This window comes from Lepus europaeus, chromosome 5, assembly GCF_033115175.1.
Source record: "Lepus europaeus isolate LE1 chromosome 5, mLepTim1.pri, whole genome shotgun sequence".
NCBI classification, from domain to species: domain Eukaryota; kingdom Metazoa; phylum Chordata; class Mammalia; order Lagomorpha; family Leporidae; genus Lepus; species Lepus europaeus.
The window spans coordinates 17,050,654-17,183,026 of NC_084831.1; the positions used below are offsets into that span (position 1 = coordinate 17,050,654).

Consider the following 132,373-nt stretch of genomic DNA (forward strand, 5'->3'; position numbering starts at 1 on the left):
CTCCCCCGTGTGTGTTCTCTGGTGTTTAATGAGATCTGACCTCTCGCCGAAGCTTCGCCAACACTCGTTGCATTCGTAGGGCTTTTCTCCAGTGTGAATTTTCTGGTGCGTGATGAGATGTGAGCTCCGGCTGAAGCTCTTCCCGCAAGCGTTGCACTCGTAGGGCTTCTCCCCGGTGTGGGTTCTCTGGTGCTGCACCAGGTGTGAGATGCGGCTGAAGTTCTCCCCGCATTCGTTGCAGTGGTACGGTTTCTCCCCGGTGTGGGCTCTGCGATGGCGGACCAGGTCGGAGTTCTGGCTGAAATTCTTCCCACACTCGTCACACTTGTAGGGCCTCTCCCCCGTGTGGACCCGGTAGTGTTTGATGAGATCAGATCTCTCGCTGAAGCCTCGTCCGCATTCGTTGCACTCATACGGCTTCTCACCTGTGTGGGTCCTCTGGTGCTGAGCCAGGTGGGAGCTGCGGCTGAAGCTCTTCCCACACTCCTCGCACTCGTAGGGCTTCTCCCCACTGTGGGTCCTTTGGTGCTGGATGAGGTGAGAGAGCCGGCAGAAACTTTTCCCGCACTCGTTACACTTGTGAGGCTTCTCTCCTGTGTGGATTGTCTGATGCTGAATGAGGTGAGAGCTCCTGCCAAAACTTTTCCCACACTCGTTACAGTCATAGGGCCTCTCCCCAGTGTGTGTTCTCTGATGCTGAATGAGGTGTGAGCTCCGACTGAAGCCCTTCCCACATTCGTAGCACTTGTAGGGTCTGTCTCCGGTGTGAGTTTTCTGGTGCCGGTTAAGGTCTGAGATCTGGCTGAAGGCCTTCCCACAGTGGGAACATATGTGGTACCGGATCCCCGTGTGGACTTCTTTGTGGACCAGCAGGTCGGTGACTTGCTGGAGAGGATAGCTTACCCACTCTTCTGCCGTTAAGTCTCCCCACTGTCTTTCTGCCCTGTCCCCGCTTTCAAAGGCCTCCTCGCTTTCAGGGTTTTCCTCGGCACTGCCAACAGGTCTTTCAGATGTCGTCCCAAATTCGACATCTTCGCTAATCTCTTGCTTTGGGTTCACCTCATTCTCACTCCTGATCTCAAAATCTGTAATAGAGAGTAAACAGTAGGACTGGTAAGTGCACAAAATAATCTTCACTGCGTGCCAGGAACACAGTTACTGCATTCATTTCCACAGCCATCCTGAGAGTCAGCCATTATCACGAAAAAACCCGGAACTCAATCAAGTGCGATGACTTGCCCAAGGTAAATGGTACAGCCAGAATCCAAACCCAAGTCCATCTGCTAAGTTCATCCCCTGCATCAAAACTGATAGCTCTTTAAGAAAACTGTGTGTATTCCAGGTGTTGTAACAAAACAACCAGGAACAGAAAATACAAGAGACTCTAAATTAGAATCTCTGAAACCCAAGAGCCTCGATATTTGTGTGTGTTTTATTTTTAGCTTATTAAGCCTTCATCATTAGCATCATATATTGTTTACTAAGAACTTAATAGGCTAGTATGGAAAAAAAAAAAAAAAACACAGATTTTGCTTAACAGGCTAATCCTCCGCCTTGTGGCGCCGGCACACCGGGTTCTAGTCCCGATTGGGGCGCCGGATTCTATCCCGCTTGCCCCTCTTCCAGGCCAGCTCTCTGCTATGGCCCGGGAAGGCAGTGGAGGATGGCCCAAGTCCTTGGGCCCTGCCACCCGCATGGGAGACCAGGAGAAGCACCTGGCTCCTGGCTTCGGATCAGCGCGATGTGCCGGCCGCAGCGGCCATTGGAGGGTGAACCAACGGCAAAAAGGAAGACCTTTCTCTCTGTCTCTCTCTCTCTCACTATCCACTCTGCCTATAAAAACAAAAACAAAAACACAGATTTTTAGCTATCCATGTCGTGTTGTCTTAGTTGACAGAAAAAATGACCACTGAATGTTACTTCTTAGTGGGCTTTTAATGAATGTAGGGATGGGAAGGTTGGAGAAGGCAAAAAAAGATGTCTCGGAATTTTCTGGGTATTGTCTAAGTATATTTCAAATATAATCTTCAAATGAAAGTCAAAATGTACAACCACTATTCACAAGGAACTCTGTACCAGACACTGCATTTTCTGAACTGGCTTTCTTAGTTCATTGTACAGAATGAGGGTAGGAGGTATATGTCGGGGGAAGAGGATCCGTGGGCGAATCAGTGTGGTGACTGGTGCATACCAATCCGCAGTGCCTGGTAACACACACTTTCAAAGTTCCCAGACGTCCTGAGGTGTTTAACCTCTCCCGGACTCATTTAGGCAACAAAACAGTTGTCAGTGCTTCCATCCTTCGGACATCCTCCTTGGGCTGGACAGTAGAAATGTAAATTGGTACTTTTAAAGTTCTTATTTCTGTTGGATTGAGTGTGATATATGGGTTCAAACAAAGATCCAGGGCACTTGGGACATCAGAAAAAGTCCAAGTCAAAAAGGAAGTCCTGGGCTGGGCACTGTGGCCCCTGCCACTTGGGATGCCTGCATGCCACATCTGACTGCCAGTTCAACTCCCTGCCGGCGTGCCTGGGAAGCGGCAGATGCCGGCGCAAATACCTGAGTGCCTGCCGCCTACGCGGGAGACCTGGTGGTTCCTGGCACTTGGCTTCTGCTTCACCAGCCTTGACTGTTGCAGTCACTTGGTGAGTTAAACCAGAGGATGGAAGATCTCTCTCTCTCGCTCTCACTCTGTCACTCTGCTTTTCAAATACTTTTTTTTTTTTAAATAAAGGAATACCTCAGAGTCATCTTTTGTCCTGGGAAAAGCTATTGAAACAGAGATTTCAAAAAATGGGATTAGTCCTAATAAGCCATACACACTGGTGAACTGTCAAGTCTTAACAGGAGAGACGTGAGTTAAAAGACTGTGCAGTTCAAGAATACACTATTCATTCCAGGTCCAACCAGACCAAAGGATAAAGAAGACTATCAAAAAAAAAAAAAAAATGAGCTGTTCTCTCTAACAGGATTTATGCAGGATTCTCTGGAACATCATTTGACACCCCCAGAATCTATGATCAACTCTGAAACTCCTGTAGACAAGAACCAACGCAGATAAAGAACTTGAGGCAAAGTTATGGTTCTGAAGCCAATGCAAACACAAGGTGGCTGTTGCCCTCCCGTGACCTTGGATCAGAACCCATCATCTTCTAGTGCCCCAGAGTAAAAGCGCATTTAACAGGGGCATTTACGTCCTGGCAAGCACCACTGTGTCAGACCTGTTCGGTCAGCGATCTGTACAAACAGGCTGGAGCTGGCAAATGACTCAGGGCACCAGAAATCAGAGCATTTCTGAACCGTGCCAAAAGCCGGTTCCCCCCTCCTTTTAGACAATATGACCTGGATGTTCCTACACTCTAACATTTGCTCAGGGCTCAACTCAAGCCAATATCAATTCATTGCTTTAAAAATCAGACAGCTAGGCATCATTGAAAGAGCCAAGCCATTTTGACAGTCTCAAAAATGTGGGGGTGAAGAAAGGTAGAGTCTACACTCACCTAAGGAGACGACATTTCCGTAATTCTCCTGCATGACATCCCGGTAGAGGTCCCTTTGGGTAGGGTCCAGAGGTCGCCATTCTTCCCTGGTGAGGTACATGGCCATATCTTCAAATGTCACAGGTGCCTGAAATCACACAATGCTCCCTCACTACCCGGTAGCTAGGAGTCGAGTCCCAGTTCTTCTTGGAATTAGAGACATGGTTAGAAATGTTGAGGAGGCAAAGGGTATTAAGTCTGATCTGTGGAGTCAGAGAAGAAATAAGTAAAAAAGAGAGAAAGAGAGAGAGATGGTAAAGAGGGGGCAATTTATATGCCGACTGCTCTGGTCCCATGGACAGATATTCCCGCCCCACTCGGGGCAACTTGCCCCCTAGCGCTTCCCACACCTTCCCTGTAGCATCCTCCCCGAACAGCCAAATCCGACCACCAGCTGTTTTCCCGGGACCCCCGCCCCACCCCACCCTGCTCCGTTCTGCTCCACCCTCGGATGCCCCAGATAGAATCAGTCACTCCCACATCTTGTTCCCACCTCACAGCACTTAGTTGCTAGGGCAAATAGAGCACTTAGCACGTTGTGTCCCCGCTAGCCAGATCCGTCTTTCTCCCTGCAGACTGCAGGCGGGTAGAGCCGGCCCCTTTCATCTCCCTAATATCCAACGGCATACAGCAGGCGTCCAGTGTGTGTGTGTGTGTGTGTGGGGGGGGGGCTACATCGGCCAGGTTCTAGGCGCTGGGAGGCAGCATCCACCGAAGCGAGCGGATCACCAAACCCAGGGAATTGCGCACACGGGGCTTGCAGGGCAGAGCAGGGAAAGACCAGACGAGGTGGGTGCGCAGAGCCCAGGTACGCGAAGCCACCCCCAGCTTACCTGGGACCCAGCCATGAGCAGGGTGGCTGCCATCTCGGGCACAAGGACTCGCCTCCCGGGAGAGCCAGCAGGAAAAGCAGCTAGCAGACAGCGCTGAAGGAGGCGAAAAGCAGGGCGTGAGACACGCAAAACAGGCCCTGCCCACTCCCCAGGGCTGGAGTTCTGGCCGCAAGGCGGGCGGGGAGGGCCCTGGACCAGGGCGGGTCACTCTCCTCCTTGACCCCCAAGCGCGACCCGCCCTCTGGCGCTCGGCCACCAGGGGGTGGCGGCAACGCCTGAATCGACTTAGGACAGCCTCCTGGCTGGGTCCCTCCCGGGCCGGGGGTCAGCCCGACGCTGTCTCAGGGAGGAGGCGCTCAGCCCAGCCCACAGAGAGCCTCGGCTCTTCCATCTCGAGACCGGGTCCTTTCCGGCAGCTAGCTCAGCCAATCAGCGAGCGAGGCTTGCAAAACCCTTGCCAATTAGATGCCGAGTAGTATGCCCACCTCCCGCAGCGTGGCCATGCTCCCCCACCACGCCTGCGCCCGTCCCGTGGCCTGCCGGGAGTTGTAGTTCCCGTCGGAAGTACAAAGGCCAGTCCGAGGCCAAAAGCGGAGGAGGGAACAGAACAAAAGGGTTCAGAAGGAAGAGCGTCCTTCCTCGCCAGGGTGGAGTGTTTCTCGTTTTCCCCTCTTGGAGACGACGGCCCAGTTAAGACAGGGAAGCTGTCCTGCTTCTTACAGCCCTAGAAGCCTCTCTAGAGGCCGACCTTATCCGCGCCGTCGGACCTAATTGGGGTGCTGGCCGGGCTGGGCTCCGCGGGGATTAAGCCTCATCTGACAGCCCGGGCCAGAGGAGAGCAGCAGCCGCCCACTCCCCAGGGGAGACTCGGAGGCCGCGCTGCAACTTTGGGCCCCGCCCACGCACTACATCTCCCAGCAGCGCCTGCGGCGTCGCACCCGGCTCCGCAGACTACAACTCCCAGTAGGCCCTGCGCCGCCCCGCCCCACAGCGCGGTCTGCGGTCCGGCCTTGCGGGGTCGCGGTTCTGCGGCTGTTAGCCCTGTAGGGGCGTCCGACCCTCGAGCCGAGCGCTGAGTTGCGCCCATCGGAGGGGAAGCGAAAACCCCCGGGGGAGACCCGGAGCGGGGGCGGGGGGTAGGGCGGGCGGGCCGTGCTTGTCCTCCCCGGGGGCTTCTCTGGAGGGCTTGGAAGGGCTCCGTGAGGCCGCCCGCGCGAAGGCGCTCTGGGCCCCGGAGGGCCTGAGCCGAGCGGCCCCTTGGGACCTTAGCAGACCCCGTCCCGCCGAAGGTAGGAGGCCGAGAACCCGAGTTGAGGACAGACAGACTTACCTCCTCGGCCCGCAAAAGAGCCGCTGGGTAACAGCTGCAAGATCCGAGCGGTCTCCCCGGAGCCGCAGACGAGTTATTGCAGACCTCTGTTTTTGAGATCGCTGGCAGGTCCCGGAGAGCCCGGCCCCGCAGGTAGATCAGGAACCCGTGGGCTTGCGGGCTAAGTCCGGAGACCCTGCGCGGACCCCGGGTTCTCAGAGAAGCCCCGGGCACCTCCAGCAGCGGCGGCGGCTAAGCGGCGCTCAGCGGGGCCTCCTCGGAGCGGAAGCACTTGCAGCCTTCCCTTTCCCCAGCCAGGATGCGGGAGGTAGACAATGGGCGCCGAGCGCTAGGGAGACGCATTCTGCACGGGGAAGAGCTCGCTCGCTGCAGCCTTGGAGAGGGAAGTGATGGAAAAAGAATATAGCAGCTTACTAGGGACTCCCACCCTCTTCAAGTTATAAATATCCCCGGAACCCTGGCTCCGTGCCCGGAAGCCTGTTGTCTCTGTGCAGGAGACTTCACTCAGCCTGGGAAAGGGGCTCCGGGTTTGTTTTGTGGATGCATCCACCCACTGAGAGGCTCCATTGTTTTTCCCCCAAACATAACTCCAGGCCATGCTTTTATTAGTGAGTGTCCTGTTCCCTGTGCCCAGTTATTTATGGTGAAATCACTCAGATGTCTAAAAAGAACTAATAGGACCCTAGGCAGCCATAATGCAGACTCTCCCACTCCTACTCCTCTTCCCACCCCCCCTCTGTTGGGCTAGTTCTTGAGAACTGAACCCTCCGCGCCCATCTAAAATGCATGTGGGTGCCATGTGACCTGGAGCCCTGGAGGGCTCCCAATAGGCCACGATCCTGGGTCGGGATCCAGGCTGTATATTTCTTTGGAAAGTCAGTCTCCCGAGGCCCACTCCCTTCTCTGTTAAGTGGGAATATAATCCCATCTAAGGACTCTGCACAAAGTAGGCACTCAAATGACAGCTGCTGCTGTGGGAATCCCGCCCTTGGTGGCAGGGGAGACATCCCGGAAGACCTCGCGTGTATTTAATGGCTCAGAGCATCTGGAGGATCAGAGTGGCTTGGCCATCGTGAGGATCTGGGGGCTGGAAATTCAGATGGGACCTTTCTTTCTTTCTTTCCTTCTTTCTTTTTTTTTTTTTTTTCGACAGGCAGAGTTAGACAGTGAGAGAGACAGAGAGAAAGGTCTTCCTTCCATTGGTTCATCCCCCAATGGCTGCTTTGGCTGGCGCGCTGCACCGATCCATCTGAAGCCAGGAGCCAGGTGCTTTCTCCTGGTCTCCCATGTGGGTGCATGCTGGGTCTTAGTCCACCCGTACAAGGATGGACTGGGTCTGAGGAAAGGTAAGTGCGCCGCTCGCCCGTTCCCCAGCCTCCCGATCCCGGAGACAATCAGACGCAGCGGGGAGCCAAGTCTAGCAAGGACTCATTTACTTCGTGCGAAACAGAACCTTTTATAGCACAAAACTGCAGAGTCCTTGGGGCAGGACTAAGGACCAACCAATCACTTAAACGGTCATTTTACGGGGGGATTTCTATAGGACTAGCCCTATGTCTATACACTTGTTACTAGTTTTGTTACCTCCCCTGATGTTGCACAGCCAATTAGTTTTAGTGGTAAACAACTTTGGATTCCGCCCACCTTACTTCCTTTGGGCACCATCATGTAACTAATTTCCCCACAGGTGCAGGGCCCAAGCACTTGGGCCATCCTCCACTGCCCTCCTGGGCCACAGCAGAGAGCTGGCCTGGAGGAGGAGCAACCGGGACAAAATCCGGCCCCCGACCAGGACTAGAACCTGGGGTGCCAGTGCCGCAGGTGGAGGATTAGCCAAGTGAGCTGCGGCGCCATCCTTTTATTTTATTTTTTTAAAAAGATTTATGAAAGTCAGAGTTACAGAGAGAGGTAGAGACAGAGAGGGAGGTCTTCCATCCGCTGGTTCACTCCCCAGATGGCTGCAACAGCTGGAGCTGCACCAATCCGAAGCCAGGAGCCAGGAGCCAGGAGCCTCTTCCAGGTGCAGAGTCCCAAGGATTTGGGTCATCTTCCACTGCTATCCCAGGTGCAGAGAGCTGGATCGGAAGAGGAGCAGCCGGGACTAGAACCGGCGCCAATGTGAGATGCCAGCGCTTTAGGTCAGGGCTTTAACCCGCTGTGTCCTGAAACTGCAGGTTTCTAACTGGCCTTAAAGTGAGGTGAGAGCCTGAGTGCCCGGCCCAGCGGGGCTCCCTTCTCGTCCTTTCCCTGAGAGATTGCTTTGTAAACCTCCCTAGGCCTCGCCACCCCTCAACCCCACCCCCAGCGCTTCAAGCCTCTCTTTGTCCCCTCGCTGTTTTATTCCTCAGGCCTGGGGGGAGAGGCGGGTACAGGGCAACTCTGCAGGCCCAGCTTGGCTGCTTGCCTTCCTCTGTGCGTGCTTCTTGTCTTATTTTCACCTGGGACCCTCCAGAGGGTGGTGAAGAAAAGCTGAGAGCAGAGGGAAAAGGCCTGGCTGCACTGGGAGCCCCCGGGGGTGGAGGAGGGAGGAGGGGGAGGAAAGACAGTGGCTGAAGGGTTTCCTGTTGGATGTCGAGGGCTGGGGTCAACTGGAAGAGGAGGTGGCTTCCTGCCCCATTGTTCAGGAGTCAGGAATACTTAAGGTATGTCGGTTTTCAACAAGCACTGTGGAAGGCCCTGTTTGCTCCCCTGACGCAGCAAAGAGTGAGTGGTACAGCCCATCACTGGCGCCAGGGGCCAGGCCAGTCCCCGGGCAGGGTCTCCGTTCAGGCTTCCTATCTCTGAATTGAGGGCTCGATCAAAGACCCTTTGTATTTTCTTCAACCTGTGGACTACAGTGCCCGTAGAGCAATGCAAATGATTGGATTTTCATAAATCCTATCATGTGAGCAGCACAGTGTGTTGTCCTTTTTTGTATCAGAAGCATGAATTAGTTAGAAATGTAAAAGCATGCTTTAGTGTCTGTAATCCTGTTGTATCATCTCTTCATTTTGCAGTGGATGGGGAACCTCAAAAACTTAAAGTGGGGCTGGAGCTGTGGAGCCGCGAGTTAAGCTACTGCCTGGGACACCGGCACCCCACGTCAGAGTGCCTGGCCCAAGGCCCAGCTGCTCTGCTTCCGATCCAGCTCTCTGCTAATACTGCTTGGGAAGCAACAGACAATGGTTTAAGTACTTGAGTCTCTGCCACCCATGTGGGAGAATGGAATGGAGTTCCTGGCTCCTGGCCTCTGCCTGGCCCCGTCTCCAATGTTGCAGGCCTGTGGGCAGTGTGCCAGCAGATAGAGGATCTCTTCCCTCTCTGTCATTCTGCCTTTCAAATAAATCAATCAAGCTTAAAAAAATCAAAGTGCCGGGACTGGCGCTAAGCCTCTGTCTACTGTGCTGGCATCCGATATGGGTCCCCGGTTGATGTCCCAGCTGCTCCTCTTCCAATCCAGCTCTCTGCTATGGCCTGGAAAAGCAGCTGAAGATGGCCTAAGTGCTAGGGCCCCTGAACCTGCTTGGGGGACATGGAGGAAACACCTGGCTCCTGGCTTTGGCTCAGCCCCCAGCCCCAGCCATTGCAGCCATTTGAGGAGTGAACCAGTGGATCAAAGACCTTTGTCTCTCTCTCTCCCACTCTCTGTCTGTAACTCTACCTTCCAAATAGATAGAATCTTTTTTTAAAAAAAATCAAAGTGCCCTGGGTGGGGCTGGCATTGTGGCATAGTGGGTTAAGCCACTGCTCGTGACATGGACATCCCATACTGGAACATGGATTCAAGTCCCGGCTGCTCCACTTCTGATCCAGCTCCCTGCTAATGCATCTGGGAAAGCAGTGGAAGATGGCCCAAGTGCTTGGGCCCCTGCACCCACATGGGAGACCAAGGTGGAGTTCCTGGCTCCTGGCTTAAGTCTGGCCCAGACTTAGTTACTCTGGTCATTTGGAGACTGAACCAGCGGATGGAGGATCTCTCTTTGTCTCGCCCTGTTTGTCACTCTGCTTTTTAAATAATTTAAAAATAAATAAGTAAATAAATAAACAAAATGTCCCGGGGTTTCTCATTACCCCTGCTGGGCGTAGTGATAAGGTTCATCATTGCACAGGGAGTTGGGTGGGGGGACACACTGACCTGCAGTAGTGCTGTCCAAGTAAGGACTGAGTCTGCACTCGGGGGGGGGGGGGGGCATCACAGAGGTGATGCTGAGCAGGCTGGCAGACTGGGAGGTGGAGAAGCTGGTAGGGAAAGCATTCCCGTCTTCGAGAACAGCATGTGCGAAATCACAGAGGCGCGAAAGGGCAGCGTGCGTTCCAGAACAGCCAGGGTTGGTGATGGCTAAAGGGAAGAGCGTGGGGTGGAGAGCCGGGCAGGGTGCTGAGCGGGGACGGCCTGCCGCGGCCCCTGGCCTCCTGCCCGCCTCCGCCTCCGGCTGCTGGTCAGCGAGCTCCTGATGACAGGCAGAGCAGGGCTGGCTGGGTGGGAGGAGCAGACTGGCTCTGCAGAGGGGCGGGAGGCTCTAAGCGCCTACATTTCCGTTGGTTTTCTCCCAAGAGAACCCGTCATCTCAGTGTACACAAATTGTACTTCAAACACACAACAGCCTTCGTGTTGCTTAACCTACTCGAAGACATCAGATAGCCCTATCCAGGGGCATGGCGCTGGGGACAGGACGTCACCCCTCACGACTGCGCGAGGATTATATGTGAGCGGCAGGAGAGAAGGCCTGGCTCACGGTGGCTGGTGGCCGGCGTTACCATGGGCAGCGGTGCTCAGCCCCGCCCCAGGTGCTCTGTGAGAAGGAAGTCTGACTTCAAAGGGGCTCAGAGCACGCCTGGGGGCTTGGCTGCAAATCCGGGTTCCAGCACCTACAACCCAATGGCTCTGGGAACCCTGGTGTGCTCATTTGGTGCCACTTGGACACCTGCATCCCAGCGTGGAGTACCTGGGTTCGAGTCCTGGCTCTGCTCCCCTTTCCAGCTTCCTGTTAATGCAGACCCTGGGGGAGGAGGGCCGCAGGTGGGCGCTCAAGTTAATTGGGTCCCTGGCACCCCCGTGGGAGACATGGTTGAGTTCCCAGCTCTGGCCCTGGCCCTGGGCCAGGTATTAACGCATCTGGGAGTGAACCAGCAGACAGAATTACCCCCTTCCCACACCACTGCGCCCCCAACTCTCTCTCCCTGCCTCTCAAATAAATAATAACATTTAAAAGAACTTTAAATAGTGAAGATGGTTTATGTTATTCACAAGCTTTCAAAAGAGCAGAATGGAGTCCCTGGGGTCAGAGGGTTGAGTGAGGCGCCCAGGAATGACACTGATCTGTCCGCAGACTCCGAGGGAGGGCTGCTCTTGTATTAACTTAAAGATCTTGGCGGCAACCCTCTGAGTGAGAAACCATCACTACCACCATTTACGGACGAAAACCAGGAGCACAGAGAAGGTCCATGGACTGCCCGATACCCAGCTGGCAAGCGCTCCACGACCAGCGGTGTGATTGATGTATTCAGCCTCCTATGGCCAGGGGATGAGAGGCTGCTCAGGTAGGGCCCATCTGGGCCTGAGCAGGGAGCAGGAAGCAGAGCGGCCGCAGGTCGGCAGGTCACTGGGTAGCCTGCAGCAGGGCAGGGTTCTCCTTCAGGGCGGAGCACACAAGGGGCAGCAGGTGTGGAAGACCGGCCACCAGAGAGGAGTGGAGGGAGGGGCCCACTGACCTGCGGAAGCGGGTCTCCCCACCCCCACCCTCCAAGAAAACTCAGCCAGAGGGCGAATGGAGGGAGCTCTGAGCCACAGCAGAGGACCAGAGGAAGGCTGCTGAGGGCGGAGGAGCAATGCTCAGAGCCCAGAGCCCAGCCCGGCGCGTGCCGGGGAGACCGGGCGGGAGCAGCTCGAGGCGGGAGGCCAGGCGACAGCCTGAGCACCAGTCCTGGAAAAAGCAAGCCAGGGGGGCCACGGTGCTGGTGGCGGCTCTGGAGAGGCGGGGGCGGGGGGGGAATTGAGCCGGGAAAGTGACGTGGGCGAGACCAAGGGCCCACGGGTTCCAGGGAGAGACCCAGCGAGCAGACAGACACGGAAGACAGAGAGGAGACCCAGGAAAGAGAACATGAAGTTCGGCCTCAGACCGACTGCTCTGAGGGCCAGGAGATTTCCGAATAGGCACCGGGTCCGTTGTCGTGAGCTAACGACAAATGAGGGCAAGGCCAGGGCTTTGAGGACGTGGCTGCGTCCACTAAGACTTCTCTACCCTGTATTTTAGGTTCCTGTCACCTTTGGAAAACATCTCTTGAGTTGGTCCTAGGATCTTGAATGGTCTTGTTTTTAGGGTTTTTTGGCCATGGCATGCCTGTGAGACGGCCTCTCCTCCATGCAGGCATCTCGGATTCACCTCGTGTGACCTCCCTCCTTTTCCCTGGGAAGCCTGCCTGGTTGGCCGAAGTTAACGACAGCGTGCTCATGGCTCATGCTTCCTACATTTTTGACGTGAAGGATGGAGCAAAGCTGTGTTCCACCCGACCATGTATGGAGAGCCTCTGGGACAAGGAGGAGCAGAGCCGCCCACGAAGAGCCGTGAGAGCCCGCGCACCTGGAGCCAAGTGCACGGTCAAGGCTGAAGTCAGCTCCGCACAGCCAACAGCACAGGAGAAAGGATTTTACATGAGGACGATAGAGTGGGGACTCTAACATGATCAGATCTGCGATTTTAAAATATATATTATTTTGGCCGGCACCGCGGCTCACTAGGCTAATCCTCCGCCTTGCGGCGCCGGCACACTGGGTTCTAGTCCCGGTCGGGGCACCGATCCTGTCCCGGTTGCCCCTCTTCCAGGCCAGCTCTCTGCTGTGGCCAGGGAGTGCAGTGGAGGATGGCCCAAGTGCTTGGGCCTTGCACCCCATGGGAGACCAGAATAAGCACCTGGCTCCTGCCATCGGATCAGCGCGATGCGCCGGCCGCAGCGCACCTACCGCGGAGGCCATTGGAGGGTGAACCAACGGCAAAAAAGGAAGACCTTTCTCTCTGTCTCTCACTGTCCACTCTGCCTGTCAAAATATATATATATATATAATTTCTTTTTTTAATATATTTTATTTATTTATCTGACAGGTAGAGTTACAGACAGTGAGAGAGACAGAGAGAAAGGTCTTCCCTCTGTCGGTTCACTCCCCAAATGGCCACCACAGCTGGAGCTGTGCTGATCCGAAGCCAGGAGCCAGGTGCCTCTTCCTGGTCTCCCATGCGGGTGCGGGGCCCAAGCACCTAGGCCATCCTCCACTGCCCTCCTGGGCCACAGCAGAGAGCTGGGCCGGAAGAGGAGCAACTGGGACTAGAACTGGCGCCCATATGGGATGCCGGCGCTGCAGGCAGAGGATTAACCCAGTGCGCCACAGCGCCGGCCCTAAAATATATATATATATTTTTAATTAAAGAGGCAGGGAGAGGGCAAGCAAGAGTGAGAGCGAAAGAGGGAGACGGTATGCACTCTGATGTGCTGGCTCACTTCCCAAATGCCCAGAACAGCCAGGACTGGGCTGGGCCAAAGCCAGGAGCTGGGAACTCAATCCAGGTCTCCCACAGGGGTGGCAGGGGTACAAGGACTTGAGCTACCACCTGCTGCCACCAGGGCCTGTACTGGCAGGAAGCTGGAACTGGACGCCAAGGCGGGGGCGCAAACCCAGGCCCTGGAATACAGGACACGGGTGTCTGAAGTGGCATCCTAACTGCGAGGCCGAACACCAACAGCAGATGAGCAGTTTCTTGAAGCTGATTGCAGCCATCCGCAGCGGGGAGTGAGCCCCGGGGGCTCCGCGGTGGCACAGGAAGTCGTCGGGAGGCTGGTGATGCCCGAGGAAGGCCGTGGCCCACCTGTGCTTCTCCTCTCGGGCATGGTGACGTGCCCGGTACAGGTGTTCGGACCTGTTCTCTCGCTGCTCGGTGACTCACCTCCTTTGTAAGCGTCAGCTTATTGAGGGTGGAGATTCAGTTTTGCTTTGTTTCCAGCGCTCTAAATCCCTACCGCTGGAGAGACAATGGGTATTTAGTCTGTGCCTACTGGAAATCGCCCCAGGGTGACACCTGTGAAAAGCTCACCCCAAAGTCACCTTAACTGACACTGCGAAATTGAAAATGGTTGCCATTTTGTTCTGTTTTGGGTTTCTAGACATTTGCACAGAGTACATAAAACAGAGAGGACTCTGGGGAGGGAAGCTCTCATGGTCCCATGGTGCCTGTGGACCAGCAGCGCCAGCATCACCAGCAAGAAGCTCAGAGCCCGCCCCCGGCCCACTGAGTCAGGACCAGGCACGATGCCCACCCACCTGAACGTGGGAGAAGGGCCTGGGTCTCTAAGCAGCAACACTGCACTTCCAGGTCCCTCGGAGCGTGGGGCACAACATCAGGAAGCAGAAGCCCGGGCTTCAGTCCCCGGGCTGCCACTGATGAGCTGCGTGTGTCGTGTTTTCCGTGAGAGAGCTGCCAGTCTTCCCATAGGACCCGCGCCACATCTGTTTGAAAGCCGAAGAGGCAGGCCAATTTCCGCGCACGGTTTATTTCCGGGCCTCGGCGGCTGGAGAAGGCAGAAGCTGAGCACTGATTCCAGAGCACAGGATGCCCTCGGGGTATCAGGCTCTCACGGCTGCCCCAGCAGCTTCTCTCCGGGAGAACCCTGGCCGCCTCCCTGCAGTCACCCCAGGAAGGAGCGGTCATGCCACAGGTAAGGACATGGCTCAGGGAGGTTTATGTCACTTGCCCAAGCTCCCAGGAGTTCACAGCCGATTCAGGAAACACGAAGTCCAGAAGGCTCAGCCTGGGGCCACAGCAAGGCCAGGAACAATTTGGCATGAAGACCCTCGAGGGACCCACCAGCTAGCCTTTTCTAGAAATTTCCAGCTTTGCCTAAAGTCTTCATCAGCGTTAAAAGCAGGCTGAGATGATCCAGGGAGAAGCAGGCCAGGACAACGTGCTCCGCAGACCTCCCTCTGAAGCTTGGGCCACGGGCAGAGCTGTGCGAAGACCCTGCCGGCTCCCGGCTCCCAAGGGGCCGTGGAAGTCAGGGCATTTCTGTAACCTTTATGCAAAGCCCGAGCTCAAGGGGACTCGTGCCTGTCTCGAGGGGCATGGTCTAGAGGCCTCCGGGGCCCTCCACAGCCAGTTATACATATGCAATCACAGAGTGCGGGAGGGGCTATGGTACAGGGGAGAAACAGCACTGCATGGTGTGGAGGTCATAGGCGGGATTTCAGAAAATTCATGGAAAATGGACTTGAAAGAAGTTTATTCATTTTGTCAGTTGAAAGGCAAATGGACAGAGAGACGGAGAGAAGAGAGGCCTTCCACCCACTGGTTCACTCCTCCAATGCCTGCGACAGCTGGGGCTGGGTCAGTCCGAAGCCAGGAGCCCTGAACTCCATCTGGTTCTCTGACATGGGTGGCAGGGAGCCAAGCACGTGGGCCATCACCTGCTGCCTCCCGGGGCGTGCATCAGCAGGAAGCCGGATTGGAAGAGGAGGAGCTCAAACCAGACACTCTGATGTGGCACATGGGTGTCCTGAGTGGCATCCTAACCATGAGCACAAATGCCAACCCCAGTGGGGCCGGTGCTGAGGCGAAGGGGGTAAAGCAGCCGCCTGCAGTGCTGGCATCCCATGGGTGCTGGTTTGAGTCCGGCTGCTCCACTTCTGATCCAGCTCTCTGCTATGGCCTGGGAAAGCAGTAGAAGATGGCCCAAGTCCTTAGGCCCCTGCATCCACATGGGAGACCTGGAAGAAGCTCCTGGCTCCTGGCTCTGGCCTGGCCCAGCCAATTATTGTGACCATTTGGAGAGTGAAGCAGCAGATGGAAGCTAGCTAGTTCTCTCTCTCTCTCTCTCTCTCTCTTCCTCTCTCTCTCTTCTTCTCTGTAGCTCTTTCAAATAAAAATAAACAAAATCTTTAGAAAAAAAATGCTGGCCCCCCCAAAGGGAAGTTTATTTGGTACAAAACATAACATCTTTAAAATCCATGCATAGTTTTTCATAACATTCATTTTCCACGAACTTTTTGAAGAAGTCGCCCTCCCCCATTTCTCCGAATCCTCGCATCAACTGTGCTGGTGCAACTCTGGGGCTGGGAGGCTGTGTCAGCCTCAGTGCCTTCCAATTCAGAAAGGGCTGGGAGGCTCTGGAGATGAGGGACGCAAAGCCTGGGCAGCCCACTGTCAAAGACATCTGACCTCTGAGCGGTTTATCCACACAGATCCTGGGCACTCACCCCGACGAGGCTCCCCATCAGCCAACCGTGGTTAACAACTGACTACCAATTTGCAAAATATTCTACCCCTGATGCCCAAGCCCCTCATTCAGAGCTCAGCCTTCCTCTTCATCTGAAATTTTATTTTGTCTTCCGTTCCGATGGGCGGGTGCTGCCTCACTTTGCTCATGGCGGTCCGGATGGCGGTGGTCCCATCAGCAGAACTACAACACCAAAAAGGCAACAGAGTGTGAGGGCGCTCCCAGGGACCATGAAAAAGAACGCAGAGGCTGGAGTCACAGGGACCTGAGTCCACACCCCAGCTCGGCTATGATGAGCTGTGCAACCCTGGACGAAGCATTTATCTGTAAAGTGGGGCCGTAGTGCCGGCCTGAGCAGGAATCCAATGCCCGGCACCTGGTGGGCACTCAGCTCCAGGCCTCGCAATATATTCAGTGGACGCCAACTGAATACATTGTTGGAAGCCACGGCCACGCCCCTTGTGGTCCTGCCTCTCCAGCTCATGGGAACCTGGCGTGAGGAGCTGGGGGCGGGGCAGTCAGGAGATCCTTGCGCTGAGAGCGATGACCTCAAGAGCTACCACTTATCAAGCACTGACCCGCGCTGGGCAGGACCAACATGGCTGAACCCATTTCATCCTCACCTTCCCCCCGGGAGGCAGGCACCAGCACCACTCCCATCCTCACTGGTAAAGCGGCAAGCAGCTCAGAGCGGTTCTGTGACTTGCCCAAGCTCCGCTAAGACGAGGTGCCACCACACTCAGAGCAGTGACAACCGTGGCTTCTATGTCCTGGGTACACACTGGCTTTTTTGGGGTATGGTCATACAAGTTGCTGACTGCACAAAAGAGCCTGGCAGGTTGCTGAAAACACAGGCCTTGTGCGGCCAGCTCTCCCCTCTGTGCCAGGGCTGGGCCCGTTTTCTAATTTGACCCAGGTGCCCCTTGGGGTATCAGAGGCCATGTTCCTGCTTCTCTGGGTGCTCACTTCACTGGTTCTCCAAACCGCTCTGGGAGAGAATAGCATTAATGCCCCCATTTTAAAGATGAGGAAATCCAGGCTTAGAGAGTCCGCTGAGGTCCTTTGTAAGAAAAATCGATGCTCAAGTCATCAGAAATCTGGAGCACTCCCTTCCAGTTTCCAGCCTGGGTGACTCTACACTCATCATCGAACTGCTGCCGTCACTGTCTCCCCCTCTGAGAGTGCAAACAGTATTACAGAGGGACACTTGTTGTCTGCAAGGTACGTGTGTGTGCATGAACCCTGGGAGAAGGGCTCAGGGAGCTGAGGGATGTGCTGAAGCTCACACGGTGAGGAGCGCAGGAGGAGACCCGAAACCAAGGCTCCTGACCCCCAGGCCCAGGCCCAGTGTCGTGCTCTGAGTGCCGCGGATCCTCGGGGGGCACCTGCAGCCCGCCTGGGGGCCCAGACATCGCGCAGCGCATGTGCAAGTCAGATGGCACTGGAAACCGACATTAGTCACGTGATCACACTCTGTTCTTTCAGGAGGGAGCACTTCGGGGGGAGTCTCTGTTGGGCTCCCACGCCTGAAAACCAAACCCCGTCTTCGCAGGAGCTGGGGCAGCCTGCGGTACCTCCTTGGGGAACGCCAGCCTTTTGCAGAGCTGCCGTAGGGAGGGGAGGATGGCCTGGGAGCTTCTGGGGGCTGCTGCGTTCCCCCAGAGCCCAGCCTGCCTGGCTGAGACCAGGCTCAAAGGAAACACCATCTGGGAAAGCACTTCGCCAAGAGGTGTGGTCCAGATGCCCTCTGCGGATGTCAGGAAACTGATTCCATCTGGGCTCAAATGACAGACTTGCCCATCCTGTGATAAATCGTGGGCTGCCACCACCCCCGCCCAGCTAGGTGCCCTTCCCAAAGGAAAACACGCCGGTCTCCCCAGCTGCTATTTCCGGCTCTGCAGACCCGCCCTGTGCAGGCTGGCAGCCCTCCCCTCGCACAAGCCCCTTCCAGGCTGGGGGTATACTACGCCTTCGGTGGTGCAGGGTCTGTGGATGGTAGGGGCGGAAGACACAGACATACAGACCTTCCAGCGATTGCCACACTCATTGCATAAGACAAAGGTCGTCATGGGCTCATCGGCACTGCGGGTCTGCACCTGCGACAGAGAAGAACCACTGATGAAGTCGCTCCCCTGCGCCAGGCACTGACACCCCCCCCACACACACACACTGGGAATTCCACAATGCAAGCTTTGCTCTTCTCGGGCAGCGCACAGCTCACTCCGAGCGGCTCCCTGGCTTAGCCTGACCTTGGACGTTCCCTCTGATGGATCTCTCGGAACTGATTTCCCTCTCTGGCCCGGAACTCACCTCCTGCAGGAAGTATCCCCGGACTCACCCCTGGACGTGCCTCACTGGTTAGAACCACAGTGAGCTGGAAGCACCACGGGAGGTCATCTCCCTCACCTTCCATGTTTCACAGGGGCAAGGCCTGAGGCCCAGGGAGCCAAGGGGACCTGGAGCTCACTGGAACCATTTAATGTCTTCCAGTTTCTCATCCCTTTTCCTTCCTTCCTTCCTTCCTTCCTTCCTTCCTTCCTTCCTCCCTCCCTCCCTCCCTTCTTTTTTTTAAGATTTATTAATTTGAAAAAGTTACAGAGAAAGAGGAAGAGACAGAGAGATCTTTCCTCCACTGGTTCACTCCCCCAAGTGGCCTCAACAGCCAGATCTGGGCCAGGCTGAAGCCAGGAGCCAGGAGCTTCATCTGGGTCTCTCAGATGGGTGCAGGGGCCCGAGCACTTGGCCCATCTTCCGCTGCTCTTCCCAGGCCATTAGCAGAGAGCTGGATCGGAAGTGGAGCAGCCGGGACACAAACTCGCCCATATGGGATGCCGGCGTTGCAGGCGGCGGCGTTACCCACTATGCCAGCGCGCTGGCCCCATTTCCTCATCTTCTTAACCGCATTGCTCAGATGCAGGAACCAGCTTCCCACAGCACAGTCCGGCACTTACAGATTTAACAGCTGCTCTTCTGATTTTCTCTTCTTAAAATGTTTTATTTGTTTGAAAGGCAGAAATGACAGGGAACGAGTGAGGAGGCAGAGATTTCCTATCTGCTGGTTCGCTCCCCAAATGCCTGCAATAGGCAGGCGGGGCCAGGCTGAAGCCAGGAAGCCAAGAGCCTGGAAGCCCATCCGGGTGCCCCACATGGGGGGCAGAGGCCAAAGTACTGAGCCATCACCTGCTGCCTCCCAGAGTGCACATAACAGGAAGTGGACCAAGTGGAGACTTGAGCCCCAAGTGTCCCAAGCAGTGTCTTAACCTGCTGGTCCTGATTTCCTAAGGCCAACCCTGCTCAGAGTCACTACTTCTCTGGCATTCAGTGACATCAGCGGGGAGTCTGTTGTGGGAGGCATCTCTGGGGCCGGTGAGTGAGCTCAGTATTCAGCCTGGCCCAGCCTTGTCACTGGAAACGAGTGACGCCTAAGAAAGGACAGCAGGTGGGTTTCTCTGGGGGAGAGAAAACTTGGCTACAGCAGATTCCTGCAGGGAGGCGAAACACAGGAAGCACAGCGCCGCCCTGTGGGTGGAGGTGGAGCAGGTGCAGGGGTGGGGTGGGGGGTGGAGCAGGTGCTGGCTCAACCGTGTGCCAATTCCTGAACCGGAATTCTCTGAGGGACCCCAGCTGGCAGGGCTGACTGTGCAGCCAAGACTAGACAGCAATTAGAATCCAGGAGCACGGCAGCTCCTGGGGCATGTGTGACCCGGAAACAAGATGGCCCCCTCCAGCCTGCCACAATGCCCTAGGCCAGAGGACAAGGGCCTTCGCCCTCAGCACTGGAGGCTAAATCCCTCGGGCCTCACCGACCACATGGGCTGCATCGCAGGCAGAAAGGTCTGGGTCTGGGTCTGGCCACAGTGCCACCTCTGCCACCCTGTGCAAACCCATCTAGCCCATCGGGGCCTCAGTTTTGAAAGGCAGAGAAATAGGCAGGGAGAGAGGGCGAGGGAGGGAGAAGGAGAGAGATCTGCCAACCACTGGTTCACTCCCCAAATGCCCAGAACAGCCAGTGCTGGACCAGGCCAAAAGCAGGAGTTAGGAACTCCATCTGAGTCTCCTGTGTGGGCTGGCAGGGACCCAAGTAGCAGGGCCATCATCCACCACCTTCTCAGGCACATTAGCAGGAAGCTGGACTGGAAGCAGAGCAGCCAGGACTTGAACCGGCACTGCAATATGAGATGTGGGTGCCCCAAGTGGCGGCTTATCCCATTGCACCCCAACAACCACCCCTAGGCCTCCATCTCTTCCTGTGTATAATGAGGAAGCCAGGTTTTACATTGTTAAGGTTCCCTCCAGCTATCTGTGACCAGAGGTTCTGTTCCCAATGAGTCTGGTTTTTAATCTCACTGCTGAGCAGTCCAGGACACACTGGCCACGCCTCACAGGCACCAGCTGGGTGACTCGAGGCACAGGTGCACCGCGTGGTATTCATGGCTTGCCCTTCTCCCGGCAGCCCAGGGAGCTGAAGCCCCATCTCCCCTCTGGCCCTGCTTTCCCACCTCCATGGCCCTGCGGCCCCCTGCACCCAGGCCCTCTCCCCGCTGCTGATACCTGGTTATAGGTGCAGTTCTTCTTCTTGCATTTGCTGCACTGGAAGAGGTCGGTGGTGGTGCCGCCGGTCTTGGCCATCTGGTGCTCGCGGATGGCCTCCTGGGTCATGGCGTTCCTCAGCTCCCTCAGCTCGTCGCTGGCCATTTCCTGGAGAGAAAGGAGTCTGCCCCTCAGGGCTGGGGTCCTGCAGCAGCCCGGCCCAGCCCTGGCTTCCTGAGAGCTGAACAGAGCCGGAGGAGGGTGCTGGCTTCAGGACAAAGGGCCGGATGAAGGCCTGGACTCCTGGCCCCGTCTTAACGAGAAAAGGTCACACTTGGAGGCTGTGGCTAGCCAGAACCTGGGTCTCAACTACCCATGACTCACTGTTGCCATCTGACCCCAGCAAGACCCCGAATCTCCCAGGCAACTACCTGCTCCCCTGGAAATGCGCATCACGGAACACTGTTCTCTCTCTTTTTGAGAGGCACGCGCGCGCACACACACACACACACACCGACAACTCATGCACTTCAACCAGCATCCTAATGGCTAGGCCAAATGCCTGCTCCCAGAACATCTTTTAGTAGGAGTTCCTATAAAACCATCTCCTGTCTCCCACCAGCTCACCGTGGACACGCAGCGTCTGCACCTGGGGCCTCCCTTCTCTGCCCATCTCCCTGGCCACCTGCCTCCCCTTAAGCCTCCGGCAGAGGACAGCAGAGATGGCGACACTCAAACCAGCGAGAGCTCTGGTTAAGGTTGGTTTGGGGGGAAGGAGAACGGCTGAAGCCATGGTGACTTGCCACTAGGTGAACATTCCCCCTGACATTATCCACCCTGGCTCCTTAAGCCACAGAGAACAGGGCTGGTGGGGAAGCCGGGTGATTTCAGGGTGCTGACTCTGCACTGTAACCACTCGGGCTTCTAAGTATTTATCTGAGTGGCAGAGAGACACAGACAGACAGATGAAGAGTGAGAGAGGGCCCACCTGCTGCTTCACCCCCAAATGCCTGTGACAGTCCTGTGACAGTTGGGGGCGAGCTGAGCAGAAGCTGGGAGCTGGGAACTCCATCCGGCCTCTGCCGTGGGTGGTAAGAACCCGGTTACCGCTCCCTCCCAGGGCTGACGTGAGTGGGAGCCGGGAGTTGGAGCTGAAACTGGGTATCAAACCAGGCGCTCCGATGGGGGCTGCAGGCACTTTAACAACTGCCAGGGCTGGGGCCTTTCATTTTCTCCCAGAAGTCACCTGGAGATTTAGAGCATCATTCGTGGGCCACACACAGTCATCAGCTAAAACATTAGCCTGCTACAGATTCACTGAATTTCGAGTCTCGCCTTGGAAGACCAGACCCAATGATTTTATGGATTTTTTTTTTTTTTTGACAGGTAGAGTTATTGACAGTGTGAGAGAGAAACAGAGAGAAAGGTCTTCCTTTTTCCATTGGTTCACCCCCCAATGGCCGCTGTGGCCGGCGCACCGCACTGATCCGAAGCCAGACGCTTCCTCCTGGTCTCCCATGCAAGTGCAGGGCCCAAGGACTTGGGCCATCCTCCACTGCCCTCCCGGGCCACAGCAGAGAGCTGGACTGGAAGAGGAGTAACTGGGACAGAATCTGGCGCCCCGACTGGGACTAGAACCTGGGGTGCCAGAGCCACAGGCAGAGGATTAGCCTAGTGAGCCGTGGCACTGGCCCTGCTCTAGGCTTCTTGATAGATTCCTATGAATTTAGAACGCTGAGGACAGGCCCAGGAATATGAATTTTTATTAGTGCATCAAGTTATTCCTTTTTTAAAAAAACAAAAAACTATGTGGTGGCTGGCGCTGTGGCACAGCAGGTTAATCCACGGCCTGTGGTGCTGCCATCCCATATGGATGCCAGTTTGAGTCCTGGCTGCTCCACTTCTGATCCAGCTCCCTGCTGATGGCCTGGGAAAGCAGCAGAGAATGGCCCAAGTACTTGGGCCCCTGCACCCATGTGGGAGACCTGGAAGAAGCTTTGGTCTGGTCCAGCCCTGGTCGTTGTGGCCATGTGGGGAGTGAACCAGCAGATGGAAGATCTTTCTGTCTCTCCTCCTCTCTCTGTAACTCTTAAATAAGTAAATAAATCTTAGAAAAAAAAATATGTGAAAGGCAGCATGACAGAAGGAGGGGGGGAGAGAAAGAGGAAGAGAGACAAGGAGGGAGAGAGATCTTTGGTCTCCCCGGTGGGTGGTGGGGACTCAGGCATCTGGGCCATCTTCTGCTGCCTTCCCAGGCACACCAGCAGGGAGCCGGATCAGAAGCCGAGCAGCCAGGACTTGCACTGGTGCTTCGATATGGGATGCCGGCCTTGCAAGCAGCAGCTTAACCTGCAGCGCTGCAACACTGCCCCTCAGGTTATTCTTGAGCACCTTGATGCTGAAGTTCCAGTGTGTAAAGTTTAAGAGCTTGATTCCAACCAATGACAGGAATATATAGGAAAATAAGCCAAACCAAGAGCTGTGTAAGTAAAAAGCAACTGACTGTAATTTGGGGGAGGGTTCCAGAGTATAATGCATTATGTCACTCAAAATGTATTAGATGCTGAGTTCCTGAATGCCTTTAACGACTTCCGCGTGCTGTAAGCTGACTTTGGCTGTGGGGGTCGCTAATCTAGCACACGTCAATGTCCATGGAATAATAAATACCCCCACGATGGCCAATTTCAAGCTACGAATGTGATGTGTCCGAATGCAGAGTAGGGATCTGCTCTCTTGAGGCGGTGGAGCTGGCTGGGGTGCACCCCTGCCTCTGAGCCCCAAGGACTCAGGTATGAAGATCCAGTTCCTGCCCCCAGGCAGTGCTGATCTGGCAGTGTAGCCAAGACAAACACAGCGCTGCAAGAAAGGAAAAGCAGGAGGAGAGCAAAGCCAGACAGAGCGCAGGGAGCGGCGCAGCCCGCGGCGGCCAACTGCCTGGCGGTAGGCTGTCATCAAGAGCTGTATCTTAACCCAAGCTCGCAAGGCAGTGCTCCTAAAGGGGACGGCCCCCTCCCAAACAGAGTAGCAGACGCAGAAGATCCAAGAATAAGGGCAGCGTGTTCGGAGAAGGGCATTTTAGGGTGGGTTCAAGTTGAGTGGTGTGGGAGACACTGCAGAAGGAGGGTCTTGTGTGTCAGCTACGAATCCAGAAGACAAAAGTCCAGCCACCCACCCACCCTCCCACCTACCCAGCCACCCACTTACCTACCCCACCCAGCCTCATTTAGCATGAAGCAGCACTGAAGACACACAAAGGGCACTACTATAGGAAATAAGGCCAAAGGGAACCGGGAGAATCCTGTAGGCTACTTGACTGTCGTGGACCGCTGATCTTTGAGAAATTCCAGTCTCGATCAAGTCTGCAGAGGGCTGGGGAAGGCTCCAGAAAAGGCGCTCCTGTGGCCACGTTGGGCCACGGGCGGTCTGATTCCAAGGAGGCAGGTGCTGAGTTGCCATGGCAGCTCTGCTTGTGGGGCCCACGGTGTGTTGTACGTATTTATTTTACAACAAAAGAATCGCGTCTCTCATCGGTGCTAAAGCGCTGGCTGCCCTTGCACAAGGGAATATTTGTAATTATGCTCTGTGTAGGGCAGTCTGCTGCGGAACAGTGAGAGAGGAGGCCAAAGGAAAATGCGGCCCGGCATGAAGGAAGTAGAGCAGGAGGATGCCCGGGGTCCTCACCCTTTCGTACTCGGTTAGAACGGGGCTCGATGTGAGCTCAGTGGATTCTTGCTGAGCGCTCATGCCCTAGCAGGTGCTGTCCTCAGCGCTGGGTGAGCTGCGGACGGACAAGAGCCCCTTCTCAGGGTGCTGACGGGACAGAGGGAGGAGGGGGAGGAAAGGGGGCATCGGGCAAACAGGGAAAGAGACACAGAGAGGGAGCCTGGGAGACAGAGCTGCCATGGAAACCCCATCCACTAAGTCCTCACTCAGCTGTTATTTTTCTCATTGAAGCAAACGTTTGTCTATATTTATTTTTTTAAAAAGATTTTTTATTTGAAAGGCAGAGTTACACAGAGAGGAGAGACAGAAAGAGAGAGATCTTCCAACAGGTGGTTTACTCCCTAGTTGGCTGCAAAGGCCAGGGCGGAGCCGGGCCGAACCCAGGAGCTTAGAGCTTCTTCCAGGTCTCCCACGTGGTTGCAGGGGCCCAAGCACTTGGGCCATTCACTGCTGCTTTCCCAGGTGCATTAGCAGGGAGCTGGCTCGGAAGTGGAGCAGCCGGGATTCTAACAGTCGCCCATATGGGATGTCGGCACTGAAGGCCAGGGCTTCAGATGGGAACATTTTTCTGCCAAGGATCATTTGGATATTTATAACATCATGTGCTGGCCATACAAAATGATCAACTTAAAAATTAGCCTGCTAAGGGGCCAGTGCTGTGGTGCAGCAGGTTAAGCCTCTGCCTGCAGTGCCAGCGTCCCATCTGGGTGCTGGTTCGAGGCCGACCACTCCATTTCTGATCCAGCTCCCTGCTAACTCCCATCCCTGGGAAAGCAGGATGGCCCAAGTGCTTGGGCCCCTGCACCCGCATGGGAGACCTGGAAGAAGCTCCTGGCTCCTGGCTTCAGCCTGGCCCAGCCCCAGCCATTTGGGGAAAGAACCAGCAGATAAAAGATCTCTCTCTTTAATTCTGAATTTCAAATAGACAAATAAATCTTTAAAAAAATTTAGCCTCGGCCGGTGCTGTGGCATAGCAGGTAAAGCCAGCGCCTACAGTGCTGGCATCCCACATGGACGCTGATTTGTGTCCTGGTTGCTCTACTCCAATAAAACTCCCTGCTGTGGCCTGGGAAAGCAGTAGAAGATGGCCCAAGTGCTTGGGCCCTTGCACTCCCGTGGGAGACCCAGAGGAAACTCCTGGCTCCTGGCTTCAGATTGGCACAACTCCGCCTGTAGCAGCCATTTGGGGAGTGAACCAGTGGATGGAAGACCTCTCTCTTTCTTTGCCTCTCTGTAAATCTGCCTTTCTTTTTCTTTTTAAAGATTTTATTTATTTATTTGAGAGGTAGAGTTACAGACAGTGAAAGGAAGAGACAGAGAGAGGTCTTCCTTCCATTGGTTCACTCCCCAAATGGCCACAACGGCCAGAGCTGCGCCGATCCTAAGCAGGAGCCAGGTGCTTCTTCCTAGTCTCCCATGTGGGTGCAGGGGCCCAAGGGCTTGAGCCATCTTCTACTGCTCTCCCAGGCCACAGCAGAGAGCTGGATTGGAAGAGGAGCAGCCGGGACTAGAACCAGCGCCCATATGGGCTGCCAGTGCAGCAGGCAGAGGATTAACCTACTGCGCCATGGCACCGACCCTTGCCTTTCAAATAAATAAATAAATAAATAAATAAATTTCTTAAAAAATTAGCATGCTACAGATTTATTGGATTTTAAGTTCTGCCTTGGCAGGGCCAGACCAAATGATTTTGTGGGCCAGATACTCCCACCTGTTTTAAACAACTCACATAGGAGGTACCTTTAAACAGTTCACAGAAAATCTGTGTTTTTGAAACCACTATGCATGAATTTAAGACAAATTTTTATAATAAAAAAGAAACTTGCTTTTCAATCCATTTCGCACAAACGTCTTAAAGTGCCCTCCTGTGTTAACTCACTTCATTCCTCACGAGATGGCTGGAATCAGCATCTATGTCCCACAGGTGGAAAGCACAGGTGCAGTTCGAAGCCAGGCGGTCTGGCCCGGCTCCTAAGCGTCTAACCAGAGCCCTGCACTTCCTCAAACAGGTCCGTTCCCTTCTCGGCCCTTTCCTGACCCCTCTGAGCTGAGTCACCCCTTCCTTCCCGAGGGCTGCCAGGCCGGCTCCATCACAGCACTTAGCACTCCGTGTGGGTGCCGCACACATGTGGGGATGTCTCTGTCTCCCCAGTGGGGACTGCTATGCTGTCGTGGGCCCAGAGCTGGGTACAGGCCTCATCAAGAGAAGAGGGAGGCAGACGACAAAGCAGGGAGGAGCCGGGGCTCTGGGGCCAGTCTGCTCTTGGCTTCAACACTTCCTAGCTATGTGCAAGGATAAATCAGTTTTCTCTTTTGAGCCTCGGCTCCTTATCTGTGAAGGGGGACAGTGAACACTTCCACCGTAGAGCTTGATGCTGTGTGTGCACCATCCCAATGTCCCAGAAACCCCAGGACAGGCTGGAAAAGCCCCCCCCCGAGGCTCATCTCTGCTGGGGTACAAGCCACAGCCATCAGACCTGGGCAAAGCTGGTGGGGCCTCGCCTCCCGCCCACCGCGCCCAGGCCGCCGCCCTCACCTCTGCCGTCATCTTGGCGATCAGCCCGGCGGAAATGGCCCCGCTGAGCACATTGCGCCTCAGGCCGGGGTTCCTGGGGTCCTTGAGGTTGCTGATTCGGCTGCGCACGCGGTTCCGGTACTTCATGTCCGTGCCCTTGAGCTCCTGGTAGATATGTGATGGGGCCAAGGGTCAAGGGTCAAGAAGCCAGTGGGAGGGGCACAGAGGGTGGGAGCCTTGCCTTGGAGACCCTGGGCCAGCTCTTCTCATTGGACTTCTCCAGGGGTCAGACTCCCAGTGTGGGGGGGTGGTCTCACTGGGGCATCTGGGGTCAACCAAGTATAGGGACAGGAAACAGCTCCTGGGGGAAGATCAGATCATAGCAAGCACCCTGGGAACAGGCATCCTGGGTTTGTCTGATCTCCGGGGAGGCACACGAACTCTCTGTGCCTCAGTTTCTTATTTATAAAACACAGGGCTCTAAGGAGGAGTCCGTGAGCTCAGCTGCAGGAGGCTCTAGCGTGGTTTCTGGAGGGAATCAGATGCTCACAGCTGGGGGCTGCGAGATGACCACAGCTCCCGTCAGTCAGGGCCCCTGGAGACAGAGTCCAGATGTCAGCGGCTCTGAGCAGGACTGCAACAAAGGACTCACTGCACTTGGCCCAACGGGGTGTTTCTAGAACCTAGATCCGCACCCCCCCCCCCCCCCCCCCCGCCCTGCACGATGTCCACCAGCACTCGTAGGGCCCCCACTTTGGGAACTGCTGGTCACAGTCACTTCTCCCAGCAACAGATGAGGAAGCTGAGGCTTAGAAAGGCTCTTGCTCAAGGTCACAGCCAATTCCGGGCAGAGACAGGCTGGAAGCCAGACCTCTTCTAAGGGTACTGCTCTCCCCACCCCCAGCAGGAAGCCGCGGCTGGGCTCCAACCACTGTCCACACACTGACTCCTGGGAAGGCTCCCTCACCCCAGGAGCCTTCCCGGCCTCCCCCAACCCCACATCCCCTGGAGGAGTTCAGCAAACAATGAGCCCCTGAGCCAAGCAGAATCAGGAAGACAAAGCCGTGGCTGGGAAGAAGCACGCCCAGGGAGAGGCTGCAGGAAGGTGGGGATGTGGGGCACGCCGGCTTGCCAGGACAGCGGGGCGGGAGGCGGTGCCAGGTCTTGCTTCTGCGACTGACGAGTTAGTGCTGTCAGTACAGTGAGTGTGGAGAGAATATACCACAATGCACTGGAAACCAAACCAGGCGCCTCCAAGTGGGCCATTTGGGTTTCTGCAGTGTCTGTCGACAAGTGGGGGCATCAGTGTTTCCTGACTCCTCCACTTCCCAAGATCACAGGGAGGACCAGAGGGAGAGCAGTCTCGGGCACCACCAACCCCTCAGGGGGCGTGTGTGCCCCGTGCATGCCCTGCGAGGGCACTTCAAAGAGTTTATGGAAAATGGAATTAAAAGATAAGTCTATTTTGATGCAAATTTTTTTTTGAAATCTAGGCATACACAGGCTCTTCATAAAGTCACCAGAAAATGAGAATTATAAAGAAACTGGACAGTTTCAAATTTTTTTGCACCAAAATGAACATCTTTTTTGAAAAAAAATTGTATGTATTTATTTGACAGGCAGTGAGAGAGAGGAGTGTTAGTAAAATGGTGCAGTCTTATCTATGGTGCGATCTATACCCTGACACCACCCTAGGCTCTAGCACCCCCCACCCCCCGCCACTGCTGGAAGCCAGGTGGCCACATGGCCCAAACACCGGTGTCAGCCCACCCCCATCCTAATGGGATTCGCTGCTCCTACTTCCCTGCCCACCCTCTGGCAAAGTTTTAAAAGGACCTGCTCCTGAACACGTGGCTCTCTCTCTGTCTCTTGATCTCTCTCTCACTCTCTCTCTTACGCTCGCCTTCTCTTTTTCCTTCTTTGCCCCTTCCCTTCACTCTGTCAGGTTTCCCCCAGTACACCCTTTCCCCTGTTCCGCTGTCTGGTGTGTTTTGTGGCCTTACAAGGAGAGACAGTGAGGAGGAAGCACCTGGCTCCTGGTTTCGGATCGGCACAGCGCTGGCCAGAGCGGCTATTTGGGGAGTGAACCATCAGAAGGAAGACCTCCCTCTCACTGTCTATAACTCTACCTGTCAAATAAATAAAAAACAAACAAACAAACAAAAAACAAGGAGAGACAGTGAAAAAGATCTTCCATCCATTGGTTCACTCCCCAAATGGCTACCATGGCCAGGGCTAGGCCTGTTTGAAGCCAGGAGCCAAGAGCTTCTTCTGGGTCTCCCACGTGGGTGCAGGGGCCCACGGACTTGGGCCATCTTCTACTGCTTTCCCAGGCCATAGCAGAGAGCTGGATCAGAAGAGGAGCAGCCAGGACTAGAACTGCACCACAGCGCCGGCCCCCAAACTTATTTTTAAAGTATTTTTTATTTGAGAGACAGAGAGAGGGAGATGGACAGTCATACAGAGAGAGCTCACATCTGCTGGTTAATACCTGCAATAGCAGGGGCTGGGTTGTAGTTGAAGCCAGGAGCTAGAAACACAATCCAGGTCTCCCCACGTGGGAGGCAGGAGCAAGGACTCTGATGTGGAACTCAGGTGTCAATCATTTTTTTAAAATTTTTTTCTTATTTCTTTCTTTTTTTTTTTTTTTTGTGGTGGTGGTGGTGGTTGTGCTTTGTGGGGGGCGGGGGGGCTGTCACCACCCTCCCAGGAGAGGTGGGGGAGGGCGCCCGGGTGCAGCTGGCCGGCTGGCACAGGGCAGTCACAGAGGCGAAGTGTGTGTGTGTGTGTGTGCTGGGGAGAAGGGCGCGCGCGAAAGTGTCTCAATCATTAGGGTAACTGTCTGCTACAAACTTCTTATTTTCTTAAAGTTTTTATTTACTGGGGGCAATGCCGGCATCCCAAAGGAGCTGGACCAGGTCGAAGCCAGGAGCCAGGAGCTTCTTCCAGGTCTCCCATGTGGGTGCAGGGGCCCAAGGACTTGAGCCATCTTGCACTGCGTTCCCAGATTCACTAGCAAGGAGTTGGATTGGAAGCAGAGCAGTCGGGATTCGAACCAACACCCCTATGGGATGCTGGCATTGCAGGCAGTGGTTTAACCCACTGTGCTTCAGCTCCGGCCCCTACAAACTTATCTTTTATTTACATTTTCCCACAAGATTTTTGAAGAACCCTTGTGTTGGTCCAGGGTGGCTGCAAGGAGGACAGGTGTTTTCTGCGACACAGAGCGTTCAAGTCCCCAGAGTTATCCTCCCCGGCTCAGAACAGAGCGGAGGGGCTTGCTGGGGCTCTGACCTCCTCTCCTTTAGAGAGCGGATTTGGTGCAGGATGGAGGGAGGAGAGAGGTGGGGGAGCGAGGGAGGTGGAACTACGTAGGGAAACTTGCAGGAACTGTACAGGTGGATATCAGAGTGGGTCCTAGAGGGGAGAGGGAAGCAGGCTCTGTCTGCAGACTGGCCCCTGGCCCTTCTCAGGTAACACCAGGGGGCCTCAAAAGTGTCCTTTCCCCCTCTCCCCTGGGGATTGTCCCCCTCCCTCCACACCTCCTTATCTCTGACAGGCAAACCTTCCTCTGCAGTAAAAGACATTCCATGCACCCATTCCCAGGGGGCACTGTGGCGAGGGACTGTTTTCTCCCAAGCCCAACATCTTTTGGTGCAATGGGCCAATATCGCAGGGGCAAACTTCTGCAGTCTGCACATGGCCCCTTTGAGATGGGACGTAGGAGAGGGACGTAGAGAATGAGTTCAGCACATGGAGTCCAAGGACCAAGGCTCTCAGTCCAGCTCAGACATCCAGTAGTTCCCAAGCCTCAGTTTCCCCATCTGTCTCATGGAGGGAGGAAGTGCCAACTGCCTGGTGCACATCAAGGAGTCAAAACTGGAGCTGGAGCTGGCGTTGTGGCGCAGCAGGTTAACCTCCACTGGGATGCTGGCATCTCGGATGAGCACTGGTTCAAGTCCTGGCTGCTCTGCTTCCGATCAGTTCCCTGAGCAGGCAGCAGAGGATGACCCAGCGTAGGCCCCTGCTACCCACCTGGGAGCTCCAGGCTCCTGGCTTCAGCCCAGCCCAGCTCCTGCTGTTGTGGGCATTTGGGGAGTGAACAAGCAAATGGAAGCTCTCTCTCCCTTTGTCACTCTTTCAAATAAATGAATAAATCTTTTTTTTTTTTTAAGGAGCTGTTATCATGGGAGGATGGAAGAGAGGGAAAGGGTAGGTACGTCCTCTCTGTGGACCCAGGAGGTAACAGGATGACCGACTGAGATAAGGCAGGGCACGCCTGTCTGGCCCAGCAGGGGAGCCTCGTGGGTCGAGAGTCACTCGTGCTGGGTTCTAATCCCAACTCTGCCATTGCTAGGTGAGCTCTGGTGAATGTCTTAATCTCTCTGAGCCTCAGCCACCTCACCTATAAAACTGGATAAAGCAGGGAGCCCAACTCAGAGTCGTTCTCAACAAGGAAGGAGGTCCTGTTCTACAGCGGCTGAACAACAGGCTGGCAGGTGCAACACTAACAACAGATGTTCGCTAGGATGAGGGGCTCTGGGTCAGAGCAGGGAGCTGTCCCCGGGTCCCCGGCCCTTGGGAGGCTGCTCCGGGACAGCTCAGACACCCACAGCCCCAGCACAACTCAAGGATATGATCTTCGATCTCTGAGGCCATCTTGTCACAGTTGACTCCATAGTCCTTGTAATCATCTAGAAGATACGGGGAAACGGAGGCGTGAGCCAGACATGACCTTGGCAGTGCTGCCTGCTTGTCCTGGGGACAAGGCTGTTGCTGTACTGCCCCGCGCCTGCCCGCTGTGGGCTCCCCCTTCCCGCCCATCCCCAGCTGGGCCCACTTACCTTCTGCCTTCAGGGCCGCAGACAGCATCTCCACACACTTGTCCCGGACGGAGTCCCCCGTGAGATAGCAGGGGGCCAGGAGGCAGACGGAGGGGGCGAACGTGGGAGTGGAAGGGCTGCTGGGTGTTTTGGGGGTCTCGGCTTTCGGCTTGCTGCTGTTTGATCTGAGGGTGACAGTCAGTAACAGACATTGTGACGTTAAGTGAATAAAGGAGTCATCGAGTCCTGTTCTAGACGCTTCCTGCATGGCTTCCTCCAACCCCTGAGAGAGCCGTAAGAGCCAGGGACTACTTTAGGCACTCGATGTGGATCGTCTCATTTCATCCTCCTAACAACCCCACCAGGACGAAGCTATTCCTGTCCTTACCTTAGAGATATGTTTCAAAGTGCGTTTTACCTATTATTTCTTTTTAAAGATTTATTTATTTCTTTGAAAGTCAGAGTTACACAGAGAGAGGAGAGGCAGAGAGAGAAAGAGAGGTCTTCCATCCGCTGGTTCACTCCCCAATTGGCTGCAATGGCCGGAGCTGTGCCTATCCAAAGCCAGGAGCCAGGAGCTTCCAGGTCTCCCATGCGGGTGCAGGGGCCCAAGAACTTGGGCCAAATTATACTGCTTTCCCAGGCCATCAGCAGGGAGCTGGATTGGAAGTGGAGCAGCCGGGACTCAAACCAGAGCCCATATGGGATGCTGGCGCTTCAGGCCAGGGCGTTAACCCACTGTGCCACAGCGCCAGTCCCTACCTATTATTTTTAAAAAGAATTTATTTATTCATTTGAAAGGTAGAATAACAGAGAGAGAGAGAGAGAGAGAGAGAGAGAGAAATATCCCATCTGCTCATTTGTTCCCCAAATGCCCCAACAGCTAGGAATAGGCCAGGCCAAAGCCATAGCTAGCAACTCCAGTTGGGTCTCCCATGTGGGCAGCAGGAACACAAGCACTCGGGACATCACCTACTGCTGACCAAGTGCGTTAGCAGGACGCTGGATCAGAAGCACAGAGATCTGGGACCCGAACCAGGCCCTCTGATGCAAGATGCAGGGGTAACAAGCAGCGGCTTAACTCACTGCAAAACACCTGCTTCTCACAGGGATTTGAGAGACAGAAGCATTTACAGAGATGCTGGGCTCAGGTCACACACCTGAAGCAGAATTCAAACACGGGCAGCCGGACCCCCGGGGCACCCACGCTCTTAACTAATCAGTTTCTACTCATCCTAGAAGAGTGGAGTCTGCCCATGACCTCCTTTCCCCAGCCTGACTTTGCATCCACTGTGTCACCAGACACCCCCGGAACCCTGGGGTTTTCGTGTTCTCTATGGCCCTGAAGCCCCTCGAAGGGGTGTGTGTTGCCACAGGGTTGGTGAGCAGGGGAGAGGAGGCTCTGCCCTCCGTAAGGTTCACGTTTTCAGTTCCTAAGCATTTACCCCAGAGGAATTCGCTAGCTTTTCTTCACTTTTTATTTTAAAGACTTATTTATTTATTTGAAAGTCAGAGTTTTACACACACACACACACACACAGAATCAGAGGTCTTCCATCTGCTGGTTCACTTCCCAAATGGCTGCAACTGCTGGGGCTGGGCCAGGCCAGAGCCAGGAGCCAGGAGCTTCTTCTGGGTCTCCCACGTGGGTGCAGGGGCCCAGGCACTTTGCCAGGTGCATTAGCAGGGAGCTGGATTGGAAGAGGAACAGCCAGGATACCAACTGCCGCCCATGTGGGATGTCAGCAATGCAGGCAGAAACTTAGCCTATTATGGGATGTCAGCAATGCAGGCAGAAGCTTAGCCTATGACACCACAGCGCTGGCCCCAGATGCAGGCTTCCTGACCGGCAGATGCATCGCTAGGCCAAATGCTCACCTTCTACTTATTTGCTTAATGCAGTTTGAAACTTACAGCTCTGAGTTAACGTATCTTGGATTCTACCCACCCCTGCCTGACCACCGGGCAGCCTGGAAGTAGGGCTGGGTCGGGAGCTGACATGCAGTCTCATCTCTCTGGAGTGAGAGAATCTCTGGAGAGAGTCAGTGGGAGGGAGAGGTCTGGGTGAGGAAAGGCTAGGAAGGGTTTGAAGTAGGCGCTGCCGTAGCCAAAGTGACTCTCTCTGCACCCGGCCTGGCCCCAGCCCCTGGGCACAGACACAACAGCCCCAAAAGACTGTTTCCTGTGTGTTCTTGCTTCCCCTACAACCCCCTCGCCACATGGCAGCCAGGGGAACCTTTCAAAAATCAGCAGCTGGGGCCAGCGTTGTGGAGCCGTGGGCCACGTACAACGCCAGCATCCCACATCAGAGCGCTGGTTCGAGTCCCGGTGCTCCACTTCCAACAAAATTCCCTACTGATACATCTGGAAAGGCAGTGGAAGATCCTCAGTGCTTGGGCCCCGGCCTCCCACACAGGAGCCCGTGACTGAGTTCTAGGCTCCTGGCTTACGTTGGCCCAGCCCTGGCCATTGTGGCCATGTGGGGAGTGCACAAGCTGTTGGAAGATCTTTCCCTCTCCCTCCCTCCCTCCCTCCCTCCCTCTCTCTCTCTCTACCTTTCAAATAAATCTTATTTATTTATTTGACATATAGAGTTATAGACAGTGAGAGAGAGACAATGAGAAAGGTCTTCCTTCCGTTGGTTCACTCCCTAAATGGCCACTACGGCCAGCGCTGCGCCGAGCCAAAGCCAGGAGCCAGGTGCTTCTTCCTGGTCTCCCATGCAGGTGCAGGGGCCCAAGCACTTGGGCCATCCTCCACTGCCTTCCCGGGCCACAGCAGAGAGCTGGACTGGAAGAGGAACAACCAGGACAGAATCCGGCACCCATATGGGATGCTGGTGCTGCAGGCGGAAGATAAACCAAGTGAGCCATGGCGCCGGCCCCCTAAATAAATAAAATCTTAAACACACACACGCGCGCGCGCACGCCAGCAAGTCACTCTCAGCTTCTAACCCTCCGATGGCTCCCAGATGTTTTCAGCACAAAGTCAACCTCACCAAGGCCCTGAAGCAGCCCCTTCTGGCCTGCTCCTCTGCTGTGCGCCCTCCATGCGTCAGGGAACGGGCACTGCTTCTTTCTCTTCCTTACACTCACCCACTTCCTTAAACTCCTGCCACTGTGCCTTTGCACTGGCTGGTCCCTCCTCCCAAGTCTGGTGCCTTCCTGCCGGTCAGGTCTCAGCTCAAGGTCACGTCCTCAGGAGGCCCTCTCTGCACACCTTGGCCAAGGCAAACCGTGTCTGTCCCATGAAGTCCTCTGCTCATCACCTGACTCCTTTCCTCCTGGCACTCCTCCAAGTTCTATAATTAACTTGCTCTGTGTTTACAAACTCCAGCTGTGCCACCGCCACACTGCAGGCTGCACCTGCCACAGGCACCTGACTCCTCTGTTGAATGAATGCATGTGTGGTGAACTGAGGGAGCGGCCAGAGAGGTGAAAGGCACACCTCGGGGGTCCAGGCAGGGCTGAATTAGGGCGGGGAGACAGGGCCTCTTAGAAAGCACGGAGGCCCCGTACTCTGGGCTTAGGGGGATCCGGCTCCCGGCTCCGGCAGCAGGGATGAGGCCTCCCTGACCTGTGTACCCCACACACCTCCATGCCTGGGGCGTGTGGGAGGAAAACCGCTAGGGCAGCCGGCAGCGTGCGGCGGCAAAGGGGCCACAGTAACGGACCACAGCAGGGATCGCGGTCACTTCTGGAACGCTCACAGAGGCGCTCTTTATTCACTTGTAAAAAGATGTGTTTAGGGGGCAGGCGCTGTGGCGTAGCGGGTAAAGCTGCCGCCTGCAGTGTCGGCATCCCATATGGGTACTGGTTCAAGTTCCAGCTGCTCCACTTCCGATCCAGCTCACTGCTATGGCCTGGGAAAGCAGTGGAAGATGGTCGAGGTCCTTGGGCCTCTGTACTCATGTGGGAGACCCAGAACTAGCTTCTGGCTCCTGGCTTCAGATTGGCGCAGCTCCGGCTGTTGTGACCATCTGGGGAGTGAACCAGTCTGCCTCTGACTCTGAAACTTTGCCTTTCAAATAAATTAATTAATTAATCTTAAGAAAAAGAGATGGGTTTATTTATTTGAAAGGCAGAGTGACAGAGGGAGGGAGGAAGGGAGAGAGGGAGAGAGAGAGAGAGAGAGAGAGAGAGAGAGTCTTCCATCTGCTGGTTCATTCCCCAAATGGTTGTAACACCTGGGTATGGGCCAGGCCAAAGCCAGGAGCCAAGAACTCCATCCAAGTCTCCCAAGTGGGTGGCAGGGGCCCAAGCACCAGGGCCATCTTCCACCGCCTTCCCAGGCACATTAGCAGGGAGCCGGATAGGAAGCAGAGCAGCCAGGACTCTCTGGGATGCTGCTACGGAATGCCAGCAGGCAGGCAATGGCTTAACTGGCTGTGCCACAAAGCCAGCCCCAAGGTGCTCTATTTATTAAGGACCTGGGCTCTGGAGTCCAGGTTTTTTTTTTTTATATTTATTTATTTATTTGAAAGAGTTACACAGAGAAGGAGAGGCAGAGAGAGAGGTCTTCCATCTGCTGGTTTACTCCCCAACTGGCCACAACGGCCGGAGCTGCACCAATCTGAAGCCAGGAGCCAGGAGCTTCCTCCGGGTCTCCCACGCAGGTGCATGGGTCCAAGCACTTGGGCCATCTTCTACTGCTTTCCCAGGCCATAGCTGAGAGCTGGATCGGAAGTGGAGCAGCTGGGACTCAAACTGGCGCCTATATGCGATGCTGGCACTGAAGACGGCAGCTTCACCCGCTATGCCACAGCGCCGGCCCCCAAACTCAGGTTTAAAATCCTTTCCTGCCGTCCACTAAACACATTCTTGGTCTCTGGCTTCGTTCAAGTCTCAGCTGACAAGCTCACTCTTCCATGTGATGTCTCCCTTGAGCCCACACACTGGGACCCCTCCTCTTACCCCATTACAAGTTTTCTTCCCACTTTTCTTTTTCTTTTTTTGACAGGCAGAGTGGACAGTGAGAGAGAGAGAGACAGAGAGAAAGGTCTTCCTTTGCCGTTGGTTCACCCTCCAATGGCCGCCGCGGCCGGCGCATCACGCTGATCCGAAGGCAGGAGCCAGGTGCTTCTCCCGGTCTCCTATGCGGGTGCAGGGTCCAAGGACTTGGGCCATCCTCCACTGCCTTCCCGGGCCACAGCAGAGAGCTGGCCTGGAAGAGGGGCAACCGGGACAGAATCCGGTGCCCCGACCGGGACTAGAACCCGGTGTGCCGGCGCAGCAAGGTGGAGGATTAGCCTGTTGAGCCACGGTGCTGGCCTCAAATTCTTTCCAACACATCTCACTGCATCTCTGGGTTTTCCAGAATCCTCTTACCAGAGCAGGACTAGGTTCCTTGCAGTGGTTCCTCCCCACCTTTCCTGGACAGTCCCTTCTGCTTGGCCAGGAGCTGGCTGGTTGGCTAGAACTTGTGTCTGGTGGCATTTCAGGCAGCCACACTCACTTAGCTTTTCGTGCATGTGATCAGGAACTAAGCCAAACTGCAGAGCGGGCAGCACTGGCGCAGTAGGTCTGCCAGCGCCAGCACCTGCCCTTGGAAAAGCTGGCACCAGGTCTGAGCAGAGGCACCTGGCAGACGGGCTTGTTGTTCCTGAGCGCCACCTCGAGGTCATTTTAGTTACTGCACTGCCAAGGATGCGTAACTGCTAGGCAGAAGCCCAACAACCCTGACAGCCAGGCTAAGGGCAGCTGACCCAAGTACAAGTTCTTTCCTGCCATCAGGGTGCCCTCCACAGTCAGCCTCCTGGTGTCCCAGGTGACAGTTCCCAGAGCGCCACGCTCACTCCTGCCGTCACACCTCCACACCTGCCATTCCCGCTGCCTGGCTGTCTACTAAGCTCCCATTCACCTTTCGCACACTGCTCAATCCTCAGCTTACACACTCGCGCTTCTACCAAGTCTCCCCTGACTCCTCAACACACTGGGGCGTCCCTATTTCACGTTCACTTCTCCCTTCTAATAACAAATACTTGGTGTGCGCCTGCACTCCACACTAGCAGCTGGCTCCGTGAAGGCAGAGATCCTGAGTTTCAGTCTCTGCTTGGCTGCAGATATGTTTGGCCTGCCCTGCTGTGTCTTAGAAAAATATGAATATTGGCCGGCGCCGCGGCTCACTAGGCTAATCCTCTGCCTGTGGCGCCGGCACACCGGGTTCTAGTCCCAGTCGGGGCGCCGGATTCTGTCCCGGTTGCTCCTCTTCCAGGCCACCTCTCTGCTGCGGCCCGGGAGTGCAGTGGAGGATGGCCCAAGTCCTTGGACCCTGCACCCCATGGGAGACCAGGAGAAGCACCTGGCTCCTGGCTTCGGATCAGCGCGATGCGCCGGCCGCGGCGGCCATTGGAGGGCGAACCAACGGCAAAAGGAAGACCTGTCTCTCTGTCTCTCTCTCTCTCTCTCACTGTCCACTCTGCCTGTCAAAAAAATAAAAAAAGAAAAAAAAAGAAAAATATGAATATGTTGCCAGTGCTTAAAATTGGGAGCTTCATCTGAGAATCTACATGTCCATTTTTCCTTAAAAAAAGGGAAGATAGGGCAGGCATTAAGACTCTGCTTGGAATGCCTGCAAACCCAGAGTGTCTGGGCTCGAGTCCCGGCTCCACTGCTGATCCAGCTTCCTGCTAATGTGCACCCCGGGAGACAGCCGATGACGCTCAAATACTTGGGTCCCTGCTGCCTACGTGGGGGATGTGGATTGAGTCCAGGCTCCTGGCTTTGACCTGGTCCAACACTGGCTGTTGCAAGCATTTAGGGAGTGAAACCATAGATGGAAGATCTCTCTCTATCTCTCTGCCTTCCAGATAAAAGTAAAACTAGAAGACACGGCACAGCGGGCCTGAATTTCCATGAAGTGACAATCAGCTGGGGCTGGGGGTGACTGCCCCCTTCAGACAGGCCCATGCTCTTGAGTTGCCATGGTCTCAATGTGTGTGCACACAGCTCCAGCCTCAGGGGAGGCGGAGTTCCCACGGGGGCGTGCCAAATGGATGAATGAGTAAATGAGTGGATGGATGGATGGACGCAAACGATGAAATAGAGGGGCCAGCGCTGTGGCGTAGGAGGTTAAGAGCCCACCTGCAGTGTTGGCATCCCATACGGGTGCCAGTTTGAGTCTCAGATTCTCCACTTCTGATCCAACTCCCTGCTGATGGGAAAACAGTAGTAGATGGGCCAAGTGCTTGGGCCCCTACACCCAAGTGGGAGACCCAGAAGAAGCTTCTGGCTTCGGTCTGCCCCAGCTCCGGCCATTTGTGGCCATTTGGGGAGTGAAGCAGCAGATGGAATACTTCTCTCTCTCCCTGTAATTCTGCCTTTCAATGAAATAAAATACACCTTTGTAAAAAGAAAAAGATGAAACAGGCAGAGAGTCCAGGAGGCAGCAGAGAAGCAAAAGCGCGTGTACAAGGTCCACTCTTTTCCCTTTGGTAGCTCACCCTCCACTCTGAACCAGCAAGAAGCAGTGCACTTGGCTGACCTTTGGAAAAAGCATGCATCACGGGAGACAGCCTCTAGGCTTCAAGGTCGCAAAGCCACGTCGGGAGGAGAGGAATCTGGGGTACAATGCCTGCCACACTTATCAGATGTTTCCACTATAGCATTAGACCAAGACCTGGCTTGGTGGCCTTTGTTTCATGGGGACAGGACAACCCTTCCTCAGCAGGCCTGACCACATTCCAAGACTGCCGACTCAATGCCAGTGGTGTCCCCCTCGGCGCCACCCCGACCCTGGCCCCGTCATAGTGATGGAGACGCCTCCACCCACTCAGTGGCCCCCGTGAGAACACTAGTCTAGAACGTGCATGAGCCTCTGTTCCCGGGCAGACATTGCTAGCTGATGGCAGAGCCCTTTGCTTCAGAGGCAGGATACAGCCTCAGATCCACTGGCACTCTGGACAGCCTCCATGCAGCTGGGGCTGGCACTCGGCTGCCACGCTGGAGTTGTGCAACATGGCAGCTCTGTCAACACCCAGGCCTGGGGCTGGCATTGTGGCGCAGCAGGTTAAGCCACTGCTTGTAAAGCTGGCATCCCAGTTCAAGTCCCAGCTGCTCCACTTCTGATCCAGCTCCCTGCCAATGCATCTGCAAAGGCAGCAGAAGATGGCCCAAGTACTTGGTCCCCCCCACCCACGTGGGAGACCTGGATGGAGTTCCTGGCTCCTGGCTCCTGGCTTTGGCTTGGCCCAGCCCTGACTGTTGCAGCCATTTGGAGAGGGAAGGTCTCTATCTCTCTGTAACTGCTTTTCGAATAAATAAATAATCTTTTTTTTTTTTAATTTCTAGCTTGTTTGATCTTCAAAAAGCCATAAAGGATCTAAGTTTCGTGTCCCTACTTTTCTTTCCAATGGCATTCTCACTGGAATATTAGAGTTAAAATTACTGTGTAGCAGCAGGTGTGTGGTGTAACTGTTAAGATGCTGCTTTAGGGTCTGGCGCTGTGGCGTGGTGGGCTAGGCTTCTGCCTGCAGCGCTGGCATCCCATATGGGTGTTGGTTCATGTCCCAGCTGTTCCACTTCCGATCCAGCTCTCTGCTATGGCCTGGGAAAGCAGTAGAAGATGGTCCAAGTCCTTGGGCCCCTGTACCTGTGCGGGAGATCTGGAAGAAGTGCCTGGCTGCTGGCTTTGGATTGGCACAGCTCCAGCCATTGCGGCCATTTGGGGAGTGAAACTGCAGATGGAAGACTTCTCTCTGTCTCTCTTTAACTCTGCCTTTCAAATAAATAAATAAATCTTTTTTTTTTTTTTTTAAAAAAAAAGAGAGAGAGAGTGAGAGACAGACAGTCAGACTGGTTGGGACACTGGCATCCCAGATAGGAGTGCCTGGGTTTGAGTCCCTGCTCTGTTTTGCAATCCTGCTTCCTGTTACTGCACACCCCGGGAGGCAGCAGGTGATGGCTCAAGTACTTGGGTCCCTGTGGGAGAGCCAGATTTTGTCCCTGCCTCCTGGCTTCCACTCAGTGCAGCCCCGGCTGTTGTGGGCACCCTGGGGAGTGAACCAGCAGACAGGAGCTCCCTGTCCTTCAAACAGGAGTGAACAGATATGCAGCCGCCGCTGTGGCGCAGCAAGTTAAGAATGAACAGACAGCTGGCGCCGCGGCTCACTAGGCTAATCCTCCGCCTGCGGCGCCGGCACTCCAGGTTCTAGTCCTGGTTGGGGCGCCGGATTCTGTCCCGGTTGCTCCTCTTCCAGTCCAGCTCTCTGCTGCGGCCCGGGAGTGCAGTGGAGGATGGCCCAAGTCCTTGGACCCTGCACCCGCATGGGAGACCAGGAGGAAGTGCCTGCCTCCTGGCTTCAGATCGGTGCAGCGCGCTGGCCATGGCGGTCATTTGGGGGGTGAACCAACGGAAGGAAGACCTTTCTCTCTGTCTCTCTCTCTAACTCTGCCTGTCCAAAAAAAAAAAAAAAAAAAAAAAAAGAATGAACAGATAAACAGGTAAAATAACTGTAGCTCCCGCTCACGCTGTCCTACAAGCCAGTACCCTCACTGCCCTCCAGGTCACCCAGAATCTAACATGGTCCCTGGACCCTCGTCACTCTCCACTTCCTGTCTGTCCTACTCTCCCACTGCTCTGACCTCTGACCTTCTCCGGAACCACATCCAGGTTTGCAGCTTTGAATGCCAGCCACACACTGATGACTCTGATAGGAACATTTCCAGCCCGGACGCTTCCTCCTGAACTCCAGCCTCCGATCTCCCAGCTGCTCACTCCCCTTCCTCCCTTGAGCCACAAACACACCTCCCACGGCACACCTGCCCACCTGGAGGCCACACGTCAAGCCCTGCCAATGCTCAGCCCTCCCCACACCACGGAGGGTCGCTCCATCCTCACGGACGCGCAGCCTTACACCCAGCACCCCCCACCCACTGCCCCGGGGCTGCAACAGCCTCCGCAGGGGCCCTGTGCCTGGGCCTGTCCCTTCTTCGGGGTTCAGAGATGAAATCACCAGGCTCAAAGCCCTCCAGCAGGACGCCTGGACTCCTCCAACCCCTCCCCCACCACTCCACCTGCCCCAGCTGCCTCGCTGTCCACGCCCTCCCTCTCTGGGCCTCTCCCTGACCAGCGCCCTCTCCAAGCCTCCTCCCTCCCCCTCTTTCCCACAGCGCCGTCCCTTTCTAAACCACCGTGTAAGGTGCTTACTGGATGCCTTGTCTGTCCCCCCTCACTACAACACCAGCCCGCACTTCTGCAATCCTGCACCCGGCACAGAGAGCCCCTCCATCAGTATCTGACGACTTATGCTACTCTTGGGCAGACCCCTCGATCCAGTTCAGACCAGATCCCGAGATGCCATTCCAGGCACGTGCTTTCATGACCTCTCTTCAGTGGGTTCCACTTGACCTTGGGAACATTCCCCAGGGATGGGCCAACAGCCACCCCAGTGAAGGAGCCACACTTGTGGGTCCTTGAACTTGGAGGCAACATCACGGGCGAGGCTCCTCCGTTTAAGCAGGTACAGCTGCAGCTTCCTTTACCTGTCCACCGAAGGCCTTTTTGGAGATGGGGAGGTAGAAGTCTTGGAGTCCACAGAGTCTCTCCTGGAAGAAGAGAAATTGACCAAGCTCAGTACTGGTCCCCTCAGGGAGGCTGGGCTAAGGCATCCCAGAGCAAGGCCTGCTGGGACCCCTGTTGGACCCCAGCAGCCTGCAGGCACGGTGCCAGGGGGTGCCTGCGGGTCACCCCCACTTGCCCTCCATCCAAGGAGGCAACACCAGGGCAGGAGGCCAGTGTCTGCACTCACTAACTGCTCAGCAGGCCACTGTCCTCCCTGCCACCAGGCAGGCTGTGAGTAACTGGAGGCTGGGGTTCCCTAAGCCCATCTGAAGCCAGAGAAACAAAGGTCATCCGAGCTTCTCTGCAGGGCACCTCTGGGGGGAGGAGGAGCACACTCTCTGGGGGAGAGGAGGAGCCACAGGTCTTGGAGAGAGGAGCTGGGCGGGGTTATAATCCACGTGGAAAAGCAGGTGTCTGCCAGGTGACTGCTGTGCTGACAGTCATAAAGAAAACCAACATTCAAGAGGGAAAAAAAAAAAAAAGAGGGAAAGGCGGCGGCTGGCTGTGGCGTAGCGGGTAAAGCCTCCTGCAGGGCCGGCATCCTATATGGGCTCCGGTTCGAGACCTGGTTGCTCCACTTCCAATCCAGCTCTCTGCTATGGCCTGGGAAAGCAGTGGAGGATGGCCCAAGTCCTTGGGCCCCTGCACCCGTGTGGGAGACCCAGTGAAGCTCCTGGTTCCTGGCTTCGGATCAGTGCAGCTCCGGCCGTTGTGGCTTTTCTGGGAGTGAACCAGCAGATGGAAGACCTCTCTCTCTCTCTCTCTCTCTGCCTCTCCTTCTCTCTCTGTGTAACTCTGACTTTCAAATAAATAAATAACTCTTTAAAAAAAATCACGAACTGTCACAAGAAAACTCCAAATCAAGGATGCTCAGTGCACTAAGAGCCGGCCAGTCCAGCGCTCCCAGCGGGGTGGGGGCACGGGCCAAGTCTCGCCCTCAGCTAGGCCCAGTGACAGCCGTGAGAAGGAAGCTGGCACAGCAGCTCAGGGAGAGGTTGTCCCACGCAGAATACTGGTGACAAAACAGTACCTCCAGCATACTTCCCATTGTGCTAATATACAAGCTCCTATATGTGTTCTTAAAAGCCTGGAAAAATATACATGAAAATGTTAACAGTGGTTGTTATTTGATTCTTGTGTGTCTCCATTAGCCACAACATGCTGGTGAACAACCACGTGTACATGAAAAGGCTATGGAATAGTATACAGGTATAAGGAATATAACCCCAGGCCGTTAAAACAAATGAGCATTTTACAGGTAGTGATGCAGCAGACAAAGTCCAGAAGGATATATATGACTTTTCTACCTAATTACACATATAATTTTATTAACATTTTTATTTAAAAAGCAAAGAGAGAGAGAGAGATCTTCCACTTGGTGGTTCACTCCCCAGATACCTGCAACAGCTAGGCCAAAGCCAGGAACCAGGGGCCCCATATGGATCTCCCACATCCAGGGCCAGCACCCAAGCATTTGAGTCACCACCTGCTGCTCCCAGGGTGTGCGCTATCAGGAAGCTGGCATCAGGAGCAGATCGGGGTCTCGAACCCAGGAACTCTAATAGGGGATGAGTGTCTCAATGCCCACCCTCACATACAATTTTATATAGCGCACACACACACACATATGTGTATGTGCTTGTTTCTGGATAATGGATGAGTTTTTGCTTTCCTATTTTCATTTTAAAATATTCCACAACAAGTAAATAACTAACTATATAATGATATAAATAATACAAAATAGTTCAATTAAAACAATAAATATAATTAACATACATTATGAATAAAACTTTCACTTTCAAGAAGAAAGAACGAAGGTAACAGTGTCCATTTTTCCGGCCACAATACTGAGTCTCAGAGACTAAGTGATCGAGTTCCGTCCAGAACCTGGCTTTCTGTCGTTCAGTTCTGCTCTCCCACACCAGTGGTCCCTGTAGGCCTTTAAAAGAAATCCCTTCCTGACCATGGGGCTTGGGGATGCTGCACAAGGACACCCCGTGTCCCAACTGCCGTCTCCACCCAGACGCCTACACGTCCTGTCTCCCAGCCCACAAGGCCTCTCCCCGTCTGGTCCTTCACTTGGCCAAGGCGCTAAGAACCAAACAGGTACTTGGGCCATGACCAGAGCAGGCAGGTCATCCACAGGAGGGAGTCCCCAGGTCGCTGCCCTGGTACATCGGGGTACAGCAGCGCCCCGGACATGCTCACTCTGTGCTGGGCACCCGGCACAAAGCCAGCTTTCTAAGCCCTTTAGGAAAACAAAGCACACCTAAGTGAAAAGTTAAATGTTAACTAGGAGTTATCCAAACAGGATACAATTGCAAAATGAACAAATGAAAAGAGCCAGAACTAGAAAATGTTCTAGGCCCACTTGACGAGTATTAAATTTTATTTTATTTCACTATACGTGTTTTTTCAGCTGCGACTGGAGCTTTGTACAAACTTTTAAAGAATTTATTTGAAAGGCAGACAGCAAGAAAGGACAGACAGCGATCACCCACCTGCTGGTTCATTCCCCAAACGCTTGCAGCAGCTGGGGCGGGGAATTTAAGCCATGTCTTTCGTGTGGGTGGCAGGGACCTAATTTCTTGAGCTATCACCTGCTGCCTCCAGGGCACTCATTTGGAGGAAGTGGAGCTGGGACTCAAACCCACACACTGAAATGGGATGTGGGTGTCCCAACCACAGCCTTAACTGCGGCAGCCAACATTTACCCCTAAAGTTAAAGTAGCAGATGTTGAAACTGGTGATGGTTTAGAAAACAGAGAGAACAGAAAGACAAGTCATTTGTCAAAATATTAAAAGGGACAGGCTGGCGCCGTGGCTCACTAGGCTAATCCTCCGCCTGCGTCGCCGGCACACTGGGTTCTAGTCCCGGTTGGGGCGCTGGATTCTGTCCTGGTTGCTCCTCTTCCAGGCCACCTCTCTGCTATGGCCCGGGAGGGCACTGGAGGATGGCCCAAGTGCTTGGGCCCTGCACTCCATGGGAGACCAGAAGAAGCACCTGGCTCCTGGCTTTGGATCAGCACGGTGCGCCGGCCGCAATGGCCATTGGAGGGTGAACCAATGGCAAAGGAAGACCTTTCTGTCTCTCTCTCTCTCTCATTGTCCATTCTGCCTGTCAAAAAAAAAAAAAAAAAAAAAAAAAGACTGACTTTGGATTGTGAGGGTCTGGAAATTCTTTTATCTTGCTTTTTTTTTTTTTTTTTAATTATCTGGAGCAGACATAATAACTCTTTTTTTTTTTTAAATTATTTATTTGAAAGGCAAAGGATCAGAGAAGAGTAAGGTAAAAGAGAGAGAGAGAAAGAGAGATCTTCCATTGACTGGTTCACTCTCCAAAATCTGCAACAGTCAGAGCTGGGCCAGGCTAAAGCCAGGAGCCAGGAGCTCCATCCTGGTCTCCCATGTGAGTGCAGGGACCAAAGCACTTGGGCCACCACCTGCTGCCTTCCCAGGCGCATTAGCAGGGAGCTGGATCAGAAGCAGAGGAGCCAGGACTTGAACTGCCATGTGACATGGGATGCCAGTGTTGCAAATGACAGCTTAACCCCCCTGTACCATAAAGCTGGTCCCTTTTATAAAAAAAAAAAAAAAACCAAAACACTGTTCTGATTTCAAAAGCAACAAAGGATCATTGTGGGGAAAATAACCACAACACTACAGATCTAAAATTTTCATTGTACAGTGCAGAAAGTGAAGATCTTCTTAATTACAATTGCACAAATATACCTTTGTTTTTTATTTATTTTTTTATTTTTGACAGGCAGAGTGGACAGTGAGAGAGAGACAGAGAGAAAGGTCTTCCTTTTGCCGTTGGTTCACCCTCCAATGGCCGCTGCGGCCGGCGCACCGCGCTGATCCGAAGCCAGGAGCCAGGTACTTCTCCTGGTCTCCCATGGGGTGCAGGGCCCAAGCACTTGGGCCATCCTCCACTGCACTCCCAGGCCATAGCAGAGAGCTGGCCTGGAAGAGGGGCAACCGGGACAGAATCCGGTGCCGCAACCGGGACTAGAACCTGGTGTGCCGGCGCTGCAAGGAGGAGGATTAGCCTGTTGAGCCACGGCGCCGGCCGTACCTCTGTTTTTTAAAAAATTGTTCGGGGGCCAGCACCGTGGCTCAATAGGTTAATCCTCTGCCTGCAGCACTGGCACACTGGGTTCTAGTCCCAGTCAGGGTGCCAGATTCTGTCCCGGTTGCTCCTCTTCCAGGCCAGCTCTCTGCTGTGGACCGGGAGTGCAGTGGAGGATTGCCCAGGTCCTTGGGCCCTGCACCCGCATGGGAGACCAGGAGAAGCACCTGGCTCCTAGCTTCGGATAAGCACGGTGCTCCGGCCGCCGCGCCCCGGCCGCGGCGGCCATTGGAGGGTGAACCAACGGCAAAAGGAAGACCTTTCTCCACTATGCCTGTCAAAAAAAGAAATTTGTTTGGGGTCAGCACTGTGGTATAGCAGGTAAAGCCTCTGCCTGCAGTGCCAGCATCCCATATGGGCTCTGGTTTGAATCCCAGTTGCTCCACTTCTGATCCAGCAGCTCCCTGCTAATAGCCTGGGAAAGTAGTAGAGGATGGCCCAGGTCCTTGGTCCCCTGCACCCACGTGGGAGACCCAGAAGAAGCTCCTGGCTCCTGGCTTTGGTTCGTCACAGCTCTGGCCATTGTGGACAATTGGGGAGTGAACACAGCGGATGGAAGACCTCTCTCTCTGTCTCTCCTTCTCTCTGTCTATAACTCTGCCTCTCAAATAAACAAAATCTTTAAAAAATTACTTACTTGAAAGGCATAGTGACAGAGAGAGAGGGAGAGACAGACAGAGATCTTCCATCTGCTGGCTCGCTCCCCAAATGGAAGCAACAGTCAGGTCTGGGTCAGGCTGAAGCCAGGAGCCAGGAACTCCATCCTGGTCTCCCATGTGGGTGGCAGGGTCCCCAGTACTTGAGTCATCGTCCACTGCCTTCCCAGGAGCATTAGCAGGAAGGTGAATTGGAAGCAGAACATTTGGGACTCAAACTGGTACTTTGCTACAGGATATCAGAACCACAAGTGGTAGCTGAACCCCCTGTGCCACAACGCTGGCCCCCAGAAGAGTTGTTTTTTAAATTTAAAAATTAGTATAAGGGCCGGCTAATCCTCCACCTGTGGCGCCAGCACCCCAGTTCTAGTCCTGGTTGGGGCGCCGGATTCTGTCCCGGTTGCCCCTCTTCCAGGCCAGCTCTCTGCTGTGGCCCGGGAGTGCAGTGGAGGATGGCCCAAGTGCTTGGGCCCTGCACCCGCATGGGAGACCAGGAGGAAGCACCTGGCTCCTGGCTTCGGATCAGCGCAGCGCGCCGGCCATGGCAGCCATTTGGGGAGTGAACCAACGGAAGGAAGACCTTTCTCTCTGTCTCTCTCTCTCTCACTACCTAACTCTGCCTGTCAAAAAAAAAAAAAAAATAGTATAAGGACCGGAATTATGGTGTGGTGGGTTAAGCCAGTGCGAGTCCTGGCTGCTCAGTTTCCATCCCAGCTCCCTGCTAACGCAGACCCTGGGAGGCAGCAGGGTCCCTGCCACCTACGTGGGAGACCCAGATGGAGTTCCCAGCACGCTCTCTCTCTCTGCCCCTCTGCCTTTCAAATAAATAAACTTTTTTTTTTTTTAAAAGAAATAGTATAGACAGAGCAGCTGGCAGAGGATGTGGCAAGCGTGGGCCCTGCTGTGGTATGGGCGTAGTTTAAATGCATCCCTCAAAGGTTCATGCACTGGGACCGTGACCCTCGGGGTGGACATGCTGAAAGACATGGCGGGGTGGGGTGGGGGCGCTGCGACACAACGGGTAAAGCTGCCACCTGCAGTGCCACCATCCCATATGGGAGCCAGCTGCAGTCTGACCCAGCTAGTGCGTGGGTCCATGCACCCATGTGGGAGACCAGGAAGAAGCTCCTGGCTCCTGGCTTCAGATCAGCTCAGCTCTGGCCATTGCGGCCATTTGGGGAGTGAACCAATGGATGGAAAACTTTTCTCTCTCCCTTTCTTTCCCTCTCCCCCCCCCCCCTCAAATAAATAAATATTTTTAAAAAGAAAAAGAAAGAAAGGCGGTGGGACCTGCACGGGGTGGGCCCAGGAGGCAGTAATGAGGTCATGGAGGGCGGCTTTCCCAGAAGGAACTGATGTCCCCGCAGGAAGGGCTGTGTCAGTTCTCTGGAGAATGAGTTAGAAAACAGCTAGTCTCACCCCAGCTCCTCTCTGGCCTCTTGCAACACAGTGTGATCGCCCCCATGTGGCAGGTGCTCCCGCCACAAAGCCGTCACCACGATGCCACACGGCCAAGGGGGCGTTGCCAGCGTCAGCGCCACGCTGCCTGCACTTCAGCCTCCAGGGCCGTGAGCTAAACAGCTCTCTTTTCTTTCTAAGCTGTGGGGCCTGTGGTGCTGTGGGAAATGGACGAACACAGCCCCTTCTCTCCAGCCCAGGGGAAAATACCTGCTTTTGGGCTCCTCCTCTCGAGTTTTCTTTGATGGAGAAAGGCCCGCTTCTGGCTTCCAGTCTGGACCTTTGAGTCCTTTTTCTTTCTTCCTTGTTTTCTCTCGTTCTTCTCCCTTTTCTCCTTTAGGGGGTCCCGGAGAGTCTGAAAACAAAAGGGTGGCGCTGACCCCAAGGCAGCTCCATCTCAGCAGGACCCAGCCTGACTCTGGGGAGCAGGGAGCAAGGGCAGGAACTAAGGCAGCTGCACACACCCCCAACACGCACACATTTACACACAACCGCACACACAACAGGCGCACCATGTACACATACATCTTCTCACATGGAGGGCGTTAATCCCTTCGCACACCTGGGAACACATGCGTGCAGGTGTCTATATACAGAATGTACTGCACAGGGGACTTCAGAAAGTTTGTGGGAAGCGGAATTAAAAGGTAAGTTTATTTGGGTGCAAGAAAAGCCTATGCAAATGAGGTGTCTTCAAAAGCCTCATGAACATGCACATTATGGAAAAGCTATGCATGGATTTCAAAAAATGTTTGCATAAAAAAAACACTTTTTTTTTTACAGGCAGAGTGGATAGTGAGAGAGAGACAGAGAGAAAGGTCTTCCTTTTTGCCGTTGGTTCACCCTCCAATGGCCACTGTGGCCGGCGCATCGCGCTGATCTGAAGCCAGGAGCCAGGTGCTTCTCCTGGTCTCCCATGCGGGTGCAGGGCCCAAGGACTTACTTGGGCCATCCTCCACTGCCTTCCCGGGCCATAGCAGAGAGCTGGCCTGGAAGAGGGGCAACCGGGACAGAATCCGGCACCCCGACTGGGACTAGAACCCGGTGTGCCGGCGCCGCAAGGTGGAGGATTAGCCTATTGAGCCACGGCGCCGGCTAAAAAAGTTTTAAAAATGTTTATTTGGGGCTGGAGCTGTGGCGCTGTGGGTAAAGCTGCTGCCTGCAGTGCTGGCATCCCATGTGGGTGCTCTTTCGAGATCTGGCTGCTCCACTTGAGATCCAGCTCTCTGCTGTGGCCCGGGAGGGCAGTGGAGGATGGCCCAAGTGCTTGGGGCCCTGCACCTACATGGGAGACCCCGAGGAAGCTGCTGGCTCCTGGCTTCGGATTGGCGCAGCTCTGGCTGTTGCAGCCAATTGGGGGAGCAAACCGGAGGATGGAAGACCTCTCTCTGTCTCTTCTTCTCTCTCTGTGTAACTCTGACTTTCAAATAAATAAATCTTTTAAAAAAAAGTTTATTTATTTGAAATGCACAGCAACAGAGAGAAGACACACATAAGAGAGAGAGAGAGAGAGAGAGAGAGAGAGAGAGAGAGAGAGAGATCTTCTATCCTGTGCCTCACTCCCCAAATGCTTGCAACACTAGGGCTAGGTCAAAGCCAAGAGCCAGGAACTCAATCCGGGTCTCCCATGTGGGCAGCAGGGACCCACTTACTTGAGCCACCATCTGCTGCCTAGGGGAGTGTGCATTGGCAGGAGGCTGGAATCAGGAGCAGAGCCAGGACTCCGACCAGGCACTCTGATATTGTAACCGTAATGAAGGCATCTTCCCTTCCCTTTCGTATTTTAACTGACTTTGTGGGTCACCTGTGGCTCGTCTAGTGAGTGGCGGGCTTGGCATGGGAGTGCCAGGAGCCTGGTGAGAGGAGATGACTTGCCATGGCAGCCCTCACACCAGCTAAGGAGAAAGTACGCAACCATTGCCAGCAAACAGCAGTTCCACCGGGGGAAGCCACCATGGGGCCGACACCCTGTACCTCCCGGAGGCACCATCCTCAAGACACAGCCCCAGGATCTGCCTGTCAGTTAACAGGACGCACTGTGTTTTTTTTTTTTTTCTAACCTCCCCCTGCAGCTACCCCGCCATCTATTTATTATTTTTTTTAAGATTTATTTTTTATTTATTTGAAAGGCAGAGTTACTGAGAGAGAGAAAGAGAGAGAGAGAGAGGGAGAGACAGAGGGATCTTCCATCCGCTGGTTCACTCCCCAAATGACTGCAACTGCCAGGGCTGTGCCAGGCAGAATCTGGAGCTTCTTCCGGGTCTCCCATGTGGGAGCAGGGGCCCAAGGACTTGGACCATCCTCTGCTGCTTTCCCATGCACATCAGCTGGATGGGAAGTGGAATAGCCGGACTCGAACTTGCATCTCCATGGGATGCCAGGGTGGTGGTTTAACGCACTGCACCACAACACCAGTCCGTACCCCTTTCCCTTTAAAAACACTTCTTGCTGGCTTGTTGTGCAGAAAGGGCACATTTTGGATCCAGAGATCACTCTGTGCCCGAGACTGCCAGCCTCTTGGAAAAGCTTTCCTCTCACCAGGTCTCATTTCCGGTGAACTGGCTGGCTGTCCAGCGGCCAGAAGCAAGGGCCTCATCACGTTGTCGGTAACAAGATGAGCAACTTAACCCGCGGAGGCAGTGCCTGCCTTTTTTTTTTTTTTTTTAAAGATTTATTTATTTATTTGAAAGTCAGAGTTACACAGAGAGGAGAGGCAGAAAGAGAGAGAGAGAGAGGTGTTCCATCTGATGGTTCACTCCCCAGATGGCTGTAACGGCTGGAGCTGTGCTGATCCGAAGCCAGGAGCCAGGAGCTTCTTCCTGGTCTCCCACATGGGTGCAGGGGCCCAAGGACTTGGGCCATCCTCCACTGCTTTCCCAGGCCACAGCAGAGAGCTGGACAGGAAGTGGAGCAGTCGGGTCTCGAACCGGTGCCCCTATGGGATGCCGGCGCTTCAGGCCAGGGCGTTAACCCACTGCGCCACAGCACCAGCCCCAAGCCTCTTAATTCCACTCTTGCACTAACTTTTTCAAGAACTCTTGGATATGCAAACATACGAGCATACAAACAGAAACATACATGTAGGCACATGAACACAAAAACTCACACGTGTACAAAACACGCACTTGTACACAATCCCTGGTGCTCCCCCAGTAACCTGCCATCGCCATCTACCAAGTCACCCCACAGACACTGCCCCGTCGCAGGGTCTAGAAGAACACAAGTTAACCCTGACCCCGCTCACCGAGCAGCCGCTTCCAGTTTTTGATGAGAACCTTGGCCAGGGACACCACCTCTTTGTCCGAGCAGTGCTTTCGGACCCCGTTAACGGCAACTCCAATCCTGGTGGCCTGCAAAGCGAGGGGATTAAGGGCTGGTCTGAGATGGACAGGCAGGACCCGTGCCCCAGCGCGACCACCACCGCCTGTTCTGCCCTCATCACAGACATAACCCTGCGGGAGGTCTGGCGCCCACACCGAGGGGTAACCGGCATTGGTGCAAAGTGGAGGGGCACAGGATGGGGGTGGCTGCCATCAGGACGCCTCCCCATTCCCAGCCCCGTAGCCTCTCTGAGCTCAACTTGCCACTTGGACACAGCTCTGGCCACTGCAACTTGGGTCTGCACACATCTCTCAGGCTGGAAGCTTCCAGGCCAGTCTGGGCAGCACAGGAAGATTTTACATTTTAAAACGGGAGACTTTTCTGGTCCACCGGCCTCTTGGGCATTCAAGAACGGGGATATCCAAGAAAAGCAAGCCAGTCCTCCCAGTCCTAAAGGACCGCTCCCCCACCCCCACCCCCACCCCAGGCCCCCCAACTAGACTCCCCAGTGTCTCCCCCAGTCCCTGCCCCGGGGTCCGCTCCTCAGGATTCCCCAGCCCTCAGGCCTCCCTTGGGAGCTTCCTCCCAGCTCCTGGCCTGGGGACTCTCACGCCCCCCAGAGGCACTGCCCAGGGCTCTCAGCCGCACCCCCCCCCCCCCCCCGCGTCACCTGCAGTAGCTGGACGGACATCCGACAGCTGCTCAGCTTCTTGAGGAGGTCCAGGGCCCCTTCCTGCGGGGGCCACAAGGGGAGAGCTGTGGGCGTGGTGGTGGTGGTGGTGGGTGTGGTGGTGGGCGTGGTGGTGTTAGGAAGTTAGAAATCAGCCTGTGTGTGTGAGAGGGGCCTGAGGAAAACCAGCTTCGGCTTTGGAGGCCCCAGCAGCCCAGCATTTTGGCTTAAAATCCTGCTCAGACCCTGATAACCTTCCAGGTGGTCCCAGCCCTTCCCCCAAGGAAAGCTCCCAGGAGAATTCTCTCTCCTCAGGACCAAATGGGTTACATCACCTGATAACATGTGCAATAAAACCTTCACATGGGGGCGGCACTTTCGCATAGCAGGTAAAAAGCCACCGCCTGCAGTGCCAGCATCCCATATGGGTGCTGGTTCGAGTCCCGGCTGCTCCATTTCCGATCCAGTTCTCTGCTATGGCCTGGGAAAGCAGTGGAGGATGGCCCAAGTGCTTGGGCCCCTGCACCCACGTGGGAGACCTGGAAAAAGCTCCTGGCTCCTGGCTTCAGATCAGCACAGCTCTGACTGTTGCGGCCATCTGCGGAGTGCACCAGCAGATGGAAGATATCTCTCTCTCTCTCTCTCTCTCTCTCTCTCTCTCTCTGCCTCTCCTTCTCTCTATGTGTAACTGTGACTTTCAAGTAAAATAAATAAATCTTAAAATAAATGCTGAGCTGCCCACCTGGCCTGCCCATATAACCTCGCTCTCCCCCAGTCTGAGCAACTGGATGTTCTCTGTCCCTTCCGTTCTGACGGATCCCCTGTCCCCCAGTAAAGCCTATCACTTCGCTCTCTGTCTCACACTTTAATTCTTTCTTGTGTGAAGACAAGAACTCCACAGCTTCCACTGCTCTCTTCTCCGGTACCAGTGGGAGAGGGGGCAGGAGGCCACAGACACATGTGCGGCTGGCGGGCAGGTAAGGGGCAGAAAAGAAGAGAGATGGAGTCGGGCACTGTGGCCTCACGCCAGCTCGGAGTCCTGGCTCCTCTGCTTCTGATCGAGCTTCCTGCAAATGCTCCTGGGAGGCAGCAGGTGATGGCCCAAGTACTTGGGCCTCTGTCACCCATGTCGGAGACCTGGATGGAGTCCACAGCTCCTGACTTTGGTCTGGCCCAATCCTGGCTGTTGTGGCCAATGGGGAGTGAACCAGCAGATGGAAGACCTCTCTTTCTATGTCCATTTGTCACTCTGCCTTTCCAATACATAAATCAATCTTTGAAAAAAGAAGAGAGAAGGAGAGGCCAGTGCTGTGGTACAGTGTGCTAAGCCCCTCTGCCTGAGGTGCCAGTATCCCATATGGGCACCAGTTCTAGTCACGGCTGCTCCTCTTCCAATCCAGCTCTCTGCTATGGCCTGGGAAAGCAGTGGAAGATGGTCCAAGTGCTTGGGCCTCTGCACCCGCATGGGAGACCCAGAAGAAGCTCCTGGCTCCTGGCTTTGGATCAGCACAGCTCCGGCTGTTGTAGCCATTTGGGGAGTGAACCAGCAGATGGAAGGCCTCTCTGTCTCTCCCTCTCTCTGTCTGTAACTCTACCTCTCAACTAACTAAATAAAATCCTTTAAAAAAATGAAGAAGAAGAAGAAGAGAGAAGGAGACAATTTGCCCCAGGCAAGCTCTCTATCTTATTTTCCCACCACCTAGCTGGGTCAGGGTGGAACCCTCACTCCTGGCCCAATGGCCCCCTTCCCCATGGAATGTGAGTGACATCACAGCTTGTTGCCTCTGTGTCTCCAGCCTCCTTCCCTCACTTCCTGGGGTGAGGACCGTGAGCGTTGTTAAAAACAGCTTTAGGCCGGCGCCGTGGCTTAACAGGCTAATCCTCCGCCTTGCGGCGTCGGCACACCAGGTTCTAGTCCCGGTCGGGGCACCGATCCTGTCCCGGTTGCCCCTCTTCCAGGCCAGCTCTCTGCTGTGGCCAGGGAGTGCAGTGGAGGATGGCCCAAGTGCTTGGGCCCTGCACCCCATGGGAGACCAGGATAAGCACCTGGCTCCTGCCATCGGAACAGCGCGCGGTGCGCAGCCGCAGCGCGCCTACCGCGGCGGCCATTGGAGGATGAACCAATGGCAAAAAGGAAGACCTTTCTCTCTGTCTCCCTCTACTGTCCACTCTGCCTGTCAAAAAAAAAAAAAAAAAAAAAAAAAAGCTTTAATGGCCGGCGTCCCAGCTCACTAGGCTAATCCTCCGCCTGTGGCGCTGGCACTCTGGGTTCTAGTCCTGGTTGCTCCTCTTCCAGTCCAGCTCTCTGCTGTGGCCCGGGAAGGCAGTGGAGGATGGCTCAAGTGCTTGGGCCCTGCACCCGCATGGGAGACCAGGAGAAGCACCTGGCTCCTGGCTTCAGATCGGCGCAGCGCCAGCTGTAGCAGCCATTTTGGGGGTGAACCTACGGAAGGAAGACCTTTCTCTCTGTCTCTCTCTCTCTCACTGTCTAACTCTGCCTGTCAAAAAAAAAAAAAAAAAAAAAAAAGCAATTTATTGGGATGGAATTGAATATACCACACACTACACATACTGAGATACAGCTTGATGAGTTCTGACACTTGATGAGTTGGGCCATCTTCTACTGCTTTCCCAGGCCATAGCAGAGGGCTAGACGGGAAGTGGAGCAGCTGGGACTCGAACCGGCACTCATATGGGATGCCAGCTCTGCAGGTGGCAGCTTTACCCACTACACAGCACCGGCCCTGCCAGGGATTTAAAAAAAAAAACAACACTTAATTGACATAGGGAAATCTTTTTCCTTTCTTTTAAATTTTCATTTTATTTGACAGGCAGAGAGGCAGACAGACAGATCTTCCGCCTTCTGGTTCATATCCTGAAAGCCTGCAACACCCAGGGCTGGGCCAGGCTGAAGCCGGAAGCCTGGAACTCAATCCAGGCTGGACCTCAATCCAGGCTGGACCTCAATCCAGGGTGACAGGAGCCCAAATACTTGATCCGTGATCTGCTGCTCCCAGGCTGTGCATTAACAGGAAGCAGGACCACGAGTGGAGACCGGACTTGAACCCAGGTACTCCGATATGGAATACAGGCATCCAAGTGGCGTTGACCTGCTGGGCCCAATGCCCACCCCAAGGATCTGATACAAAGAATATGGGACGCACTTCTTCTCTGGCTCTTTCTCACTAACTTAACTACTTTGAGATTGATTTGTGCTGCTTCACAGATCAATAGTTCCTATTTATTGCTGAGTGCTTTGCCTATATCTCTATTTCTATATATCAATTTGTTTATCCACTCACCTGTTGATGGGATTTTTGGGTGGTTCCCAGCTTGGGTTTCCTACAAATAAAGCTCCCTCCTAGGAACATTCCTTCACGCTTGGGTCTTTGTGTGGACAAATACTTCCACCTCTCTCGGGCATAGACACGTGTTTTAGTCACTGGGAGCTCGGGGCTCAGCATGGAGCCCAGTGCTACTGGAGCGGAAAACAGAAGGCAGCAGGGAGACAAAGGGGCTTCCGGGTGAAAATCCGGCTGCAAAGCCCTGGATACCTCCCCGGCTCACTTCAGCCTTCTCCTTCCTCCCACCCCCTTCCTACAAGCCAGTCCTTTCCCTTCTGGGCCTTAATGGCTAAGATCAAGTGCAGCGTCTGGAGCCCAGCCCCGGCCTCCTGTCCTGAGACCAGTTCCCCAGGGAGCACCGGCTGTGTCCTGAGCGTCTCCTTCCTCAGCCCCCACTGCATGGTTCCAGCTGCCACCTCTGTCCTCCCAGGGTCTGGACACCATCCCCAGGGCTGCCCTCAGCTTCTGTTAGAAGTGCGTTCACTGTCCACTTTCAGAGGTGTGGCCTGCAGGTGTGTATGCATGTGAGCTTGTGGCCATACACCTTCAAGTACAACATTGATTAAAGGCATACCATGGGCCGGGCATGGTTCTTAGTGTTTCACCTGCATCATCTCTATGTATTTTCAATTTTTACTTTTTTTTTTTTTTAAGATTTATTTATTTATTTGAAAGTCAGAGTTACAGAGAAAGAGAGAGAGAGAGACAGAGAGAGGTCCTCCATCCAATGGTTCACTCCCCAGTCAGGCACAACAGCTGGAGCTGGGCCGATCCGGAGTCAGGAGCCAGGAGCTTCTTCCAGGTCTCCCTCGTGGTTGCAGGGACCCAAGGACTTGGGCCATCTTCTACTGCTTTCCCAGGCCATAGCAGAGAGCTGGATCAAAAGTAGAGCAACCAGGTCTCGAACCGGCGCCCAGAGGAGATGCTGGTGCTTGAGGCCAGAGCGTTAATCCGCTGCACCACAGCACCAGTCCCAATTTTTACTTCTTTATTTTCATTTACTTGAAAAGCAGAAAGACCACACATACACACGCACACACACACACTCAGAGAGAGAGAGAGAAGAGAGAGAGAGGGAGGGAGAGAGAGATGGACAGAGAGATCTTCTATTAACTGGTTCACTTCCCAAATATCCACCACAGCCAGGACTGGGCTAGGCTGAAGCCAGGAGCCTGAAACTCAATCTCAGTCTCTCCTGTGGGTGGCAAGGAGCCCCTGCTGCCTCCGAGGTGTGCATTAGCAGGAGGCTGGAATTCGGAGTGAAGCTTGAACCGGAACCCTGGCACTGTGATACGGGATGGGGGTGTCCCAAGTGGTGTCTTCACTCTGCCCAAATGCCTGCTCCTCCATGAACTTCTTGAGTTGCATTTGTAGTATTTCCCATTGACAAAACAAGTAAATTCCCTCTAGATCATGCACGATAGTAAAATGTGTAAAATCATTAGGAAGTAGTGATTCTGCAGCATTTACTACCTTTGCTTTTAATATAACTCATTTGACTATAAGCAGATAATTTTCTATAATGAGCAGCTTGCAAAATTCCTGGAAAAGTCCACAGAGTGCTAACCAGTTCCAGCTCACCACAGGGTATGCAGCTCTGTCACTGCTTGTATCCTGGAGAAGGACTGCCCTGAGCCTCGGTTGCAGCTGGATTCACAAAACCGGGTGCAAAGGTTGCTGGGTGTGTGTCTCCGGGTGCCCGTATGGGATGGTAGCAGCAGTACCTCTGGTCCAGCTGCCAAGCTGGGTTTCTGCAGCAGGAGGTACCATTGTGTCAGTTTGTCTTCCTGGGACGATGCCAGTATTGGAACAACGGGTGTGTGTACGTGGCTGTTTGCTGTGTCTGTAGCTTTGCATGTATGGGTGTAGCTGTGCTGTGCTGTGTGTGGCTGCTTAGTGTGTTTTTCTGTCACACGTGTCACCGGCCACCTCGCCTACGCAGGTAGGGGCTGGGCTCCTTGTGGCTGTGTCTGTTGACGCCGGGCTGTCTCTTTGAAGCTGTTTCAGCCGGCGCTCGCTCAGAGCATCTGACAAAGCGCTGAGTCGCTGGGACTCCAGCAACGGGTGGTAAATGCAGGCCTGGGCTGCAACGTGGAGGCTCCCTCTTATTACAGGAAGTGTGTCCTGCTGGGCTAACCACTGCTGGGCGGGGGGCTGGGCGGGGGCGGGGCGGGGTCCACCCTGGGGCGGGGCCCACCCTCACTCCCGAAGCAGGCCCCGCCTCTCCAGCCAGATGCCCAGAGCTCTGTGCCCACCCAGAAGCTGCAGGAATCCAAGCTCAGACGTGGCTCCAGGCTGGCTCCCAGCTGCCGGGACCCTGTGGCCAGACCTATGTCTGGAGATGGCTCTGGGCGCTTCCACAGGAGCCGTCCCCAAGGGACAATTTTTTTCTCTTCCCCTCTCGCAGAAGAAGAAACCCAAGCCAGACTGGGAAAGCACAGTGGTTGGCGTAGGGCCATGAAAGCGGGGGGGGGGGGGGGGGGGGGCAGAGCTCAACCCTTACCTGGCTGCCTCTCCCTGGTTTCCTAAGCTTCCCTACCAGTGCCCACCCCTCCCACCACAGGCCCAGAATGTCTTTCCCAGCCCAAAGCCTTAGAGTCAGTTAGGTGGCGGCTGGGCTAGCGTAACCTGCAATTCAGCTCAGAACACCTGGCTGGCCTCTGCCACCCCCAGCGCGGGGAAGTGCCCCCTAGGACTCGAGGCTCCGATTCACTGAGGAGTTTGAAGCCTGCAGAGCAGGTGCGTGGAGGCTGGGAGCTTCGGAGGTGAGAGGCTCCCCGTGCTCTGCAGGTGATACCCTAACTTTCTGGGCTCCCCGGGGCTGCACCGCAGCAGCTGTCATTCATCAGCTCTCGCCAAGCACCAATCCAGTCCTCTCACCCCCTCAACGCCCCTACAGCAGAGACAAAAGTCCAGGGGCACCTGAACGGAGACAGGTGATCTCAGCTCTTAGAGATCAGAGCCCCGCCACGCCCTCGCTACTGAGCAGACTGACTCTTGGGACCTGAGACCCCAAGTTCCAGCGACCCCTCCCTCTGGCCTGCGCCACTCTTTCCTGCTTTCAAACCGCCCTTAGGGTCCCTCCCTCTCCCAAGCTCCCAGGATCACGGGATGCACTGGAGTTGCAGGTCCTGCTGAAACACATGCTAGGGCTGGTGGGAGCAAGAAGAGCCTGGTACAGGGCAGCCCCCGCCCACCCCCCCTCCCTTCCTTCCTAGGGCGAGCCCAGGACCTCAGGCACCCAAGGCCAAGTTTGCTCTGGCACGGCCAGGAGCCAGCCAGAAGCAAAGATCACCAGCAGGATCAAACATTAACTTTCCGTCGGGCCACCGCTGAGAGCTCTGGGGCCGAGAGCGCCGGAGAGCCCGGGACCCTCAAGGAGGAGGGTGTGGGCCCGGCCCCCAGCCCCACCCCGCGACGACGACTACAACGCTGTCCCGCCCCGCCCCCCAGCCCGCGCCGACCAGGCCTCCAGCCCAGCCCCGCACCTGTTCGGCTGTCGCCGCCCGGCCCCACCCCGTGGCCAAGGATCAGGAAAGTTGCAGAAACCTCCGGGCGGGCGCAGGCTTGGGGGTCGCGGGGTCTGCCGCCCCGCGCTCCTGTCTCTCACAGATCCAATCCGCGCTCAGCACCTTTCTCCTCCCGAAGTTTCTCTCGGGCCACCCACAACCCGTCCCCGGCCGCCGGCCGTCGCTGCACCGGACTCCGAACGTCCTTGCCCGGGTTCAGGTCTCCTCGCCCACTTTCCCGCCCGCCCGGCCCACCGCAGGCTGCGCGGGCTGAGCCCTACCGGTCCAGAGGTGCGTGCACCAGCCGCGCCTCCAGGCCCCGCGCGACCACCCCCGTCCCCGCGCCGTACCCGGGGGGTCCTGCACACGCCCACGACGAAGGGCCGGGCGAGTGTCCCCCAGAGGCCCAGGGCCCTGCGTCCCGCACGCGCCCACGGGCGCCCAGCCAGCCCGCGCCCCCGGGGACTCCGGGGCCGGCTCGCGCCGCGCCTCCCGGGGGCGGGGGCCGCGGCCCGAACCCTGCAGCCTCACCGTGCTTTTCCTGGCCACCATCTTCTCCAGCTTTTTGGCGATCTTCAGCAGCTCCTCTTCCTGGCCCATGGTGGCCCGCGACGCCCGGCGGGGCGAGGGGCGCTGGGGCAGCGGCCGAGCCTCGAACGCAGCAGGCACCGAGGCAGAGGGCGCGCAACCCGCGCGGGCCCCAAACACACACGACACGCACACGCCTGGCGGGGGGCGGGGCCGCCCCCACCTCCCCGCCGTGGGGGAGGGGTGGCGCGCGCTAAATATAGCCTTCAAGGACTCGCCCGGGCAAAGATTGCCCGCGCTGGCCTGCGGGGCCTTGGGGAGGGCCGGGGCTGCAAGAGGGCACCCTTCAGCTTTGGGGGGCTGCAGGGATATTTGGAGAGGGGGCTCCCTGGCTAGCAGGGAGGGCGTTGGCCCGGGCCACGAGGGGCGGTGACGGCGCCAAGAGCACCCTCGCGCGGCTCCGGGAAGCCTTCTGAGCGGCCCGGCTCGCGCACCGTTGCAGCTCCGGGCCTGTGGCCGAGCGGAGGCCACTTGGCACCCTCGAGTCGCCGCCCCGCGCCGGGCTCAGCGCCCCGTGCAGGCGCGTGTAAGGACTCTGCTGCCCGCTGCAGGGCCTCCGCGCTCCCAGTTGGCCCGCCGTCTGTTTTATTTGCTACAATGAAGGTTTGCATTTCTAACGCGCTCCCAAGTGTGAGGGTTCTGCGGGTCCCAGGCCTTAGGGCTGGGGTGAGGGGCACCAAATTTTGTGAGCCACTGGTCCGGGAGCGTGGGGGCCCTTTGGGTTTCCAGGGTCAGGCCGGTGCCTGCCCAAAGGGGTTGCACTTAGAAGGCATCTGTTGGGGGAAGGGAAGAAATGCAGGCATGTTCCCCCCACCCCCACACCTGTGGAAGGCCCTCCCTTGGGAGCTGTCCCCTGCGGTCCCAGTTCTCTCTTTTAAAGATTTATTTATTTTAAAGGCAGGATTACAGAGGCAGAGGTAGAGAGAGAAGTCTCCATCCGCTGGTTCACTCCCCAAATGGCCACAATGGCCAGAGCTGGGCCAATCCAAAGCCAGGAGCCTCTCCCATGTGGGTGCAGGGGCCCAAGCACCTGGGCCATTTTCTGCTGCTTTCCTAGGCCATAGTAGAGATCTGGATCAGAAGTAGAGCAGCTGGGACTCAAACCAGTGTCCATATGGGATGCCAGCAAAGCAGGTGGAGGCTTTACCCGGCCTTCAGTTCTCCTCTTACAAGAGTATAATTGACAGAACATGTTCTCTCGCAAAGCTGCGGGGGCCTGAGGAACCCGGGGTGGGGGAAGTTCTAGGTGGCTCCCAGTGTGTGAGGGTTTGGGGGTCCTGCCTTTGGGGTGTCCAGTGAGATCTGCAGTCCTTCCCAAGAGGGCTCCTGTCTCCAGGTGCTGCCGTGTGACAGCTGTCAAGGGAGGACAAGGTGGCATTTTCATTCCTTTTATATATATATATAAGATTTTAAAATTTATTTTGAAAGGCAGAGTTACACAGAAGTGAGAGGAGAGAGAGGTGTCTTCCATTTGCTGGTTCACTCGCCAGGAGCTTCTTCCGGGTCTCCTACACACCAGTGCAGGGGTCCAAGCCCTTGGGCCATCTTCCACCTCTTTTCCAGGTGCATTAGCAGGGAGCTGGATTGGAAGCGGAGCAGCCTGTTGGGATGCGGGCACTGAGGCAGAGGCCTAACCTTCTACACCACAGCGCCAGCCCTCATTCTTTGCAGATACTGAATGTTCCATTTGTGCTGGGCACTTGGAGCCCTGGGCATCGGAGAGGAACAAGAGTCCTGCTGGGTTTCTGACTGTTTGTGCAGGTGCTGGTGCGTGGCCATCTGCGTCCAAGGGGCTGAACCATCTTGTGGGCACAGCAGAGATGAGCACTGTGGGGATCTCAGAGGTGAAGGCCACGCTGAGGTCAGACTTCAATTTGGGGTTCTGCCAGGCCCCTTAGCTAACCCCTGACCAAGCCTTCTGGACTGAAGGGACATTTGTGGTCATTCAGGATCGCCTTTTAAAAAGATTTATTTATTTATTTATTTGAAAGTCATAGTTACACAGAGAGAGACGGAGAGAGAGGTCTTCCATCCACTGGTTTACCCTCCAGATGGCTGCAACGGCCGGAGCTGTGCCAGTCTGAAGCCAGGAGCCAGGAACTTCCTCCTGGTCTCCCACATGGGTGTGGGGGCCCAAGGACTTGGGCCATCCTCCACTGCTTTCCCAGGCCATAGCAGAGAGCTGGATCAGAAGTGGAGCAGCCAGGACTTGAACTGGCACCCTTATGGGAGCCGGCACCGCAGAGGGAGGCTTAGCCCACTCACTGTGCCACAGCGCTGGCCCTTGAAGGCACATTTTAATCAATGCCCTTTCCAAGGCCTCCACAGGCTGAAGTCCCTGTCATTACTGTGGTCGCCCCTCATTATCACATCCTTTGTGGCTTTCTGACCTCAGTTTCACTTTGCCACTCCCACCTTAGGCTCCTGGGATCGCCTGCTAGATCCTCGGCTTGGGGACAAGGGACCACGGCTGAGGGCTCCTCCCTCCACATCGTGGGCTCTTAGTCTCACGCTTTGGACCAGGTGCCTAGTGGCCATGGAGGGTCGCAAGGGTCACGTGCAGGAAGCTGGGCTGAGACTGAGAGGTGGGGCCTGGCCGAAGGTCATTAGGTCATGAGGGTGCCACTTGGAGAGGATTAATGCTGGTCACCTGGAGAGGATTAATGCTGGTCACCTGGAGGGAGTTCTGTCGGGAGCAGGCTGGGGGAAAGCGAGGCCGCTCCACGCACGTGGCCCTTTCTCTGTGTGGCTTGTTCCACGTTTCCAGTGCCGTGGCACAGCCCTGGCTGGGACACGAGAGCCACGCTGTCTGGAGGCTCCCCCCACCAGAATCATGAACCAAACTGACTTCTTTACTTGATCACCCAGCCTTGGGTATTTTGCTGGATCAACCTGAGACGGACCAAGATAGCACCCCTGGCCTTTGTCCCCCAGATGCCAGTGGCACCCTCCTGCAGGGGACAAAAAATGTCTTTCACCAAGTGACCCTGGGTCAAAAATACCCCTGGTTACAAACCACTGCTCCACACTGGCCCTCTTCCTTGCCAAGTCCACAGTGACAATTACAGCCCAGGGCCCTGCATTGTAGTGTGGTAGGAGAAGACTCGGTCTGCCGCACCGGCTTCCCATTTGGGCACAGGTTCGAGTCCCAGCTGCTCCACTTCCAATCCAGTTCCCTGCTAACAGCCTGGGACAGCAGTAGAAGATGGCCCAAGTCCTTGGGCCCCTGCACCCACGTGGGAGACCCGGAAGAAGCTCCTGGCTCTTGGCTTCAGACAGGTTCAGCTCTGGCTGTTTCAGCCATTTGGGGCGTGAACCAGAGGATGGAAGACTCTCTCTGTCTCTCCCTTTCTCTGTAACTCTGTCAAATAAATAAATTAATTAAAAAAAATTATTAGCTTCCGGAGGTCAGCATTGTATGCGGCGGCCTGCAATGACTGGATCCCATATTGGAGCTCCAGAGTCCAGCTGCACTGCTTCCAATCCAGCTCCCCACTAGTGTGCCTGGGAAAGCAGCATAAGATGGCCCAAGTGCTTGGGTCCCTGCCACCCACGTGGGGGACCAGGATGGAGTTGGCCCAGCCTTGGCTGTTACAGCCATTTGGGGAGTGAACCAGTGGATGGAAGTTTCTCTCTCTCTCCCTGTCACCCTGCCTTAAAAAAAAAAAAAAAGAATTCCAACCCCAAAGTCCCAATGAAACCACTGGAGTTTACTCCCCACAGTCCTTTATTAGAGATGGGTGAAGTCAGTCTGAGATGAGCAAAACCAGACAGGGAAGGCTAGGCCGGCACCCCTGTGCCTGTGGGACTACACCCCAGCAGGTGGCCACATGGCTGCGCTGGCCTCCCCTGCTGGCCCCGCGCCGGCGAGGGTTAGTTGGGAGTTAGTGGTTAACGACGGTTCAGGTGCACCTGCTTCCCCATCAGGCGGAGCAGCCCTGGAACGCCTGGCACTGGCAGGCAGAAGCTCGAAGCTTTGCCCTCTCATTTCTGTCACTCTTCTTTCTCCTGTCTCAGCCCCACCTCCCCCAGTCTGGAAGGCTCCTGAGTTGACCAAGAGCAAGAGGAGAGGGGAGCAGTCATTCCAGACCATAGCTTTCCTTCCTGGTAAGCCAAGGGGGGGTGGGTCCTTGCAGGTGAGTCCTCGCCACCTGGGGAACACGGTACGATCCTGTCCCAGGGAAGGCCGCACTGATTCTCAAAAGGAGCAAGTCAGAATGTTTACCTAATAGCCGGGATGGCGTGGGCACTGGCCAGCCAGAGCGGATGGGAGCTACAGATGACTGCAGGGGTCATACAGGTCTCAAAGGCTGACGGTCCGTCTCGCCCCTGACCTCTGAACCATCCCCTGGAACCTGGCTCTCCCAGTGCAGTCCTTGAGAGCAGCTTCCTGTAGGACCCTGTAGGTCTCATGCATGTCCACAGGTGTGGACAGAGTGCTGGGGTTCAGGAATACTACACTAACTGACGGCGGGGAAGACAACACCAGTGTGGGAAGGTCCCCAACCTGGACACCAGGGTGGTGGAGGAGGGCTGGTCCTCCTCTGGTCTGTGCAGCCCCTGGACTGCTGGGAGAAACAGGCCTGGTCGGATGAGGGACGGAGGGTTCTGTAGCTGAAGCTGGCTCAGGGGAACTCAGATGCAGCCACAGGCTCCCTGGCCCCGGGAGGTATTGAGACTGAGCAAAAGAACCACATAAACCCAAACATGCAAGGTCCAGTGACCTCAGCAGGGGCATGGCCTACGGCAAGAAGAAGGCCACCGAGAGAAACAGGGGCAGAGAGAGGGAGACCTGGGGGAAGGAACACCCCAACTCCCCCGTCTTGTGGGCTCAAGCCCCAGGGCTGAATGTTGGGGTCCAGCACGTGGCATGCAGGGGTCAGCAAGGGACTAGTCTTGCAGAAGTTGTATGGAACTTGCCGGGAGAACTCCTGGCCTTGAGCCATCTCCTTCAGTGCAGCCGGCCTGGGGAGAGAAGGCGAAACCTGACGTTTGTCTGCACCCGTTACCTGCAAGGTGTTGCTCTCGCTTGGTTTCACCTCTGTCCCACTTCACACATGATGAACCTGAGGCTTGAAGAAATGAAGCCACTGGCCCAAGGTCGCCACCCTCTAAAGCCTGGCCTCTTTCTATGCCACCTGCCACGGTGCCAGGCACCCATTAAATGCTGGGTGACAGATACTGGATTCTAAGGGCAACAGTGGAACCGGGATGTGGACACGGCTTTGTGTCTGGGGCCTGCCATGGATGGGCTGAAGGCGAGGATTCCCCAGAGAGACCCAGCTCCTGCCCGGCCATCCCTGAGGAATCCCCAGGGGAGCACGGAACTGAGAGGGGGCTTCCTGCTGGCGAAGCTGGCGCTGCTCCACGGCCACCCCAGCTCCACTCCGCAGATGTAATTGTGGGAGACTGTGCTGCAGCGGGGGGAAGCCGGGTTCAGGATGACAGCTCTTGCCCTGTCCCCATCATGTCCCTCCCTGCCTGGGATCTGGAAGTCCCCAAGGTTCTGGGAGACCCCTGTACAAGGGGAGGGTGGGGTGAAGCCAGGACTGGCATAGCCTCGCTGTGACTGCTTCTCGGAGCAGGCAGGCTGGCTGATACGGCTAGGCTCCTCTTCTGGGGAGCAGCCAGAGCGTGGGCCTTGTCACCTCACCTGTCCCTCAGGGCTTGGGCTCTCAACTTCCCCGAGCTCTGGGTGCAGTGGGGGATGGAGGAAGAACAACAGGACAGCGGCCGGCTGAAGTGGCCACCTGGCCCCCACACAGCCGCATCGTGGGAGAGGTCTCCCAGCCCCGGATGACTCCCCTTGACGGACTCGGCCCTCCAGGCGCCCTCTCGCCACCCCCAGAGGCAGTCCTGGAGCTCCTACCGGTGCATTCCTTCTGGGCACGGGCTGCCTGGCGGAGGGACTGTCTTCCAGGCTCCGGCCCCCCCGTCGATAGGAGCGAGTGCTTTCAGAGCTGGACGGCAGAGAAAGGCCAAGGTCACCCTGGTGCCTGGAAAACCCCGCAGGGTGGAGACAAAGGGCTCAGCTACAGAGTAAGGCTGGGGGTGTTCAGGGTGCATGAGTGGGTAGGGCCTATATGGCCTCCAGACCAGCTCCATCACAGGCCCAAGGTCTAGATCTGACCTTTGGAGGGCCCTGGGGATATCCCCAAGTCTACTGCTCCCAAACTCCAGACTGAAAGGGTTTGCAAGGGAGAGGCCTGGATTCTGGGGTGCAGGTGGGGCAGAGTGAAGACCCCATGGAGAGCCTCTCCAATGAGCCCCGTCTGTAGGGCCCACCCTTCTCTTCTCCAACTCCAGCAGCCGGATTTGGGAGCAGGTGTGTACAGGAGGACGGGTCCAGTCATCTGCCGCCCAAGGCCCAGCCTCTCTGGCTAAGCGTGAGCTCCAGAGTTGCACGGGCCCAGGGTTTATGCAGGCAGTATTTAGGGGCAGGGAGACAAAAAGACACTCAGAGAGGTCGAGAGACTGGCCCAGGCTCGCGGCGGGACCCTCACCAACCTGAACCTGATGGGCAGGTGCATCTCCGTAGGGGTGGTCCCAGATAGCAGGCTGAATCGGGATGTTCCCAGGGCCTCCCGGAGGTTCTCTGAGCTGAGTGGGGCCTGGCTGGGACCCCCCGGGTCCACTGGGCTCGTAAGGCTGGAGGGACAGGAGGACGCTGGACTGCCTGGGCTCTCAGGGCCTTCGGGGTGCTCCAAACTCAGGCTGGGGACTTCGGAATGATCTAGAATCAGAAGTGGTCAACTCTTCCTCATTCACTCTGTGCTCAGTTTCACAGCAGGCTTTGGCCTCTAGATCCCTCGTGGTTTCTTCCAGCTGTGTGCTCCGGGTCTCCCTTTCCTGCATCCCCTTCCCCAGGGGTAGCAGTCGCAGCAGCCAGGGCCACACTGACTCCTGCCCTTGCTTCTGCTCACAGCCTCTTCTCACTCTGGACTTTTCTGCCACCCCTCAGGTTCAGCTCAGGTGCCACCTCCACCAGGAAGGCTTCCTTCTCCCAGAACAAGCTTGTTCATTTATTCAGCAAACACTTCTCACGAACAGCAGGCTTGGGGCCAGGCGCTGGGCCACAGAACAGCCCAAGTCCCCGTCTCCTGGGGATTTACATCCTGATCGCCTTGAATCAGAACCGACTGCATCCGGGTTTCCACCCCCTCCACTAGCCTGTGCCTTGGTAGCCCCTGCGGGCCCCAGGACACGGCCCGTGCTCCCAGGCCTCCTCTGTATTCAAGTGAAGCACTGGGGACTTGGAGTCAGTCAGACGTGGCTTGGAGGTCCACATCAAAGGCTTATTAGCCGTGAGAGCGTAACGTGTCACCTCACATCTCTGCTCCCTGACCTTCAAGACCTTCGGGGAAGTCACCTGAGAGGTGACTGTGAGGATGCTGCGGGGCGACACAGGTCCTCCGAGCTCCGTGCCCCAGCACAGAACGGTCTGACAGCCATTTTGCTGGGCAGCCGCCCGTACCTGCAACACCGGGTCCTGCTCGGCCCTGGAGTGTGCTCCGCGCAGAGTGCTTGACCGGCAAGGGCGGGGGGCAGGCCTCACTCTGGCTCTGAGGCGGCGCTGGTCCCAGGCTGCTGAGGGTCTCATACATCTTGTTGGTGATGTCCAACCTCCCACCGGCACAGGGGGCCTGGGCCGAGGGCTTCAGAGAGCAGTGCTGCAGGACCACAGTGTGGGCGCAAGGCTGGCCCTGCCCCTGTCCACCCCACACCCAATCTGGCTCATCCCCTCTGCCACCCAGAGGCCCGCGGGGCAGGGTCGGCACCCACCTTCTCCTCCTCCTCCTCCTCACTGTCAGAGCCGGGCTCTGTAGAAATCCCCCAGGAGTAGTCCACGTGCAGAGGGAAGGCGAGGGTCCCCGCCTGGGCCTGCTCCAGCTGCCGAAAGCAAAGGCGTGGCAGTCCCGAGGGCCAGGGGCCCAGCAGGGAGGAGGGCGCCGGGGGCACCCCTGGCCCTTAGACCTCACCAGCTCTTCACACTCCTTGTGCTGCTTCCTTCTGGCTATGTCCAGCGCTGTCTCTCCTGCCTCGTTCACTGTTGAGGGTGAAGACGGGAGCCGTGGTCAGAGCAGAGACACGGGAGCTCGGAGAGTGCGCTGGCGCTCTGCCATCAGAATGTCTGGTTCGAACCCTGGCTCTGCCACTTCCTGGCTGTGTGACCACAGGCGAGTTCCTTAACCACCCTGGTTTTCAGTTAATTTAACCTAGAGAATGAGGATGGCAGTGTAACCACCTGATGAGGGTACTGTGGGGATTCGATGCATTAACGTGTGTCATGTTAAACAGTAAGCGGTAGCTAGCATTTAGAAATGTTAGCTTCAGAAATGTTATCTCGTCTTATCCTCTCAGCAGGCCTGCCAGGCCCATGGTATTATTCCCATTTCACAGATGAGGAAGCTGAGGCTCGAGAGATGAATGACACACGCCCACGGTCACAGAGCTGGTCAGAAACTTGGAACCCAAGTCGCTCAGCACAGTCCGTGCTGGCCGTCAGTGCTGTCCACCTGGGCAGAGGGCAGCAGGTCCCGCCGGCGGCGTGGCCAGGAGTGCGTGTCTGACGGAGGAGGTGTGCGAGCCCACCTGTGCCAGCCACAGCTCTCCCTTTCAGCAGCAGCTTGAGGCAGTCTGGCTGGTTGGCAAGGGCCGCGTAGTGCAGGGCGGTGTTCCCGTCGGCAGCCTTGGCGTCCAGGTGACCGCTGTGGGGAGAGGGTTCAGCAAGAAGGAAAGGGAGACAGACGGGGCAGGGGGGTCCAAGTCGAGGGGAAAAGAGGGGAGAGAAACGGAGGGGGAGAGTGGGGGAGGGGAGGCGAGGCGGGGACGGCGAGGGGGGCGCACGGCCGCGCCAGGGCTCTCACCCGTTCAGGATGATGAACTCCACCAGGGGCAGCGAGGCTGGGCTGGCCACTTGGATGGCCAAGTGCAGGGCGAGCTCTCCGGGAGCCTGGATCCACATCCACACCTCTGAGTTCCCCCGTCCACCTGCCCTCCCCCAGTACCGCCCTCCCCCTTTTGTACTGAAGTCAGTAATTTATTTTGAATCCGTGCCTATCTTTGTAATCACTTTTTTTTTTTTTTTTAAAGCTTATTGTTTAAATTTATTTGAGGCTGGAGCCACGGCTCACTAGGCTAATCCTCTGCCTGTGGTGCCAGCACACCAGGTTCTAGTCTCGGTTGGGGCACTGGTTCTGTCCCGGTTGCCCCTCTTCCAGGCCAGCTCTCTGCTGTGGCCCGGGAGTGCAGTGGAGGATGGCCCAAGTACTTGGGCCCTGCACCCGCATGGGAGACCAGGAGGAGGCACCTGGCTCCTGGCTTTGGATCAGCGCAGTGTGCCTGCAACACGCTGGCCATAGTGGCCACTTGGGGGGTGAACCGACGGAAAAAAGAAGACCTTTCTCTCTGTCTCTCTCACTGTCTAACTCTGCCTGTCCAAAAAAAAAAAAAAAAAAATTATTTGAAAAGCAGCAAGAAAGAGAGGGAGAAACAGAGAAAGAAGCCATTCACGGGTTCACCCCTCAAATGCCTGAAGCAGCCAGGACAGGGCCAGGCCGAAGCCGGAGGCCAGGAACTCAGTCCAGGTCTCCCACGTGGGTGGCAGGGCCCAAGTACTTGAGCCACCACCTGCTGCCTCCCAGGGTGTGGAGCTGGAGCAGGAGCAGAGGCGGGACTTGATCCCGGGCCCCCCCACAGGCGATACAGGTGTCTTAAATGAGAGCTCAGCCTGCCGTGACATGATACTACCCTCCTGAACGTCCCGTCACCGTGCTGTGAAGCTGCCAGACCCTGGGAGATGAGGCTGCTCGGACGGAACTCAGGTATGGGAGGAAAACAAAGGGCCAATCTCCCAGGGCTTCCTTCAAGACTTCCTCCTCCGCCCCCAAACCTCCCAAACCTGGCTCGTGGTCCTGGGCTCCTCCCTCTGCTTCTACTACCCTGCCTGCAAACCTGTTGCTCACGTGGAGGCTACTCCAAATTCTTAACCTCGCCTGAGTGCTGGACCCCCGCCGTCCACTGCACGGCCCCCAAGATGTCAGACAGAGGTTCGGAGACAGGCAGTCTTGGATGTCCAACCAGCCAGCGACGCCTGTCCATTTACTCTTTCAAATGCTACCAGTGTCCACTCTCCCCGCTCACGGGTCTGCCCGCTGGGTTAGCCAACGCGGGGCCTTCCCTGCTTACCCACTGCCAGGACTGTCCAGGTAACAAGACACGAGTATTTCTTGCACACTGACTGTGCACATCTATGTGTATATGACTCCATTCTCACTCCATTGGGGGTGCTGTTGTTAATCCATTTGGCACAGGGGGAACTGGGGCTCAGAGAAGTTATGTAACCTGCCTGGGATCACACAGCCGGGAAGACAGGGCCAGGACTCCTGCTCTGCTTTGCCAGACCTGAGCAGCACGCTCTCAGCCCTCTAATGGGCGAGGCCTGTGGTGTGGGAGGTGGGACGGAGGGGAGTAGCAGCTGTTCCTGCAGGAGGACCGGGCAGTGCATCCACCCAGGGGCTCTCACCTGCCCATCCGGCCCTGGCAGCGGCTGTCCGAAGTCCTGCCGGTTGGCAAAGGCCTCCAGGACCGACAGGAGGTCCCTGTTGCAAATGGCCGTCCGGAGTCTCTGAGGCTCTGGGGTGCAGCGGCGGGCAAACTTGTGTTCCACATACTTGGCCACGATGTAGTCCCTGCGGGTGCTCCTGCCACGGATACCACGGGGTCTCAGACTTAGTCCATGCTAAGTCCTGGACAGCCCACGCAGGAGCGCTTCTCCGCCCCTCCCAATCATGTCCAGGAGACTCCCCAGACTTTAACCCAAGGGTCTCCGGGGACTCCCTTACATGTCACTCTCGGCTGTGGGCTTAGGGCTGCGGTGTGAGGGCAGCTGGGCCTCCATGACCTCATTGAAGCGCGTGTTTCCGATGTTCAAGGCCAGCTGGGGTCGCAGGGGCGTGAAGGGGCGGTGTCAGACTGAGCCGTTAGGACAGCGCCCTCCGGGGGGTGGGGCTGAGCCTCCAGAAGCCCCTCCCCTCGGCCCAGGCCTCCCTCTTGCCCACCCTGGTTCTGGCTCCTGCGGGATTCAGACCACCATGGCCCCGCCTACCTTTGACTCCATGGGCGGAGCCCACTGGCCCCGCCCCACACCGAGCCGCACCCCCAACCGGCCCCGCCCCGCCCTCACCAGCAACTCGGATGGGCCCAGCAGGTCCAAGGTGAGGGACTGCATGCGCGAGAAGCGCACGCCCAGCTCGCGGTGGACGCCGGAGCACTGGATGCAGGTGAGCACGCCCAGGTTGGTGCTGAGCCACGTGGGGTCTGCGGAGGAGCGCAGCTGAGCGCGCGGCGCGGGCCCTGCCCTCCCGCCCCGCGCCCTCCCCACGCGGCCCCGTCCTGACCTGCGGCTCCGCAGTCGCAGCACTGGCCGTTGCCCGGCCGGCTCTTCACCTCGGCGATGAGCAGCTTCGTGAGCTCCTGGGGCTCCGCGTCCAGCCCGGCGCCCGCCCAGGGCCCAGGGCCGCCGCTGGGCTCCCCGAGGAAGGCGCTGCTCAGGGCTTCGTCCTTGCTGTTCTGCAACACTGACACCCACCTGCGAGACGGGAGGGCGGCAGGCGATGGGAGGCTGCGCGGGGGAGGCTGCCCTGCCCACCCGGGGTCGGCCGGGGGCACTCACGCCTCACACTCCTGCTCGTCCTCGGCGTGGAAGTGGTACGTCCGGCTGTCTGTCGGGGAGAGGGGTGCCTGGCTCAGCCCGCAGGCCTTCCCAGGGCCGGGGCGCCCACCCAAGCCGCTGACTCCAAGTGGGGCTTTTGATCCTTAGGGGTGGAGCTCTCCCAAGCCAGGAGTGCCAGGAGGGTAACTCGGTTCCCGAGGCACAGCACCGCCCCCACATCAGAAGCAGGGTCTCCCAAACCCACTGCCGCAGCCACGCTGGCCCCCAGCCTCCTGTCTGGTCTCCCTACTCCCGCCTGAGCCAGCTCCCAGGATGTTCTGCCTGAGGCTCTGCTCTGATCGCACCACTCCCTTGCTCCAAGACCCACCGTGGCTCCCTGTTGCCAGGAAATAACGCCCAAACCTTACAGAGGCACTAGCATCTCCCGCTGCTCCTATGCAAACCTCGACTCTGGGCAAACCGGCTGGATCCACTCTCTCGCTTCCATGCCTGGCGTCGTGCCAGTTCTGTCTCCTGAGAACTGGCCACTCGCTCGTGTCCTTCAAGGCCCAGCTCCGACGCTGCCTCCCACAAGCAGCCTTCCCTGACCCCACAGCACGGCAGGCCTCCCATCTCTCCAGTCTCCTGCGGGGCCGTACCTGCACCTTTCTCTCTTTTAAATATCTAGTTTATTTATTTGAAAGGCAGAGTTGCAGAGAAAGGGAGGGAGGGAGAGAGACAGACAGACAGACAGAGAGAGACCTTCTGCTGGTTCACTCCCCAAATGGCCCCAAATGGCTGGACCAGACCAAAGCCAGGAGCCAGGAGCTTCTTCCGGGTCTCCCATGTAGGTGCAGGAGCCCGAGCACTTGGGCCATCTTCTGCTGTTTTCCCAGGTGCATTAGCAGGAAGCTGGATCAGAAGTGGAGCAGCTGGGACCTGAGCCAGCGCCCATATGGGATGCTGGCATCATAGGTGGTGACTTAACCCGCTACATCACATCGCCAGCCCCTGCACCTCTCTTCTGGACACATACCCACCCCCCTACAGTCCTGGGTCCTCACCTTACACCTCTGCCAGAGAGCCCTCGGGATCTAGCTTTCTCAGCCGAGCCCCCCCTTACACGAGGCCTGGCACCAAAGACTCCAAGGATGAAAAGTGAACAATGGAAGGAAATATTTCTAAAGCCAGGTGACCCAAATCCACGCAAACATGCTTTACAGGAATAACCAAATCTCATGTGGGAAGTGGGTGCACTTTCCTGTTTAATGGGATGGGGGTGGAGGGAAGCCCTGGGCAGCGAGCTGTGTGGCAGGGGATGGGGACCACTCACGGGTCACCAGGTCGAAACACTTTTTGTCCTCAGGGTTTGGCCTCACTTGACACGTCAGCAGGGTCAGCTTCACTGGGGGCCGGTTTATCTGTGGGAATTTGGGGGACACAGGACGAACACGTTACCCCCTAGGCCTCCCAAACTCTTTAGGCCTCCGTCTCCCAAGCTGTAGAGAGGGTGTAACACGCCTGCTCCTGCTGTGTCTCCCCTTTCCCAGCACTCCCAGTTTGAGGAGTGTAGGTTAAGACTTAGGGTGGGGGCTGTGGGTCCCATCCTTCCCTCCACAAGGGGTCTGCACCTCCCGGGGGCCAGGTCTGGGGGCCACTGTGGAGGGAGGCCTGGACACTGGTTGCTTAGACCACCAGGGGGAGGAGCCCCAACCCCCCCAGGCCTCACCGTGCTGTGCGAGATGGTCAGGCAGCCGTACTTGACCCCACACTTCCTCTTCTGCCAGACTCTCCGGATTCTAGGCCCCAGGGGGACAGAAAGACGGGATCTGAGGCTCACTCCTGACCGCCCTGCCCCCCACGACGACCTCCGGCCCCACCTCTTCACCTCCCCCCCCTGCCCCCAATCCCTTGCTCCCTGGGGACCCCTTCTGATGGAGGAGACGGCGTCCTGTGCTCTGGGAGCTCCCAGTCTGATGGCCAACAGCCCCACCCTGTGCGAATCCTTATGCTATAGGGGACACTGGTTTTGACCTCCGCAAGCTTCCAGTCTAACAGAGGAGACAGGACTCCTATTCTGAAAGGAGGGCGGCCTTTCCCACAACAGGTGAACTGTGGTTAAAGACAAGGCAGGATCACTGCTGAGACCCCGAAAATAAAATCGGCAAATCCACGACCCAAAGCTACTTAGCGCTTCTCCTGTTAGAGGTAAATATTCTTCTTCCAAGTTATTCTTTTCTGATAGAAACATGAACACATCACAAAAGAGACTTTGTGTTTCAGACTTTTTGTGTTTTTTTAAATTTATTTGAGAGGCAGAGTTACAGACAGAGAGAGCGAGAGACGTCTTCCATCTACTGGTTCACTCCCCAGGTGGCCGCAATGCCCAGAGCTGGGCCGATCTGAAGCCAGGAGCCAGGAGCTTCTTCTGGGTCTCCCTCATGGGCGTAGGGGCCCAAACACTTGGGCCATCTTCTACTGCTTTCCTAGGCACATTGGCAGGGAGCTGGATCAGAAGTGGAGCAGCCTGGGCTTGAACTGGCGCCCATATAGGATGACAGCACTGCAGATGGCGACTCAACCCATTACATCACAGTGCCAGCCCCAACACTTATTTCTAGACATATTTAGTATATGGTAAAGGTTAAGAGTGAGGGCACAGGGGCCGGCACTGTGTCACAGCAGGTTAAGCTGCCATCTGCAATGCCAGCATTCCATATGGACGCCAGTTCGAGTCCTAGTTGCTCTACTTCCGACCCAGCTCTCTGCTGTGGCCTGGGATAGCAGAAGATGGCCCAAGTCCTTGGGCCCCTGCACCCGTGTGGGAGACCCAGAAGAAGCTCCTGGCTCCTGGCTATGGCCTGGCCCAGCCTCAGCTGTTACGGCCAGTTGGGGAGAGAACCAGCAGATGGAAGACCTTTCTCTCTGTGTCTTCTTCTCTCTCTGTAACCCTTACTTTAAAATAAATAAATAGGTCTTTTAAAAAAAGAGTAATAAAATTGTTTTAAAGAGTGAGGGTACAGTCAGGTTCCGTAAACGTTGCTGCTGCTATTTTTCAGGGCAAGAACAACTGATGACCCTAGCAGATGGTCCCATGCCCAGGCGTCCTGGACAGAACTCAGGCTTTCATGATTTTACACTGTTGCAGTGGGTGGTTCTGGAGCCCCCAGGGTCTGCATGAACTATAAAAATATGCCCTTGTGGCCACGTCCTCAAACCTGGCATTCCCAGCTGTGCAACTCTGGGTAAGTTACTTAAACTCTCTGCGCCACTTACCCATCACTTTTCTTGTACAGAAAGCCCACCTTCTCCGTCCCAAACTGCTTGTTGCCTTGGTGCTGGTGGATGCTGTAGCCGCCGCCTGAGTTCTTCCGGCTCAGGTGCTCCTGTCCTCAGACACACAGAGGAGCGCTCAGGGCGTCTGAGTGGGAGGAGCCCTGGGGGCTCTTCCTCCTCTCCCCACGCCCCACACTGGGCCCGGAGGGGAGGGCACTGCTCTTAGGATGGCTCAGGGGCTGACCTCTCTGCTGTCAAGATGAAGCGACCCTCGGAGGGAGTCCCGGAGCTGGGTCAGCTGCTGTAGCTCCTCCTCTTGGGCCTGATGCAGCTGTGGGACAGAGGTCAGGACCCGTGAGCAGCCAGCAGGTGCGCCGGCCCCAGAGCCCAGACCCACGGTCGCAGGGCAGCAGTGCATTCTGCGGGCAGGAGCCAGCGCCTCCCCGCCCGCAGGTTTCTCCAGGACAGGGCCACCTGGCCGAGGGCGAGGCCCGACTCACCGTGTGCACTGAGGCCGCCAGCTTCTCGATGAAGGGGGACAGGCTCTGGGCGGCCTTCCAGCCGTCTTGGAAGAAGCTGAGAGGACCAGGGGGCAGAAAAGGGCCCAGAGAGATGAAAATGAGAGATGAACCAGAGTGCAGGAAGCACTAAGGATCACAGGGCGCCGGGGACGACGTAGACTGATGGTCAGGAGTAGGCACTCCAGAGTCCAGTCTCTGGGTTGGGGCTGGGGCCGGCGCTGTGGCTCAGCGGGTAAAGCCCACCACCTGCGAGGCTGGCATCCCATATGAGCGCCATTTCAAATCCCAGCTGCTCCACTTCTGACCCAGCTCCCTGCTGATGCGCCAACTTCTTGGGCCCCTGCCAGCCATGTGGGAGACCCGGATGGAGTGTCAAGCTCTCAGCTATGGCCTGGTCTCTGGTTTGGGGCAGACATCCGTGTCCCACATCGGACTGCGTGAGTTCAATTCCCAGTTCTAGCCTTCCTGTTAATGCAGACCCATGTGGGAGACCTCGACTGGGCTCCTGGCTCTTGGCCTTGCAGACATTTCGGGAGTAAACCAGTGCATGGGAGCTCTGGAGGGCAGCATACTCTCTATTTCAAAAAATAAGTGATATTCAGTCTTTGGGATCGGACTCCTCTTACTAGCTATGTGATTTTGGTAAATGAGCCTATTTCTCATCTCTACAGTGGGAACACCAGTATCTGCTCCCAGAAGAGTCGGGAGTTTGAGTGAGATCATGTTTGTAAAAAATTTGGTGAGCACTCAACAGAGGAGCTAGGGCAGACATTGGGGTAGAGCAGTTAAGCCACCCCTGGGGATGCCTGCATCCCACATCAGAAGGCCTAGGACTGAATACTGCCTCTACTTCTGATCTGGCATCGTGCTAATATGGTCCCTGGGAGGCAGCAGATGATGGCTCAGGTACTTAGGTCCCTCCACTCATGTGGGAGTCTGGATGGAGTTCCTGGCCCTGACTCTCTGGCCTGGCCCATTTGGGGAATGAACCAGTGGATGGAAGATGGAATAATCTCTTTCTCTCTCTCCCCCACCCCTCAATCTGTACCACTTTGCCTTTCAGATAAAAGAAAAATAAACTAAAATAACATTTAAAAATAAACTTAAAAAAAAAAAACGCAGAGAAAAGAGGGACTGGCACTGTGGCATAGTGGGTTAGGCTGCTGCCTGCAGTGCCAGCATCCCGTATGGGTGCCAGTTCAATTCCTAGCTGCTCCACTTTTGATCCAGCTCTTTGCCATGGCCTGGGAAGGCTTGGGCCCCTGCACCCATGTGGGATACCCGGAAGAAGCTCCTGGCTCCTGGCTTTGCATCAGCTCTGGCCATTGAGTCCATTTGGGGAGTGAACCAGCAGATGGAAGAACTCTCTCTCTTAACTCTCCTTCTCCCTCTCTCTCTCTCTGCTTTCAAATAAATAAATAAATCTTTAAAAAAAAAAACACCTAGAGAGGAGCTATGAAAGCACTGCCAACGAGGTCCAGGCATCCAGAGAGACCTGGACGTGCAGAGAGTCCGCCAGTCCCTGGAGAGGGCGTGGAGGGTTCGGGCTGGGGGCACAAGAGATACCTACTTGTGCTGGGCGTGGAAGAACTTGATGAGGCTCTGGAGGAAGTCAGGACCTTGCTTCATCTGGCTCTCCCCAGCTTTGAGCAGGTACTGGGAGGAGGATGGGGCAGAATGTGTGCCGTGAGCCAAAGCCGGATCCTGGGCACACGGGCTGTGGTCCCCATCCCAAGCTAATCCTCCTGGCTGGGAGACAGCCCTGGCGACATCCCATGGGGCCAGGCAGCCGGGACCTGGGCTATCTGTGACTGGGTCCCTGGGGGCTCACAGACAGGAAGACATATCCCACCCCCAGCCGCACCCCAGCACTCCGTACCTCACACATGTGCAGCTGGAAGATGCGTCGCTCTCTCTGTGTGTCGTGGGCCACCTCTCCGGGGCTCCCTCCAGTCATCCTGGTCCGGTCCCGCTCCTTCTCCAGCCTGGTCCTAGACCCCGAGGAAAGAGAGGCCTGGACCCGTCTCCCAGCCCCTGTATCCCCTGTCTGCGAGACACCTGAGTGAGGGGCCCACCCAATGCAGGAAGCTCTCCTGTGTGCCAGCTGGGAGGCGGGGCTGGGCACGACAGCGAATAAGACAGATGAGTTGGGGGAAAGACAGGGAGCAAATCAGAGCCATGCAGAGAGTTAGGGGAGAGGAGAACGGAGGGCCTGAACCCATCGAGCTGCTTATGAAGGGCTGGCTGCTCTGGGCTCCGCTGCCTGAGACGTTAACTGGGCAGGGGAAGGGACCTTGTGACAGCCCCGAGGCAGAAGGTCTCAGGGACCGGTGCAGAGATGGAAGAAGGCACCCAGACCATGCAGGCCCTGACTCAGGCCATGCTAAGCTTCTTGGTCTTATTTTACTTTTTTCTAATAAATGCCTTTATTTACTTAAAAAATATTTTGGATTATTTATTTATTCGAGAGACAGAGAGAGCTCCTTCTGCTGGTTCACTCCCCAGATGCCTGCAGCAGTCAGTGCTGGGCCCAGCCAAAGCTGGGAGTCAGGAACTCAATCCAGGTCTCCCACATGAGCAGCAGGAATCCAAGTGCTTGAACTGCTGCCTCCCAGGGTCTGCATTAACAGGAAGCTGGAGCAGGGAGCCAGAGCTGGGAACTGAACTCACAACACTCTCCCCCCCCTCCACTCCCCGCCGCAGGTCTCCAGGGTTGGAAGTTTTCCCTTTGGGGATGGGGGCATCTGTGGGTAAATGGTTTTCCTGGAAAACCCCACGCCCATCAGACCACCACTCGCAGCCAGGAGAGAAGCTGCACTTCTTAGGCTGGGCCCATGTGACCTTGAACCCCAAGCAGAGAGGCTGTCTTGCCTAAGGGTGCTCCTCCTGAGGGGGTACTAGCCCTGGGCAGAGAAGACAAAGCCAGAGTGGGGCTCATGGTGGCCCCACTTCGGCCTCCCTGCCTGGAAAATGGGGATCCTCATCTGTATGCACACGGGATGGGGCATGCAAGAGGCTTAGACACTGAAGACGCGGCAGCTAGCAGCATCCTCCCTCGGAGCCTCAGTTTTCCCACCTGTAAACCAAGGAAGCAACAGCCTGCAGTGAGTTCTTGGGTCCCTTCTGGTACTCTGGGCCCTGCTGAGCTAAGACCACTGGGAGACTGTGCTGATGCACAGAACCCGTCCCTGAGAACAGCAGAGCGCATTTCAACTGCTGGTTCACTCTCCAATTGGCCGCAACAGCCAGAGCTGCACCGATTTGAAGCCAGGAGCTTCTTCCCTGTCTCCCACGTGGGTGCAGGGGCCCAAGGACTTGGGCCATCTTCCACTGCTTTCCCAGACCATAGCAGAGAGCTGGATTGGAAGTGGAGCAGCCGGGACTTGAACTGGAGCCCATATGGGATACCAGTGCTGCAGGCGGCGGCTTTACCTGCTATGCCACAGTGCTGACCCCCATTATTATTTTTTAAAAAATATTTACTTGTGGGGCTGGCACTGTGGCGTAGTAGGCTAAGCCTCCGCCTGCAGAGCTGGCATCCCATGTGGGTGCTGGTTCATCTCCCGGCTGCTCTGCTTCTGATCCAGCTCTCTGCTATGGCCTTTGAAAGCAGTGGAAGATGGCTCAATTGCTTGGGCCCCTGCACCCATGTGGGAGACCTGGAAGAAGCTCCTGGCTCCTGGCTTCGGATCAGCCCAGCTCTGGCCATTGTAGCCACCTGGGGAGTGAACCAGCAGGCGGGAGACCTTTCTGTCTCTCCCTCTGTCTATAACTCTGCCTTTTAAATAAATAAGTAAAATCTTAAAAAAAATTATTTGCTATTTATTGGAAAGGCAGAGCAACAGAGAGAAAGGGAGGGAGAGTTCTCCCATCTGCTGGTTCATCCCCAAACAGCTGCAACAGCTGGGGGCCAGGCCAGGCTGAAGTCAGGAGCCAGGAACTCTTATCTGGGTCTCCCACGTGGGTGGCAGGGACCCAAGTGCTTGGGTCATTGCTGCCTCCCAGGCACATTAGCGGGGAGCTGGGCTGGAAGCAGAGCAGTCAGGACTTGAACCAGCGCTCTGACACGGGACATCCCAGTAGTGGCTTAACCCGCTGCACAACAGTGCCCACCCCTAGATAATTCTTTGTTGTGGGAGCTGCCCTGATATTCACAGGATGTTTCCAGCACCCTGACCTCCACCCACCAGCCACAGTGGCCACCCCCGTGTGTGAAAACCAGCAACGTCTCCTGAGACTGAGGGCGCAGAGCTGCTCCTGCATGGGAACCACTGCTCCCTTCATTTCCCCAGAAATAGTTCCTTTTTATTTCTGATGGAGCTGGGGTGGGGACCGATCCTGTGACAGGGCTGGGGAGTGAGGGCAGGTGCCTTTCGGTGGGATGTGAAGAGCGGTCGAGAGGGGAGACGCTGGCTGGGCCTACGGTGTGGCAGCCACATGCCTGGCAGCTCGCCAGACAGGGCTGGAGACCGAGAGAACAGCCCAGATAGGAGGTGGCGGGGATGTGGGTCAGTAGGAAGTGGTGAGATAAATCACGGTACGTCCACATAAGGAATACTACGCAGCTGTGAAGAAGGGGAAGGTGATCTGCATTCCTGACCCGGACGCTATTTGCATCAGACCCAAAGCAAGCCACAGCATCGCGCAGGGGTGAGAACCCGGATGCTGACTCTGAATGGCAGCTCTTCCACTTACGTCACCTTCATATCTTTTTTCTTTTCTTTTCTTTCTTTTCTTTTTTTTTTTTTTTTTAATTTATTTGACAGACAGTGTGAGAGAGAGACAGAGAGAAAGGTCTTTCTTCCATTGGTTTACTCCCAAATGGCCGCTATGACCGGAACTACGCTGATCCGAAGCCAGGAGCCAGGTGCTTCCTCCTGGTCTCCCACGTGGGTGCAGAGGCCCAAGCACTTGGCCCATCCTCCACTGCCCTCCTGGGCCACAGCAGAGGGCTGGACCGGAAGAGGAGCAACCGGGACTAGAACCTGGTTACCTATATGGGGTGCCAGAGCCGCAGGCAGAGGATTAACCAAGTGAGCCACGGCTCCGGCCCCTATATCTTTTTCTAAGCTTATTTTTCCATTTTGAAAGTAAGAATAGAATGCTACCTAGCCCTTGGACAGTGGAGCACGTGGGAAACACTGAATAAACCCCGACACACGGAGGTCCTTAACAAACAGCAGGATAACAACGGCGCTGATGATCACGGGACAAACGGGGATTCCTCTGAAGTGTTTTAAAAAGCGTAGGCTACTCCCTTATCATTTTTTTTTTTTTATGCTACTGGAGAATAAAAGGTGAAGATTCTTGGCTCGGGGTGACGATGTGCTGTAATGTGCCGTGCATGGCTCTTTTCTGATGAATTCCCTCCTCTGCCTGGGTCCCGTTATCTGGGGACACCCTTGTGAGAGAGATCGGCAACAGAGCCCACTTCACAGAGGACAATGCCAAGGGCCGGAGGAGGGAGACGGCTTGCTCAGATCACCAGCTGCTGGGGGGTCGCTCAGAGCCCATGTCTGGTCCCCTCCTGTGTTCACCTGGTCCTGGTTCTGGCTCCGAGAAGCGGTCGGTCAACACTTGCTGACGCCAGGCGCTTTGTGTGCACTGCGCTCATTTCATCCCCACATCGGCCCTCGCTCTCTTTCTCTTTCTCTCCTCTCAAATAAATCTTCGGGAAAAAAAAAAAAAAAAACCACGCAGAGGGACCCACTGCGACTTGTGGCTTGCTAGTTTCTGGCTGTACCTGGAGCCTCTAAGCAAAGAAATACCCCCAGTCACCTGTGCCAGGAGATGTGGCTCCGTGGCAGGAGCCAGACCACGTGGCAGAGCCTGGACTTGGCAGGCTTGAGTTCTATCCCAAGCCTTGTCGGTAACTCACTCACCTCGGCCAAAACCCTTTTCCCCACCAATTAAATGGAGAGTTATGCCTCAACGATGCTCTGAGCAGACCCATCTGGGGGGCTCCTTCTTCCCGCCTGGGAGACCATCCCTGAGAAGCCAAGGCCTCAACCAGGGCAGCTCAGCCACGTGACCCCTCAGCCTGCGTCTCCACCACCAGTCCCGGGGCCTCTGATGCCAGCAGATGGCCACGCCCAGCATAGGCCAGGAGGAGGCACGCACCCTTCACCCACACCAGGGTCGGAGGGAGCAGGCATCAGACTAGGGAGGCGCCATGGCTCGGGGAGCTGGAGGAACAATAAAAGCTCCAGGATCTATGAGTACTTCTTGGAACTGATCCTACAGAAATAATTACAGGTGGGAACAAATACTTAGTCTGAAGGATGCGGCCCTAATGACACAGGCACATTAAATATGTTCCGGATTAGGCCATAAGAAGATGGTATGATGTGGGAAGATGGTCACGATGTTTTGAATGGAGAAAAAAAAAAGGAGATTACAAAAAAGAGCTGGCCTCGTGGCACAGTGGGGTAAGCTGCCAGCGTCCCATACTGGAGCGTCAGTTCGAGCCCTGGCTGCTCCACTTCCTTCCAATCCAGCTCCTGGCTAACGTGCCTGGGAGGCAGCAGGCCCAAGTACTTGGGCCCCAGCCACCTACATGGGAGACCTGGATGGAGTTCCTGGTGCCTGCATTAGCCTGGCCCAGCCTCAGCTGTTGCAGGCAGTTAGGGAGAGAACCAGCAGATGGAAGATCTCTGTGTCTGTCTCTGTCTTTCTCTCTCTGTTTTATAAAAATATTTCTTTACATGTAGAAAAATAAATGAAAAGTGTTAATGTCTTAGGCTTGGTACTTAAAGCTTTTCCTCCCATTTTTGGTTAGTTTCTCCCTGCCTTCCCTTTTTTAACGATAAAATTACAGCACTTCCTTTTCCTTGTAAAAAACACCCAAACGAGAGTGAAGTATCAGATGGCCCCCACGTGACCCCAGCCCTCCCCAAGGACGGGTCAGTTTTTCCTCCTTGACTTCTTCACACTTCCTAAGTTATCCATAAACAGCACGCGTGGCTTTGGCAGAACGCAAGAGCAGACGAAACTTCACAAAGTGAGAATGAAGTGAGGGCCTGGCTGGGGCCATGCAGTCCTCAGACAGCAGAACCTGGAGGCGGGGTGGGGAGGAGGCGTGGCCCTGGGCAGCCCCGCCCCTCCTGCCCCCATGAGGGATCTGCGGGGTCACGGGGTGCACACAGGAAACCCTTACCTCCTCTTCATCCAACTGCCTGAGTTCAGAGACCTGCCTCCGGGCTGGGAGCAGGAACTCCAGCGCTGCTGCTGCCTGGCTGTGTGGCCTCGGGCAAGCGACTTACCCTCTCTGAGCCCAGTGCTCAGATGTTCGTGCCCTCTCACAGGCTGGCTGACTGTCAGGGTTAAGTGACAGGCACATGGAAGTGTCCCTTCCCACCTCTATCCATGCTGGCACTCCAGGCCTAAGGCAGCATCCTGAGGTCCCTTCATGAGAGCTCCCCCTTAGGCCAGCGATGTGGCACAGCGGCTTAAGCTGCCAAAGGTGACACTGGCATCCCGTATGAGCGCTGGTTCGAGTCCCGGCTGCTCCACTTCCAATCCAGCTCCCTGCTAATGGCCTGGGAAGAGCAGCGGGAGATGGCCCAAGTGCTGCCACCACACGGGAAATCTGGATGGAGCTCCTGGCTTCGACCTGGACCACCTGGCCATTGCGGCCATTTGGGCAGTGAGCCAGCGACAGATCTGTCTCTGTGACTCTGCCTTTCAAATAAATAAATAGATTTTTCACAACAAAAACAAGAGCTCCCCCGAGGCGGCCTCACCGCACAGCTCCAGCCAGGCTTGGGTGCAGCCTCCAGTGACGCTGCAGGAAGACAGAGGCGGCCCCACCCGTGGCCACTTACACCTTGGCTTCATAGTCCTTCCAGGCCTTCTCCAGGTGTTTTCTGGAATCCTGTGGATGACACAAGAGCAAGCTGGCCCACGCATGCTTGGGCTCTGGAATCAACAGGACCCTCTGCTGCCGTCGGGGGGGACCCTCTCCCCTCTGCTGCTCACAGCCTGGCTCCACCCCGCCCCTGCTCCAAAACAGGGCTGAGCCCCTCCTCCCACCTGGCCTGCACCTCCCCCCAACTGCCAAGGTTTGCCGGGCCCTGGCCAGGGCAGCCGGGAGCCCCCCAGGCTCTGCCCCAAGTCCTCTTGCTGAGAAGACGAAGACGGCACGAGGGGGAGGAGGAGACGGTGAAGGTCGGACCTCCCCTAACTTTGTCCCGCCATTTCCTCCTGCCCGGTACAAGGTGGAAAGGTCGAGCAACATGCACAGGAAGGTTGAGACAACTCTCCAAGACCACACAGCGAGCCGGGAGACCTGGCGGGCCTCTTCCAGCTGTGAGCGTGCAGGTAGGAAGCCGTCTGTCCGGTCTGGGTGGTTCCCAGGAGAGGGAGCCAGGGCGGCTGCCCAGGGAGGTTTTCCCTTCACCTTCCGTGAGCTCCACTCTGTGTGCAGCCTGGGCCGCCAGGCACAGAGAACACAGCTCACGGGTGCAATGCGGGATCCCGGACTTCCCACACTGGCTCTTCTACGGCCCGGTTGTGCAAACCCTATCAGTTGACCTGACACCCTGAGCCTCCAGGTTGGAGGGGCGGGCCAGCGCTTACAGAACCTCCCTCTGCTCAAGCCAAGACGTGAAGGAGATACTTCACCCCAGGGGCCTGGCACACAGTAGGCCAGCCATCCCAGGCCAACCCCAGGGGCAGCTCCTCCAGCCCTTCCAACATCAGCAATATCGGGGCCAGGGTGGGGGTCGGCCCTCTTGCCACGGCAAGCCCTCACTCGGCCTCACCCTCGGCCCAGCCCCTCACTCCATCCCTCTGCCAATGCCCAAGCAGACTCACCTGCCGCCCGTCTCTCAGATGCCCCTTCATCAGGCTGTCCAGGGGGAAAGAGACAATGTTGTTCAGATTCTGAACCTGGAAAAAAGCAGAGAGCCCATCCCACAGCTCGGGTGACCGGGTGTCCAGCCCCAAGGGGCTCAGGGTACAGGAAACACCACAAGCACAGGGCACAGGTAGCTGTGGAAGGAGGAGATGGAGGGGCAGACGGGGAGCAGGGGCTGTCAGAGCCAGCGCCTCGCCTCGTCACCTCCTGTGCCAGCAGTGCCCCAGGGCCAGTCTCACCTCTGCTCTCTGCCAGGAGCCCCTGGTTTCTCCCTGTCTCACTGAGGTCGGCTCACAATGCACGCTGGGGTTTTGGTCTGGCTGGCTCCTGTCTCCCCTCCTCATGGAACAGAACTCCCTCTCCTGTGGGCAGCTCTTTCCCTGTGGTCAAGGCCAAAGCCAGCAGCACCCTTGGACCACTTGCTAAAATGCCATCTGGGGCACCTGCATCCCACATCAGACTGCCTGGGTTCAAGTTCCACATCGGCTTCCGATTCCACTTTGCTGTTCATGTACATTCTGGGAGACAGCAGTGATGGCTGAAGTGGTTAGGTACCCACTGCCCATGTGGGGAGACCCAGACTGAGTTCCTGGCTCCTGGCTGCAGCCTGGCATTTGGGGAATAAAGCAGTGGGTAGGAGATGTCTCTCTCTAACCAACCCCTGCTGTCTCCCTCCCTCTCTGTCTGCCTCACAAAAAACAAACAAACAAACAAACAAAAACCAAAAATAAAGATTTAAAATAATCCTGTTTTTAAAAATTAATCTTGGGGCTGACACTGTGGTGTAATAAGCGAAGCTTCCACCTGTGGTGCCAGCATCCCCTATGAGTCCCAGCTGCTCCTCTTCCAATCCAGCTCTCTGCTGTGGCCTCAGAAAGCAGAGGAAGATGGCCCAGCTTCTTGGGCCTATGCGCCTCTTTGGGAGACCTGGAAGAAGCTCCTGGCTCCTGGCTTTGGATCGACCCAGCCCAGGTCATTGCGGCCATTTGGGGAATGAACCAGTGGATGGAAGACCTCTTTCTCTCTCTGTCTCTCTCTGTCTCTGTCTCTCTCTATCTCTGTCTCTACCTCTCTCTTTGTAACTCTGCCTTTCAAAATAAATAAATATTTGTTTAATTAACCTCGTTAGAATTGAGTTTCTGTCATTTGGCAACCGACAGGCCTCAACACAGCTTTCAAGGTACAGCTCAGATCTCCCCTCCTCCAGGAAGCCTCTCCTGACCACACCTGCCCCCTGGTTGATGTCCCCTGTTGTGCACCATGATAGTGCAAAGCCTGGCCACTCGCTCGGCAAATCCTGGAATCCATGCCACGCTGCTGGAATTGCACGGTGTCCTCTCACAGCTCGGTTCTCACGTCCTCCGCAGAGACCCTGGCCCTCTGAGGCACAGCCCGACTCTCCTGTGTCGCCAGCCCCTGGCACAAAGCCCCCTGGCGAGGAGACAATTAGAGAATGCCAGCTCACCTGAGATGGGGAGAGAAGGCGTTGAAGATAAAGAGGACGCCAATTCCACTCAAGTCGCTGGGAAAGCACAGGGCGGTGTGGCTTAGGCCTGTGGGGATTGGCTCCAGGGATGGCATCCAGGGATGCCCCCATTTCTATATAATGGCGTGTCCAACCGCCGCACCTGCTCCCAGCCACCTTCAACACTCTCTGGTTACGTCAGTGCCTGAGGTGGCGCCGCCGCTGGGACAGAGGTTCTCAGGCTGCCCTGTTCAGGGACTGATCAGGGAGTCTGTGCCTGCCCGGTACAGACGCGATTGGTTTTGCCTATGTTGGATCCCCGGTTGGGTGAAAACGTGATGTGCAACCCGGCAGACACAGCGCCAGCTCCAGGACGGTGGCTGGCGGCCTCGGTGAGCACCTACCACGCACCGGCTGTGCAGCGAGTGATTATCCTGCTTAACTCTCCTTCCCTACCCCGTGAGGCGGGGATGCGATGGTCCCAGCGCCACAGATGACAGGCGCTCAGGCAGCAGACTGGCTGATGTGACCCGGGGAGCAGCACAGCAGGCAGTCCAAGGCCAGGTGTAACCACCAGGCGCGCTGTCCCCAGGAGGGGAAGCCGTGGGAGCCGGGCTGGGCTGGGAGCCCGGGTGGAGGGGAGAGGCTGTCCTGGGACAGCCTGGGCTGTCCTCCCGAGTCAGACAACCTGGGTTGCAGCCCAGCCGGAGGGCCTGGGCAAGCTGCTTAGCCACTTAATCTTCCAGCCTGCAAGGTGGGGACGACAGTAATGCCAGCCCATGGGGCTGTGCACCAGGATGCAACTGAGCCAACACACGGGAAGGACTGACAGCTGTGGCCACTCACAGACTGGCTGGTCTCCCGGGGGCCTCAGGCAGGGACTTGAAGGACCGGGGAGGAGGCCAGCACCCAGGTGGCCGCCAGGAAGGAAGCCGAGCCCACAGGGCCCATGGAGGTGAGGGCAGCTTCCAGGATTGGAGGAAGGAGCAGGTGCAATGGGAAAGCACAGCACAAGGAGGGTGTGTGCACCCCACCCCCCACCCCGCCAAAGCCCACCCTTGCATGGGGGCTCCTCGCTGCTCCTGGGCAGACAGGAAAAGGAACAGGAAGAGACAGATGAGCAAAAAGCCAGAGAGAGGGGCTGGCATTGTGGTACAGCAGGTGAAGCCACCGCCTATAAAGCTGACATCCCATATGGGTGCCGGTTCGAGATCCAGCTTGTCCACTTCCAATTCCAGCTCCCTATTAATGTACCTAGGAAAGCAGGGGAAGATGGCCCAAGTGCTTGGGACCCTGCACCTGTGTGGGAGACTCAGAAGGAGCCCCCGGTTCATTGCTTTCAAAACTGCCCCAGCTTCAGCCATAGTGGTGGTCTGGGGAGTGAACCGAGGATGGAAGATCTCTCTCTCCTTCTCTCTCTCTCTCTCCCTCTCACTAACCTTGCCTTTCAAATGAATAAATAAAATCTTTAAACAAACAAACAAAAACTGGAGAGAAAGGAGAATGTAAAAGGTGAGTGGGAGCTGGAAGAGGGTCTCTGGTCAGGGGCCAGTGGTCGGGGCAAACCGACCCTTTCATGGTCAAGTTCTTCAGACCCCTGGATTTACTGGCAGCCTGGGCTGAGGGTCGGCTGAGGAAGGAGCAGGGGCCTCACCAGGTTCTTGAAGAGCGCGGCCACCTCGCGGGTGAACACGGCCAAGTTCAGGAAGCCTGTGGACAGCTCGTGGCTGCTCTGGGACAGGTGGCTGTTGCCCAAGGCCTCCACGGCCTCCCGGTACTGCTCCTCGTTCTCCACGTGGCCTGCAGAGGCAGGAGGGAGCCTGGAGTTTGCCTGGGGCCGGGCTGGGCAGGGGGCTGCCGGGGCAGGCAGGGCACCGAGCGGCTCACTCACCAAGGCCAGAGCTGTGGATGGCCCGCACCGCCTTCTTTATTCTCTGCAGGATGGCCTGGTCTCCCTCCAGGATCTGGAAGCAAACATGGACACAGCGTCAGGGGGCAGAGCTGGGGGCAGGGCCCTTGCTACCAGAGCCCCGAGGCCGTGGTCTCACCCCCCCCCCCCACACACACACAATGCTTTGCTGTACCTGTGCCCCCAGCACACAGACTTCATGGAAGCTACGGACCAGTCTCCCTCCTCCAAAGAGTACATACTTCTCTCCTAATGCCAATGCAGGCCAAGGGAATGAGTGATCCAAAGGCCTGGGGCCTGGCGGTTTCTGCTGGGCTTCTTTTTTTTTATTTAAGATTTATTTCTGTTTATTATTTGAAAGTTACAGAGAAGGGCTGGCGCCGTCACCTGCAATGCTGGCATCATACATGGGCACCAGTTCATGTCCTGGCTGCTCCACTTCCAATCCAGCTCCCTGCTAATGCACCTTGGAAGGCAGCAGAAGATGGCACAAGTGCTTGGGCCCCTGCACCCTGCACCCACATTAGAGACTCAGAAGAAGCTCCTGGCTCCTGGCGTTGGTCTGGCCCAGCCTTGGCTGTTGCGGCCATTTGGGGAGTGAGCCAGCAGATAGGAGATCTCTCTCTCTCTCTCTCTCTCTCTCTCTCTGTAACCCAGCCCTTCAAATACATAATTCTTTTTCTTTTCTTTTTTTTTTTAAAGAAAGTTGCAGAAGTAGACACAGAGCGCTCCTGCGTCCATCCATAAGATGTGGGGTAACGCCCACCGCCCAGGGCACGAGCAGGAGTGCCGGTAGGAGATGGTGCACAGAAAGCACTGAACTCGGGGCTGGGCACGGGGCGTCCTCAGTGAACAGGACCTACGCCCATTACCATCAGACCTAGGAAGGCACCATCACTTGCTGGGTACTTTTCCAACATGGACTGCAAACTACACATTTCCCTCCCTGGGTACGAACTGGAGATACGTTCACTATTGGGACCAGTGAAGGCTCATCCCAGGGGGGGATGAGCAAGCCGAGGAGTTGGGCAGCTCCGAAGGCGCTGTGTCTGTTGGGCTGAAGACCTGAGATGCTTCCTGCCGGGTGAGAGTGTGCACAGTGTTATGATTCCAAAGACCCACATGGGAAATGCATTTGCCAAATCTTTTAGTCCCACACTGAAACCTAGAAAGCTACAAGGGGATTAACTTAAGGAGCTACAAGGGTCTTCAAAAGCTTGTGGAGGCACTGGTGTTGTGACACAATGGGTTAATTAGCCACTTGTGACACTGGAATCCCCTATCGGAGTGCTGGTTCAAGCCTCAGCTGCTCCACTTCTGCTCCGGCTTCTTGATAATGTGCCTAAGAAAGCAGCAGCAGAGGCCCCACGTGCTTGGGTCCCTGCCACCCACATGGGACCCCCAGAGGGAGCTCCTGACTCCTGGCATCAGCCTGGTCCTGGTTGTTGCAGCCATTTGGGGAACGAAGCAGCAGACGGAAGATCTCTGTCTCTATTTCTCCCCATCTCTCTGTCACTCTCTCTTTCCAATAAATAAATGAATCTTTTGTAAAAAGTTAATAGAAAATGTGCATCATAAAAAAATTTATGCATGGATTCCAAAAATTCTTTTAAAAGATTTATTTATTTATTTGAAAGGCAGACTTACAGAGAGAGAAGGAGAGACAGAGAGAGAGCTTCCATCCACTGGTTCACTCCTCCAATGGCCACAACAGCCAGGGCTGTGCCAGGCCAAAATCAGAAGCCAGGAGCTTCTTCCAGGTCTCCCACATGGGTGCAGGGGCCCAAGCACTTGGGCCACCTTCCACTGCTTTCCTAGGGGCATTAGCAGGGAGCTGGATTGGAAGTGGAACAGCCGGGACTTGAATCTGTGCCCACATGGGATGCCAGCACCACAGGCCGGGACTCTAATCTACTGAACCACAGCACTGGCCCCTTTTCATACACTTTCTAAAGTGCAGTATGAGTTCAAGGTCAAGGATAGTACAGGCTAAAGATAGGGACAGCTTCCAAAGAGGTCCAGAAACCTCCCTAGAGGGCATGCCCGTGTGCCTAACATACAGAAGGTGCTCAATAAATGTCTACTGACATGAACAATGGTTTGCAAAGTGCGTCTGTTGACAGCAGGGAAGGCTGGATGTACGAGTGTATGGGGACTCGATACTTTCCACTCAACATTGCTTGAATCTAAAGCCACTCTTAAAATACAGAGTTTATTTTTTAAAAATAAATAAAAAGAAATGGTAGGGTACCCTCTTGTACCCCCTCCTCTGACTAGGATGAACATGTGACGTCTGGAGCTCAGGAAGCCTTCCTGGTCCATGAGACAGTAGCCGTCTGTTGTGGAGGGGGTGGAGCCAACAACAGAATATTTACCCGTGGGGACTGGGAACCACCAGCCTGCTTACCTATGGCTTCCTTCATAGATGAGAAACAGACGTCTGTCTCACTTGAGCTCCTGCTACGCCAGCTATTTTATTACTTGATGCTGAACCTCACTTAACTGGGACAGGCGATCAAGTCTCCCTACTTTAACCCACTTCCTGTTCCTTGTGCCCTTGTTGGTCACATATCAGGAAATGGCTTCCCAGTCACCTTCCCGGCCCCACTGCTCTCCACAAGCAACGTGCATACGGTGATTCACTCATTCATCCAGTTATCCAGCTAGTTATGGGATGCCTGCTCTGTGCTCACATCCCGTGTAGACGAGGCACGACCTCAGGCAGGCACTGGGCTGGGCAGTAAGATGTGACCTGGGGTGCCCACGCTCCACCCCGGAGCGCCTGGGTCTGAGCCCCAGCTCTGCTCCTGGTTCCAGCTTCCTGCTGATGTGCCCCCGGGAGGAGCAGGTGATGGCTCCTGGCTTAGGTCTGGCCCCATCCCAGCTGTTGCAGTCATTTGGGGGAATGAACCAGCAGATGGGGCCTCTCTGTCTGCCTTTAATTAGGGAAGGAGAGAGAGAGAGAGAGAGAGGGAGGGAGAGGGAGGGAGAGGCACAACCTCAGCTCTCAGGGACATCGTGGATCATTGCCTAAGCGAGAGCCAGGAGCCAGGTGAACAGTGCAGTGTGACGCTGGGGCAGGTGGATGTGAGCCCAGGGGGAGCAGAGAGAAACAGGGATGCTTCCTCTGAGCTGTGATATTGACTCTGACCGTGGGACAGACAGGAAGGGGGGCGCGGGGTACAGACGGAGGACTGCCAGTGACGGGGAGGCTCACCCCAGGAAGAAGGGGCAAGGACGGGAGCACAGTTCTCACTTTCATTCATTCATTCAACAAGCATTCCTTAGTGCCTGCCTCAGCCAGGCCCAGTGCCAGACGTAGAGGACACAAAGACTCACAGGGCCCTGAACAAGCAAGTGGGTAGGAGGCATGGAAGGGGGCCAATCCTGACCGCCCCTCCTCAAGACCAGACCTGGGGGGGTGAGTGCCGGCGACACCCATCCTCTGGGCTCCAGAGGTTCAAGCTGAAGAAACAGAGTGTGAATGGGGAAGCTCTGCCCGCGGCCTGGCAGAGGGCAGGGACCCCGGGCAGCGTGGACGGCTTCGCAGCTTCCTGTAGTGAGACAGATTCCAGCCCCAGCTCCGCCCAAGCCATCTCCCCAGGGGCCCCGAGCCCAGCGGGTTCTTCCCCTCTTCTTTAAAAGAATGAAAAGCAAAATGATAAATGTCTTGGGGGGCAGCGCGGAGTTCCATTCTCTTAACTCGCAGAGCTGCTGCGTGGCTCACGCGTGATCGGACGGGGCAGCTTGCTGGGCTGTTTCCTGCCTCCGTGTGCACAGCTCAGCGCTCATTCCCCGTGCCTGAGACTGGTTAGGCTGTGGGGTGGGGGGAATCAGCCTTGGACCGGATGGGCCATTTCATCCCTGTGGTCAGCAATTCTCAGGGCAGGGTCCTGAAGAAACCAGGGCACAGGCTTCACTTGGGAACTGGCCGAAATGCAGATTCCCAGGCACGGCCAGCAAGCTCGGGGGAGGGAGCCACACCTGTGCCTCAATAAGCCCTAGAGGGGCAGTGTGGGCACCCCCAGGCTACTCTCCTTCTTCAGAGGCGCAGCACGACGCCACCGCTGAGTAGCAGGCACTTCTAGAAGGGCATGGAAAAACAAGCTTATCTTTGTCTACTTGATTGAGGGGTGCAGAGCCGTTCCCATGTGCTGGATCACTCCCCAGATGCCTGCGAGACGCAGGGAGGGGGCCCAAACTGGGAGTCAGGGGCTCAGTCCAGGTCTCCCATGTGGGTGCCAGGGACCCAACCAGTGAGCCCTTACCTGCTGCCTCCCAGGGCAGGCGACAGCAGGAAGCTGGGATGCAGACTGGAAACCAGGCACTTGAACTTGGGACTCGAGCAGCTCGGCCATTAGGCCAAACGCCTGCACAAACTTACCTCTGAATGCCATTTTTCCATGAACTTAACAAAATTCATGTTTGAAAAGTAGAGACAGAGACAGAGACAGACAGACAGAGACCTTCAGCTGGTGGTTCATTCCCTAAATGCTAGCAACAGCCAGGGCTGAGCCAGGCTGAAACCAGGAGCTGGGAACTCCATCCAGGTCTCCCCCAGGAGTAGCAGGGATCCACCCACTTGAGCCATCACCTGCTGCCTCCCAGGGTGTGCGTTAGCAGGAAGCCGGAACTGGGAGCAGAGCCAAGGCTCAAACCCATAGCCCAGCCGACGTGGGATGCGGGCATCCCAAGGGGCGCCCTGACCACTGTGCCAGGCAGCCGCCGGTGAACCCTGTGAGGTCCCCGCGTTGAAGGCTGGGTTGGAATTCCTGCTCCGTCAGGCACTTGTGTGGGCTGCATGACCTCAGCTTCCCCGTTCATGGGATGGGAGCTTGCCGGGGAGATTGGGACACTCACCTGGCTGGAGTGCTGAGAACACTGCCTCCGATCTGAGAGCTCAAAGTGTCATTTCTTTCAAAACTAAGCACCATTTGGTTCCCTTCAACTCATCAAACACCTCCCCCTCTTCCCAGCTCCCTAATGGTCCTTCTCGGCAGGATGCTAGGACCACAGGTGCAGAGGGGCAACAGCAATCACACAGCACACGTCCCGCGAGCACCTGCCCGGTGCCCGGCTTGTCACTTGCCCCTCTCTCAGATGCCCTTGGAGGCAGGCATCGCCCTTCTGAGTTCATGGATGAAGCTGCAGGGGAGGGACACTCCAGGGAAGACAGGCAGGGGCAGGACAGAGTTACCATCTAAACCAAGTTCAGGGCCAGCGTCCTTCCACAACACCCAGCTGACGGCCCAGGTTGGGGCCCAGGGCTTCTCTGACCCTGGGATTGGGTCTACCTCTGAGTCTGAATCCTGACTCTGCCCCTTCCACGGTACCTCTCACTCCTCCTGCAAACACAGGGCAGGCCAGGACAGAGGCTCGGGTGCTGCCCAACAGCACGGCATGGCCCCGATGCAAATACGCTGGCGGCTGCTCTGCCGAAAGGAAAATGAATTCACCCAGGTTGGCCCTGGACAGCGTCCCCAGGTCTTGGACATTTCTTGGAAGCAGTTAAGTGACCCTGCATGTGCAGGGAGTAAGCTCCCCGTCATTTGGGGCATTCAATGACCTCGGGTGCTGGAGAGGGATTAAGGCACCACCTTCTGAACTGGAACTGATGGTCATTTAGATTTTTCAAAGCTAAGAGCTAACAGCCCCTTGCAAGAGCTTAGGGGGACAGCGGCAAAGCCGGGCGACAAACAGGCTCTCGGGGATGGGTCTGTCCTCTGGGCAGTGCATTCCGGCTGCCCTACTCAAGGCCCAAATTCCAGCTGTCTGCCCTGCCCGTTGTGCCCCCGGCCCCAGTACACACCCACACACACCCACAGGCACACACGCACACCCACCCACCACCAGGGCTCTCTGGTTCGTGTTCTCTGCAGGAAAAGACCACAGATGGCAGCACTAGGCCAGCCCAGATGCCCTGCCTGGGAGAGCCTTCTGCATGGCCCCTCCTGGGTCAGGATCCATCAATGGGACCCATTCTTCATTCCTGTGGTTTCTCAGAGTCAGCTGCGGTTACCATGGCAACTCAGCCAAGGGGACAGAGCTAAGGCCTGAGGAGCTGCCGATTACATTTCACTGTTAGACATTCACTCCTTTGGACTTTCTAACACGGGGCATAGCACCACTTTTGTGTGCTCTCACGACCATGGCAGCCATCAGTAGTCAATCACAGTATGTTCCCTCTGACTCTGGGTTTGGTTCATCAGGAAGCCTCTCCACCAATGCAACCGGCGATGACTCAGGAGACGCGCAGCCTCTTCTACCTTTGCTTTGCACCATGATGTCGGCCCTTGACAGAACACAGCACAGGACACCGGAGAGAACCTCCCATCACTTCCTCATTCTGCAGACTTTGACAGACGGCAAAACACAGGCTCAGACGAGTTTCTTGCCCCAGGTCTCACCGGAAATGCACACGAAGGAAGGAAAGGACGCAAACCCAGATGAGCTCAGGGCTTCGCAGAAGGCAAGGAGCCCCGGCACCCAGCGTCAAAGACCACGGCAGCCTCGGGGCAGCCCTTGCTTTCCTTCACACCTGGCTGACGAAAGGTGAGGCTCAGGGGCGGGAGAGTCACACAGCCGGGGGTGAACCTGCGACCCAGACAGCCAGACTCTCACTCCCGCGTTCACTTCCGCCCGGCGAGAGCAGACCCTGGCGGCTCCCGGAGTTACTCCCGGGGGGGGGGGGGTGTCTCTGAAGCCACACTTAGCACGAGCACTGAGCACCAACGCAAAGTGTCTCACCGTGCTCCAAAGGTGACACGCAGCTCTTCAAAACATTCTTGAATTCACGGTAGCGTCTTTTAAAATTATTTATTTGAAAGCCAGAAAGAGAGAGATTCCCCATCATCTGGTTCTCTCCCTAAATAACTACAATAGCCAGGACTGAGCTAGGCAGAGCCTGGGACTCAATCTTGGTCTTCTATGTCAGCGGCATGGACCCCGAGGACTTGAGCACATGCGGCAGCAGCTGGAATCTGGAGCGCTGGGACCCGAACCTGGGCACTCGGCTATGAAATCCAAGTGTCCCAGGCAGCATCTCAGGCATGGTTTGCCCTTCCAGTCTCTCTCAATCAATCAGTGCTGACAGAACAACTGCTGGGGGAAGATCAACGAAACTTCGACGTTCCCAAGGAGCTCCGTGAGGTCGCTGGATCCTGACTGCTCTGATCTTTGATCTCCACCGAGCAGATTACGTGATATGGACTACACAGCAATCGTGATCCCTAAAATCTGATATTTGAATGAGTAAACCGAGTTACCCGTGAAACATTTAATTAAACGACAAAGTTCAAAAAAACAGGGCTCCTCATTTCTGGGCTTGACTGCCAACTTACAGAAAGTGCAGAAGATGGAGAAACTTGTTCAGCCACACCTGGGGACACCACAGTGCACAGTCAGACCTGTGCCACCTGACTCCCTTCACAAGAGAACTGCAAACCAATAATAATAAATTGGCATGGAGGGGGAATCTTAAGAAACAAGACCTAGGGGGCCGGCACTGTGGCGTAGCGGGTAAAGCTGCTGCCTGCAGTGCTGGCATCCCATATGGGTGCTGGTTCTAGTCCCGGCTGCTCCACTTCCGATCCAGCTCTCTGCTACGGCCTGGGAAAGTAGTAGAAAATTGCCTATGTGGGAAGACCTGGAGGAAGCTCCTGGCTCCTGGCTTTGGATTGGCGCAGCTCCAGATATTGTGGCCAATTGGGGAGTGAACCAGCGGATGGAAGACTCTCTCTCTCTCTCTTTGCCTCTCCTTCTCTCTCTGTATGACTTTGATTTTTAAATCAATCAATCAATCTTTAAAAAAAAAAAAAAGACCTAGTGACAAAGGATAATGCATGGATTTTTCTTGAGTTCTGATTTTTACAAAATAACCGTAGGAGAAGTCACGACAATTAAGACACAAATGGAAATTTGAAAACTGGCTGACTGACAAGTTAGCAGGGGTGGGGAACGTCTGGCCCACAGGCCGCGTAAGGTCCATGAGATCACTGGGTCCATCCCTGCCAAGGCTACCGCAGGCGGAACTCAAGATTCCTAGATCTATAGCAGACGGATTTTTAAGTTGATCGTTCTGAATGGGCCGCAAATGACGTCCTAAGAATCCAAGTGGCCCTCGGCAGAAGAAGAGGTTCCCCAGCCCCAGTTCAGGGGGGGAGCACTGTTAACGTGTGGGGTGCAGAATGGCGCTGTAGTGCGTGAACAAAGCAAGGAGCCCTCCCTGAGCAGGGCTGTCCACTGAACCACTTAGAGATGAGATGACGTCATCAGGATCCGCTTCAAAACGAGAGTTGGGGAAGCGGGCAGGGGTGCAGACGGGGCTCACCATCCTGCTCCCTACACTCTGCACGGCAAGGAGACGGGGGGGCTGCCAGATGGAAAGACGAGCTTGCCAAAAATGACTGGTGCCTGCCGGAACTGGGGAATTATAGTTTTACCTGTGTCGGAAAAGTTCTGCAACACAAATTAATAAAAGGAGACAAAGACGCTTATCCTCAGGGCAGCTGGGAACGTGTGCACTCGGCTTCCTGGAACTGTCCTTGTCACCTTCGTACCGCACACTGATCTGGCCCCTTTCCCCTGAATGAGTGGACACAGCTTTCACCAAGGACAAGGGAGTGAGCGAGAGATCGGAGTCTGGAGGAGCTGGCCTGGCATCAAGGGCAAGAAGCAGGCGGGAGGGTTGCCCGGGGGAGGCAGGAGGGGGCCGGGGCAGCATCCGCCCACTCAGCCTGCCACCAAATGGCAAGCCCCAACTGCAGAGGACACGAAACAGGAAGAGTGCGGTGCGGTGAGCAGACCGATTCTGTTCTGGCCTAACGTCTTACTGCACAGTGACCCCAGCAGGTCCCCAGCTTCTCTGCACTCCCTATTAGAAGGGGAGGACAGTGCTGCTGCGGCCAGTGCCACTGAGAACAGAATCACGCAGGGGCGGGCCTTAGGCGCAGTGGTTGAGACATCTGCCTCCCACGTCAGCATGTCTGCTTTGGGTCCTGGCTCCTACACTTCTGATCCGGCTTCCCGCTGGGCGCACCTGGGAGGCAACAAGTGATGGCTCAAGTGCTTGGGCCGCTGCCGCCCACACAGCAGACTGGACTGAGTTCCACATTCCTGACTTGGGCCTGGCCCACCCAGCCCTGGCTATTGCAGGCATCTGAGGAGTGAACCTGTGGACAGAAGATCTTTCTCCCTCTACCTTTCAAATAAAGAGAATAAATTAGGGGGGGAAAAAAAGACTGGGAATATTTGTCACGCGTGCAAAAGTGAGCTGTGCTGTTTGTGTCACGCTGTAACTGTGTTTTCCCAGCCACCCACCCTGCCACCAGACCCAGAGGAAGGCAGGGAGCTCCCACGGGGCCTTCCTGGTTGGCCAACAAGGAGGGCAGCAAAGGGTGGGACGTGGAAATGTCTGCTAGCATCCTACCTGGGGGCGATCCCAAAGGCCATCCACTGGGGAGCCTCAAGTATGCAGACCTGCCCCTCTCCATCCTAGTGGGGCACAGGAAGGGGACAGGATAAAGTCTCCAACAAGGTCTCTGGCACACAGGAGGAGCTTGCCACACTCGCTGAGTGCCTGGTTGTCTGCTGGGCCCCGTGCAGGCCTGGCCCACGCCCTCCAGGGGCTCACAGCCCAGTCGGGGAGTCAATAGGGAGGAGGAGGTGCCTGCTGAGGGCGGAGGAAGCCTCGGCACCCCGGGACAGGAGGGCAGCTTAGAGGAGCACGAGGAGCACCCTCCCCATTCTGGGATGAAGGGATTTTCTTCATCAGTCTTGAAAACAAGGAGACGGGGCAGGCAGTGGCCTAGTGGTGGAGACACCCACACCCCACATTGGAAAGTCCCTGGGTTCAGTTCCTGGCTCTGCTTCCAATTCCAGCTCCCACCAATGCAGATCCCGGGAGGCAGCAGTCATGGCTCTCAGCTGGCTGGGTCCCAGTCACCCACGTGGGAGGCCTGGACTGAGTTCCTGGTGCCTGGCTCCAGCCCTGGCCGTTGTGTGCGTCTGGGGAATGAACGAGAGAAAAGACGCTCCCCTGTCTGTCTGCCTCTTTCTGTTTCTCTCAAATAAAAACAAACAAATGCAGAGACATGGGCTGGGCAGAGAGAGGCGTCCCTGCCAAGTCCCAGGGCAGGAGCCTGAGCACGCATGGGGAACAGCCCTGAGTTTGGCAGGGCCAGCAGGTAAGTGGCCAGCAGCGAGGAGCAGGGCCCCAGACAACCAGCCGAGGGAGCGCGCCAACCACACGGAGAGCGAGGGCGGCCGGCCGCATCCACGGCGCTCCCACGCGCCAGGCTTTATCCTAGCACTGACGCACTCTGTGCTATTTCACGGGGCCCTTTCAAAGCCCAGGACAATCTGCAGAGGAGGAAACTGAGATGGAGGGAAGACATGGCCCAGGTCCCCACGAACGCAGGGGACCCGACTCTGTCCCAGGCGGCTGGGCTCCAGAGGCCATGCTTTGACCCCAAAAGCCACGTTCTAGTGCCCTTCAAGAGGTTTAGTTTACTTATTTAGCTGAGAGGGAGACAGCGAGCGAGGGGCGGAAGGGATCTTCTGTCCACGGGTTCACTACTCACACGGCAGACGCCAGGAGCTAGGAACTCCCGGAAGCAGAGCAGCCGGGACTGGAACTGACGCTCCCTACGGGATGCCACCATCAGGTGTCGGCTGAGCCCACTGCGCCACGGCGCTGGCCTCCATGCTCTGCTTTTTACCCTCTAAGTGATAAGACAGTTCACCAGAGGTGAACTGCTGGTGGGGATGGAAATCTGTACAGTGCTATGGAGGGCAGCACGGGGGCTGGTGCTGTGGCACAGCTGGTTGAACCGCGCGCCTGCAGTGCCAGCATCCCACAGGGGCACTCCTTCAAGTCCCGGCTGGTCCACTTCCAATCCAGCTCTCTGCTAATGTGTCTGGGATAGCAGTGGAAGATGGCCGAGGTGCTTGAGGCCCTGCCACCCACGTGGGAGACCTGAATGAAGTTCTGGGTTCCTGGCTTCAGTCTGGACCAACCGTGGCTGTTGTGGATATCTGAGGACTAAACCAGTGGATCAAAGTTCTCTTTCTCTCCCTATCTCTCCCTCTCTGTGTGTCACTCTGCTTTTCAAATAAATAATTTTTAAAACTTGAGGGGAAACTGGTTGTGGTAAATTATTGTGATGAACATATGATACTTATCTGGGATGTTAATAATAGAGGAAACTGGGTGTGTGGTAAATGGGCACTCTGAACTATGTCACAATTTTGCATCCCACATGGGTGCCAGTTTGAGTCCTGACTGCTCCACTTCCGATCCAGCTCCCTGCTAATGGCCTGGGAAAAGCAGCAGAAGGAAGATGGCCAAGTGCTTGGGCCCCTACACCCACAAGGGAGACGCCAGTGAAGCTCCTGGCTTCGGTCTGGCCCGCCCTGGCTGTTGTAGCCATCTGGGGAGTGAACCAGTGGATGGAAGATTTTTCTCTGTAACTCTGACTTTCAAATAAAAGAATAAATAAATCTTTTTTTTAAACTATTTGGAAATTAAAAGTTTATTTAAAAAAAAGGTTCACCTCCAGGGCTTAGGTGTAGCCTTATGTCCAAGCAAGAAAAGTGGGTGCAGCCGTGTCCCTGGGGCACGACAGGGTGACCAGGGAATGCAGCCCAGCCCTGACCCGGGAGCAGGTCACCCAACAGGAAGAACTCCAGTTCCAAGCTCCCAGAACGAGTCTGTGACCCACATGACTTGAACTCTGCCCCATTTACTAGGTGCTCGCTTTATGATCCTATCTACTGCTCCCAACACCCCGTGCAGTAGTTATTATCCCCCCATTTTACGGATGAGGAGATCGAGGCCGGGGTAGGTTAGACAACTGCTCAAGATCACAGAGGAAGCCCCAGGAAGTGTAGCGCCCTCGGCCTCCAAGCCGTCTCTTAGTATCACGCTACCTTCATTAAACCACAGTGACGGGCGTTCGATCCACCCCTGGCAGCCCAGCAGTCTCTGTAAGGATCCCTGTGCACGGCCGTCGGGAGGTGCATTTCCTACTGGCGGGTGTCAGGCGTCTTCGGAGGGCGTGCAGACAGCAGCTGAGGCTTGGCCCTCCCAGGCCTTGGCACAGGGCTGGAAGCCACAGAGCCCTGGGCTGGGAGAGCGGTTTCAGGCCAGCTGCTGCCAGGAGCGGTCTGCGTGCCTCCAAGCCTGCTCCTTCCTCCTCCCCTGCCTGTTCAGGCTGACGGACATCGGACATCGGCTCCAAATCCCCTGCAGCTCAGCTCAGTGTTTTGGGGCCGAGTGGAGGTTCACTGTGTCCTGCCAGCTGCTCCAACCTCAGCCACCAGCAGCAGGGACAATCTCCAAAGTGGGTCTCAGCGGCTGCACCCCACCCCAACCCTGAGGCCCGGCTGGGGCAGTCAGGACGGAGGCGCCAGGGGAAGGCAGGGCTCTCCTGCCTTCCCCTCGGACTCTCTGTTAAGAAGGGAGGCCCTGGCCAGGCCTGCCCACAGCCCACGGCTACACTGCAAGGCCTGGAAGCCAGGATCCGGGGCCAATCTCAGCCCCTGGGGGGGGGGGGGGCGAGGGGGCCCCTACCCAGTCTCCCTCCCTCCCCGGGCCTCGGTCGTCGTGTCTGGAATGAAGGGGTTGGGCGGCAACAGGGCAGGCTCCTGCCACTCTGACATTTATTAGTTCAGGATCCTGGGGCCTCTCGCTGTTTTCCTTCCCGCGCCCCCTGCTCGGGCCTCCGCAGACGGCTCCCCAGCCCGGGCACCTGTCCAGCCCCACCGGCTCGGCCTCATCGGCTCCCCTTACAGGGCGGTGGGCAGCAGGGAGGACGAGGGGCTGCAGAAAGGGAGCCGCGCCCTCGGTGAAAGCTGAGGTCTCTGCAAACCCCGTTTCCTGGCGGGGATTTTCCTCGGGAGACTGCTCAGCAGGGATGAGCTAAGAGACCAAGAACTTCGCTGGACGGGCGCGGAAGATTCCCACCCGACCCCTGGCCCCTCGCCCTGGATTCCACCCAGCCCTGGGAGATGGCCTGGCCTGCCCTCTCGGACACAGCAGCAAGGGGTCCCACCCTCTGGGCCCCTTTTTGGCCAGGACCATCCCCTCCAGGGCTCCGGATCTGGGTTTGCTGTGCAGCACTAATCCCACAAACACTTGGATTTCCTAACATGCTGAGCTGCTTGCAGCCGCCGGCCCTTTGCTCACACTGCTGCTCCTGCTCTCTCCAGTGAGCACCGCCCCTCCCTGACTCAGCCCACAGACCCCCCTCCCAGCACAGCAGAACCGACCCTGGCTACCTTTGTGCCGCTAGTACCCATTACAGACAGGGCACTGTGGCTCTCACGCACCCCACGCATCTGACCTTGATGGGGCTGAAAATTCTAGAAGGACAGGGATCGGCTCATTTGCAGGGCTTGGCACGTGAGCATCAATAAACATTTGTGGAACGAATGAATGAATGTTACCGGGCTCCATGAGAACAGAAAAGGCAGCAGGGGTTAAGAATGTCTGCTTTCATGCCGCATTGTCCTAAGTATCCGAATTCCAGTACTCAGCTGTGTGACCCGGGGCAAGTGACTGAACTTCTCTGAGCCTCTGTTCCCCATCTGGCAAATGGGAGAGTAACGACACCATCTCCTAGGACAAAGCCCAGCGCGTGGCACGCAGGAGGGCTCCACAGCAGCTCCTCCTGCCCAGGAGATACCACCTCTGTGTCCCAGGCTGCCCGGCCAGCGGAATCATCTGAATTGTTTAAAATCAATCAATCGGCCAACGATCAATCAGGATGTCAGGGCCTCCCTGCAGAGGCCCTGGGGGGGAGGAGCCAGGCTTCACCAGTTGAGAGAGCGGTAAAGCCCGGTTCCGCGGCCAGCTCCACGTTCGATTCCTGCCCTGACCCCTTACCGCTGGCAGAACTGCCAGATTTCCCAAAAATACAAACAGAACTTGCAGCTCTGAATTTCAGATCATTTTTAGGATAAGAACGTCCTAGATATCACACGGGCAGCCTGTATGTTATTTGTCAACTCAGCTTAGCAGGCTCCGTCGCCTCTCTGCACCTTACACATCTCTTATGTGGGGTTCCTACGAGTTAACACACAGAAAATGCTTACAACACTGCCTGGCATTTTTGCTGTTGATTTTTTTTTTTTTTTTTTTAGATTATGTATTTATTTATTAGAGAGACAAAGGCAGGCAGAGTTCCATCTGCTGCTTTACTCTCCAAATGCCTGCCAGCAGATGGAGCTGGGCCAGGCTGAAACTGGGAGCTCAACCCAGGTCTCCCATGTACGTGGGTGACAGGGACACTGCTTAAGCCATCACCTGCTGCTTCCCTGGATGCATATTAGCAGGAAGTGGGAATCATGGTGGAGCCAGGACTTGAACCCGGGCACTCCGATATGGGATGCGGGAGTCCCTGCTGGCATCTTAACCACGAGGCCAAGTGCCCACCTGTTCGTATTTTTAATGCTTTTAAGGCAACACAGACAGCATGGATGAATGTTGAAAGCATGGTGTTAACTGCAAGAAACCAGGCAGGAAAGGCCACATGTTGCAGGATTCCATTTGTAGGAAACGCCCAGAACGTGGGAACAAATCCGTGGAGACAGAAAGTTGCCAGGACTTGGGGGTGGGGGGTAGAGGGCTTGGGGAGTGACCATGAATCAGCGCAAGGTTGCTTTTCAGGGTGATGGAAATGTTCCAGAATTAAACAGTGGTCATGACTGCACAACACTGTGAACACACTGAAGACGGCTAAACTGTGTGCTCTCGGGTAGCTGCAACACTGCGTTTTTCTACCTAAAAGCAACTCAGAGGGTTGCAATGTGCCGTCAGGGTGGAACACCTTAGGGCAGGCCCTCAGCAAATGCCTGCCGGACACACAGATGGATGAGATGGAGCAAGGAGCGGAGTAGAGGGAAGACCCCACATCGCCCAAAAGCGGCCTCAGCACCTTGTTCCCGGGACCTCCGTGGCACACAAGGCTTCTCTTCTTGCTTGGGTGTCAGAGCCACACCATTCTGGTGCTCAGGCAGTTGCCTTCTCGTCTCTCTGGTTCCTGATCTCTTTACCCTGTGTGCAGGTTTACTTGGGCTTTTAGCTAAAGGGAATTTTGACAAAGTGTTAAGCACCTGTTATATGCCAGGTTATACGCTACCTGCTCTCTATGTGATTCCCCCCAAATAGACCAACAAGAGAGTTATCTTCATCCTTGACGGACAGATGGAGAAACTGAGATTCAGAAAGGTTAAGTCATTCGCCCGAGGTCACACGGCCAGTAGGAATTCAGTGCCAGATCTGCGAGGGCTGCCAATCATCCTCTGATGATTGACTCTTTCTCCTCCCCAGCTGGGGACCCTGTCCAGTCGCTCTGTGTCCTCGGAACCTGCCTCTGCGCCCAGCAGGTGTTCCTTGAACACGGGTAAATGGATTACTAACCAGACGAGCACATGCAATAACTCAGCACAACAGTGTTCACCCTGACTGCTCCCCAGAGTTCAGGGCGTTTGGAACTGCTCACCCGCCTGGGCCTCACCCCTGGGAGGTTCTGACTCAGGAGGTCTGGGTGGGGCCTGAGGTTCTTCAAAGCGTGGTCAAGGTCTAAAGTTAGAGAACCTTCAGCAGCTGTTCTCAGCTTAGCTGCGCAAGCTCTCCGAAGCGCATGCGGTGAGCCGGGGCCCAAGCACTCAGCCCACCCGGGGGCCCCTCGGCACCACCTGCCAGGGGATCACTCGTAGGCACGGATCTCAAAACCTTTGGAACCCAAAGAAACTTATCTTTAATTCCATTTTCCATAAACTTTTTGAAACACTTTTGTGTGATCTAATCGTCTGCAGGGTAAGCAAGTATCTTCCCTCCGCTCTGCCCTGAAGCGCCAGCTTCTGTCCCCAGATCTGCCAGCGGCACCTGAGTGGCCAGAAACAGCGGAGCAGGCAAGGAAGCGAGCCTGGAAGGAGTGTGAAACGAGGGGAGAGGGGCGACTCAGCGAGAGGACGGGGGCCGACAACGCCGGGAGGACCCTCGGCCGGCCTGCGGGCGGCTGATGGGGAAGAAGCTGCTGGGCGTGCGGCTGGGTTCCAAGCCCATCCCTGGTCCCCAGCCGCAACGGCACCTTGGGCCCCCTCCTCAGATCAGCCCAGGCTAGTGTGGAGGGAAAGGGCACTAAACCTGCCCTGAAGGTACCAACAGCCTCCGCGTGGCCAAAGCCAGGGGTCTGTGTGGTCTCTTTTTTTTAACTTATTGTCATTTAATTCTTCAATTTGAGAGACAGAGAGAGAAAAAGGGAGTCGCCATTGACCAGCTCACTTCTAAGTGCCCACAACAGCCAGGGTTGGGCTGGGGCCAAACCTGGGAGCCCTAAGAACTCAATCCAGGTCTCCCTTGTGGGTGGTGGGAACCCAAATACTCCAGCATCATGGCTGCCTCCCAGGGGGTGCCTGGCCAGGAAGCTGGAGCTGGGAGTTGAGCTCAGGGGCTCCAATGTAGGATGCCAGGAGGGGCTAAATGCCGGCCCTTTGTCTTCCTTTACCCCCGGCATGGGAGAGCACATCTCCAGGAGCTGGGCGTCTCCCCCACTCCTCTCCTGGCTCTGGGCCCTGAACTCTCTTGAGTTCCTTCTTTTTGGCTGGCAGCTCCTTCAGTCCCCCTTCTTAACCCCTCTTCCTGTCCCGGTGTCCCTCTACTGGGGCTCCCCAGAGCTTGGCCAGGGCCCCCTGCATTCCTCCCTAGGTAACCTTTACCCATTCCCAGCGTGTGCAACCATGCTTCATGGCCCCTGTGTGGACGGGAGTCTCTGGGTTCTGGTCTAAATGCAGATCCCCAGATCCCCAAGGCCACCGGCCATCTCTTGAGCCACCGGCCGTCAACCTCCTGTGGGGAGTTACCTGTGTGCAAGCAGAGAAGGCCAAGCTTCCGGCTCACACCGGGCTCAGGCATCAGAGGCCCTCGCCGCAGACTCTGGCTCAGGCGCAGAGACTGGGTTAGATCCCCTCTCGTGCCGGCAGCAGCAGCGGTCCCAGGCCCCAGTGTCCGGGCACGGGGCATTCAGTGAAAGGTGGCAGCGGCCTGCCAGAGTGGCTCGGAGTCGTGCTTCCGGCTGGGATCCCGCCTGCTGCCCAGCCCCAACCCTCCAGCTTCCCAGAAACTCTGTGAACCTCTGAGCATTCCCTTCCAGCGCCTCCCCGCTCCTGCCACACACAGCTCAGGCTGTTGCCTGCAGTGAGAAGCCTAAGTCCGTGCGCAGAGCCGTCTGGGCAGGACGCGACAGGATGCTCACACCATCGCAAGTCCGAAACGCACCAGGGCAGCGCGGACGACGCTCGGGTGAGCCCCTCCCGCCCTTCGCGCTCCAGAGTCGGACACCCAACGGCCTTCCGGGCAGCTCCACTCGGACATCCAAAGACCCAGAAGGTGACGCGCAGAACTCCTGGCTTCCCCTTCTCACCAGAAACTGGAAAACCGTTCTCGACGTCCCCAACGACAGGCCCTCACTCCATCGACAAATCTTGATGGTACTACTTAGAATCCGCCCACTGCTCTCCTCGACCAATCACAACCCCACACACACCTCCCACGACGGCCTCCTTGGGTCCTCCCCGGGCCTCCCCAGCTCAGTCTCCATCCAGCAGCCGATGGGACCCTTTCTAAGCGGATCAAGCCGCTGGAAAGTCCAAAGGCCCTGGCCCGGCCAAGGAGCTTCAGTTTGACACAGCTCCCGGCAACTCTCTCCAGCCCATCTGCTGTGTCCGGTGACCCATCGCTAGGCTTCTGCCCCTTGGCCTCCTTTCAGCCTCACACATCCTGTCCTCTAGGTTCTACACTGCCTCAGGGCTCTGCCTAAGCCGCTGGCTGCATCTGGACTGCCCTACACCATTATTCTCTACGGACGCTTTCTCGGTTGGCTTCTTTTCCTGACTTGTCATCCAGACGCTATTTCCTGAGCATCTACTATGGGGCAGTGGTAAATCCTAGGGCTACAACCATGACACTTGATTCCAGTCTCACAGAAGTCAAAATCTATTGAGAAAGCAAAAGTTAATAAAAATACTTGTACGAATAAATTTTATCTACAATGCGTGCTGTCAGGGAAGAGGCAGTGCTGATGGGGAGACTGAGCTAGGGCAGAAGCCGAGAGTCCAGTGGGGGGGCCACGGCTGTGCTCCAGGGGGACACGATGGGGGCCCAGACTAGGGCAGGCTGCAGAGATGCTCAGAAGGCCACACTGATGGCCCCTGGGGATGAAGGATACACGTACAGGTGCGAGGCTTCCGGCTTGTGTAGCGGATGGAGGCGCCCATGCCTGGAAGGGAACCCTGGAAGGCCAGCCCCGGGGGAATAGCCCTGGATGGGGTCTAAGGGAAACCATCGAGTGAGTGTCCGGAAACGAAGCCCTAGGCTGGAGACACAACGTGTGAGTCACCTGGAAGCCAGGGGTGTGGACGCGACTGCCTGGAGACGGCGAGGAGGAGGCCCAGGACCAGACCTGGAGGAAGGTGGCCTCTGTGCCACTTTGCACGGTGTGCAGTCACTTCCTGCTTGCCTGCGTCCTGTCTCTTCCTCAGAGGACGGGAAGCTCCACGAGGCCTGACACGGGGCCTGGCACAGAGCAGTGCCCAGGTGCTGTGCTGGCTGCTGTGCCGCAGGATCAGGTGCATGGGTTCCCACCGCCCAGCAAGGAAGTGCAAAGCCAAACAGCATGCAAGACCCCAGGGTCTCAGCATTCCAGGCCAGCCTCTCAATCCCCTCGCGCCTCTCTGGGCATTGCTTCCCCATCTTAAATGAGAGGATTCCTAGCTGATCTCTTACCTAAAAGGGTCCCTTGGCCCTGACACCCTAGTTTCCTGCAACCTGCCCAGGGTCCTCCCTGCAGGGCTTCACAACCCAGGACGGGGTCCCTGAGCCTTCCAAGCCGGGGCTCATCTACACCCAGCAGTGTGTGTCAATGCATTTTTACACAAAAATAAACACAGAACTATTACAAAGCCAACCAGAAAGATATCGAGCAGCGTGAGCACGGTGCCTCCCCCGCCAGCGGACTTCCGGCATGCACACTTCTGGGAGGACTTCCAGGCCCAGCCCCGCTGCGCTGAGACGAGCCCCCCGCACAGGGAAGGGCTCTGCGGCCATGCTTCCCCTGCCTGAGTCTATCGCCCGTGCCTTCTGCTGATGAAACCAGGGGTGGAGACCCGGCTGCTGGATGCACTCCAGGCGCTGGGCTGGGCTGCCAGCCACTGCCAGGAACTTGAAAGTGGGACACGGGAATGGCTCAGTTACCTGTAGACACTGGACCAGGGAGGTCATGTGCATGGGGGTGGGGGGGGCTGCAGCTGCACTCCGGGGCCTGGGTGATGACGAGGCAGCAACAGCACTGAGCAACTGTGCAGAGAGGGCGAGGAAGCCGACGCCCCAGACTCCAGCGCCACTCCCCCCCTTTCCCGCCACTCCCCCCCTATCCCGGCTGCTCTGCAGGTCCGCGAGGCGCCGGCCCATCTCTCAGACAAATCTCCCTTCACAGAAACAAGCTGGAGAGGACTTACATTTCTGGCAAGCACTGTCTAGGAGTATTGCATTTGTACACGAAAATAAACACAACCTATTACAAAGCCACCTGTAAAATTCACAAGAGCATTAGAAATTGAGCATGACATCTTTTCTAAAATAAGAGTCAAAAGAGTCATAGAAGAAAAGATAACTTCAGGGCCGGCGCTGTGGTGCAGCAAGTAAAGCCGCCACCTGTGGCACCAGCATCCCTTGTGGGCACTGGTTCGAGTCTCAGCTGCTCCACTTCCGATCCAGCTCCCTGCTAATGCACGTGGGAAAACAGCAGAGGATGGCTCAAGTGCTTGGGCCCCTGCACCCATCTGGGAGACCTGGAGGAAGCTCCTGGCTCTTGGCTTTGGCCTGGCCCAGACCCAGGTGTTGCAACCATTTGGGGGAGTGAACCAGCAGATGGAAGACCTTTCTCTCTCTCTCTCTCTTTCTGTAACTCTGCCTTTCAAATAAATCAACAAATCTTAAAAAAAAAAAAAAAAAGGCACTTTGTTAAAGTGATTGTTAAACCTTTTTTTCAGTAAGAGCTACGCTGTACCATAAGCCTTGATGCCAACGGAGGCAAACCCCACCCTGAGCACCAGCCATAGTCTGCTGCTAGGACGCCCACTTGGCAGCATCAGGCACCTCTGGGAAGAGCACGGGAACCGCACGAAGCAGGCACAGGCTGTCTTGTGGAATGCTTTTTCTAAAAACGTTTAAAGTGCTTTAACTGATTTCTTATCATTTTATTTGAAAGGCAGAGACTTCTGTCCTCTGGTTCACTCCCCAGTGACCACAACAGCCAGAGCTGGGCCAGGCCAAAGCTGGGAGTCCAGAACTCAGTCCGGGTCCCCCTCGTGGGGGGCAGGGACCCAAGCACTTGGGCCATCACCTGCTGCCTCCCAGGGTGCGCATCCGCAGGGAGCTGGAATCGGCAGTGGAACCAGGACTCAAATCCAGGCACTCTGACACGGGATGCGCCTGTCCTGAGTGGCATCTTAACCACTGTGCCAAATGCCTACCCCAGGAAATTTTTTAAGCTAGAAATTATATCCCTGTCCACTTAAAACTTTATTTCATATATATATAAATGCAAGCCTTTGAAGATCCTGAATTTTGTGACTGCTCACCCGAGACCCAGCGCGACATGTGTACTCACTAGCAGTTTGAGATGCCACTATATGGCATAAATTTTCAGCTCTGGTCTAAATGGTTTACTTGGTTCCTAATATGCTCTCTTCCCATAGGTCTCTGAATTCACTTCTCCTCTCCACCAAATGGGGCTCACCTATTTTCTTTTTAGAAGTTTTACATTGGGGCTAGCACTGTGGTGTAGTAGGTTAAGCCTCTGCCTGCAGTGCCAGCACCCCATATGGGTGCCGGTTCTAGTCCCAGCTGCCCCTCTTCCCATCCAGCTCTCTGCTTATGGCCTGGGAAAGCAGTCAAAGACAGCCCAAATGCTTGGGCCCCTGCACCCACGTGGGAGACCTGGAAGAAGCGCTTGGCTCCTGGCTTCAAATCAGCTTAGCTCCGGCTGTTGCAACCATTTGGGGAGTGAGCCAGCAGACAGAAGATCTCTCTCTCTCCCTCTCTCTCTCTGTAACACTGCCTCTCAAATAAATAAATAAATCTTTAAAAAAAAAAAAAGTTTTACCTCCTCCAGGAAGTTCTCCTGGCCTGCAGCAGTCCTCCTCACTGCTCCCTACCTTCTCTCCTTCCCCACTGGTCTCTTATGATACTGACCGCACCTTTCTCTGGGACCTCGGGATAGATCCCTGGGTTCCTACTCATCCCCTAAGATGGGCTACATCTGCCTAAGTAGTATCTTTATGCCCTTGGTGCCTAACACAGAGATGGCGTGGAGAACCGGACAGAATACACCAGTGTCACCGACTCACTATGTGACCCAGGGCAGCTGTCTCAACCTCCCTGGCCCACTGCCCCCTATGTCAACGACCCTCAGTGAGACGATGGATGTAAAGGGCCCCCCTCCTGTTTGCACAGTGTTTCCCAATTAAAGACATGAAACCTTCACAGTGCAGAGAAGTAAGCAGGGAGGGATTCTAAGACCCATTTTCAGGTTGGAATAACTGAGGTCCAGGGAAGTTACAAAGAGAGGACAGACAGATGGAGTTTAGAAGGAAAGCAAACAGGGGGGCTGGCACTGTGCCATAGCAGGTAAAGCCACCACCTACAGTGCTGGCATCCCATATGGGTGCTAGTTCAAGTCCCGGCTGCTCCACTTCTGATCCAGCTCTCTGCTGTAGACTGGGAAAGCAGTGGAAGATGGCCCAAGTCCTTGGGCCCCTGCACCTGCCTAGGAGACCCGGAAGAAGCTCCTGGCTTCGGATCGCACAGCTCCAGCCACTGCAGCCAATTGGGGAGTGAACCAGTGGGTGGAAGCCCCCCCTCCCCCCCCCCCGCCTCTCCTTCTCTCTGTGTGTAACTCTGACTTTCAAATAAATAAATAAATTTTAAAAAAGAAAAAAGCAAGCAAGCAAGCGAAGAGGAGCAGTTGAATGCCTGGGTAGAAGCGGCAGCTTTGCCACTTGCCAACCGTGAAGGCATACACAGGCCTCTCGGCCTCTTCAGTGAGGAAGGCCCAGGCTGATCCACCTTCCAGGTCCCTTCTCCCTGGCATTCCGGTGTCTTGTAAGCTGCCCAGGCTCCCAGGCTCCTTCCCAGCAGAGCTGCAAAAAACAGGACTGCGAGGGCCCCCAGTGACTGCAGGGAACCAGCCAGGGCTGGGAGACTGAGTTCAGAAGCAGCGGGGGCGGCACGTGTTAAGACACCAGCTCGGATGCCCACATCCCATATCAAAGAGGCCGAGTTCACATCCTGGCTCCCCTCTGGCTTCCAGCTGCCTGCTGAGGCTCACCCTGGGAGGTACCAGCCATGGCTCAAGTACTGGGGTCCCTGCCACTCACGTGGGAGGCCTGGCTTGAGTTCCTAGCTCCTGGCTTTGTCCTGGGCCAGGCTTTTGCCAGCATCTGGAGGATGAACCAGTAGACAGGAGATCTCTGCTTCTCTCTCTGCCTTTCCAATAAAACAAATGAATACAAATTCTGGTAAAAAGAATCAGTTCTATTTGGATTCAGCGGAGCTCTGAGCCTGGTGTGTGTGTGTGTGGGGGGGGGGCGGTTAGTCATACCCAGAAGTGGGTTGGGAGGGGAGCTGCAGCATCAAACTACATGCAAACACGACGTAATACCAACACATAAACACCATCGCAGAACCAAACAGGAAGCCCCAGGGAAGCCTAATCCAAAGGTCAGAATCTAACTTTCTGGGCACTGAAATCTTGGGGAAAAGCTGTGTTTGGGTGCTGCGAGCCTTTCTGTTGCAAAAGCGAACCCTTGCAGGCACCGGCCCAGAGGCCTGACGCTAAAGGAGGCTGGGTCTTGTCTGGCCTGAACTGGGGCAAAGCTGAGCCAGGGCTGGAGCCTGCCACGGCCTCCAGCCCACTCTGGGGGCCCCTCCCCCAACACAAACTGCTTACACACACAAAGCCAGGCCAGGCCAGGCACACCGGCATCCAGAGGTGCTTCTGGCCAGGGCAAGGGTTCAGAGTGCAGCCCCTTCGCCTGCTCCAACGCACAACCTGGACGTGAGGGGGCACCGTGAAAAGCCCTCATGGTGCCCAGGACGCTGGACTCTCCAAGGACAAGAGCTGGGAGGCTGTGAAGTCAGACCCCAGGAAGCACTCCCCAAGACCTAGCTCCCTGGAGCCTCCAGTAAAAGCCTACCCACGTTCACAGCAGTGGGCTCCAAACCGCTATTCTGCCCAAGGTCAGACGCCGAACTTCAGGAGCCGGTCCTGACCTGAATTAGAACAGGCTCCCTTACACAAGGCCAGGCCCTGCAAGACAAACGAGGACCCGGGAGACCCGAGCCCTGCCTCTTCAGAGGTGCCTCCATCAACCGGCTCAGCATCATTCCAAGATTATCCAAGAGGCACACGGGACACACGCCGCCTCACTAAACAGCCATAGCCCCGGCGCCCGCAGCTGAGCCAGAATTCAAACGCGAGTCGGCCTCCTCCTTTCCAAAGTGAGCCCAGCAGACCTGGGGACCGAGGGTCGGCCGCCAGGGGAGTCGGAGAGACACCGCAAGGCACACCGGCCCAGGGTGCTGGGTGCTAGGAGCTTTGCATCTGCCACGCGGTAGGAGTGGCTGCTCCGGAAACTTCTGGCGAAAGATGGAAGGCTGGAGCCGCTGCCCAGGTTCCAAAATGCCACCCAAATTGAGGGCATCCTCTGGAAGGGAGCTGCAAAAACACATGATGCTTCGCCGGCCCACAGCCACAGGGCATCTGCAGGAGGGCCCGGGAAAGCCGGACAGGTCTGGAGCTGGAATGAACCCCAGGGAGCAGGGGAATGGGGTGGGGCAGCCTGCGAGGGCGAGGAAGAAAAGGCCTGGGACGCTCTGCCCGGAAAGACAAAGAGGGGAGGGGAGCCGCTCAACTCGCCAGCAGCCGGCCAAGGTGAACCCCGGCTCCGGGCGCCTTCCCCTTCGCACGCGTCCCACGGCGCGAGCCAAGCCTCCGCACCCGCGGCAGGGGGAGGGCGCCTTCCCCGCAGCCCCGGGCACTCAGCTCGGGACCGAGGCGGCGCAGCCCGCTTCTCCGAAGGAGAGCGACGTGGGGGGCGCACTGGCGGGGCGAAGACTCGGAGCGGGACCGGCGCGTGCGGGCCCCGTCCCCGCCCAGGGCGCTCGGTCACCCGGAGGACTCGCCCCCCCACCACCGCCAGGGCCCCTCGACCGGGAGAACGCCGACGTTGGAGATGCGCTCGGTCCCCACCGATCCAGGGCGGGGGGCGGGCTTCTGGGGGGCTCCGGTCACGCCTGGGAAGGTCAAGCCGGGCCCCGCGCCCACCCCGGGCCGCTCCCGCCTCGGCGCCCTCACCTCTTCGCGCGCCAGCGCCGCCCCCCGGCACCGGGGCATCTTGGCGGCGAAGGCGGCGGCCCCGACCGGGGAGCCGAGGTCCTCCGCGGTGACGGCCAGGAACTCCGCGACGCTGAGCTGCTCGGGCATGGCGGGTGCGGGGCGGGGGCACCGGGGCTGCTGGAGCGGGGCGCCGAGGGGCGCTGCGCTGCACCGCGCTGGGACGGCCTCACCGCCCGCCGCGGGCGCCGTCGGGGCCTCCGCACGCCCCGCCCCCGGCCCGCCCCTTCGCTCCCCACCTTAGTCCGGACCGCCCCGCCCCGGCCCCGTACCGGCCTCCGAGGCTCCGCCCCTCAAAGCCCCGCCCCCGGCCCCTCGCCTTACTCCCCGGCTCCGCCCCCGCGGGGGTGCCGCCCTCCAGCCCCTGGGCCCCGCCTCCAGGGCCCGCAGCCTCTGAGAACCCCGCCTTCGGCCGCGCGTCCAACTGCAGGCTCCGCCCCCAGCGCCGCAGCCCCGCCCCGGCCTCGCTGGGACCTCCTCCGCCCCCTTCATAGCGCCCGCGGAGCCTCTCGAGCGCGCGGCTGCGGGTCTGTCCCGCAAGTCTCCTCAGGACCCTTGCCGCCCGCTCCCCGACACACTCCTTCCCGGCCCCTGGGACCCCGCTGCCTCACTGCCCCGACGTCGCTCCGCGAGCGCTGCGGGTCTCCGTGCCTCGCTCGGCGCCGAATCGGCCCCCGCGTCCCGCCCCGCACGCCGGGCCCGGATCTGTGCGCGCCGCGGGGCCCCCTCGGGGAATGTGCGACTGCGGGAGGGTCCCGGCTCCGCTCGGACCCTGTGTCCGCGTCCGTAAACGGGGAAGAAGCCGGAGGCCGGCTTGACCGGGGCGCTCGAGGAAGCGACCTGACGCGGGCGCCGACCCGCGCCTTCCCCGCGTGGGCTCGCCGGCCCCGGCGTGGACGAGGGGTGGGTTCAGGGTGGAAACGCACCGAGGCTCAGCTCTGGGTTCGCGCGCGGTGCGGAGCGTCGGGCTGGGGGTCAGAGCTGAGTCCCCGCGTCGCCCCCACCTGCTCCTGGAAGCCCGGGTGACCGCCCCCGACAGTGGCCTCGTGGAGTTTCACCCCACGGACGGGCCGAGAGGATTATGTAGTCTGCACAGAAAAGAAAAACAAAGCGGAATCCCAGCTGAGCACGCGGCGAGTCGCCGCACCTGCATATTCCGAGTTTTCTGTGCCCGGGGAACAGGATGCAGTGTGGGCAGATGCGCGCCCCCCGACCGCGGAGGTGGGGGCGCAGCGCTGCGAAGTGCGGTTCCCGCTGGCCGCCGCCGTCCACCCTTCAGCCCAGTGCCAGCGAGGCGAGGACCCTCTGAAAGTCAGCCACCACCTCTTTTTTTTTTTTTTAATATTTATTTATTTATTTATTTGAGAGGTAGAGTTACAGACAGTGAGACGGAGAGACAAAGAGAAAGGTCTTCCATCCGCTGGTTCACTCCCCAGATGGCCGCAACGGTCGGAGCTGGGCTGATCCGAAGCCAGGAGCCAGGAGGAGCTTCTTCCAGGTCTCCCACATGGGTGCAGGGGCCCAAGGACTTGGGCCATCTTCTACTGCTTTCCCAGGCCACAGCAGCGAGCTGGATGGGAAGAGGAGCAGCCGGGAATAGAACCGGCGCCCATATGGGGGATGCCGGCGCTGCGGGTGGAGGATTAACCTGCTGCACCACAGCCACCGCCTCTTGAATCCCACAGGGGCAATTTCCTAACTTGGCTCCTAGGAACATCTGACCCTCTGTCTCCTGCTTCCAACACCTTGCCCTGAATCCTGGGAGGACCATTTTCCTGGGTGGTCCCCTTCCCTCTCTGGCTGCTGCTTCTAAGATCCCTTTCCAAGGTGCTCTTGCCCCTCTGTGTCCTAAATGCGGAGTCGTTGTCAGGTCGTTGCTAGACCCTGGGGGCTTCTTGGTCAGCTTCCTGGACACCTGGTCACCCCACCCACCAGTGATGGCCAGGTCACCACTGACTTCGCCCCGCCCACCAATGATGGCCACGTCTTTGCTACTGGCTTCCTGTGGCAGCTGTGACAGACCGCTGTAAAGGACACACACGGGGCTGACCACGAGCTGTCAGCAGGCCTGTGCTCCCTGTGGAGGCCCTAGGGGGCTGTCCATTTCCTTATCTTTCCCAGCCTGGGAGACCTGCTTTTCCTGCCTTGTGACATCTCCCTCCATCGTCAGGGGCAGCAGCATCTTACAATTGTTGCACAACTGCCGTGGTGTCTCCTACCCTGTGGTCAAATTCCCCCCAGGCTCCTGTATAAGGACATTGGTGATGGCATTTGGGGCCAACCCACATAATCCAAGATAAGCTCTCCAGCTCAGATCCTTAATTTAATCACATCTGCAAAATCTCCTTTGCCTGTAAGTATTTACAGGGTCGAGGGACTTGGACCCGGACATCTTGGGGCCATTACTGTGTCTACTACATCTTCCAGGGTTGTATACTCAGCCTAGAAATTTCTCCTGGCCATAGGCAGAGAGCTGGATTGGAAGTGGAGCAGCTGGCACTCAAAACAGTGTCTATTTGGGATGCCAACACTGCAGGTAGAGGCTTAACTTACTACGCCACAGCACCAGCCCCCAGCCTTCTTCTGATGGCTCCCTGGTCCTGAATGGTCTAGCCTTGTCTCCCACAGCTGTCTCCCTGCTGTGACCGAGCCCCACACCATCATTGTTCTTCCCCTGCCTGTCATGCTGCCCACCTCCTTGGGTGGGGGTCTGGCCCTGCCCACATCCCATTAAGAGAGAACATAGGTTTGGGTCCCAGCTCTGCTCCCCAACTCGAGCTTCCTGCTAATGTGCACCCTCAGAGGTGGAAGGTGATGGCTCAGTTCACTGGGTCCCTGTCACAGACATGAGATACTGGGATTGAGTTACCTCCCGGCTTTGGGCTGACCCAGTCTCAACCCCAGCCATCACAGGTGTTTAGAAAGTGAATCAGGGCCGGCGCCGTGGCTTAACAGGCTAATCCTCCACCTTGCGGCGCCGGCACACGGGGTTCTAGTCCCGGTTGGGGCGCTGGGTTCTATCCCGGTTGCCCCTCTTCCAGGCCAGCTCTCTGCTATGGCCCGGGAAGGCAGTGGAGGATGGCCCAAGTCCTTGGGCCCTGCACCCCATGGGAGACCAGGAGAAGCACCTGGCTCCTGGCTTCGGATCAGCGCGATGCGCCGGCCACGGCGGCCATTGGAGGGTGAACCAACGGCAAAGGAAGACCTTTCTCTCTGTCTCTCTCTCTCTCACTGTCCACTCTGCCTGTCCAAAAAAAAAAAGAAAAAAGAAAAAAGAAAGTGAATCAGCATATGGCATCTCTCTCTCTCGCTCTCACTCTTGCTCTCACTCTCTCTCTCCCTCAAATAAATACTTAAAAATAAAATCTATTGTGATGTAGCAGGTTGGGCCACACCTATAATGCCTGCATGCCATATGGGCACCATTTCATTCCCCAGCTGCTTCACTTCTGATCCAGCTCCCTGCTACTGCACCTGGGAAAGCGGCAGAAGGTGGCCCAGGTACTTGGGTTCCTGCCCCCACCCTGGGAGAGGCAAATGAAGCTCCTAGCATCAACCTGACCCAGCCCTAGCCGTTGCAGCCATTTGGGGAGTGAACAAGCAGGTGGAAGATCTCTCTGTAACTCTTTCAAATAAATAAAATAACATCTTGAAAATATAAAATATTTAAAAATCTATAATGAAAAAAGAAAATACCCCCACCTCCTTTCAGATGGTAATTTAACTGCCAGTTCCTCCAAGGAGCCCTCCCTGATGATCTAACTACAGCCTGCAGCAGGACCCCATCCGTATCTCCCGCCGCGACACTTACCACCGGGGTCTGCAACCAACCAGGTCCTGGTCCCTGGTCCACTCACTTGTTTCCTGAGCACTTACTACGGAGCAGACACAGTACCTGGGCTGTAAAGATCCACAACGCCTGGTTGGGGGAGGGGGGTGCCAATAACCTTAGCATCACTTTTCCTGTCTCTGTGTTATAGGTGGAAGAAAATTTTTTTTTTTTGACAGGCAGAGTTAGACAGTGAGAGAGACGGAGAGAAAGGTCTTCCTTCCGTTGGTTCACTCCCCAAATGGTTGCTATGGCTGGTGCGCTGCACCGATCCAAAGCCAGGGGCCAGCTGGGTGCAGGGCCCAAGCACTTGGGCATCCTCCACTGCACTCCCAGGCCACAGCAGAGAGCTGGACCGGAAGAGGAGCAACCAGGACAGAATCCGGCACCCCAACTGGGACTAGAACCTGGGATGCAGGCAGAGGATTAGCCTAGTGAGCTGCGGTGCCAGCCATAGGTGGAAAAATTAAAACCCAGAGAGATTAATTTGTGTAAAGCCAAAATGAACAAATGATGTAACTACGAATCCAACCCAAGTCGGTGGGGCTCCAGAGCCCTTGTCTGGTTTAGCTTGGTTTTTACTATTAATCAGCAGAGCGTGTCACCCAGCTAGAAAGCGGTGCCTCTTGTGAATTCAAATGTGTGTGTTCCCAGTAGTCGCTCCCGGGATCAATGCAGGATGTTAATTAGTGCGCTGTCGTAACACCTCGCAGGCTAACACATCCCTCGTGATGTTGTAAAGCAGCTACGGTACTCCGATGTCGCACCCCGTGTCACATGAGCGAACTGAGCGTCCTGTACTGCGGTGGGGCCCTTTGAGATACGGTTTCATTGCCAGACTTGGGGGAGGAAGTCAAACAGCACATGGTAAATAACTGTAGTGCTATTTGGCAATATAACAAGCCCAGTGCTTTGTCGAGGGAGCTTACAAGAATACTTTTTAGAGATTCTAAGAGAAAATAGGGACCAGCGTTGTGGCTTAGCCGGTAAAGCCGCCGCCTACAAAGCTGGCATCCTATATGGGCGCCGGTTCTTGTCCCGGCTGCTCCACTTCCAATCCGGCTCCCTGCTAATGGCCTGGGAAAAGCAACGGAAGATGGCCCAAGTGTTTGGGCCTCTGTCACCTATGTGGAAGACCTGGATGGAGTTCTAGGCTCCTGGCTTTGGCCTGGCCCAGTGCTAGCTGTTGTGGCCATGTGGAGAGTGAACCAGTAGATGGAAGATCTCTCCCTCTCTCTGTAATTCTGACTTCCAAATAAATAATTTAATCTTTTAAAAATTTTGAAACAAAAATAAATGTTTAGGGAAAATATGTGCCTTCAAGGAAATTTCCAGTTGTTTCAAGCTGTCTCCAAGACCAGCTGGTGTAGACATCTGCTTTACTAGGGCCACCATGAGGGGGCAGTGTGAGACGCAATGCTTCTAAAATAGCTGCTCCTGGGTCCCCAGACCAGCAAGGTGCAAGCCTGGCTCCCTGGAATTCCTGTGTTCCTTCTGCAAACGTTGATCAAGCCGTTCTGGGTGCCAGCCTGGGTGGAGGGGGAGGAGGGGGGAGGCTTTGAGTAAGATGAGCAAGCTAGGGGGCAGTTCTGCAGCGACTTAGACACAGATAATCCTACGAACCAGCTGCACACTGAGGTCCCTTAGGGAGAGAGAGAGCCCTCATGCTCTGGCTCAGGGAAGCTGGGAAGGCTTTAGGGAAGAAAGGGTACCCGAGCTGAGCTTGAAAAGATTTAGGGGAGCGAGGGGCAGACTGAACAAAGGCAGAGAGAAGACTGGAAGAGCCATCGCCATCAGCGTAGATCCAGGATGTGATGTCATCCATATTGTTTATTTAAAAGGCAAAGTGACTGAGGGAGAGAGAGACAGAGATCTTCCATCTGCTGGATCGCTTCCCAAATGGCCACAACAGCCAGGGCTGGGACAGGCCAAAGCCAGGAAAAACAATTTCTGAGTGACTGCAGATAACAATAATGAGCTGTATATTTCAAGAAAAAAAGCTAGAAAATAAAGGATTTTGGGTGTTGTCACCACAAGGAAACGATAAATGAGAAGAGCCATAAGTTTATCCTGATTTGAACTTTATGCAGTATATACATATATTGAAACATCGGCTGGTGCAGCGCCTCAATAGGCTAATCCTCCGCCTGTGGCGCCGGCACACCGGGTTCTAGTCCCGGTCGGGGCACCGGATTCTGTCCAGGTTGCTCCTCTTCCTGTCCAGTTCTCTGCTGTGACCCGGGAGTGCAGTGGAGGATGGCCCAAGTGCTTGGGCCCTGCACCTGCATGGGAGACCAGGAGAAGCACCTGGCTCCTGGCTTCAGATCAGTGCGGTGCGCCGGCCGTAGCGCACTGGCTGCAGTGGCCATTGTGGGGTGAACCAACGGGAAAGGAAGACCTTTCTCTCTGTCTCTCTTTCTCTCACTGTCCACTCTGCCTGTCAAAAAAAAAAAAAAAAGAAAAAAGAAAAAAGAAAGAAAGAAAAGAAAAAGAAACATTACATAGTACCTCATAAATATGTATAACCTTTTAAAAAGATTTGTTTATTTATTTTAAGGGCAGAGTGACAGAGAGGGAGGGAGAAAGAGAGGGAGAGAGAGTGAGAGTGAGATCTTCTATCTGCTGGTTCACTGCCAAAAAGTCTGCAACAGCTGGGGCTGCGCCAGGCTGAAGCCACGAGCCAGGAACTCCATCCGGGTCTCCCACGTGGGTGCAGGGACCCAAGCAGTTTGGCCGTCTTCTGTTGCTTTCCCAGGTGCACTAGCAGGGAGCTGGAGTGGAAGTGGAGCAGCCATGTGGGCTGACAGCATGGGAAGCAGCAGCTTACCTGCTGGCGACAATGCTGGTCCCAATCTATACAAATTAAATGTCAATAAAAGAATTCTCCCTGATATAACTTCTCCCTCCGGCTGCTGACCCATCTCTCTGCTGCCGTTTGCACCAGACGTCGGTGAGAAATCCTCTCATCATTTATCTGGCTCCTGTCCTCTGATGTTCCCTAGTCCCCAGGACACCTTTTGCTTTTAAATGCTGTGTGAGCGATTCAGGGGGCCGGCACTGTGGCACGGTAGGTTAATCCTCCACCTGCGGCGCCGGCATCCCATATGGGCACCGGTTCTAGTCCCGGATGCTCCTCTTCCAATCCAGCTCTCTGCTGTGGCCTGGAAAAGTAGTGGAAGATGGCCCAAGTCCTTGGGTCCCTGCACCCACGTGGGAGACCCGGAGGAAGCTCCTGGCTCCTGGCTTCGCTCCAGCCGTTGCGGACATTTGGGGAGTGAACCAGCAGATGGGGGACCTTTCTCTGTCTCTCCCTCTCACTGTCTGTAACTCTACCTCTCAAATAAATGATCTTTAAAAAAATAAATGCCATGTGAGAAATTCATTTACATTGAAATATTGCCGAGGTTTCCAAGTTTTGCATAATCTTTCTAGTTGTTTTGTATCATGTCATGCCCAAGATTATGTTTACTTTGGATCAAAACATTAGTGAGAGGTGGGCATTTGACACAGTGTGAAGATGCTGCCCGGGATGGCGCTTCCTTTTTTTTTTTTTTTTTTATAATTTTATTTATTTATTTAGACAGGCAGAGTGGACAGTGAGAGAGAGAGACAGGGAGAAAGGTCTTCCTTTTTGCCGCTGGTTCACCCTCCAATGGCCGCTGCGGCCGGCGCATCTCGCTGATCCGAAGCCAGGAGCCAGGTACTTCTCCTGGTCTCCCATGCGGGTGCAGGGCCGAAGGACTTGGGCCATCCTCTACTGCCTTCCCGGGCCATAGCAGAGAGCTGGCCTGGAAGAGGGGCAACCGGGATAGAATCCTCGCCCCAACCAGGACTAGAACCCGGTGTGCCGGCACCGCAAGGTGGAGGATTAGCCTGTTAAGCCACGGCGCCGGCCAAGGGATGGCGCTTCCTACACAGGAGGGCCCAGGTTCCAGCTCTTGCTCCACGCCCAATGCCAGCTTCTTGCTAATTCACACCGTGGGTGGCAGCAGATGATGATGGCTCAAGTATTTGAGTCCCTGCCACCCACGTGGGAGACCCTGATTGAGTCTGAGGTCCCAGCTTCAGCCTGACCCAGGTCCAGCTGGCATGGACATTTAGGAACTGAACCAGTAGATGGAAGATCTCTGTCTGTCCTTGTCTCTCTGTCCCTGTGCCTTTCAAAGGTAAATATTTAAAATTATGAATAAAACAGAACAGGGAAGAAAATGTAAGGGTCCCCATGTTTAAAGGAGCAAAGACTCTCAGTGCTATCACCTTTTTAAAAAAATATTTGTTATTCGAAAGATTTATTTATTTATTTGAAGGGCAGAGTTGCAGAGAGAGACTTGAACCGGCGCCCATATGGGATGCCAGCACTGCAAGTAGCAGCTTTACCCACTACGCCACAGCGCTGGCCCCAGATTCATTTATTTTTACTTGAAAGGCAGAGTTATAGAAGGCTCAGGCAGAGAGAGAGGGAGGGAGAGAGGTCTTCCATCCGCTGGTTCACTCCCCAGGTGGCCGCAACGGCTGGAGCTGTGCTAATCCGAAGCCAGGAGCTTCTTCCAGGTCTCCCACGAGGGTGTAGGAGCCCAAGCACTTGGGCCATCTTCCACTGCTTTTGCAGGCCATAGCAGAGAGCTAGATGGGAAGTGGAGCAGTCAGAACTCAAACCAGCGCCCATATGGGATGCCGGCACTGCAGGCGGCGGCTTTACCTGTTACACCACAGCGCCCGCCTCAGTGCCATCACTTTTAAAGTAGACCCACTTGGGGCCAGTGCTGTGGTGTAGACGGTTAAGCCACCGCCTGCAGTGCCAGCATCCCACATGGGTGCCAGTTCGAGTCCTAGCTGTTCCACTTCCGATCCAGCTCCATGATAATAAATAAAATAAATCTTTAATGATAGTAATAATGAAAAGCTTCCCTTGATTTCTGCACACAGTCAACAAACAGCTTCAGGAGCAGCTCCTCCGCCAGGATCACTGTGCTTGATTTCAGGTCACTGGCAAACTCCCAGGAGAGTTGAGGCTTCTGGGCTGGGGCAGTGGAGGGGGGGGGAGTGAGCTCAGAGACCCTGGGAGGCACACTTGGCCCCTGCAGCCCCTGGGGACCTCAGCAGGAGACTTTTCAGGTGAAAGCAAGGTCGCCAGAGGTTTAGGAAAAGGGACAATGGGAGCAAGAGCAGCTGGGAGGGAGGCAGTGGGAGCAGTGGGGGTGGTCCAGGTGCTGCACAGGGGATGGGGGGTGGCCCAGGTGTGCACAGGGGTGGGGGGTGGCCCAGGTGTGCACAGGGGATGGGGGGGTGGCCCAGGTGTGCACAGGGGATGGGGGGTGGCCCAGGTGTGCACAGGGGATGGGGGGGTGGTCCAGGTGCTGCACAGGGGATGGGGGGTGGCCCAGGTGTGCACAGGGGTGGGGGGTGGCCCAGGTGTGCACAGGGGATGGGGGGGTGGCCCAGGTGCCATACAGGGGGTGGGGGTGTGGTCCAGGTGTGCACAGGGGATGGGGGGGTGGCCCAGGTGCCATACAGGGGGTGGGGGTGTGGTCCAGGTGCTGCACAGGGGATGGGGGGTGGCCCAGGTGCCATACAGGGGATGGGGGGTGGTCCAGGTGCTGCACAGGGGATGGGGGTGGCCCAGGTGTGCACAGGGGATGGGGGGTGGCCCAGGTGCCATACAGGGGGTGGGGGGTGGCCCAGGTGTGCACAGGGGATGGGGGGTGGCCCAGGTGTGCACAGGGGATGGGGGGGTGGCCCAGGTGCCATACAGGGGGTGGGGGTGTGGTCCAGGTGCTGCACAGGGGATGGGGGGTGGCCCAGGTGTGCACAGGGGATGGGGGGTGGCCCAGGTGTGCACAGGGGATGGGGGGGGGTGGCCCAGGTGTGCACAGGGGATGGGGGGTGGCCCAGGTGTGCACAGGGGATGGGGGGGTGGCCCAGGTGTGCACAGGGGATGGGGGGGATGGCCCAGGTGCCATACAGGGGGTGGGGGTGTGGTCCAGGTGCTGCACAGGGGGTGGGGGTGTGGTCCAGGTGCTGCACAGGGGATGGGGGGTGGCCCAGGTGTGCACAGGGGGTGGGGGGGTGGCCCAGGTGCCATACAGGGGGTGGGGGTGTGGTCCAGGTGCTGCACAGGGGATGGGGGGTGGCCCAGGTGTGCACAGGGGATGGGGGGTGGCCCAGGTGTGCACAGGGGATGGGGGGGTGGCCCAGGTGTGCACAGGGGATGGGGGGTGGCCCAGGTGTGCACAGGGGATGGGGGGGTGGCCCAGGTGCCATACAGGGGGTGGGGGTGTGGTCCAGGTGCTGCACAGGGGATGGGGGGTGGCCCAGGTGTGCACAGGGGATGGGGGGTTGGCCCAGGTGCCATACAGGGGGTGGGGGTGTGGTCCAGGTGCTGCACAGGGGATGGGGGGGTGGCCCAGGTGTGCACAGGGGATGGGGGGGTGGCCCAGGTGTGCACAGGGGATGGGGGGGATGGCCCAGGTGCCATACAGGGGGTGGGGGTGTGGTCCAGGTGCTGCACAGGGGGTGGGGAGGTGTGGCCCAGGTGCTGCACAGGGGGCATGGGGGAGGGGTGGCCCAAGTGCTGCACAGGAGGCTCTGTGGGATGTGGGGGAGGACTCAAGCCCCTGACGCCGGCCCTTTGAGATTCTCACGGAGGCTGCTGGTGGGGCGCCCAGCGACCCCCACGCTGCCGAGCCCCCGGCAGTGGCCAGTCCCCGGCCCGGCCCCAGCAGCCTCCTCACGACTCTTCCTTCAGCTGGATTTTCCTCCTCCCTCACCCTCACACGTCCCCCTGGGGCGCTTTATCAGGGGGTCTCCAACGTCACATGTCCGAAGCCCAGCTCTTGACTCCCCTCCCCTGCCCCAGCCCCACGCTCCTGACCGCGCCCCCTTCCGGAGTTCACGGAGCCCCCGCACATGGAGCAATCTGCCGGCTCTGCCCCCAGAACACCCCAAGCCCACTGTCCATCATCCTGCGGCTGCCAGGCCCAAGCCACGGTCGTGCTGGCCTGCGAGCTCTCTGCTTCCACCCTCACTCCTCTACAGCCTGTCGTCAGCAACACGGGCTCCTTTAAGATAACAGTCAGGCCAGGCCGTCGCACTCTGAGAGACAGGGTGGCCCTCACCAAGACAGCCAAGTCCTCGCGTGGTCTGCGAGGCCTCCATGACCTGCCCGCCCGTCTCATTCTCCTTGTTGTCCCCCACCTCTGCTCACACTTCCTGCTTGCTCCTTGATGCACTGGGCACACGCCTGCCTCAGGGCCTTTGCACTGGCTGCCTCCTCCATCCGGACACTCTTCCTGCGATGGGTACATAGCCAGTTTCTTCTTTTTGCTGTGGAATGAGGCTTGTCCTGACCACCCTATTTAACACTGCAGTCCCCTGCGTCCCCACCTCCTCGCCCATGCTCCCAGTCACCCTTACCCTGCTGTTTTTCCCTGTCTAGCACTCAACACTTCTCAGATGCTGTTTTCTTATTTATCTGCCTGTTCACTATTCGCTCCCTCCGTTAAGATGGAATTCCCGTGAGAACAGCGGTGTCTTTGTTCAGATTCGGGCTTTCTGGGGAACCAGGCTCCTAAGCTCAGGCTCTCAGCCAGACTGCCTGGGTTTAAATCCTGGCTTTGCCGTCTACCTTGGGTGGTTTAAATTTCTGTGGGCCTCAGGTTCCTCATCTGTGAAATGGGAGAATGATGACCCCCCTTGGGCTACAGAAACGAGCAAGTGACATGATGGGCACAGGCTGAGCAGCAGAGTGTGGCGCTTGCTATGTCTCAGTGCATTGAGTGTCAGTTACATGCACTCAACATCTGCTGGGTCAAATAGGTGCTTTTTTTTAAAAAAAAAAATATGTATTTGAGGGGCCAGTGCTGTGGCTGGTAAAGCCATCACCTGCTGTGCCGCCATCCTATGTGGGTGCCGGTTCTAGTCCCGGCTGCTCCGCTTCCAATCCAGCTCTCTGCTATGGCCTGGGATAGCAGTAGAAGATGGCCCAAGTCCTTGGGCCCCTGCACCCACATGGGAGACCCGGAAGAAGCTCCTGGCTCCTGGCTTCGGATTGGGGCAACTCTGGCCGTTGTGGCCAACTGGGGAGTGAACCAGCGGAGGGAAGACCTCTCTCTCTCTCTCTGAGCCTCTCCTTCTCTCTCTGTGTAACTCTGACTTCCAAATAAATAAGTAAATCTTAAAATATATATATATTATATATGTAAATATGTATTTGTATATATACATATTTGAAAGGCAGAGTTACGGGTGTGGGGGGCGGGGAAGAGAGAGATCTTCCCTCTGCTGGTTCACTCCCTAAATGGCCACAATGACCAGGGCTGGGCCAGGCTGGAGCCAGGAGCCAGGAGCTTCTTCTGGGTCTCTCACATGGGTACAGGAGACCTGGGCCACCTTCCACTGCTTTTCTCAGGCCAGTGGAGCAGCTGGGGCTCAAACCCGTGCCCACATGGGATGCCAGCGCTGCAGGCGGTGGCTTTACCCGCTGTGCCACAGCGCCGGCCCCAAGTAGCTGTTCTGGCTCCTGTTTACTGGTGCCCGGTGAGTGGCAAGGGCGGAGTTAGAATCTGGGTTCATCCGACCCTGCTTCCCCCGCCGCCCTGTGACCTGCCTGCTGGGGCGGGCTCTCGGCATGCCCAGAACATGGGGAGTTCTTGTTTCTTGTCGTGGGACAGGATGAGAGCAGAGAGCAGAGGGGGTGACCATGAGGACCTGTGGTCGAGGGAAGTGGACGCAAAGATGCAAGCTGGACTCCACTGCGTGCCCCAAGCCCCTTCCTGTTCGAGTCCCTTCTGCCACTCCAATCCTGCCTCCCAGGGCAGAACACCGAGCTCTGAGAGTTCCTGAGCCATCAGCCCTGCCAGCCCGCTCTGCACCTCTGCCTGCACCACCCTTCCAGCTTTACTTGGTCCCCTGTTTCTCCTCATGACTCGGATGCCACAGATGTCACTGCCTCCAGGAAGCCTTCCCTGATCCCCAGAGGTGGTCTGGTGTTCTTGCCCTTCCATGAACCCACAAAAGGTTGAGAACTTCTAATGCAATACTTGGTGAGCATGTAAAAAATACAGAAACACAACCAAGGACCACCACGGCTCCTAAGAAGCCGGCTTGAGGTGGGGTGGTCTTCCAGAACGTGGCCTTACTTTGTCTGGGTGGGCATTGTGGTGCAGTGGGTTAAGCTGCCACTTGGGACTCCCACATCCCATATCCAAGTGCTGGTTTGGGTCCCGACCGCTCTACACCTCCGAGACAGCTCCCTGCTAACACACCTGGGGGGCAGCAAGTGATGACTCAAATCCTCGGGTCCCTTGCCACTCACATGGGCGACCCAGATGGACTTCCTGGCCCCTGGCTTTGGAACCCCAGCTACTGTGGGCATTTGAGCAGTGAGGAGACGAATCAATCTCTCTCTCTCTCTCTCTCTCTCTCTCTCTCTCTCTCCTCCTTCCTCTGTCTCTCAAATAAATAAATAAATCTTTAAAAAGAGGAAGATTAATTTCATTTAGATTTTCTTCTAAGCCCATGCCATAATAACTTGCAAAATCCTACAAAAGTAGTTCTCATATGTTTATTTGAATCTACTTGAGAGAGAGAGAGAGAGAGAGAGAGAGAGAGAGAGAGGTCTTCCATTTGCTGGTTCACCTCCTGAATGCTTGCAACAGGCAGGACTTGGCCAGGCTGGAGCTCGGCCGGGCTGAAGCCAGGAACCAGGAGCTCCACCCGGGTCCCCCACGTAGGCCACGGGGACCCGAGCACCTGAGCCCTCATCTGCTGCGTCCCAGGGTGCATTAGCAGGAAGCTGGGTCAGCAGTGCAGTTGCTGGGGCTCAAACCTGCGCGCTGCTGCGGATGCCTGGGCCCCAAGTGGCGGCTTAAGCCTCTGGCACCACAGCACCCGCCCTGCCACGTTTCATCTCAATCCCTGTGTCTGGATGTGGGTACCCATCCCCCTAAGTCTGCTGGCCGTGGGTCCTGGGACCCCATGGCCTCAAGTTGTGCAAGCTATCTCCTACCTGCAGGTCCCACAAGGAGCTGGAGGGAACCCCAGAGTCAGGAGCTTCTTCCGGGTCTCCCACATGGGTGCAGGGGCCCAAGGACCTGGGCCATTTTCTGCTGCCTTCCCAGGCCACAGCAGAGATCTGGATCAGAAGTGGAGCAGCCAGGACTCAAACAGGTACCCATATGGGATGCCGGCGCTGCAGGCAGTGGCTTTACCTGCTACGCCACAGCGCCGGCTGTCCAAGTTTATTTTAATTTATCTGAAAGGCAGAGCTACATAGAGAGACCAGGAGCCCAGAACCCCATCAGGTCTCCCTTGTGGGTGGCAGGGACCCAAGGACCTGAGCCCTCACCTGCTGCCTCCAGCAGAAGGCGGAGTAACTGGGCCTCCAGCCAGGCGCTCCCAGACCGGCTGCAGGAGTCCCGAGCGGCAGCCCGGCACCGCACCGCACTGCACCGCGGCCCGGCTCTGCCTCTGGCTGCGCGGCTTCGGATGGGCCCGTGTCCTCGGCGAGCTGCCTCCCCATCTCTCAAGCGTGCATCCTCCCCCCACCCTGGGCTGCCGGGAGGAGTGACGGGAGGACCGCGCTGTGACCCTGGAGTGCTCAGTAAGAGGTGTGGCCTCCACGGCCGTCATTGTCCTCTCCCTGCGATTTGCCTTCCTACCAGGAGCTCATTAAACGCTGGGAACTGGTTCTAGGGGAATTGCTGACTGGGAGCCTGAAGGAAAAACGCTGGCAAAATTCGAGTTCCCGAGCCACGCCAGGCCTGTGTGGGTCAAAGGCATGTGAATTACCTTCACTCTGCTGAGCGTCTGGTGACCGCACAGCACGAGTATCATGTGACAAGGGACAGCCATCAGTTGCAGTGCACAGGTGCTTACCCAACAACACCTCCCAGACCTGCCTGGCGAGCACCAGGGAGACAGGCGCTGGACCTGGAGGGCCTGCCGGCCGGGCTGCCTTGGGGAAGATTTGTGTGAACAGACGGATCCTGGGACTGGGCTCGGCCTACGGGCTGGGAGTGAAGCTCCCAGTGCTGGGGGCGGGCTGTCTGGGGAGGAAGGCGCCTGCGTGGCGTGCAAACTCGCAGGTGCATCTCACGGCTCCTTTGTTGCTCCTGAAGCCAGGTGTTTTCTCAAACTTACCCTTGAGGGACCACCTCTCCGCGGGCAGAGGGCTGTGTCTGCTTCCCAGCTCCTAGCGTTGTCCTCACACTGCAGATGTCTAAGGTCAAGGTGGAGCCCCCGCAGTGCCAGTGGGGTCAAGAGCATGGGCCTTCGGAATTAGTGACCAGATTCCAGTCCAGGTCCATCCCCAGGGCCTCCCTTGTCGTGGCCTTGTCCACCCCTTACGAGCTGTGTGACCTCAGACAAGTAAATGCACCTCTCTGAGCTTGCTTGGGGGATAATTACAGCTGCTCTGTAAGGTTTTTGAAAGGCTCAAGTTGAATGAAGCCTGGTCCTCAGTGGGTCTCTCTCTCCAGTTTCTGCAGTTGGCAGAGTGGCCGCCAGAGGGCAGTGGTCCCCACCCTGAGAAAGTCACCGCGTGGGCAGAGGCCTGACAAGGGTTAACCGGCACACCCTTACAGTGTCAACGATCCCTTTGGTGGCGGGGCCACCCGCTCCAGCAGAGTCCTCGGCCCTGATCGTCAACACGAGGCCGGACAGCAGATCCACTGGGCGTCCCGCTGGCCACTGCAGGCCTGGAGTGGATTGGGATTGCCCAGGATGCTCTTACTTCCGAAAAGCGGGCTCGTCCTGGGAGCTTTTGGAGGACCCCTCGTGTTTTCGGGATGGCTCCCTCTGCCTGCTGGGCGGCTCTCCTGCGTCTCTGCCTCCTCCAGGTGCCGTCCTCACCGTGACCTCAGAGGGCCTGGATTCGGGGACCGTTCACATCTGCACCCTGGCTGTAAGCGCCACCAAGTCGGGGCCGGGGCTTCCCCGGCAGCTCGCAGACACAGGCAGGGAGCAGAGGTTAAAAAACATGAAAGTTTGTGAAACAAATGAATACGAGCCCTCTCGGTTCTTTTAGGGTTCGAGGCAGCTTACATTTCCCTTGTGTTACCCGTTTCGTCTCCCAGCACTGACCGGGGGATCCGGAGGCAGAGGAAGGAGCTGAGACTTCGGAGCAAGTGGTGTCCCACTGCTGTGCCCCGGGAGGAAACCCATTTAGAGCCCGCAGAGCGCTCCGGTGTGGCAGACACACACCTGCTGGGCTGTGGCCAGCCCCAGGAACAGACGGCGAACTCGGCCAGCGGGCGAGCACCTGGACGCACGAGGAGCTGCGGTGACATCCTCGCCCTGGCCTGGGCCCCTGCCCCTTGCTCAGGAGACGGTAGGAGGCAATGGCGCAGGTTCTGGGAGGACAGACGGGGACTGTTGACTTCCGCTCGTCTTCCTGATTTCTCCACCGTGCCCAGCGTGAAGTTCACTGGCAGGCGTGATACTGGGTGTTCTTGTTTCTAAAGTCGCACTGTGAAGTTGAGATGTGCAGTAGCTGAGTAGGTCCTGTTTTTTTTTTTTTTTTTTAATACATGATGGAGAATCTGCATTAACACAAATTAATTAAATCAGTGCAAATTCTTTTTTTTTTTTTAAGATTTATTTTATTTATTTGAAAGACAGAGTTACAGAGAGTGGTAGAGACAGAGAGAAAGGTCTTCCATCTGCTGGTTCACTCCCCAGATGGCTGCAATGGCTGCAGCTGCACTGATCTGAAGCCAGGAGCCAGGAGCTTCTTCCAGGTCTCCCACGTGTGTGCAGAGGCCCAAGGAGTTGGGCCATCTTCTACTGCTTTCCCAGGCCACAGCAGCGAGCTGGATCGGAAATGGAGCAGCCGGGTCTCGAACTAGCGCCCATATGGGATGCCAGCACTTCAGGTCAGGGTGTTATCCCACTGTGCCACAGCGCCGGCCCCAAGTCCTGTTCTTAAGTTTCCAAAAAATCAGGCAAGAGTGTTGACTTTTCCAAGGATTTTGCCTGTATCTGTGGAGCTGGTCCCCTGGTTGTTCCCTGTACTTGGTTAATGAGGGGTGTGTGTGTGTGTGTGTGTGTGTGATGTTTCCTTTCTTGCCGTCCTGGGGGGTCAGCATCTCTGCCCTCTCAGATGTCAGGAAGCACCCAGCACTTCACAAGCTCCCAGTTGCCAGAGAGGAGCGGCTCCCAGACAAGCTTCTCCAAAGGCAGCACTTCTGTTTCACATCTGGTGCCTGGGAAAAGCTTGGAATTTCGCAGTGAATGTATTTGTAGTCCTGGATTAATCCAGTTTGGCTGTGAGTTCATCTTTTTTTCTCCAGATTTATTTATTATTTATTTGAAAGGCAGAGTTACAGAGAGGCAGAAGCAGAGAGAGCGAGAGAGGTCTTCCATCCACTAGTTCTCTCCCCAGATGGCTACATCGGCCAGGGCTGGGCCAGGTTGAAGCCAGGAGCCAGGAGCCCCTTCTAGGTCCCCCACCTGGGTGGCAGGGGCCCAACCACTCGAGCCATCTTCCACTGCTTTACCAGGCCAAAGCAGAGAGCTGGATTGGAAGAGGAGCAGCCGGGACTCAAACCAGTGCCCGTATGGGATGCTGGTGCCGCGGGCAGAGGCTTAGCCTAGTACGCCATGGCGTCGGCCCCTGTGACGTGATCTTATTTTTCAGGGTTAGATCGGACTAATTCGTCTGTAGGATTTACTCCCCCACGTCTGCGATCAAGGCTGTTAGGGCCTCATAATAGAAACTGGATGACTTTCCTTTGTTTTCCATCGTCTGGAACATGTAGAAGCTCAAGGTTATGGTTTTAATGACATTTCCTGTAAAACCATCTGGCTCTGGCATCATTTCGGTACAGAAACTCTTAAGTGCCAATTCAAGTTAGTAAATGGCCTCTGTTTCTTTTTGATTCAATTTGGGTCAATTCATTATTGTCTAGAAGAGTGTCCATTTTGCATGCATCGATAGTTCTGTCTCTCCTTGGCTGCACTACGTGGGAAATTTTATTTTTAATTTTTACCTCTTTTTAAAATTTATGTATTTGAAAGAGTTACACAGAGAGAAGGAGAAAGAGAGAGAGAGAGAGAGAGAGAGAGAGAGAGAGAGAGAGATCTTTCATCTGCTGATCAATCCCCAAGTGGCCCCAATGGCCAGTGCCATTCTGGGTCTCCCATGCGGGTGCAGGGGCCCAAGCACTCGGGCCATCTTCCGCTGCTTTCCCAGGCCACAGCAGAGAGCTGGATCAGAAGTGGAGCAGCTGGGACACAAACAGGCACACATATGAGATGCCAGTGTCACTGGAAGGGGCTACACCCACTACACCACAACTGGGAACAACTTTCTCAAGGTACATTTTACATAACATAAAATTCAAAACAAAATTCACCTGTGTCAGGTGTGTAATGCAATAACCTTCAGAAATGTTATCAATGAACCACAACCATTGCTATAAATCAGTTTTTGGAGCAGATCTAGAGGCTAAGCCAGCAGTGAAGATGCACACAGCCCACCTCAGAGTACCTGGGTTCGATACCAGCCGCAGCTCTGGACACAGCCTCCTGCAGTGCAGACGCTGGAAGGCGGCTGGTGATGGGTGACACAACTTCCTACACCCACATGGGTGACCTGGGCTGGGCTCTCAGCTCCCTGTTTCCGCACAGCTTCAGCAGCACCTGTAGCAGCTGGGGGGCAGGACTGAGCCCAGGCCACCCCGGTGGGTGGCAGAGACCCCACTACCTGAGCCATCGCCCATTGCCCAGCAGGAGGCTGGCTTCAGGAGCAGAGCCAGGACTTGAACCCAGGCACTCCAGTAGGGGGTGTGTCCCACACAGGGTCTTAACCAATAGGCCACATGCCCACCCCACTTTTCACTTTCTTGATGATGTCTTTTGCAAGAAATATCTTGGCTGAAGCCGGGAGCCAGGAACTACTTCCAGGTCTCCCACGTGGGTGCAGGGGCCCAAGGACTTGGGCCGTCTTCTGCTTTCCCAGGCCACAGCAGAGAGCTGGATAGGAAGTGGAGCAGCCAGGACTCAAACCGGTGCCCATATGGGATGCCAGCACTGCAGGCGGTGGCTTTACCTGCTACACCACTGTGCCGACTCCAAGCTCGATTTTTTTTTTTTTTTTTAGTCATTTCCTTAGGATTTCTCCATATAAAATCATGTTATCTACAAGCAGAAATTGTTTTATTTCTTCCTATATATCTGGATTTTTTCCCTGATTATCTTGGCTAGAACCTCCAGTACAATATATTGTCACATGTATTGATTTATTTGAAAGGCAGAGTTACAGGAAGAGAGATCTTCCCTCTGCAGCTTCACTCCCCCAATGGCTGCATTGGCCAGGGCTGGGCCAGGCTGAAGCCAGCAGCCAGAACCTCCATCCGGGTCTCCCACCGGAGGAGCGGGCGAGCACTGCCGCCCTCTCCGGGGCGTTAGCGGGAAGCTGGGCTGGAGGTGGAGCAGCTGGGACTTGAGCCAGCGCTCTGATATGGGATGGCTGCATTGCAGCCGCTTAGCCTGCTGTGCCACAGTGCCAGCCCCAGGCCTCACGTTTATCGGAGGAGCTGCCACATGGAAGGGAACTTAGTTGAGCCTTCTGTTTCTTCGTCCATACAGTAGTGACAACAGAGCTGTGGCATTCACCGAGATCGTGGTCTGTGAAGGCTGGGCCAGTCCAGACACAGTGCAAAGGCTTAGCAGGTGCCATCCTGTTTCCCCCTTGTGGGTGTCGATGTGCCACACTCAGACATCACGTAGCTTACCCGGATTTACTTGTCTTGGAGCTTTCTGCTTAAATTGACTCCCTGCGTCAAGGTCCGGGCCCCCTTGCCTGGTCTCCCAAGGTCTGAGAGGACCCCCTGGGTAGGTGCTGGGTGGCTCAGTGCTGCGTGGGACGCCTGCATTCCATAGAGGACTGCCTGGTGCGAGTCCCACCGCCTCCACTTCCCAGCCAGCTTCCTGCTGTACACTCCGAGACACGGCCAGAGCACTCGGTGCCTGCCGTCCACCCGTCTGGGAGGGCCCAGGAGGAGTTCAGCCTGGCCCAGCCCTGGCTGTTGCAGGCATGTGGGGGAGTGAACCAGTGGGTGGGAGATTTTCTCTTTCTCTGCCGTGAGAATAAATACACAGGATCCCAGCCCTGGCCTCCCCATCCCGCTGCCCTCAGGGTCTGAGTCAGCACTTTCGGCTCAGCAGGCTTTCCTGGGGTCAGAGTTCCACACTGGAAGAGCTGGGCTCCTGGGCCACTGTGCTGGAAGACTGGACAGTCACTACTGACTGCTCTGCCTCTAATGGTCTCCTGTTCCCCACTATGCCCCAACTTCAGGCTATTCTTGTTTGTCACCTCCTCCAGGAAGTCTTCCATAATGACTCCTATAACGTACATCACTACACCTGTCATGTCATTCATAATTCTGTCTTTATGTGCATCTCGTGAGCATGCTAAGGGTGAGAACTGGGTCTTAGCTCCGTCTCCTCAGTGCCTGCACATCACCCATAACTAACTAGCACTTCACCCATAACTAACTAGCACACCATCCATAACTAACTAGCACATCACCCATAACTAACTAGCACATCACCCATAACTAACTAGCACTTCACCCATAACTAACTAGCACATCACCCATAACTAACTAGCACTTCACCCATAACTAACTA

General features: G+C 56.3%; 3 protein-coding genes across 5 annotated transcripts in view; all 3 read right to left on the reverse strand.

Annotated features, from left to right (window-relative positions):
- Positions 1-5,828, reverse strand: part of ZNF436 (zinc finger protein 436) — an 8,367-nt gene extending 2,539 nt beyond the window's left edge. The window contains exons 1-4 of one of the 2 annotated variants that reach the window (XM_062190613.1): positions 5,706-5,828; positions 4,376-4,468; positions 3,504-3,630; positions 1-1,085 (exon numbers count right to left, since the gene is read on the reverse strand). The exon at positions 1-1,085 is cut by the window's left edge and continues 2,539 nt beyond it. In XM_062190613.1, the coding sequence (XP_062046597.1) occupies positions 1-1,085; positions 3,504-3,630; positions 4,376-4,408 (1,245 nt within the window). In that variant the 5' untranslated portion in view covers positions 4,409-4,468; positions 5,706-5,828. Of the gene's footprint in view, positions 1,086-3,503; positions 3,746-4,375; positions 4,727-5,705 lie in introns of those variants that run through there. The other variant, XM_062190614.1, reaches the window with a different exon arrangement.
- Positions 5,829-14,960: 9,132 nt separating this feature from the next.
- On the reverse strand, positions 14,961-60,131 carry TCEA3 (transcription elongation factor A3). Its single transcript, XM_062190615.1, has 11 exons — positions 59,717-60,131; positions 52,333-52,395; positions 51,586-51,691; positions 48,552-48,696; positions 42,017-42,079; positions 31,557-31,720; positions 31,345-31,406; positions 26,734-26,883; positions 20,496-20,642; positions 17,969-18,040; positions 14,961-16,127 (listed from the first exon to the last, which is right to left on the reverse strand). The coding sequence occupies exons 1-11, from the start codon at positions 59,783-59,785 to the stop codon at positions 16,119-16,121; spliced, it is 1,050 nt and encodes a 349-aa protein (XP_062046599.1). The 5' UTR covers positions 59,786-60,131; the 3' UTR covers positions 14,961-16,118.
- A 3,357-nt stretch (positions 60,132-63,488) lies between these two features.
- On the reverse strand, positions 63,489-112,051 carry ASAP3 (ArfGAP with SH3 domain, ankyrin repeat and PH domain 3). Of its 2 annotated transcripts, none has more exons than XM_062190617.1 (25): positions 111,874-112,051; positions 87,437-87,509; positions 87,200-87,345; positions 84,038-84,112; positions 83,047-83,096; positions 77,103-77,214; positions 76,794-76,879; positions 75,203-75,278; positions 74,947-75,033; positions 74,703-74,812; positions 73,156-73,225; positions 72,760-72,847; positions 71,448-71,496; positions 71,173-71,363; positions 70,959-71,092; positions 70,618-70,712; positions 70,299-70,476; positions 68,641-68,726; positions 68,366-68,481; positions 67,753-67,820; positions 67,556-67,663; positions 67,248-67,443; positions 66,281-66,506; positions 65,643-65,733; positions 63,489-64,738 (listed from the first exon to the last, which is right to left on the reverse strand). In XM_062190617.1, the coding sequence occupies exons 1-25, from the start codon at positions 112,000-112,002 to the stop codon at positions 64,664-64,666; spliced, it is 2,715 nt and encodes a 904-aa protein (XP_062046601.1). In that variant the 5' UTR covers positions 112,003-112,051; the 3' UTR covers positions 63,489-64,663. The 2 variants fall into 2 exon arrangements, with proteins under 2 accessions (XP_062046601.1, XP_062046600.1); XM_062190616.1 differs by having other exon boundaries at positions 65,643-65,769.
- Between the last annotated feature and the right edge of the window lie 20,322 nt (positions 112,052-132,373).

Excerpts from the sequence above, each read along its gene's own strand:
- TCEA3 (XM_062190615.1), bottom strand. The coding sequence starts at position 59,785 with ATGGGCCAGGAAGAGGAGCTGCTGAAGATCGCCAAAAAGCTGGAGAAG. Across the intron at positions 48,697-51,585 it reads AAACTGGAAGCGGCTGCTCG|ACTCTCCGGGACCCCCTAAA; the intron begins GTGAGCGGGGTC and ends TTTTGTTTTCAG. Across the intron at positions 31,721-42,016 it reads AAAAGGCCTTCGGTGGACAG|ATCAAACAGCAGCAAGCCGA; the intron begins GTAAAGGAAGCT and ends TGTCACCCTCAG.
- ASAP3 (XM_062190616.1), bottom strand. The coding sequence starts at position 112,002 with ATGCCCGAGCAGCTCAGCGTCGCGGAGTTCCTGGCCGTCACCGCGGAG. Across the intron at positions 74,813-74,946 it reads TTCATCTTGACAGCAGAGAG|GAGCACCTGAGCCGGAAGAA; the intron begins GTCAGCCCCTGA and ends GTCTGAGGACAG. Across the intron at positions 73,226-74,702 it reads CTGTACAAGAAAAGTGATGG|AATCCGGAGAGTCTGGCAGA; the intron begins GTAAGTGGCGCA and ends CCTGGGGCCTAG.